Source organism: Tympanuchus pallidicinctus, unplaced genomic scaffold (genome assembly GCF_026119805.1).
Source record: "Tympanuchus pallidicinctus isolate F22 unplaced genomic scaffold, pur_lepc_1.0 scaffold6, whole genome shotgun sequence".
NCBI lineage: Eukaryota > Metazoa > Chordata > Aves > Galliformes > Phasianidae > Tympanuchus > Tympanuchus pallidicinctus.
In genome coordinates this window covers 18,941,894-19,085,119 of record NW_026294780.1, presented here as the reverse complement: position 1 = coordinate 19,085,119, position 143,226 = coordinate 18,941,894, and the positions used below count along the sequence as shown (strand labels likewise).

At 39.7% G+C, this 143,226-nt stretch overlaps 6 protein-coding genes across 12 annotated transcripts in view; 4 read left to right on the top strand and 2 right to left on the bottom strand.

Annotated features, from left to right (window-relative positions):
• METTL21C (methyltransferase 21C, AARS1 lysine) overlaps positions 1-775 on the bottom strand; it is an 8,254-nt gene extending 7,479 nt beyond the window's left edge. The window contains exon 1 of the mRNA XM_052664472.1: positions 433-775. The gene's annotated coding sequence lies outside the window, so the exon portion shown is untranslated. The remainder of the gene's footprint in view (positions 1-432) is intronic.
• Positions 776-31,985: 31,210 nt separating this feature from the next.
• TEX30 (testis expressed 30) lies at positions 31,986-39,320 on the top strand. The gene is made up of 5 exons (XM_052664492.1): positions 31,986-32,148; positions 32,903-33,133; positions 34,672-34,723; positions 36,215-36,423; positions 37,136-39,320. The coding sequence occupies exons 1-5, from the start codon at positions 32,131-32,133 to the stop codon at positions 37,307-37,309; spliced, it is 684 nt and encodes a 227-aa protein (XP_052520452.1). The 5' UTR covers positions 31,986-32,130; the 3' UTR covers positions 37,310-39,320.
• Positions 39,023-48,266, bottom strand: POGLUT2 (protein O-glucosyltransferase 2). 2 transcript variants are annotated; one of them, XM_052705936.1, is made up of 10 exons: positions 47,838-48,263; positions 45,856-46,061; positions 45,206-45,411; positions 44,388-44,465; positions 43,383-43,555; positions 41,493-41,730; positions 40,702-40,911; positions 40,159-40,248; positions 39,515-39,619; positions 39,023-39,299 (listed from the first exon to the last, which is right to left on the bottom strand). In XM_052705936.1, the coding sequence occupies exons 1-10, from the start codon at positions 48,014-48,016 to the stop codon at positions 39,282-39,284; spliced, it is 1,503 nt and encodes a 500-aa protein (XP_052561896.1). In that variant the 5' UTR covers positions 48,017-48,263; the 3' UTR covers positions 39,023-39,281. The 2 variants fall into 2 exon arrangements, with proteins under 2 accessions (XP_052561896.1, XP_052561897.1); XM_052705937.1 differs by lacking the exon at positions 40,702-40,911 and having other exon boundaries at positions 47,838-48,266.
• Positions 48,267-52,554: 4,288 nt separating this feature from the next.
• BIVM (basic, immunoglobulin-like variable motif containing) lies at positions 52,555-67,583 on the top strand. Of its 3 annotated transcripts, none has more exons than XM_052705931.1 (11): positions 52,555-52,646; positions 53,717-54,311; positions 55,746-55,872; positions 56,726-56,821; positions 56,918-57,022; positions 58,813-58,907; positions 59,609-59,741; positions 62,810-62,881; positions 63,643-63,726; positions 64,824-64,920; positions 66,050-67,583. In XM_052705931.1, exons 2-11 carry the CDS (start codon positions 53,822-53,824, stop codon positions 66,338-66,340), a joined length of 1,590 nt encoding a protein of 529 aa, XP_052561891.1. In that variant the 5' UTR covers positions 52,555-52,646; positions 53,717-53,821; the 3' UTR covers positions 66,341-67,583. The 3 variants fall into 3 exon arrangements, with proteins under 3 accessions (XP_052561891.1, XP_052561890.1, XP_052561892.1); XM_052705930.1 differs by having other exon boundaries at positions 52,592-52,721; XM_052705932.1 differs by lacking the exon at positions 62,810-62,881 and having other exon boundaries at positions 52,592-52,721.
• A 540-nt stretch (positions 67,584-68,123) lies between these two features.
• Positions 68,124-82,039, top strand: ERCC5 (ERCC excision repair 5, endonuclease). 2 transcript variants are annotated; one of them, XM_052705851.1, is made up of 16 exons: positions 68,124-68,261; positions 68,563-68,663; positions 69,667-69,842; positions 70,347-70,462; positions 70,556-70,648; positions 71,793-71,853; positions 72,740-72,883; positions 73,787-73,994; positions 74,254-75,198; positions 75,830-76,062; positions 76,401-76,520; positions 76,796-77,009; positions 77,821-77,965; positions 78,992-79,194; positions 79,990-80,072; positions 81,391-82,039. In XM_052705851.1, the coding sequence occupies exons 2-16, from the start codon at positions 68,576-68,578 to the stop codon at positions 81,922-81,924; spliced, it is 3,363 nt and encodes a 1,120-aa protein (XP_052561811.1). In that variant the 5' UTR covers positions 68,124-68,261; positions 68,563-68,575; the 3' UTR covers positions 81,925-82,039. The 2 variants fall into 2 exon arrangements, with proteins under 2 accessions (XP_052561811.1, XP_052561810.1); XM_052705850.1 differs by having other exon boundaries at positions 68,129-68,261; positions 68,559-68,663.
• Positions 82,040-82,158: 119 nt separating this feature from the next.
• On the top strand, positions 82,159-104,468 carry LOC128071583 (protein-lysine methyltransferase METTL21E-like). 3 transcript variants are annotated; one of them, XM_052664462.1, is made up of 6 exons: positions 82,159-84,251; positions 85,223-85,300; positions 85,588-85,701; positions 96,400-96,557; positions 100,323-100,440; positions 101,367-104,468. In XM_052664462.1, exons 3-6 carry the CDS (start codon positions 85,632-85,634, stop codon positions 101,789-101,791), a joined length of 771 nt encoding a protein of 256 aa, XP_052520422.1. In that variant the 5' UTR covers positions 82,159-84,251; positions 85,223-85,300; positions 85,588-85,631; the 3' UTR covers positions 101,792-104,468. The 3 variants fall into 3 exon arrangements, with proteins under 3 accessions (XP_052520422.1, XP_052520421.1, XP_052520420.1); XM_052664461.1 differs by having other exon boundaries at positions 85,585-85,701; XM_052664460.1 differs by lacking the exons at positions 82,159-84,251; positions 85,223-85,300 and having other exon boundaries at positions 85,353-85,701.
• The last annotated feature ends 38,758 nt before the right edge of the window (positions 104,469-143,226 follow it).

The window sequence follows — 143,226 nt, the reverse complement described above, 5'->3', positions numbered from 1 at the left end:
GTGACTCGGTCCTCAGCAGTGAGCACAGCTCTGCTGAGAGGCTTCTCTGTTTTCTTGGCACAAGGTCACACTACGTTGCTGGTTGTAGTCAGAATTAACAGGCGAAAGCCACTTCCATCTGCTCGAAGGAGAAGCGCAGTTGCACTGCAGTGTGAGTTAGGACCGGCCATGCACTCAATGTTTCTGAGCACTCGTGCAAAGTTCAATACACTGCCTAATATGCACGTGTGTCTGTATGCATATATATGCCTAGAGCATTGCTGTACACCCTTATGATATTTGAGCCCATAAGGTACATGCATCCAAATGCAAAAAACCAACATGTTAGGTGTGCGTGGGCAGAGCAGGCAAGGAGTGCAGAGCTGAGTTCGTTAGTCAGCAGGAAGCATCCACGTCAGTGTTAGGGTCAGGGCAGTGGAGCAGTGCCGTTACCTGTTGTGGTGCAAGGCGCTGGAAGGCTCCCGCAGGCTGATGCCCCCTCCAGAGGTTTTTATACCGCCGCGCACCTGGAAGCAGCCGCGCTGCCCGCCAGGGCTGGTGGGCTATTTACAGCAACATGACCAGGCAGCGTGCGAAGGGCTCGCTGCCCCATGCTCAGATCTTTTCCACTTGCGGCATGAAACAAAAATGCTCCTGAACCTCATAGTCCCGAGTGCTGCTGCCTCACAAGCAGAACTGTGGGGCTTTTCCAGCCTCTCATTTGCCAGGCTGGCTGAGCCCCGTCAGGATCTGCAGTCCTGACCCAAGGGAGCAGCTGCGTGCGAGAGGCACAGCCCGAGTGTGGAGGAAAATGAGGGGTCGGAAGCGGCTCCGAGGGAAGGTCAGGGCCCCGCGGACTCCCTGCAGCCGGGATCAGCAGCGATTTGCACGGGCAGTGCCTGCTAGCAGCGATGGGAACTTCACTCCCTCAGGGAGCTCTTGTTGCTCTGCAGCACTAACGGGAATTATAGATGTCAGACATACACCAGATGTGCGTTGCTTGCACACATCAAGAATCAAGCAGTTGTGTGCATTTTCCATGGCTGCCTTTCTGCCTCCTGTCCCCCATTTCTCCCCGAAAGGATTTTTAAGGAAAAAAAAAATTGGAGTAAAAAAAGTTTGAAAGGAGCTGTGAAAGCCGAAGGGCTGGCAGGCAGCTGCAGGATGAAGTGAGAGAGGAGGGCAGCAGTGCATATTCGGCTCAGCATGCAAGGATGTGCACCTTTCGGGGGAACAGACTGTGAATTCAGGTCTCATTCTCCAGAGCAGAGACATGAGATGAGCCTTTCGGGGCTGTGCATTTCCCACCTCGGCCACGGGAAGGCTCCAGCAGTTGCATCGAGTGTAGGAGACGCCTGGATGCTTGCACCAAGTCACCCTGATCTCCTTTCTCTGGAATATTGAAAAGAACATATCTATTGATTTATTTATGGATCCAAGGGGCAGATCATTAACTTAACTATGTCTTAAAAACTGTGCCTCATCCTTGTGCACTACACAGCCCCCCTCCATTTCCCCTCACTGTGAAAATAGGTGGCCCTGAGCTAGGTCAGGAGCTGACAGCAGAAAAAAGAAGGCAGAGATGTCCAACTCACTGTTGAAGTGACTGTTGTCTCTGTTGAGAGGGTTTTGTTGTTTTTTTGTGACATGATCTTTCAAGCAGGCATGTTCCTGGCTCTCATATCAATGTTTTGCCTCCGCAGATGGACGTAGCTCAGACCAGTCCTGCTGCCAGTGCTCTGCCTTCAGCTTTGGTGCTGGGATTAGTGCTGAGCACAGGCACTGCACTTTTCAAATCAAATCGAAGGAAAAGGCTCGCTCCTTGTTCTGTCTTGTGAGGGCAGTTGAAAAGCAGCTTCAGGATCAATGGTATAGCATGGTTAGAAATAATTTAGGTGTGGCTTCACTTCTTGCCTGTAAGTTATGCAGGTAGCAACACTAGCTGCTTGAAATACAAGTGCTGTTCAAACATACTTTACAGATAATTTCTACAAATGCTTCATGTGCCACAGTCTTTCTCCAAGCACTTTTTGTTTAATGCTGCAAATGAGCTTCATCTGGGAGTGCAGCACCATGGCATTAAAATTTCTGCGGGCTTGAGTGGGCAGAGGGCATTCCACCACTTCAGGCCTTGTGATATAGAATCAGGCTTTCTATGATATTGAATCACAGAATGATTTGGGTTGCAAGGGGCCTTAGGCCACCCAGCCCCAACCCCGTGCCATGGGCAGGGCTGCCCCCCACCAACTTAGCTGCCCAGGGCCCTATCCAACCTGGCCTCGAGTGCCTTCAGGGATTGGGCACCAAAGCTTCTCTGGGCAGCTGTGCCAGCGCCTTACCGCCGTCACAAGTTTCTTCCTGACATCTAGCCTATATCTCCCTTCTCTGAATTTAAAACCATTCCTCCTTGTCCTATCACTATCAGGTTGTGTGAAAACTTGGTCCTCTTCCTGCACATGAGCTCTCTTTAGGTGCTGGAATGCCACAATGGGGTCTCCCTGGAGCCTTCTCCAGTCTGAACAAGCCCAGCCCTCATTCTGTCTCTGTAGGACAGGAGCTGCAGCCTACTGGTCATCTTCATGGCCCTCCTCTGGACTCAGTCCAACAGCTCTGCATCCCTCCTGTGCTGAGATCCCCATGCCTGGGTGCAGTACTTCAGATGGATCTTAAATGGGCAGAGTGGAGGGGGAGAAGTGTGGCTTAAGGTTTGTTTGCTTGTTTTAGTTCTGTTTATGTGAATCCCTGCTGGTTGTGTGGGTCTCTTCCCTTTGCTGTGCTTTCAGACCTCCAGCAATGTAGGCAGAGTTTCCTTCTACTTATCAATGAGATTGGTCACAAACTGCCCGGACATTGCAGGGATGTTACCAGCTGCCACCTGGAGCAGGGCTTGGCACTGAGGAGCAGCAGTGCTAGTGGGAGCTGATGAATGATAAGGCTTCTTGTGGAAAGGGAAAAGGGTATAAAATGTCATAGAATCATAGAATGGTTTGGGTTGGAAGGGACATTTAAGACCCCTTACTTTCAATCCCCTGCTATAGGCAGGGACACCTCCCACTAGACCAGGTTGCTCAAAGCTCCATCCAGCCTGGCCTTGAATGCTTCCAGGGAGGGGGCATGCCTCTCTGGGCAACATGTTCCAGTGTCTCACCATTCTCACAGTAAAGAATTTCTTCTTAATAATATCCTCTGAAAGGGCCATCAACCTTGTAGTTTAGCATCCTGTATTTAATATCACGCCTGTGAATTTTCACAAGCTTTTGCAAAGGTACATGCTAAAGATCCTTCAAGAAATCGAGCTTTGATAGGATGAGAAGAGAGTTATCTCCTGGTTTGATAATTTGTTAACAATGAGGAAGCAGTAAGTTGGCAGGTACGCAGAACATCACAGGGAGCAGTGCTGCTGAGAGTACCCAAGAGATGTGTGAAGGAGATGGCATGGTGATGATGTAATGTAATTATTTAGGATAGTGAAATTAAAAGTAAGCTGAAGAATTGCAAAGGGATCTCTGATACATTGTGAGAGGTGCGAAAATGATAAATCAGGCTCTGTGCTGACAGGTACAGCATAATGCATACAGATGGGCTCAAGCTTGGTGTCACTTAGGAAAGAGATATTAGTGGGACTGGCAACTGCCATGCTGCTTTCCAAAGTGTATCAGTAGTCAGAAAGAGAAGGGAGCTGTTGGGTTCTTATAAGGAGGGAAAAAAAAAAGATAAAGAAAAGAATATTGGGAAAAAAAAACAAAAAACAAAAACAAAAAAAAACCACCATCATTGCAATACCACTGTAGGAATCCAGAGTTTTGCTCCCTTTGAGGGTTTGCTGGAGGTCCTTCATAGAATTATAGAATGGCCTGGGTTGAAAAGGACTACAAATGATCATCTCGTTTTGACTCCCTGCTGTGTGCAGGGTTGCCAATCAGCAGACCAGGCTGCCCAGAGCCACATCCAGCCTGGCCTTGAATGCCTCCAGGGATGGGGCATCCACAACCTCCTTGGGAATTGGTTCCAGTGCGTCACCACCCTCTGTGTGAAGAACTTCCTCTTAATATCTAACCTAAACCTCCCCTGTCTCAGTTTAAGACCATTCCCCCTTGTTCTATCACTATCCACCCTCATAAACAGCCATTCCCCCTCCTGTTCATATGCTCCCTTCAAGAACTGGAAGACCACAATGCGGTCTCTCCAGAACCTTCTGTTCTCCCAGCTATGCTGGGCAATGGCTGAATTATTGAAGAAGAACAGCAGACACCATCCCAAAAACAGATTCTCATCTTTATACTGTAGGCACCTGCTGAATTCTTCCGGACCTGGGAAGCATGTCTTCATTCTCCAAATTGCAGGGACTCCTTAGCTGCTGACAAGCAGCCAACTGCCAGGCAAAGCTCGCTCCAGGTTAACATCCTCAGAAGGCTGCTCTGCCCATTCCCATGGCGGTGGGATGAGCCCCCAGCACCCAGCTGTACCAGCGGCCTTCCACATCAGCGACAGCCAAAGGAGCAGCATGGAGGGAATCCGTAAAGTAACCCCAGTATTTTTATGTTTTTAAAATGGAAAAAACCCTTATCCTTGACACAGGCCTTCCATTGAGCACCTCATTGAGGAGGGTGCCTTCCTTAGTGACAAGGGTATGACTTCTTCAAAGGCTGTTGATATTTTGACACCAGCTTCTGTAAGTCTCTTTTATCATGGCAAAGGCCCATTAAATGCGTCACAGCAGTTTAATTTGGTAGAACACTCAGGTTAAGGAGTTGGCTGGAGAGGGAAGGTGGTCGTGAGTATGTGGGGAGGGAGGTCAAACACCTGGTACAGCTGAGTGTGAAGACTGCAGTCGGCTGTATGAAGTTTCTGGTGAACCAGATCATGCATGTTTGTATTAGCACTATTGACAGCAGAGAAAAGAAAGATGCCTGTGGGGCTTGTTGCAGCTGATGATGTCCTATTTACTATGTAAAGCCACGTACTCGTGCTTCTCTCAGCAATGAGTTATGGTGATTTCTCCAGTTCTTGCCTAGGCAATTTTACAAGACTTGAAGCTGTGTGCCCCTGGGGGGTTGTTTCAGTTTGCGCTTCTTCACTGATCTCAGTCCTCCACCACTCTCCCTCTGTATTGGGGTGGCCCTGTCCCTCACAGGTCATCTTTCTCACCTAGGGCCACCTTCTTCTCGTTGTTTGTTCGTCTCTTTGTCTGAAGATACACTGCTCCCTGGGCAGGAAGTCACTGGAGCTGAACTGTCTGTTGCAGTTTTTAAATGAAGAGTTCTACCCCTTCACCAAGGAGCTCTCAGCCCTGCTGCAGGCAGAGTACTGTCTTACTTTCTTGGTCCCCTCTGCCATTCCTCAGCTGGTATCTCAGAAGAAGACTCAATGCCATCTGCTATTTTTTCCTTATGGCAAGGGAAGAGATCATGAACTAATTCCATAGAGCTTTTTATAGAACGAAGATTGCGATGGTCTTAATTTACCGAACTGGAAGTTTTACAGCAGGGCTGATTTATTTGATCTGTTTGGGGCTGGTTACTATATACACAGATGAAGAACCAAATAGAGCTGGTTACGTTAAGGGTAAACACACCATTCACAACACTATAAACTTTGGCCAACTGCAGCCAACACCACATGGAGATGAAGCTGGCAGGGCATTTTAACAATCTTTGTTTGACATGGGACGCACGGTTATATTCTGTTGTAATAGTATTTGCCTGGGATTAAATTAAACAAGTCCTTATTCAGGAGAAGCTACTGAAGTCAGGAAGTTTTGCTGTGGTAAGAGCTGATGGAATTGCTTGTTAGTGGAACCCAACCAAAGATACTCCTTGCTTAACTGCCACTTGTGAAAAATGTGGGGTTTCCCTGGAAGGAAGGCAAAAACGGATTTGAAGTAGTGTCAGTACAACAACTAATAAGTAGCTCATGCAACACTGTAATTAAGCAATTAGTTTTGCAACAAGAGTTAAGTTTAGAAGTTGTGTCCTCTGCATACTAGTGCACTTGGTGAGTAATTTGGCCTTATTAAAAAGCAAATCAGATGGAATTTTGACTTGACAGCCACCCGAGTGCAGTGTTTTTTAACAACTCTGCCTTGGATGAGCTCAACTACAAATACAAAGGGCATAGGAGATGTCTTCCCATAAATAGTGTGCATTGAAATAAAAAATCGACTGGAGGTCAGATCAGCTCTGTGCCTGAGTTAGTCCTCCAGCCTGATGATGGTATTGATACTGAAGTGATAATGTTGTACTGTGACTGTGAGGTAAATACTGAGTCATTAGAGTCAGTGTGACTTTTGCCTTGAACTCAAGGACCTCAGACACAGCTGTAAGATGGTTCTTGTGTATCTTGGTATTTTGGTTCTTGGTGTTTTGTTTTTCTTGTTGTTTTGCTTTGCTAGCTGTTTTTGTTGTTTTTCACTTATACATGTTCCAAAAGTCATAGAATCATAGAATGGCTTGGGTTGGAAGGGACCTCAAAGATCATCTATTTCCAGCTCCTCTGCCACAGACAGTGTTGTCATCCACTAAATCAGGCACTAGATCAAGTTGCCCAAGCCCCATCTAAACTGGCCTTGAACACCTCCAGTGATGAGGCATCCATAATTTCTCTGGGCAACCTATGACAGTGCCCCATCAACATCTTAGTTAAAAATTTTCCAGTTTTCTAATCTAAATCTCCCCTCTTTTCATTTTAAGCTGTTCCCCCTGCTCCTGTCACTATTGGCCCATGTGAAAAGTGAATTTGCTTTGTGTTTACAAGCTTCCTTTAAGTACTGAAAGGCCTGAGCTGTCTCTTCTTGAGACTGAGCAAGCCCAGCTCCCACAGCCGTCTTCACTGGGGAGGTGCTCCAACCCTCTGATAATCCTCATGGCCTTCTCTGGACCCACTCCAACAACTCTGTCATTCTTGTGCTGGCAGCCCCAGGCCCTGATACAGTTCTCCAGTTGGAGCCTCACAAAGGCAGAATGGAGGAAAGCAGATCCCTCCCTCTCCCTGCTGACCACCCCTCTTTTGATTTAGCCCAATATATAGTTGGCCTTCTACACTGCAAGCACACTTTTGTGGCTCATTTCCAACTTTTTGTCTGCCAGAACCCCCGAGTCCTTCTCCACAGGGCTGCTCTCAAGTTGTTTTTCTCTCTGTTTGTACGCATACCTGTGATTGCCTCAACCTAAGTGCAAGACCTTGCACTTAGGTTCATGTGAGCTCACTTCTCAAACTTGTACAGGCCCCTTTGGAAGGCATCCCCTCCTTGTATTGCATCAACTGCACCATTCAGCTTGTAGTCATCAGCAAATTTGCTTAGGATGCACTCAGTCCCATTGTCTAGGTCACTGATAAAGATGTTGAAGAGCCCTGGTCACAAGGTGGATCTCTGGAGGACACCACTCATGACCAGTCTTCACCTGGATGTAGAGCCACTTACCACATCATCTGGCTATGGCCATCCAACCACCTCCTTTTGCACTGAATAGTCCATTCTTTGAACTCGTATCTCTCTGATTTGGATGCAAGGATGTGGTGTGGGACCATGTCAAAAATCTTGCAGAAGTCCAGGTAGATGATATTGTTTGCCCTTCCTTTGTCCACCAGTGCTGCCACTCTATCATAGAAAGCCACTAGATTGGTCAGGCAATGAAACAGTGCTAGCTGTCTCAAGTAACCTGCTCATCCCTCATGTGCCTTAACAATTCTTCCAGGAGGATCCGTTCCATGATCTCCCCAGGCATATATGTGAGACTCAAAAGCCTGTAGTTTCCCAGGTCTTCCCTGCTCCCCTTTCTAACAATGGGAGTGATGTTTCCATTTTACCAGTCCCTGAGGATTACTCTGGGCAAATATGATGGAGAGTGTCTTGGCAGTCACACCAACCATCTCTCTCAGGACCCCGGGATGTTTTCTGTTTTATTGTATCGGCCCATGATGTCAGAAGTAGATGTTGGTATGGCAGTAAAAATTGAACCTTCCCACCAGTATTCCGTTCAGTTTTGTTGCTGTGTGACAGATGGAGCAGAGGGGCAGTCTGACATTCCTCAGCCCGATTCCTCCACATGGAAAAAAAAATTGCACCCATTAACATTCACTGATGCTTTCTGAATGTTTATGGGGACCAAACAGTGGATGTGAGTACAGTGCAGTGGTGGGTGGTGCATTTCAGCACTAGTGGCAGCAACAGTGGGTCACCTCTGCTAGTGCAGATTTTTAGGAGTGCAGCACACCGGCTTCTGTTTGCCACTGGTGAAAATGCACAACAATGGCGGTGACTGTGTTGAAAAAGAGTGTTTTGTAGCTGGGAATTTGATCTGTCAAACAGTGTTACTGTGCTCTTTGTATCTATTGAGATTTTCAGGGAAATAAATAGGAGGTGACTAAGACAGATGTTGTGAAGCATCAATTGGGCTACATTGCCTTTTGGGGACATACAGCAAGGTCTGAGTGTTTGAAGGGAAGGGAGAGTTTGACATGGTTTCTACCAGCAGGAACCCTTAATCTCGGTGAGTTTCCTTGGCTTGCCCAATTGCAGTGTGTGCAGGTGTGAGGTGAGAAGTCCCAGCAGCACAACTTCAGAACTGCATTGGGCTTGGCAAAGCTGTTGCTGTCCCACTGCCCCTGCAGTAATGCTGTTTTTTCTGGCCCGGAGAAAACAGAATTATGTTATCTGGAGAGTACCAGTAATACTTAAAGCTGTGAAAGATTTGCCTGGCAGCTTTTGTAAGGTTATTCAGAGACATTATTTTGACATGACTACTGCCACAGGGTTAAAGCTGCTTCCCACCGGCAGTGCCACAAAGAAGAGAGAATTACTTCCTTCATTTTAGGCCCAGCAAGTTGTTTGCCTGCTTAGCCCCAGAGAAGGCAGTCCCAGGTAGAGATGATGGTAATGGGTATTATCTTTTTCATCCACTCATCCTTCATATAACAATAATAATAAATCACTCAGCGGACGGACATTCAGGCAAAAAGCAATGGCATTTAACAATTCAACGTAAGCCATTGGTCAAATACTGAAATGTGCTATTAGAATGGCAAGCAACCCTCTTAAGCTATTTTATATGGAAGCAGTCATTGCAGATGCTGTATCATAAATGCTTTCCCATGCAATAATCCACATACAAGTTATGAAAATTGTTTAGAATAATCTGGAAGACTTAATCAGGTTCGTTTTGGTTTTAATTGCTACCTGTTTTCCAATTCACCTCAACTAAAGTCTGAGCAGTGGTTGTATCACCTCAGCTGAGCAGTTTTTCTTCACAGCAACTGTCAACTACAAAAAGTTTAAGAAGGAGGAAGGGAAGGGAAGGGAAGGGAAGGGAAGGGAAGGGAAGGGAAGGGAAGGGAAGGGAAGGGAAGGGAAGGGAAGGGAAGGGAAGGGAAGGGAAGGGAAGGGAAGGGAAGGGAAGGGAAGGGAAGGGAAGGGAAGGGAAGGGAAGGGAAGGGAAGGGAAGGGAAGGGAAGGGAAGGGAAGGGAAGGGAAGGGAAGGGAAGGGAAAGGGATCAGCCTTCAAACAAAATCTGACCGGAATGTGTCCTGGCCCAAAGGGAAAGAACAGGCACAGAGATGACAAGCAAACAGGTTTCTTTTTGAGTAAAAGAAGTGCCAGCAGTTGTAATTTAATATAGCCCAACTTTTTACAAAATATGCAATTATACCATGCAGAACCCTACTAACACTGGCTTTTAAACACTGGGTTTGTAACAGTTGTAACAGTGAAGCAGCATTTATTTCAGGGGAATTGGACTAGGTAACAACTAAGGGTCCCTTCCAACTCAAGTGATTCTGTGATTCATTAACTACTGAGGATTCATGCAGCACTGATGAAGGCTGGGGAGGCTCTGCCTTTTTCAGTGATCCTGCTATGGTCAGCAGTGAGCTGCCCACTGGCAGATGCTGAAGCTTCCCAGCATCTTGTCTGGCCTCTATATGGTGCTCTCATTTCCTAAGCCTGTACTGAAGAATCACCAACACAAGGCACAAAGGATGCCTTGTTGCTGAAATTTTCTGAAACACCGAATTAAGGGATTTCTTTCTGAAGGAGTTGCTTCTTCTTTCTTCTCCCAGGTGGTGATAAATTGTGGTTTGGTTTAAATGAACCAAGTGCAAAAGGAAAAACAATTTGCTGTCCCAGAAACCCTGAGTATAAACAGGATGTTTTTGTGCTTGCATCCTCCTAGTTTGCACTAGAACTTTTCTTTTTGGTTGTATTTTTTTTTTGTTTGTTTTTAAATGATGCTTCTGAAGTCTGATGTCATAAAGTCCTTTGAATTAAATGCCATGTTGCAGCTGAAAGGTTTATTCCTTTTAGTTAATTGATTGTTTTAGTGATACAGAAGATAGGTTCACTTTTATCTGCAAATAGGAAAATACTTGCCACATCCATTGTCTGTCACGGTGCAAAGTGTTAATTGAAAGCTTCCATTTTTGAAGCAGCTGGGATGGGAGCCAAGGTTCTCAGATAACAGGTTTCTCCACACTGGTCCCAGCTCAGTTGTTGTCTTTACAATCCCATGCTGCTCAAATGGTCATACCTGGATCTGACAGTGGAAAGTTTTCATCACCTCAGCACTGAGATCGCTTTTTATCCCCTTGCCTGACATGAAACAGCAACACAGCATTAAGGGCTTTGTTGGAGTGAATTTGTTATCCTCTCACCTGCTTGGTGAGATAAAATAAGGGATCAGAGCTGTGTGAGCTACTATCACAATGGAAAGACATGCTCATAAACAAGAATATGGATGAGTGCTTATATGCAAAGAAAATTGTGTGTATTTGCCAAGTAAATCTCAATGGAAAGTTGGTGAAGACATACTATGAATAACAGTAAACTAGGGCGAACCATTTCTGCTCTCCCTGCTCACTCAGGGTTGATCCCTGTTATTTTTACATCCTCTGTTTCTTTTGTTAGAGTAGTAATAAAGCCACTTTTACAAAGATCACTAGGTTTAAAAAACAACAACAAAAAAATGGAAAATTGAATTTTCAGTATCAGCCTCCAGTATGCTTTTTAAAGTAGAGAGTGGTGTAAATGGCACAAAATCAGCATGGAGAGACAGTCAAGCCAGCCCAGGCAGCAGGCATGACGAAAGACTTCTGCATGAAACCAGCACACTGGTGCAGGGTAAAAGCTGCCCTTCCCATTCCAAAGACATTGAGGCTGCTCTGATGCTGAGCATGATGACCCACAGCCTTCTTAGCAGTGGCTGGGATCCTGTTGGGACACCCTGCATACCCTTGCATACCCTGTGCAGATGTCTCACTTATCCTGGAGTACCAAATACATCAAGGAGCCTATGCTAAGGAAGCATCTCTATACTGCCTTTCTCTTATCTTGCAAACTGGTTGTCCAGTTTTCAGGCTGATCATTATTTTTAAGTCAGTTTTTCATAGTATGCCCTGATGTAACAAAAGCCCTGGTATGAAGAGGCTCAAGCATCCCCTGTGGGCTAGAGGTGGGTGCCACAGCACGTGTTCAACCAGGAAGCCGGAGAGAAGTATGACATAAAACAAAGGTTAGGCTTAAAAATAGGTCTTCAAAAGTGCAATAGCTGGCAAAGCATTTCTTTAGGAAGCCTGTGGGTCTTGTGTTCAGATAGAATATTTGTATTTGAATAATTGTAACTATGGCCCACGCTGATGAAACAGAGACACGTGGAAATGGAGCTACATGGTAGATTTTGCTAAATGAAATAGGCAGCTTTAGAGCACAACTCACAGGATATACATTTTGGATTTAGCTGCCCAAGTGCTACTTAAAATTGCCGTTTTTGCTTTAGACTTTTTTTTCTGTCTAGGAGACAACCCTTGGGAGAGGTTACAGGTAAAAAGAGAAAGTTTTTTCAATCAATAGATTAAAAAAAAAAAAAACAATTCTCATTCCTGCAGTCTTCTCTTCTTGGAGAAGGTATCTAGAGAAACTTTGAAAGGCTGAAGAGCTTCAGAAAAATCTGCATAATAATTATGACTGCTAAGTAGTAGCTGTACTTGTCATTCATGTAACAGTATAACCACTATGTAGTGTAATTTCCTAGAAACCACAGCAAATTGGGTTGCAATTGCATGTAGAAAGACATTCTTCCAGCCCAAGGCAGAAGAAACCACTCTTCAATATGACTTAGTCTTCATTTTATTGGGGTCTACGATAAACAGTGCTTTACAGGTGTAAGGGTCAGATCAAGTTTGGAAAGTGTCGTACAACATCTGGTTGAAGCTCTACATCAGAAGATCACTCAGCTGTAACACAGTAATTAAGGGCGTTCCAAATCTAATTAAAGTTCATAAAATTAAATTGAAAAATACGTGTTACTACTTTGCTGAATGACAGCTACAGATACGCAGCTTGCCACCTTATCATGTCTAGCCTTGCTAGATCCAAAAGGATGTGGCAAGTATTTCCTACACCTAATAAGCCAACAAGCTTCACAGGGGATGGTAAGTGTTGAATGTCCTCTGTGTTAAATAGTGCTTCTTAGCAGTATTACATAGAAAATATTCATTTAAACAGAACAAATGACGTGGATAGATAGATACACTATTCTATTCACATTTCCCACTATGTTTGAAAACTGCACCCTATTTCTAAACTAAAAAGTGTATATGTTGCCTACCACTGCAGACATCTATGCTGTCAGAAGACCGCGTGGCAGCAAACATTGGCAAGTTGTGTTTTTTTCCAAACTGCAGCTCTGAAGACCGGACAAGAATGTGCTCACTCTTCAGTCTTGGAAGGAGACTCTGCAAACAGTGCTATATCCAGCAAAGTTTTATAGACTCAGGATTATCTCCAGCATCTGTGCAGGAAACATGAGAAAGGACATTCTCTGATTTAAGATGCTGCTAATGAGGGTAAGGTTGCTTCCATTCCCTCACGTCAACTCCCCCAGGCACATTCAGGCTATTCCACCATTTCAAGCCTTCCCCTTCAATAACAAACTGCAAAGTGCTTTTTTCTGAAGGCTACAGTCTAAAGCATGGGATGTATTGTAGTGTGCTTGTAAAAGCAAAATAAAAAAGACTTCTCTGAGAGCATTCTCTGGCATCTGCCTCAAAGATCCCTTCTCCATATCACTGGTTTGTATCTTACCTGACCACAAAAATGTTTCCCTGCTGCTCTACTGGCAGAAGAAATTGGGAACAGAAAGTTCCAGGGTGATAGAATATATTTTCAAACATCAGTGCTGGCATAACTTTAGGAGCATTGCAGCACAGATCTTTTCAGCCACTGTTATCTGGGACCAGAATGGCAAGAATAAGATTATCAGTCAACAGGAAGCAGCAAAAACAACATGAAATCCTTTCAGAGAATACCACTTTCAATTATTATATTTATAAATGACTGAAAAAGCAATTATAACCTCAGTTGAAGAGGACAATTTTTGCAAACATACTGCTTAAGTCACAGAGTTCTAAATGTTTACTTCTGCACTGCTCTGAAGACTTGCTGCTGTGCTCAAGGAGCTCCTTGAAACAGGTCCTTTGATTTGCTGGTTTTAAATCACCACTAACAAAACATCCAAATTCTTATTTGCTTCTAAGTAATAATTAATAAACAAAGGAAAAACACACATACAGCGAAGTTTGTTGCTTGTAATATCTTTTCATTTAAGCTCACCAAAACTAACATTATTTAGGAGGATGCCTTGCTGGTATTTGCTAATCACTCCTCTTTGCTGTAACAGATATCCTGGGTGGCCCAACAAGTTATAAGCTAATCTTCAGGTTGAGTGCAAAGCAATATCCTGAAAGAAAAATGACTTGGACACACTGTGATCAGCAACTTGAATTACAGCCCTGATACTCCGAGCATCACACAGTTTCATTTGAAAAGCATGACCACATGTTTGCAAACTGATGACTGGTTTTTGATTTCACTGCAGAAGCCAAGTTGGAAATTGTAAAGATAGCATGATAGCAACAGCTTGCCACATCCAGAAGAAGAAAAATCAAAACCAATCTTTTGCGTATGAAAGGGAAACACCGATGTTTGTGTAATGAAATACAATAATGATACCCAATGTTTATGTTTTTAATAATTTTTCTATTGTAATATATAGTAGACATTATAAGGTACTTTTTCTGTCATGTATTTAATACTAATTATAACACTGGTCTGATGGGCTGCTTAAGAAAAAAGTTTTGTGCTCATTCCATTGCTCTGATCTCTGAATACGAATGTGGTATTAAGTATTTCCATTAAAAGAACAAATTCTTATATATTTACAGGATGCATTTAAATGATTGGTGACATTTATCTCCAGCTAGGTCCCTTCATTTCAACTTGAGCTCTGTAGAACTGATCAAGACCAAGAAACAAAGACAGGGCCAGGAGCTGCCCCACCTCATCAGCTCCTGCTGGTCGTAGGAAGGATGATGCTAACACAGCCTGGCCTTACTTCCACAGCTAAATTTAGCTCAGAACATGGAATTAAACCATGTCAAATGTATGTTTCCGTGATTCCTTTGCAGATAAGCCAGGCTCAGACAGGGAGAAACCCAGATGAGTTTTCAGCAAATTAGCACAGATTTAGCAGCTTTTGCTTGGAGCAGCAGATTCAATTCAGTTCTCTCATTTCTAGATCTGGCCTGCTAAATCCATCATGGAGCATGAGAAAAGAACGTCCACAGATGACTGAGCTTGTTCCCAGTGTCTCGGCACTGGAGGTTGAGGGTATGTCAGAAGGTCAGGGCTCATAGCATCAGTCACTACCCCATTCAGAACCTTCTCGTGGAGGAGGTCAGGCTCCCCACATCTAGGCCTGCCTCCCCAGTCAGCTCCTGCCCAGCATGTGGTTGCCTGTGATATTGCCCAGCTTTCTAACCCTCTCTCCACAGGAGCAGGTTCACATGTGCCACAGCGGTCAGTGGGCACTTGAACAGGGGCAAGCAAAAAGCAGGACTGTGTGGTGGGAAACAGAGTGAAGAGGAGCAGAAGTAAAGGAGGAAGAAAAGCCACATCTTCCCTCTTTTGTTTTCCGCAACCGCCTGTTGCTTCCATTCACCATCCTGTGCTGGCATGCAGGTCTTGCCAAGAGCCCTGCAGCTGACTCATTTAAATCAATTGAATGGGACACTCATGCACTGGAAATGAACTCTGTGTTTTGAAGGCCTTATTTGTGTTTTGCAGAAAGGCTTCAGCAGGCCTTTCTCCAAACGGATTCAGGATTACATGGATCCAACATATTAATGTACATGGAAAGCAATAAGGATATTAGGGAGTCATCTCCCTCACCCATTTTTCCCCATCATCCCCCTCACTCTGTTGTGTTTTCAGAACACACTCCTGGCTTCTTGGCTAAAAAAGTTCACTGGCATAATTCTGCATTTTTAAACACTTACTTCACAGAAACATATTACCTAATCTTGTCCTCTCCCTGCTTTAGAGACTTGCACCTATACCTCTGACTATGTGCAAAGTCAGTTATGGCTGCTACTGCATTTCTAGGGCAGCAAATAACTCACACTACCTTTTCTTCTGGACTGCAGGACCAAGACTTCTCATATAATCCATTAGAGATGCAGACACAACACCCAAACTTGGTGCCGTGTTTTGACCATGTCAAAAAATTGGAGAATGCAGCCACTACAATCATTTTTCCCTATTTTGAACAAGGAGTCAGTGCTGGAAAGCCCCAGCCAAGAACTAATCAAAATTTAACATAAGCTGCCCAACTGCTCTTCTCACTGCACATAACATGCAGCACGGCCTCAGCAGATGAGAGCAGACTTTGGTCCTTGTAAGCTTGCTGAATTGGTACCTATCATTAGTGATAGGACCAGAGGGAATGGTTTCAAGCTACGGCAGGGGAGATTCAAGCTGGACATGAGGAAGTATTACTTTTCAGAAAGGGTGGTCAGGCACTGGAATGGACTGCCCAGGGAGGTGGTGGAGTCACCGACCCTGGGGGTGTTCAAGGAAAGGCTGGATGTTGTGTTGAGGGACATGGTTTAGTGGGAGCTGTTGGGAATAGGTGAACGGTTGGACTGGGTGATCTTTTAGGTCTTTTCCAACCTTGGTGATTCTATGATTCTATGATTCTAAGCAATTGCTTTATTTATGTTCATCTTTCTACTGTCAGTTACTTTCTCTTATTGACTCAAATCTACTGTTGAGTTTCCCAGTGTGGGACCATATCTGTTTGCCTGCTAACACTTAGTACAGTGATCTTTCCATGGTTGACAATATCAGTAATACTCCACATACTCCACTCCCCATTTGGCTCTGGTTTTAAGTTGCTTTCCATTTTTGTCCCCACAAGCAACATCAGAAGGCATTGTGGACATCAGACTGGATATGAACCAAGAGCTGGAGATGACCACCACATCATGTATACTTGTGAAGAAGCCACTCCAATGGAACTCAATAAAACAACTCACTATGCATCATCTACAAGCAAAAAGCAGTAAACAGACAAATATGCTATTGTGCTAAGGCAATGGATGGGAAAAATAAATCCATTTATGCTATTATAGCATAATAGCTATTCCTGCAGTAATTCACAGATATAGCTGCTACCTCAAGGAAGATTTACAGGCTTCCTGGCCTCTACCTGCACAGGAGCTTGTGCTTAGACAGCATAAGAAATCTACCTAACTCCACTTTGTGCAGTTGCTTAGAAAAAAACTAGGACTACTTCCACCTCATCCCCTCAGACAAGGTAGTGAGCTCCAGTTTCACTTCTGATAATTGGTAGCCAGAAACAAACATACAGAAACTTAACTAAGCATGTTCATGGAGCTTTTACCAATATGCTCTATTGTATAGTAGTTTATAATAGGTTTTGTTGTTTGTTTGTTTTTTCAGTCCCTCAAATCTTTTCTGAAAAGAGTCCTGGAAACATGAAACAAGGGCTAAAGGCACCTTCATCTATGATTTTAAGGGAGCAGATTCAGATGTTGCAAATCATGGATTTTAAGCATGGAAATCTTTATTCAACACACGATATCACTGTGTAACACTTTCATCTAAGCACATGTATTGCTCTTTGAAAAGCTTTTGTGTTTGCAGTCACTCATTGAGCCCAACCCTCGCGCATTAGTTTACAAGAGACCTTTTCAATCCTAGAGTGAAAACAAAACAAACAAAAAACAGCAGATGAGTATGCTCAGGCCGCAGTGCATATTGCTATCATAATACCACAGATATGCATCCCTGTGTATCTCAGTTCATCGTGCTTTCTAGCCACTATAGGCATCTGAAATAGAAAAGTGATTTCCCCTTAATCTGGAAAACATGAGGAGAAGTGTCACCATGATGAAGAGGGGCCTTCATGAACAGTTATCCTTCCCATTTGTGTCAGGAAGGCTGGCAAGGTGTCTTTTCATCTCATGCAGTTGCAGACTCCCATCAGGATGGGGATTTCCTCTCCTCCTTCAGACCCGGGGAAGGAGGATAGGGAGGTGATAAACCCTCTGAATGCCAGAATTCAATATACAGGCAGCATCATCTTTCTGATTCAAAGTAGCCCAATGTAATGGGACCCATTCATCTTGGAACGGAAACACAATCCTGCTAGAATAAAGTTTACTACAAAAACTGAGCCTGAGCCTAAAAAGTCAATGGTTTCATTTCACTAAACCTGGACCCCAAATTTTAACTCAGCAAAATTCATGGTGACACAGGTATGACTTATCACTTGGGCATGTATAGTAGCAAGAATCAAGCAACACGTGGTATGCTGAAGTGATGCAAGAGCTTAAAAGCTTGTGTTTGACCTTAATCCCTAGAAGCAAACTCCCTGAGTTCTGAAGTGGATATGATCTAGTTGTATGAAATCCCTTCTTCAGTTCAGTATCATCTGGAAAACAGCTGTTTACTACCTGCAAATTCTGTTAGGGAAGGAATAAAACTTCTCATTTTATAAGAATGTGGGAATACTGATTTGTATCAGAGTGCAGCATTTCAGAAGTTTTCATCTGATTATTTTGTCTTCTTGAACAGCTTTTTCTAAAATCCTTTGACTTCATTGTGTATAAGGGTCTTGAAAGCATTGGGATTAATCTTCTTCCTTATGTTGATGCACTTAAGATGTGTCATACTCCTGGAATAACCCTGACATCATAGTTAACCTTCCTGTCTCTACATATGCTTAAAAGAAGTTTAGCTTGAAATATGTGTATGCTTATGTGTACTTGGAGTCTACACACATATATGCAAGCACAAACAGTATTTATATATATATAAAACACTTTGAAAAGCATTTGAAATATATCTATTTAAAAATTTGCAGTGATTTTTGAATGCAGGTGAATATTCAAGCTCAGCTCAGGCAGCCCCAAAACCGATCTAGATTTTTAACTTTGCAGCAGAGACCCCACAGCAGCAGGAAGCACACAGAATTTAGCTACCTGACCTGGCCAGAGACCATCAGGCCAGCTCTCATCTGATTTTTCTCCCCACACCATAGTTCAAAGAGGAAATACACTGGCATGGTCCTTCCTCAGGAAACTGACACCTGAAGTTAGAAGCACGAGTTAAAGCGTTGCCATAGGCTGTACTGGAGATCAGTACAGAATGGTGCCAGGATGTCGTCTGTGATACCTGTCACACAGTCAGAGAACCTAACATCTGATTACAGGAAAAAATGAGGTTTGCAAGCAAGGAAAAAGTGAAGGCTGCCTTTCCATTATTAGGAGAGATATTTGCTCCTAGGGGAAGGGTGTTTTTGTTAACTGTACTATAAATAAAATTACTGAGAGACGTAGTTTTGTGTTTTCCATTTAATTAAAAACTGCTTGTTTTTTGCTGTTTTTTGGGTTTTTTTTGTTGTTGTTTTTTGTTTTTTTGTTTTTTGTTTTTTGTTTTTTTTTTTCCCGTTGTGCAGATATTCTTCCAAAGAACAAGGGATAGTGTGGATAGGAACATTTTGCTATTGAATGAGAATGAGGAAATTAGACTGTTTGGTACTTACGAAAAAAGCTAAAATGATCTTAATCAATATCTGGGACTCACTAAGGTTTGACAACAAAATTTCTCTTTCTCCATTTTTTACTGTGTTCATTTGACATATTTTTGGCAAGTGTTTTTTCTACTTGCAGTTTTCAGGATTCATGGTGAACTACGTTGTGTGAGCTAAAATGGCTGAGTAAAGAATGGCATCAGATTTGCAGACTGGTATTTAGGATCTCCCTGCCTCTGTGGTGATTAAGTTACTGGTGAGTTAGAAAGCCTTCATGGTCAAAAATATCCTGGGGACAGTCCACTTCCCAACTTTCCAAAATAAGCAGCAATGAAACAAAATCTGCTATGGGCACATGCAAACATAGCTGCTTTCTTCACTGTCTAATAGAAGTCTGGGGTCTCTGCCTCGCCGAGAAGTCAACTGAGCTGCAGTTCCTTCCTTTACCCTGGGAGAAAGTGGGAGATGTTGTGCCTTGTGTTGTGTTCACATGTGCAACCTAAGGTAGATGGAAGCTGTGCTGTCCATTTGGGAACTGTTACCTGTGAGGCTAGGCTGCTCCCACTGCTCCCATCTGCTTCTGTGGCACCACAGTGAGATGATGTAGAAAACAGACTGGGCAGAAAACTAGTCCCATGGGGCAGAAAAAGTCATACACTTCTCTAGCTTTTTGCCCATTTGGTTCCCTGAATTCAGCAAGACTTCCTACAGGAACACCTCAAAGCAACACATTTTAGAAATACAGAAGAAAGCAGGAAGAGGCTCAAACAGGCATTCACAGAGGCAGGCAAACTGAAGGGATGATAACCTTACATTTCCACCTTACAGTATGATACAGGCATCTTGTCTCATCATGGGCCAAAAAGTCAGAAGAAAATGGAAACTGAAATTTCAAAGACTTATTCCATCCACAACAGTTGAGCCTTGTTCTGTCAGACCTCCACATAAGCACAAACTCTTACTTCAGTCTTATTGTGATTAGGAAAAATCTTGATAGCTGGGGTCACCCGGAAGCCCTCTGAACCAATTTATATTCAACACACAGAAGAGAACTAAACACAGAAGAAAGGATAAAGAAAGAATGGGCAGCTGCTGGATCAAACCTTAAAATTACCTGACAAGGGAAAAGTGCCTGGCTATGGTCCTGACCTACTGGTAGCAACACTTAAGGCTGATGTGCACTTGACAATACATGCTCATTCACCAAAGAAAAAAGGATCCAGCCAGGGAACCAGAGATATGGGACACGATCCAGCTGGGCTTCTATGGATACCTCAGCTGCCTGGGGGACACTTAGGCATAGCTATGATAGAGGTCATCTTGTGCTCTTGACTTTCTCTTCTGCAGTTGTACTCAGCAATGCTTTGCTTGCCCTTCCTGCAATTTCTTGATCATACTCTGGAATCATTTCAAAATTCACTATTCTACTGGGTCAGGTACCATCAAACTATGATTTGGGATATTGACGTGACAGTTTGGGAGGCCCCTCCACATCTAGACATTACAAGCAATTAGGGAAGTGGGCCTTGAGGGCACAGAAGAGAGTTGTGCTACATCTACACTGCTGTTATCTCAACTATAGCCTCAGATATTATTTGGCATCAACAGTGCAAATTCTTTGGTCTGCCCACCTTGTGCTCACAAGGCTGCCTACCAATGCTATCTATATTAAGAGTGATCTGAGGAGTATATCTAAAAAAGCATATTCCCCAGTGAACACACAACTTTCAGCTTCTGAATGCTCACACCTACTACTACTGCTACAACAACAACTACTACTACTACTACTACAACTACTGCCACATGCAGCCCTGCCAAGATGCAGGCATTTTCCGAGGTTACTTGGAAAACTTGCAGTGCATGAGAGGACGTGCCGTGGCTGTGATCTCAGGATTTGGAATACACATTTTTACTAAGTCACACACTTAGATGCCTTTTGCAAAAATGGTGTCCCTTGCACAAAGACATCTATTTATATATTACTGACCGATTGATCCCAAAGGCGGGAATACCAGGGAGATACTGGATCTGTGTTTCTGTCCTGTGAACACAGATTCAAGCTCATTACACTAAGCACTGTTGGCTAGGCTACCCATGGCATCACGAGTTCAACTTGGGCTTTAAAACCTACCCCACAAATGAACAAAGCAACTCAAGCTGAGCTCCATGTCCCATGAAGCATATTGCTGTTTTTATGCTATTAACCTGGAGGTGCTTCTTATGGGTAGATCTGAAATGAGGATGCTACACCTCTGTCTGTTTTTGCAGCACCTTCTGCTCCTTCACTTCTAAATGCTATTTTGATGGAGTTTCCTGCCTTCCAGGAAGTACCTGAAGAATAATTTTCTAAAATGAGCAGCTGACCAGCAAGAGATATAGCAATCCTCAAAGCCGTCATGTGAGATTTTTCAAAGCATTCCAGAGAGAGCAATGAAATCAGCAAGATCACACATTTCCAGACGTGGATTCCTGGTCACTCCACCTGTAACTATTAACACCAGCATTACTTCACAGTGAATGAACTCTACCTCCCCCCCTTGCAACTTCTAGTGCTATTTAAACTCTCAAAATAAGGCATTAATGGTACTTAAAATCTATTCTTAAATAAGGGGAAGTTAATATCTTTCTACAGGCTTAACATCATGAATTTGAAAGCAACAGTTGTATAAGTTTTTTTATTTGTTTTTTAAAAATATCCTTAAAACCCTAAAAATTTATTTTTATATGCATGTAAGCATATGTGCATATATCTGTGGATGTCCCCATGTCCTGATATTCGAAAATGTACCCCATAAATACTTTGGCCAAAAATAAATGGTAGAAATATAAGCACAAAAGGAGGTGTTTGTTTTGTTGTTGTTGTTGTTTTCCTTTTCTTTTTCTGCTATGTTTTATTGTCTCCAATAAATATGATATTAGCACTGCAAATGAAGAACAGGAAGCTCCCTGAATGCAAACATTACCCGTCAATGGGTGTGTATTGCTAGTCTCCATCTGTAGTCACACACTGGGCAGTGTAGAAAACATTTCCAATGATGCCTGTGGTGCTGTGATGCTCAAGTTGTTCTAACAAATCCTTGCATCTTGGAAAATCCTTCTATCATTTGCTGAGAGATCTGCTGATATATATAAATGTACGTTTCTTCCAAACATGTGGTCTTATTTTTACAGCTCCGTTGAAATTGGGAAAAGTAAACTGGTAAAGGGAAAATCTTTTTATTAACATTTCAGTCATTTTGTTCCTTTGCTTTTATCAGCAGTTTCTCCCTCTCTCCAAGATGCAGACTACATATATTACACTCCTGCAATTCTGGCTAAGACAGTAACTCCATAGGATCTAGGAAGTCCATGTGCTCTCGTGTCCAGATCCAGCAATAGGCTTTCTATATGAACACAAAACTTGTAACATCTATTTGCTTTAGTAGCATGGCTGCCACTTTGGTGGCACACCTGAAGTATTATTATAAAAGGTGGCCAGAACAAAGGAGCCATAAGCACAAGAACTTAAAGGAGTAAATCTCCATAAAACTGTGAAACCTTCACCTTCCCAGAGTCTTGAGGTGTTTGACCAAAGGGCTACAGAAACCTCTTGGCAAGACCTGCAAGTCATTGCTGGTTCCACACAGTTGTCAGTGTACCCAATGAAGAGGGCTGCCAGATAGTTTGGTTGCTGACTCCATGCAATTAATTTCCTTGGGATATTTCCCAAACTCAGAATGGAACTAAAATATAAGCCAGTATTAAACTTTATTAGACACTATTCAGTACTATGCAGACAAGCCCTGCGACTGGAACTTGGCCCATAAATACTTCAGCATACAAACACAAAAATAAATATGTAATAAACTGCGCTGCATGTGCAACTGAAAAACAACCAATTTCAAAAGGAGACACAGAATTGCACAATTCCCCTTGGTAAGGGGAAACAAATATTGTATTAATGATGCTCTTCAAGCTTATGGGGAGGGATAGGGCTGAAAGGACTTAACAGATTACATAGTTTGTTTGAACTGGCACAATCTCTTCCTTCCCGTGTTTGGAGCTGCGTTTCTGCAAGCATGACTACTGCTGTCATAATGAACTGCTCCACAGATACTGGAGTGCATGTCAGACACCAACAGAACAGAAATGACAAATTACCTCATCAGTGATTATATCCAATCTGGTAAATAAAAGGCTTGGGCTTTGGTTCAAAAGATAGATGAAATTATATGGAAAACAACTATGACATTCATCTCTTTCTCTGCAAAAAGCAAGATAACCTCATCCTCATGCTATGTCCCAAGTTATGACTGGAAGAAGGCTAGCTGGCATTAGCCAGAACTGTGCCAAGGCTCATATCAACAGTTAAATAGTGAGAATGATTGTCAGCTTGAGGGTAAACACTGGTATTGCCTCATTCCCTGATACAGATATAGCTCAGGATACAAGGAATTATTTTAATAGACCTATTGTGTGAGTTTCTAAGATTCTCTGTGTTACCATGATACAATGTGTTGAGGTCAAAGTATTTAAATAGTCACCAATTTTATTTCAAAAGAGATGTAATTCTTTGATGACTTTATTTGAGAGTGTATTTACAACACTTCAGTTTACAGCCCTTGTTCTTCCATATTTTTACATGAAATATGTAAAAACAACAAGTTGACTTGATCAGTGCAAGAGTGAACAAGCATGCTGTGGTACAGCGTGGTTTGAAGTCAGTGCAGAGCACCAAACTTTCCTTCAGTTGAAGATATGTGCCATGACAGCAGCAGGGGCCCTCTCCACATTCTTCTTGGCATTGTATAAAGGTGATTCTCCACTCCCATTTCTTCCTAGTGCCAGGCATCTCATAGATCTCAACACATCTGGTACAAAGAGGGGCATGCAAATACTTTCCAGAGAGAAGTCTGCTGTGCCCAGTTTGACTATGGAAACAGTAAATGGTAGAAAGGAAGCAGCCATGGAATGTGCCACATCTGATATGCTGTTATGTTTAGCAGTGGATGAAAAAAAGTCCTATTTAGGATTTAGATGATGTGTAGTCCACAAGATGTTCATAGCTAATAATGTCACAGCTCTCTGATGAGAGCTCTGGAGATGTGAAAAGTGTGGTTTTAATCCTCTGAAATAACAGAGATGCCAGCAGAGCATTGCAGCAAAGAATAATTGTCAAGGTTCCTGATCATCACACACAAAATCTGGTAATATGCTGTAGAAATGGCATCATCACAGAATCACAGAATCACAGAATGGCCAGGGTTGGAAGGGACCTCAAGGATCATGAATCTCCAACCCCCTGCCACATGCAAGGCCACCAACCTCCACGTTTAATGCTAAACCAGGCTGCCCAGGGCCCCATCCAACCTGGTCTTGAACACCTCCAGGGACGGGGCATCCACAGCCTCTCTGGGCAGCCTGTTCCAGTACCACACCACTCTCTCTGTAAAGAATTTCCCCCTGACATCCAAACTAAATCTCCCCTCCCTCAACTTAAAACCATCGATTCCCCTCATCCTGTTTGTAGGCTCTTTTTAGGTACTGAAAGGCTGCAATGAGGTCACCCCATAGCCTTCTTTTCTCCAGGCTGAACAAGCCCTGCTCCCTCAGCCTGTCTTCATAGAAGTGGTGCTCCAGTCCCCTGATCATCTTTGTGACTCTCCTCTGGACCCTCTCCAACAGTTCCCTGCATTTCTTGTACTGAGGGCTGCAGACCTGGACCAGTAGTCCCGATGGGGGCCTCACAAGAGCAGAGCAGAGAGGGAAAATCACCTCTCTGTCCCTGCTGGCCACCCCTCTTCTGATGGAGCCCAGGATACCATTTGCTTTCTGAGCTGCAAGGGCACATTGCTGGCTCATGTTAAGTTTTTCATCCATCAAGACCCCCAGGTCCTTCTCTGCAGGGCTGCTCTCAAGGACTGCTCCTTCCAGTCTGTATGGATGCCTGGGATTCCTCCGGCCCAAGTGCAAAACGTTGCACTTTGCTGTGTTGAACCTCATCAGGTTCACCCGGGCCCACCTTTCTAGCCTATTGATGCCCCTCTGAATGGCATCCCTTCCTTCCATTGTGTTTTGAATATTTCCAGAGGAGACTCCACAACATCCCTGGGCAGCTTGTTCCAGGGCTCTGTAACCTTCAAAGTAAAGAAGCTTTGCCTCACGTTTAGATGAGACTTCCTAGTTCTAGTTTGTGTTCACTGCCCACTTGACTCTCACCCATTAGATATTTATAAGCACTGATAAGATCCCCTCTCAGTCTTCTCCAGGCTGAACAGACCTAGTTCTCTGAGTTTTTCTCCATAAGGAATATGCTCTCCAGGCCCCTCTCTAGAAGTTCTCTATCTTTCTTGAACTGGACACAGTATTCCAGATGAGACCTCATCAGGACAAGGAGAGGGTGATGATTACCTCCCTCAATCTGCTGCTGCCCACGCTCATTTTAATGCACTCCAAGATGCCACTGGCCTTCTTGGCAAAAAGAACAAACTGCTGGCTCGTGGCCAACCTCTTGCCCACCGGAATACTCAGGTCCTTCTCTGCAGAGCTTCTCTCCAGCACATCAGCCCCCAACCTGTACTGCTGCATGTGGTTATTCCTCCCCAGGTGCAGAACTTAACATATTCTTTTCTTAAACTTCATAGAGTTCATCTCTGTCCAGCTCTCTAGTCCAGATCTTGCTGAATGACAGCACAGCCTTTTGGTGTGTCAAAGCATCTACTGAGATAAAGCTATGCTGCATCTCCTTGCACGGTTCCCATTAAAGTAAACCAAAATAAAAATTGTAAAAGTTTTAACAGAATGTTGCATTGGTGGAAAAGTGACAGAAAAGCATTCATTTTTTTCAACTCTTCTTTGACAACATAGCTTTGACAGATCTCACCAGTTCACTAATCAGATCTCATTCTGTGCTGGTAAAAATTGTTATATGACTTCTGGTTTGGATTGAGTACAATCCATATGAGGGCCCATAATCTCAACCCAGAATTTAGATGGGGTCAAGAGTTCAAAGCGAATCTAGCATACAAAAGAATAAAAAGTTTACAAGCACAATCTGACACCACTGGATCCTAAGGCCAATTTTGAAATAGTACAACAGTGGTCTACCTGACCTCAGCCCAAACTGAGGTCTGATAAGTCTCCCTTAATCCGGAAGTGACTTGCTATCTTAAGGGGCAAAATTCTAAACTCACTGCCTAGAAACTTTTCAGTTATTCACTTTGGAAAATGAGCAAAATAAAAATAAAAATAAGAAATAAAAACATGAGGAGAAAATACTTCCTTTGGAGTATATAAAAATGGAATGACTGAAAGCAGCAATTAAACTACAAAATAAATAGCACTATAAATTCCAACCTGTATACGATCTTTTTCCAGGTCCCCTTTTCACCACCCCTTTCATCAGTTCTGCTCCTGTCCATCATGCTATAAAGCAGAAGGCCAAAGCCTTGCTGCGTGCACCAGACCAAGTTGGCACAGGCATGATGCAGTTTGCCAAGCCTGCCTCCTTCTGATTTTATCAAGCTTGCCTCTTGACTTCAGGGTCATTGTGCCTGATGTCATTGCTCAGGCATGCTCTGATTTGTTGCCATTGGCAAAGACATACAGATTTCCTATGGCAATATGTTCTCTTAACTTCAAAGTGTAATGTTACTATCCTTAGCATTTTCACAAAAGGCTAAAGTGCAATGAACTTTTTTTGAGTTGTTTTTCATCTAATGAGATTAATTGCAGAACAGACGTGAGGGACCTGTGATCTTTTATACAGTCTCCAGAGATTGGGCTTAGCTAAAGTAACAAGGTGAACAAGGTAAGGCTGCTTGTCCACTTAAAAGTAGGACGACTGGTCCCTCATATATAAAACCTGTGTGATACTTCTTGGATCTTTGAAGTATTCACTGTGGATGAAGTCCTGTGGATGAAGCATTCATGTCATATAATCTATTGATTTATAAGTACTGGGGAAAAGAAGCGCCAAACATTTCAGAAGCTGAAAGTTGTCACGTGGATTCTGCCCCTGCAGAATTTCATGGAAGCGATTAATGCCACTTGGCACTAAGCCTTGTACAAGGAAGGCAGATTTTTTGACATGCATCCTATTACTTAAAGTAGAAGTCAGAATACCTGACATGATTACTTTCACAGAGCAATAAGCTTAAAAAATAAATAGGTCAGGATACATTCAGTGTTGTATCAGAGAAACTGTTATCAGGCTTAGCTTTATGTAGAATCTTTCCTTACTTGAGAGATGAGATAATATACACTGCATATTATATCTCTGGTTTGCTGAGATGGAGAATATGGGGAAAAAAAAGAATGCACAGTAGGAAATGATAAGGAGGATTTAGAAGGGGTAGTAAAGTAGTCTAAAAGCAACAAAATTATATTTGTTTTTGATCCCAAAAGTATATCCATGGGAAAAGGATATTGGAAAATGCCAGTAATGAGATGGGAGTGGTCATTGGGCAGTTTTCTGAGAGCCAAAGATGGTCTTTTTTTTTTTTGCTATTCTGAACTTTGTAGGCAGACAAATAGCATCTGTGAATAGCACTCCAGAATCTGATGACACATTTTTGCAAGGTGTATTTTTGTTGCAGTTCTGTGTGATCACTTCAGCAGCAAAGAGGCCTGCAAGAGTAACTTGATACAATAGAGATATAAAACATTTATTGCTATGAGATAGTGCCCCAACCTGCACTTGTGCCAGCAAACAGAGGTATACAAATCTTAAAAAGAGGCAATGTTTGTTTATTAAGTGAAAGCATATGCTCAGTCGAGAGTGATATCATGAGAGGTCACTATCACAAATCATTCAGAGTGTTGTTGATGCCTCCTTTCTCACTTTGGGATCCACTCAAAGTTATTTTTATAGGTTTGCTAACACACTGTACACTCTCTTCATAAGGCCCAGTACACCGACATTTACCACATATGGTGTGTTTTATCTATGCCTTTGTTGCCTTTGATATCTCTAAGTTTGATATAACTGCATTTCTCTGATGCCCAGTAATTGCCATCTGTGAGTTGTTTATAGCCCTGGCGCCTCCAGCATTTTCCTGTCTGTGTTCTGAAGGCCCCTGCTGTCAGTTCTGCACTCCCATACTTTAATAAAATCATAGCTCAACCTATGCAAAACAATTGCTTGTCATTGCTATATTAGCACAAAGCTATGTGGCAACAAATTTACACAACACAAATTTACAAAGCTTATAAAAAGCTAAAACAAGGTAGGTTAATGATCACTTACTTGCTTTATGCTTGTTGCTACAAGCTAAAACGAATGTCTAGGAAGGTGAAGAGAAGTCTAGACAAAGCCCTGACAAGCCTTGAGTCCTGTGCCAGTAAATTAACACACAGCCTGTGGCCTGAGACAAAACACAGTGCAATTTCAGGGTTATAAGACTGCAGATATATGGGGAGGTAATTTCACAGGGAGAATAATTAAGTATTGGAAAAGTTTGGTCAGAGAGGTTGTGCAAGTTCCGTCCCTGGGGGTTTTCAAAGCCTGGCTGAACAAAGCAAAGCCTTGAGCAACCTGGCCTAATCTTGCAGCTGGCCCTGCTCTGAGCAGGAGGTTGGACCTGCTGGGGTCCCTTTCAGCCTCAGTGATCCTGTGGTTCATGACACTACAAGAATACTGTTGGAGAAGGTAGTCATATTCTACTTTCTCTTTTGCTCTCTGCCCTCTCCTCTTCAAACTTGTTGATTATAAATGATTCACACCTACAATGTATTGCTATCTGCAGCATTCCCAAATATCCTCTTCCAGACCACCAAAGACTTTGAAGTTGCTTTAAAAGACATTTCTATACAATTTTATATCTGCTTTGACCCATTAATCTCAGCTGAGTTCTAGCTGATTGACGCCAGTACAAGACAGAAACAGCAGTCAGATGACACGTTTCAGCCTTACCTAAAGAGCATCTTGGACTGGTTACCATATATTATTCAAATTTCTACTCATCTCTTTCATAAATTTTGCAACTAAAACTACAGAACACAAAGAAGTGGAGCAGTGATCATTGACGCCATACTATTGCTTTGCAAGTAGCTGTTGAAAATGTGAAGCACGCTTGTAAGAACCAAGTTGATGGTAGAGTTGACAGGTGACATGATACTAAGAGGGTTGATAGAGTACTTTGGATAACAGGGTTGGAATTCAATGGTTTTCATAAATGAAATAAATGATCTGGAGAAATGGTAACTGTAGAAGATATGATAGACATCTGTAGCATGCTCAGGATTACACAGCAGTTGCCTATGCTCTGACAATTGAGGAATAAATAAAAGGCTTTATTTTCTAATCTAAGTGATTTTGTGTGAGTTAAAGGTAGAGAGTCATACTGTCATTTTCTGTATCTTAGAATGAATCAGTTTATTAATGGAAATGAAAATGGCCTAGGAACATACAGTGGGGAAAAAAATGTACTGAGTTCTCATGTTTAGGGTCTGTAACACTGCTAAAAATTATAAGTAAAAATAACATCTAAATAGGTAACTCATTTAGATTGCTGGTGGCAAGACTGCAGGGGGTATCAGATTTTTTTTTTAGTGAAAATTAAATGTTAAAGGGTCTTATATCTTGATGTTCTTATAATAATGATGTTCAAATAAAGGTAATCCTAGTAGTGACAATAGTGCTTGTTACCATTCCCAAATGTGCTTATTTATCTGATTAAGATCAATAGATAGAAACGGAGTGAAATTTCAGAATGAAAACACGTATGGAACAGAGTTTAGCATTTGCAGATTACATGAGCATGCCAAAAGTATTAATTCTTCTGATGCAGCAGTGGGAGCAGATAAGTTTGTTCCACTGTTTCCTAGCCAGGTCAGTTTACTGACAGCCATGGAAAGAATAGCCAGGACTACCTCCTGCCAGCAATCCCCAGCTCAGTGTACCAATGAATTGTAGTAGCTGCTACTTGAAAACGAAGTGGTTGCATTTATCAAAAAATAATGAAAGAACACAAAATCCCTCAAAAAGACCAAGAGAAAGGTATAGGGTCCAAAATTTGCGATTCCAGAAGCACATATTTTGATGGCACATCTCTACTCAAAGCATAGACCCTCTGTTTAGCATTACACTTACAAAGCCAAAAGTCTTCCCCAAGAGTTTGGTGTGGCTAATTAATGATGGATGCAATGAGTAAGCTGAGATCACAATAAAAACAAAAACAATAAAACAGTGATGTATCAGTGTTTAATGAACAAATCATCCAGTAAGCACAACAGCTTCTTTATTACTTACAAAATTACCACTAGTAGAAAAGATTTAAGTTCAGCTTGAGTAATTTACCTTCAGATTACTCTCAAATGAATATCTAACCAAGAAGCTTACTGACTTTGTTGGCAGATGACATTACTAACTGCAGAAGATGAGCATCTGTGTGATGCAGTCACAAAATTTAATAAGTCCCAGGTTTAGATTCTGGATAATATCATTCTTTGATAAACAGCCAATGTTTCTTCAAACCCAGCTGTCCTTGGCATATCAAACCTGTCACAGGTTCCTACAGCTGTGTATATGTTATTATAACACACAACATACATTCTCAGTGACACATGTCAAACCACGTATCTGAAATAATTTTCATGTTTGATGATAAACTTATATAATTGTGCATCATACATTGTTTTGAGAATAAACTTCTATTTCCAAAAGTGATGTAAGGTTAAAGTTAGGAAATGAAATTCATATTTAAGCATGTAAAGAAAAATAGTCTAATTTTAAAGACCCCTGGTTGTGAACACTTAGATTTCAGAGAAATTACTCTGCATACTTGAAAATCAACCAGAATCTGCTAACATGTTCCCCTAAAAACACTGGAACCTAATCTTAAGTAGCTAGACGAGGAAGAGTTGCCTTATGGCACAAAATTTAATTTAAAACAAAACAAAACCCTTAAAATTCTTACATGTGAATGTAAATCTAATCAACATATTCATTAAATATCCAGAAATTCACGAAAACAGAAAGCACCCATTATAAATACATATTCGCAAGTATGAATCCAGTATACATAGTTCTGATTCAAGTTCCTAGCCTCTGAAATATTATCAACCCTTGTGTCATAGTGAAGGATCCTTATCTTTCAGAAGGAAAGCAATTACAGAAAAAAAGTGCAGCAAAACCAGCTCAGGATGACTGTACTCCCAAGGACCAGAGGCTACAGAATAGCAGCAGCCCTTCTTCCTCAGCTCGAGTCTGTACTGGATAATAAGCTAGCCTACCTTCAACATTGTGTATATGCAGAGAAGAGTTTTAAGTACTGTAATGAAGATGGGGTTAAGAAAATGATGGAGAAAATCGGAAGTAATCAGATACCAGATATGCAAAGCATAAGAAAACAGTTTTCCAGTGGAAAGGAGTTAAACGTGGAGAGACTTAACGCAATTAGTGTTCCACAAGGACTGCTCTAAAAACAGAAAGTTGAATTATCAAAAGCAGGGTTAAATAAGGTAGGTGGACTGAGAAGCTTAGACCAGTCAGGCTTCCTGCCTGCAGTTACAGGTGGACTTCTCATGAGGACTAAATACCTGGGTCAACGTTTAGTAACACCCAGCTGGCAGCACGGCAGCAGTGTAGAATCACAGAAGTGTTAAGGCTGGAAAAGCCCTCTAAGATCATGAAATCCAACCGCCAGCCCATGCCCACTGGCCGTGTCCACCAGTGCCACACACGCACATTCTTGAGCTCCTGCAAGGGACGGTGACTGCACCACCTTCCTGGACAGCCCATGCCACTCCCTCACAGCTCTTTCTGAGAAGAAATACTCAGCACACGAGGCACAGCACGTTTGCTTTCAACAGGTGAACGTGGACCCAGTTGGGATGGCAGCTGAACAGCTGCCTGAACAGCTGAGAAGGTGTCCTAGCCCACATGCATCTTGTACACTACTAATGATCTCTAACTTGCCAGGCAATTTTAGAACACTATTTTGAACATATCCGTGAAATACTTAATACATAAAATACCACAAACGTTACGTTGAAAGTATTGGCGCTTTCTTTCAACACGAAAAAAGCTACGGGGGGCCGTTCCTGCCCGCGGGCCAATCAAACATCACAGAACCACCTGTGGGGACGGTGATGGGGGAGGCGAGCTGTCACTCAACGTGGGGCGGGATCACCTCGGGGACTGCTGCGCGCGCGCATGCGCTCTTCCCGCTTCAGACGTGCGGCCGTTGGCGCGTGCTGTTGCCGCGCAGTGCCGTTGTGCTGCTGTCTGCGGGTTCGTGTCTGTGCTGTAGGTTGGACCCTCCTCCTTTCCCCCATCGGAGAGGAATGAGCGGGCACGCAGAGGTATGGCCGGCCCTCCTCCCTCTCCTCTCCAGCGCCTAAGGCCCGGAGTTGTGGCTCGTGCCTTGACCCTTTGAAATTGGTGGAGAAAATTGAAAGGAGCGGTGTCAGGCTCGCGTGTGCAGGAGCTTTGGGAGCAACGTCCCAGTAGAAGCGCTGGGCGTTCAGACCTCTGTCGCTGTCTGTATCTACAAACGTGACCACTGACAACCATGCGGTTCATGCGGCCTGCCCTCCAGTGGCATGCTGTGTATGCGTTCAGGTGATGAGGAAGCCACGTGGGTCACAGCACTGTGAAGCAGCAGGTGGTCACCTTCAGTTGTGGTCCCTCTGTCGCTCTTTGCCAAGAAGTAGTGGGCAGTGGTGATAGTATGGCATGCTGTGGTGCAGGACAGGCTTTTCATCCCAGCTCCAGTTTGCTTTCCTTTATTTTTGAGAGTGTTAGTGTATATGGTGGCATGCATGCTCTCCAGTCCCCTTTTTATCAGCTGGCCTTTCATATCACAGAATCAGAGAATGGCCTGGGTTGAAAAGGACCACAGTGATCATCTAGTTTCAACTCCCCTGCTATATGCAGGGTCGCCAACCACCAAACCAGGCTGCCCAGAGCCACATCCAGCCTGGCCTCGAATGCCTCCAGGGATGGGGCATCCACAGCCTCCTTGGACAACCTGTTCCAGTGCGTCATCACAGTGTGCAGACTGGAAACATAATTTTTACTTCTTATTGAACTTTTTTTTTTCTGTTTCATTTGTAGGTTAAAGTGAAAATACCTTTTGGAAACAAACAACTTGATGCTATCTTTAATGTCCCAGAGAAGAAATTAAGATATGGAGTGATTCTTACCCATGGTGCTGGAGGAGATATGAATTTCCCTCAGTTAGTCTCTTTGGCAGCCTACCTTGCATCACAGGGAATTCTGTGCCTGCGGTTTACTTGTAAAGGCCTTAACATTGCTTACAGGACTAAAGCTTACAAAACAGTTGTGGTAAGAAATGACCAAATTCTGCTAAAGATCCATGGGTGTAAAGAGTTTACACATATACTTAAATATATAAATATATTTACATTCTTTCTGATTCTGAGTCTCTTAAGTTGCCAGGAGAAATTAGTCAAGTAACAATGAGAAGATGAGAAGTGATAGTTAGCTGGTACAGTTAGCTAAATGGAGCAGTGACAATGTGCAAAAAGAGCAGGGACAATTCTTATATGAGCTCAAGGAGAGAAAGACGAGCTTGAGAAAAGTATTTGAAGAGAGCGAGGATGTTCTGTGGGAAAAATGAAAAAAATTGATTAGGGGGAAATGGGAGGCAGATATTACAGAAGGGTTTGGTTGAGGAGGAGAGTAAATGAAAATATATGGCTTTAGGAGAGGCTTTTCAGAGGAAGGAAGCTGAGCTGAGTATTCTGGATCTCTGAAGGTTTGGGAATGAGAGAAGAAGACTTCAAGGAGACAGATGCAGGAGGATGGATGTGTAGGGAAAAGATGCAGGAGAATTTGAGGCAAGAGATTGGGTGTAGTTGAGCGTAGCATATGAAATCCCTAAAATCTAAGTAGTCTTTGATTTCCAAATCAATTTAAGTTGTTACATGGCCATATTCATCTATTTCTGCTGCTACTACATTATTTAAAATGTTTTTCTATACCTAGATTTTGTTAAAAATGAACAATATTTTTCTGTATTTATATCAGCCTAGAGCCTCTTGTTCTGGAGCGTGGAGGAGGGAGTGGAAATGCTCCCCTGATTATCTAGCTACTTCTGCTAGGGCGTAAGAAGGTAGCTTGGGCACTTTGTATCTGGGCATCAGACACTTCCATTGTAGAACTAAGTTCAATTAAGGAATTAATTTGCATGATGTCATTGTAATTATATTACACAGTTATATGTTACCTTGAAGTTGGACTTTGCTAGCTTTCATGTGGGACTGTTCTCTATTTTTTTTTTGTCTGTGTGTGTGTAAACAAGGTGTTGTTGTTGAGTTTAATGCTGATGTGTAAAGGTAATTAAAGGACCTCTGTTAAGATAACATCCAATTAGTTATCACTTGAAAACAGAAAAAAATTGTTGCTTAATTTTTTCTGTTCTGACTGTATCTTAAATGTTTTTTTTGTTGTTGTTGGAAATATGTTAACTTAAGCCTCAGGGTTGGATATTTGTATTACCTCATTTTTTTTGCATTTTGCTGGACTGAGAGTATGTAGGTAGGTAAGCTGATACACCTAATACTTGAATCACTTAACATTTTGGTAACTTGATGATGTGTTTGAAATTTTGCTGAGAGCTGTTTGAAATCTTTTGCTGAGAGCTAGTGTGAAATTGCTTGTTATATTTTTACTGCAAAATATAATGAGGTGATTTTTATGGGGAAAAAAAAAAACAAGTAACTTCTAATAACTGTTCCTTGCTTAATCTGCAGTGCTGAAAGTGCTTGCTGTTTTAGTGTCTGCAAACAAACAAAAATGCTCAACCTCTTAGCTGTCTTAATTTTTACTGTAATATTTCTTTCCTGTCGCATTTTTTTTAGGAATACTTAAAGCTTTCTGATGATTATAAGCTTTCAGGTGTCTTCCTTGCAGGTATGGTTTTTGTTATTTTCTTGTATACTGACTTTAATGAAAATGATCTGTAATTCCTCCACTCTTGGAGTCTGTCCTGCTTTGGTAAGAAGTGAAAGAACAGAAGTGGGTGACAGTTTTTAGTTTTCAGGAGGCACTGAGAGCTCAGTGTGTAACACAGGCGCAAGCTGAAAAAACTGCCTGGTCAGTATTGCTTAGGCAGAGCAGTTCAGCTAGGAGCATCTTCACAGAGAATTGAATGCTCTGTAATCTTTGCAAATTGACTACAAGTCCACTGATTGCAGTGGGGACACATATGCCAAGATCATTTAGCAGTCTGGATTTTGGTGTCCTACAAGCTCTTTAACTGATGGATGAGCCCAGTGGGTGTACAGCTTAGCTTGTCTCACGGCTGGTTTGAACACTGCCTCTTGGATCACAGGTGGGAATATCTAGCCTTATCCTTTTAAAGAAATTTTTTAAGTGTGATCATCTGGATCTATTCACTGTCCTCATGGTAGTGGAGATTTCTTAGAAGGATAAGGAAAAATTCAGAAGAGTATGTTTTGCAGATAGTTTGGGAGAAAACTTGCTTATCTCTTGTAACTTGCAAGGCTGTTCTCCAGTAGAACTCTGAGTTCTCTGATGATCCCCATGGACTTTCCTAATTAAACTTCTTGAAGAATCCTAGTTAACTGGTAAACAGCTGTTTTCCCAAAGCAGATTTTGATGTATAATTCTAGTGGCAGGTAGAATATCAACTACATTGTGTGAAAAAGGGAAATAGATGGGGGTAACTAGGAATAACTTGATACTGGAAACTTAGAATGTTGTCCGACTAAGCGAAACCAAATCTGCCCTGATGCAAGTTAATCCCACTGGAATCAACCACTTCTGACACTCAATTATAGAGCATTGTCAGCTCATATGCTGCTTCTTTGAGCAGATATTTTGATATCCACTCAATGTTATTAACTGACCTCATGTTTACAAGTTCGTTCTTTATTTTTTAATCCTTTTTGCATTTAAGTTGAAATTTGTTGTGTGCATAGACAGTTGTTGGACTAGTTTTGGTAATAAGGAGAATAAAACTTTGTTTTGTTCTATGATATTTAAGGCTGTATGAAAAAATCAATGGAAGGTAATTGCATTGTTGTTTGAAATTCCAGGGGTCTGTAGCGTAGGACCTCTTTCTCTCCCTCTCCTCCACCAATAGGAAGGGTTGCTGTTCTTCTCAGTATTACAAAGGATCCCTGTCCATTTATATATATATATATATATTTTTTATTTCTTTTTATAATGAAATCATACAACCAGACAATTGTCTTAGCAGAAGTATGTTAAATTTATAATTTGTACTTTTCATAGAGTAGATAAGCATACCTAGCATTTTGTACTACCAGTTCACTAAAATACATTCTATTTGATTGGTTTTATAAGTTGTTAATACTGAGAATGCAGATGAGGTGATAGTGAATATACTTATTTCCTTTGTTTTAACATGGGAGAAAGGCCGTTCCATGGGTTCACGAGCTGCTGCCTCTGTGATACATCAGCTTAGCCAGGATGGTAATAATGATGACTTCATTCAGGGTCTGGTTTGCTTATCGTACCCTTTGCATCGACCAAAACTGCAGTCCAAGCTCCGGGATGAAGATTTATTATTTATCAGGTGCCCGGTGCTGTTTGTCTCAGGATCAGCAGATGAGATGTGTGAAAAAGTGAGTATCCTTGTAAATCTCTCCATGACTGCATAGTGTGGAAGAACAGGAATGAATCTGAGTGATGTTTGTAGTGATATCCACAGCTGTAACTTTGATTAGCAATCTTCTCTAAATATACATCTCTGATGGAAGATTTAGGTAGAAAACTTCATCGGATTTTAAGAAACCTGAGCTGATTTCTTTTAACTTTAGCATGTCTGGATCATGCTTGATCATCTGCTTTAGGAAACTTACCTTTTTGTAAATAAATAATTCTGATTTTTATGTTTTGTCCTTTTTTAGTATGATAGATTTTACAAATTAAGCTGCACGTGGAAGGGACAAGTAATTTGCTGTTCTATTTCCACCATTTCAAGTCACTACAACTGAGTGCTGCTATTGTACTAATCTGCCTTAGTCACATTTTCATGACATTCTTCTAGCAAAGCAGTTCTACCCACAAGTCAGCCATTTATGAGAGTATTTTTGTTGAGAACAGGCGTGTAGTGTCAGAATGCAGTGTTTTTCTGTCTTGATTTCTTGCAAGGTAAATATCTTTTGTTCTTGAATACTTCAGCTTGAATTTGGTACAGTATGTAATGTACATGCAAAACCATTTTGTTTTTAAAAGCTGCCTACTATGTTTTGCATAGGCTAAGTGAGGGATGAGTGCATTCTACAATTAATAGCAGCTAATTTTCTAAATTTCTCATTCTTATTTGCCCTGTAGCAATTGTTAGAAAGTGTGGCAAGCAAAATGAAAGCCCCTAAAAAAATCCATTGGATTGATAAGGCAAACCATGGGATGGCAGTTAAAGGCCGAACAGAAGATGATGTCATGGAAGAAATAAATGTACAAGTTTTTTCTTGGCTTAGAGAGAATATTGGACTGGAACACAAATGACTTGCAGTGGTTGAGTAATATCTTCAGTTGGCTTTTCCAAAATGCAACACATCAGCTGGAGATGTGTTTTTGTAAGCAGATGTTTTCCAAGGACTAAAATGTAAATATTTTTTTATGAATGTAAAAAATATACAAGACAATAAAGAGCATTTTAAAGGAAAGATGGAAAATCTATCTGGATAGTACTGTTTTTAGTAACTCCATTTGAAAAGTATTTAATATTTAATGTTCTGCATTAGCAAGTAAATACTGTTGGTGTCTTTTATATATTCAAATAGTATTTTGATACCAAATCTTTGGATGCCTTTATCAGCTGAATTAATACCTGTGAGCTGAAATGGCTGGTTGGTCCTGAGAAAAGCATCTTGATGCTGTCTTCTGAGGTGGTTGTCTCAACCCCATTGCTAAGAGTTCCCCAAAACTCCTCTGGTTGTACAGCATTCTTATGGCTTTCAGCTTGCTGCTACAGTGCGACTGGCTGTGAACTGTGTGAACTGGCAGTTCTAAACCTGGAGGTTCTTACAGGCAGATGAAAGTTAAGCATGTGAATCAGCTATAACAGACTTCTATCACAAAATGCCTCAAGAATGCTGATATCCCAACAGTAACATGCAGTAAGATGGTACATATCTGAATGTTCACAGCTGATTTCTAAAGGAACATAAAATAGCCTTACAGGTTTGAAGGTGGCAATGTTACAGAGAAAATAAATCCTCACTTTTGATGGGGAAGTTGTGTTCAAACTTGAGAACTGGATGAATTTAAACTCGACTTTATATCTGTCAGAACAGAATTTGGAGATGAGGTTGGTTATGTTCGTAAGTTGAGCTCCTTAATATCTGTGGAAAAACAGCTCCCTTGGCCATTTTCTGTAGGAGGGGTGCTCCAGCCCTCTGATCATCTTCGTAGTCCTCCAGCACTTGCTCCATGTCCTTATGTTGGGGGCCCCAGAGCTGAATCTAAGTATCTATCTCCCATTCACCCCCTTCTGTATCCTCTTCCAAGTGATGCAGGAGAACATGTTATGGAGACTGTCATTAGACCCTAACATTTTGTTCCTTTGGCTTTACCACAGTCTCTCTCTGCCCTTGCTCCATGTAGGGTCCCTCCCATGGGATGCCATCCTTCCCAAACTGATCCTGAGTGGGTTTCCCACAGGCTGCAGCTCTCCAGGCACTGTTCCAACACAGCTCCATAGCATGGGGCCCACCCTGCAGGTGTGGTCTGCATCAGCATGTGTCCCCACAGATGGCAGCTCCTGCCCCACTGAAGGCTTCTCTCCATGGGCTGCAGTCTGAGGCTGCTCCTGTGGGGACTCTGGTTTATTTTTGCTAGTCAGTGCTCCATATTACTACTTTTTTTTTTTTTTTTTTTTTTTTTTTACATTGTGGAAGTATCTTTGAAAAATCATGGAACTTAATTTTTGGATCTAATATGCATATAGTGTTCTAAAGGGCTGTATTTTTCCTTCAGATTAAAAAATACATTACAGACCCCACAATCATTGTCTTTGGGAGTATTGCCTCTCAGAAGGAACAAAATGGTAGACTGAGAAAGACCACTTTGGATACATACAGTGGGGAGTAGATTTGCAGGTTTCATCTGGACGTTTTTGCAGAACATATTTGTAACTAGCCTCACTATACTGAATGTTCTGTCTCAGTTTATTGAGAGTATCTACTTGAAAAGTATTTCAGAAGCGTAACAAATGGCTGTTATAAACATGGCTTTTATTTAAAAAAAATATAAACATTATAGTGTTTTTTGAACAAGGCTCCATCACTATTGCATGATAAAAAGGAAATAGGTGGTGACTGGTTTTCTTCCATATGTAGATCATGACAGAGTAAACTTCATAATATCCACTGAGGTTTTAATTAAATTTTTCCTTCTTTTCTTAAGAAGTGATTTTGAATGTAGGTAAATACTCAAAAAAAAAAAAAAAACAAAAAAAAACCCATAAAACTTTCTGTCAGAGTTCGTCTTTGGTCTGTAATCAAAAAAGAATAAACATTTTTCAGTTAATTGGAAACTCAAATTTCAATTGCCTGGTCCTGAAAATGCAGTAATAAATGTTTCTAACACATTAACAGCCTGGAAACTGATAGATACTATGTGATATCGAGCAATGATTGTTCCAGTCTGGTTGAATCTGAACTAAATACATTCAACGCTGTATATATATAAACAATTTATGTGTTGTACCTTTTTTCTGTGGCAAGTGCAAGGAAAAAGGTCATCCTCAGGCTGCTGCACTTTCTCCATGCCGTCTCTGATTTTTGGCTCGCTCACTTGCAAACTGGAGTATTCCTAAGTTTTAGAAAGAAAAGTGACATCAATTCATAAACTTACTGTGTTATATACTCAGTTGTAAATAATGCAACAGCTCAGCTGAATAATTCCACAAAAATTCCAGAGCTCCACAGTCTGTTACTCCATCCACACTGTGACACACAAAGAGTAAGCAGATACTTAACTGTTGACAGGAAGCCCTTTGGGTGCCTCGCTGCAGTTTCAGTATCTTGGTGCTAATGCACAGATATTTTCAGCTGTGGCTCATGGAGTGTGTGTCTGATGTGGAATTCTTTGATCATTGTGAGCAACATATTATTGCAGATTACATCAAGATTTATAGGATCTGATTGCTTCTCTCACACCATGCCGAAGCTTAAGGAGCTTCGTGGGAAACAACTGCAAACAATGTTTATACACCAACTGAAGTTCTTAATTGTTGCTGCGTGCTTTATGGCTTCAAGTACTGCATTGGCCAATTTCCAGGAGCTGTGTGGTGTGAATTCTCTTTCTGGGATTTCTATTTTTGTACTGGTAGCAGTTAAAAATATACTTACCTGGAAAAGTTTGAAATAGTAGCAAAAGATGTGATCTCCCATGAGATTGTTTCTTGCAAATTCTTGTCCAGATTTTGCAATCTTTTTTGCCTGTCAAAGATAACAAAGGTTTTTCTTTTTTTGTTTTTGTTTTTAAACAATTCTGTAAAAATAGTTCTTTCGGGGCTCTTGCATTGATTCCAGAGTCATGTATAGCGTTGGCAGTTTAGAGTAACTTATCATTGGTATTTATCCAATGTTTAAAAGTCCCTGCTCTGAATTGTCCATGAAATTATAAATGTAAATCTCTTACTGATGAATGGAAAGCATCAGAAATTTATGCATTCTTAACTTCATAAGTAAGGAAGTCTCCAAAATACAGTATAGTTTCCAAACTAAGTGCAGTATTATGTACCTTTGAAAAGTACTTTTGTGCAGTTGATGACACTTATTCTGATGTCGTTTCAGAAGGAAACAATAGGGCTTTTAAAAAAAATAAATGCACTTTTACTTCCTTTATTTTGTCAACAAACATTGCTGAGTACTTCTAAACGTGTATTTTACCTCTTCATCATGCTCTTTCGCCCACTGTAGTTTTTCTAGTAGATCGCTCAGGTCACTTTTAAATGGAATGTAGTGTTTCCATGGCTGCAGCTCATTATAAAAATGCTCATAGTAGATGGAGTCTTGCTTTAGCACTACACTGTTTCCTGCTAGTAGGTAAGGCAATCTATATGCTGCCACTGTGCCATCAATATTAATTTGGTATTTGTACTGGAAAAAAAATGACCATATGTTATTAACAGACAAGACTCAATTAGCTTGGTTAGAGTGTATTAATCTGAGGGCACTGGTATTACTGACTTGCCGAGATTGAGAAATGTAGGATTGGCTAGGCAAGCACCAGTTTTTAAGTAGCTTTTGTTATTTAGTTTGGAATTCATCACAGTGCAGGGTACACAGAGATGCCCTCTTCATCAGTTAAGTTCTCCAGAATTCTTGGACGCTCATCCTCGGATGTGAGGGTAGATGTGCCACTTCATCCACTGATTTTCCCACTATGTTAGTTATGTTAGTAGTCCTGATCGCTGAATCAGGAAAAAGAAATAAAAAGGAACTTGGAGTTATTAGATTACAAAAGGTTCTACAGAACCTTCAGATGTAAATCAAATATAATTATTCTCAATCTTAAGAGCTACGCATCAGTTAATCCCAGTGGAGGGATGCCAATTCATGCTTGTCATTGGTGTTGTGCTGAAAAAATAAAATCATTGTATTATAACTAATATTTACAAAGTTATTTGATAATGGGAAACACTGAGAACCTAATTCTACAAAAATGATTAGTGGCTTACCTTAAAAAAATCAAAAAATGAAATGTGCTTGACAATGGGGCCATAAAGGTTCTCATCGTGTTTAAAAAAAAAGAAGTTTGTGAAAGCAGCATCTATAATCTCTGGATATTTTCTACTGAGCTTTACAAGTTCAAGCCTCTCTTTGCGGCTGTCACGTCCTCTCCAGAATGCTGTGGTATTCTTGTCTTCCCATGATGGTCCAGTATTTGCTTGAACTGACATCATATCCAGACTGACTCTGAAGGAGAAATAAATCGTTTAATGGTGATGCCTCTGGAATTATTTTACATGTGATTTTAATTTATTTAAGTGCAGTTACTTGAAATAACTTAGGAGTACTAATAGGTAAATACCAAACATTTAAATAAGTCGTAAGTACACCCATATGTGTATTGTATCAGTAATTCTTACAGTGATAAAAAAAAAAGGTAAGGAATGTTCATAGTTCAGAGTTCATAGAATCGTCATAGAATGGCCTGGGTTGAAAAGGATCACAATGATCATGTAGTTTCAACCCTCCTGCTATGTGCAGTGCTGCCAACCAGCAGACCAGGCTGCCCAGAGCCACATCCAGCCTGACCTTGAATGCCTCCAGGAATGGGGCATCCACAGCCTCCTTGGGCAACCTGTTCCAGTGCATCACCACCCTCTGTGAGAAGAACTTCCTCCTAATATCTAACCTAAACCTCCCCTGTCTCAGTTTAAAACTATTCCCCCTTGTCCTATCACTATCCACCCATGCATACAGTCGTTCCCCCTCCTGTTCTTACGCTCTCTTCAAGTACTGGAAGGCCACAGTGAGGTCTTCCTGGAGCCTTCTACTCTCCAAGCTAAACAAGCCCATTCCCTCAACCTTTCCTCATAGGAGAGGTGCTTCAGCCTTCTGAACATCTTAGTGGCCCTCCTCTGGACTTGTTTCAAGAGCTTGGAATCTTTCTTTTGCTGGGGGCCTGAGGGCTGGATGCAGTACTCCAGATGGAGTCTCACAAGAACTGATTAGAGGGGCACAATCACCTCCCTCTCTCCCTGCTGGCCACCAAGTTCACAGCTTTGTCCCAAGATGGCATCCAAGACAACACCAATGACAACAGTGTGTGTGGAAAGAAGACCCATCAGCTGCCATGGAAAAGAGCAGCTAGAAGTGGATATGATTGCCAGACAGATGAGTGAGGAAGGGTAATGCAGTAACTGATAATGGTGATGAGGCAGCCATGATTAGTCCAAAGCAAAGTTTGTATGTAACTAGCTAAATAGAATATAAATAAATTACTTAAAAACCCCGCTGAATTAAAGCACAAAAACTGTGGGGGTTGGAAGTAAGCAAAGGTTAGAAACCCAATCTTAATGCACTGCTGTGATTAAAAGGCTAAAAATGACTAATGAAAATATCTTAGAAGCTAACTTTGTAGTGTTCCAAGACAACAACAGGATTGTTGTGATGGCCAGTTACCATCAGTAATCATAGCAGGAGATAACAGATCACTTGTTACAAAGAAATATAAAAGACACAGTATTCTAGAAAAGAGTCCTGGCCACTGGTCAGCGTGTTCACTGAGGTGAAACAAAGGAAGCAAACAAAGTATCTACCCTTAAAAATACACTCTAAGTGCTGTCTACAGTGACTTGAATGCATCTAGACAAATGGTTCTTTTTGAAATAAAAGTGACATAAATAAAAGTGAAATAAAAGTAACATTTTTTGAGTAAAAGAGAATGGTTTCATCCATGTAATTTATATGTTATATAATGCACAAATTGATTAATGCTAAGATAACTGACTACATAGCTACTGCCTAACTCAATGAATAAATAAAACAGTTAATTTACTGAAAAGATCTTTTTGGAAGATCATTCACTATGAGCTTTGTGAAAAACTTAAAAGATTTCTTACCGTCCCATAGTCTCCAAAACCGAATCTGTTAAGTCATATGTTGGCATGACAATGTCTTTTGATTCACTTGACCCACACCATGAGAATATAGGGTGCAGGTTCTGTGGGGGTTTCTTTTTCTCCAGAGGCCAATCCCCCAGGTTAACAAAAAACTCTACATCTGGCATTTTCACCTAGACAAAAGTAAAGGAGGTACAAATTCTCAAAATACACATACACATGTAAAAATAGAATTAAAACCTACTGCTGACTCCCCACCACATATAAATATCTCAAAGCATTTCTCCTCAAAAAACACCCATGTTCTTCAATGCACAGTGGCTGGTTACAGTCTAACATTTCAAAATTCTTTGACTAGAATAAGTTTCATTAATTTTCTTATTAAATTTACAGAGAAATTAATCATTTGTTGAATTTAAAAACCCTTGAAATGATTGATGATATTTTTCTCTAATGACTTAGCAGAGACATCCAGAAATTCTAAAGACAGAGACCCAAAACAATACTTCTTGTCTTCAGTACACATCCTGACAGAAAAGGTTTTGCATGCCTTCATTTCAAACGGGGTTGGCTATACTTTCTAATCCTCAGCTCTTAACTTCATTAGTACAGTGCCATCTAATGGTTATAACGGCCTTTTACTTTTTACAGTCAAAAATAATAGATACTGCTCAACTCTGATATCTTGACACTGCTGTTGCTACCCACATTTCTGTGTGCTGAAACTTCAGCTCTACCATATTTTGTTAGTATGTACTCAATTTTTTTTTTCCAGATATTTCCTAGAAGAGTGTGAGCAGTGCTTTTTGCCTGAGTTTCTCCACATGCCACTAATGGGATTTTAGTGCTTTCCAACTTAAAGGAAAATTAATCTGATCTTTCCATTATCAAGTAAATAAGAGCTTTTTAAGGGAAACAGCAACAAATTATACTGAAGTATATTTGTTGAGCAAAAGTCTAATAAACTAGAACATACAGAATAAAGGACTATATCAATATACTCACTTTTCTTGTCAAAGAAAGAAGTATAGCATCCATGAAAATTCTGAAGCCAACATGTTCCCCATATGTCTTTATATAAACCTGAAAATAACCCAAATATTTTACTGATCTGATGTTTTCAACATCAGAGAATGGCTGACACAACTTATAGCTCTTTTAGTAACTTAGTTAACTAGTCAGACTGCACAGTTGATAGATTTATTAATCAGCTGGGACACTTCACAAATCTCTCTCTAATTCATGATGGGAAAGGAGTGGGGTGGAATGTTTTGCTTGTTTTTCTTGTTTTTGTAGACATTTTAGATCTGTCTCATGGAAACAGAAACTGGTTGCTGGTTTCTATTGTATTCTATTGTTCTCACATCCATAACAAACTACTGAAGTAAGTACAGTTTTATTACAGAGAATTGTAGCTCCGATCTCAGTTGAGCTAGGTGGTATTTCTTCACCTCAGAGTTATGCATAATGTAGTCCACTGATGGATGATCATGACACTCCACGTTAATTACAGAGAACAGAAAACGGAACTACTGTTTAAGAGACTTAAAGTTCTGTTCCCACTACTCGTGCTGATTGCTCAGAAAGTAATCTGCCTTCACTGTGCTTCAATTGCTTTAGATGTAACATGGACAAAAAGCATTTTACAAAGCAGAACATATAGTAATAACTTATATACAAACTGCAAGGACAGAGGAGCCATCAAAGTAAGTTTCTTAAAGAACAGATAACAAGAGGCCTTTCAGCTGGAAACAGCCAAAACGCCTGATTGTATCACTTGCCACCAAATCCTCACAAGTACCTCAGATCAACCCATACTGTACCTCATTGTCTTTGATGGTGTAATGACACAAGCTCTGTCTTTGTCCAAACCTCTGTGGGATTTCTATTGCAATCTTATCTGGATCAACAACAGGAAAATTTGCTAGGTCTCTTTGAATCTGTGGAAAGACCTGGGGACAGTTCATCTCTTCCAGCCATACACTGCTCTCTTCCTGAGGACAGTCACAGTTTTCATGGTAAACCGGTCCTGTTAGGAACACATTTAACAGGTTTTTTTCAGTAAGTCACAGTATAAAGCCACTGAGATCAGAAAAGAGAGTCAGGCATTGGGTGCTAGTAATTTAGGGCCAAATCTTCAGCAACTCTAAATAGACATAGGTTGTTGGCTTTTTTTTTTTTTTTTTTCCTACTACAATGGAGTCATGCCCATCTACATCAGCTTCTATATGAACCCTCCACATATACTTGCTTGGAATTAGATTTACAGCATTTGTTCCTTTTTACTATAGTGAATAGTACACATAGGACACTTACAAATAGTCTATAATTCCAATGGGATTTGATAGTCCTCAACATTTCCAGAGAAGTGCTGAGGCCCTGCACAATTCTATGCTATCCTTGAAAACACTTGAGGAGATAGTTTCTGAGAAAAAGCCACAATATGAAATCTAAGCAGTATGCTGCTTCTTACCTTTTAAAATATACGGAGACTTTGCCACATGTTTATCTTTGGTTTTGATTTCTATCTTCAGGCTTTTGTAGCTTGCATACATCCTATATCTCACAATGAAGGAACCATCTTTCCTGTCCAAAACTTGAACACCAACCCGAGTGAACTGTTCATCAGGAGCAGTGATCTTCACCTGGAATGCATTTTCACCTGGTGATGATGTGAACCTACCAAGAGAATAAGCAAGAGCTTAAATAAGAAGCAAACACACAACAGTTTTCTTCTTTTTCTCCATTATTTTTAAAGTTGACGGGTTTCCAGTGACTTCACTGAGCACTAGTAAGTCTGTATCAGCACATCCTAACATTCGCAAAGCAGGCATGATTTTCCTGAAGATAATTTTTGTCAGGTTACCTCAAATGAGTCATGCTTTTTAGAAACAACAGGTATCAAAACATTTCCACTCAGATAGTCATGAACATATCTTGAAAACTACTTGGTGCTCTACATAGTGAACAGTGTTGGAAATACCGGTCTTTGCTTTGAATACTTGGGAACAGAGTACCTTTAAAAATCCAGTGGAGAGTGGAGCTCTTGGTTAGTAATAGTTCAAATGTAAAAAGGAAGGTAGAAAGCACAGAAATAAATGGATCTTGGTGAATATAATAATATATATATATAATATATATATATCAGAACAAGTTTCATTTTACCAGCTTAGCAGTACTGGTTTTGTTGTTGTTGTTGTTGTTTTCCCATACTTGGAAGCAAAATAATTCCAGTTTATTCCTTTTCCAGATATTACTTAGAGAAGTAAAGAATGAAGTTAAACATCTAATAAAATTTGCAATCCTTCATCTTTATGGAAGGTTGTGAGGGGAAAAAAGGGATATCACAAAAGGGTATTTTGGTAAGGAAAAAAATACTGTAGCAGGACCACATCATTCAATTATGTACTTGTCCAGACCTACAAGAGAGCTGCCAGTTCAATTGGAAATATTTGCTGTCCAAGATAAGTTGAATTGACAGCTGCCAGGCTTGTGAGGTCAGGACTTATTTCCTGCTGGAAGCTGCAGAAGAGGTATGGAGAACCTTGTCACATCCCAAAACTGGGCTGATGTGGCTGAGGCATCTCTCTAGACCTAGGAATTGAGAAGTCTTGGAGCAATCACTATGGAATCAGAGTAATGTGGAGTCCATTCCTGTAAGGATACCTGGATAAATCCACGCAGCCCTGCTTAGGAAGAAAATGAGAAGGTACACCTATGAAATGGAAAGCCACGTGTTTCTTCTGAACACTAAGTTTACCTACTTAATTCCTATGAATCATAGAATTGTTCAAGTTGGAGGGAGTCTTAAAGTCCATTTAGTCCAACTCGCTTGCAATGTACCCCTGTACACCCTGTACCCCTGTACCCCTGTATACCTGCAGCTTGATCAGGTTGCTCAGAGCCCTGTCCAGCCTGACCTTCAATGTCTCCAAGGATGGAGCATCCACCACCATGAAGTCACCTAATGATCTACAGCATACACCCTAAATGACTCTACTGATCTGGAGCCACCCTGTGTGAGAGAAACAGTCATCACAGTGGGCATAGGCAGGACGCTCACATAGCTAAATTGTAAATTAAACACCCCAGTTACTGCTGTGTTTGATAAAGCTGATTAAATCATAAACTGTTGCCTGGACCAAGGATACACTGTTTAGCATTTTAGGTTTTTTCATCTCATCCCATTGCTAGTATACATGCAAACACATCAGAAGCTGCTTAGCTTGGGGAAGGTCACACCGCCACACGCCTGGTGTGGGGAGGTAAACGCTGGAAGAGGGCAAACAGAAAAACCCAGTTTTTCCCTCCTCGTAATTTATTTCATCATCTTGACCGGCAGCGGGAAGGCGGACGACTCCTCCGAGGTAACAAAGTAACTTTTCGACCCATCTCTCGCGCTTTTCCTCCCATCAGCGAAGAGCAAAGTCTGCGGGGAACAACAGCCTCGCTTACCTCCGCCCCTCGGTGTCCACGGCCTGCAGGTAGAAGTAGCGCGCGGGTAGCACGGCCTCGGCTCGCAGCCCGGGCCCCCATACGGCGCTGCGCTCGGCGCTCAGCCGGCCCCCGCCGCCCCCGGCAGCGCCCAGCGCGAGGACCCCCAGCGCCACGCACCACCGCCAAATGCTACACATTTACAGGTCTACCCCCGACCGAGCCGCACCGCCGAGGAGCCGGGGGAGCGCAGCGACGAGGGGAAGCAGCCGGGAAGGCCGGGACCCTCGTCCTTCCCTCACCGCCGCACCGGGGAATTCCGCATGGGGGCGGGGAGGGAGCGGGACGCGCGGCTCCTGGTCCCCGCGCGAGTGGCTGCGAGAGCGGCCGGCCGGCTCTGCTCAGCGCAGCATCCCGCACTGAGCGAAGGAGAGAGGGAGGGGGGCGGACTCCCGCCTCCTCCGGCGGCCACCCGAGCCGCGGGCGGGCAGCACTTCCCTGAGCGGCGCTGCTGGGAGATGTAGTCCTGCGGGGCGGCGGCGGACCGAGCCGGGATAGCCCGGAGGTCCAGCAGACCCGCAGCGCCCCGAGCGGCTGAGCAGCTCTGCTGTGTCCCCAAGGGTCGTCTCAGAGGAACGAGCCGGCTTTGTCTCTGCTTTTTGCGCTAGGTTCTCGGCATGACACATCGAAGTCGCCCAGAGTTTGTGCTGGCTATCTGACTGCGGTGTGAGAAGTGAAAGAGTTTAGCGTCCTATAACCGGGCACAGCTAAGGAACGTATGGTTGTGGAGTCACAGATTCGCACAGGACTGTAGGGATTGGAGGCCACTCTGGAGATCATCGAATCTGACTTAACCTGGGCAACGAAGACTGAGCTACAGAGGAAAAAGTCGAAATTTCTCCAAATGGATGAGCTGGTGGATCAGGCAAGCATTGATAAGATGGTAGTACAAAGGTGTAAGCACTGCTAAGGCACCAGGCACTGTGTATGTCCTCTGTGTATAAGGACAGCTGTGCCAGAGAAATTCACAGAATCATAGAACGGCATGAGTTGGAAGAGACCTCAAGGATCATGAATCTCCAGCCCTCCCACCACAGGCAGGGCCACCAACCTCCACATTTAATATTAGACCCTACCCCATACTTGATAACACAGTAATGAGCCACAAGTAGGACTAGAACGAATGAGATCCCGGTGGATCCCATGTTTGGGTTTCACAGGAATTGTGGATGTGGCATGTACTGCTTTACCTGACTGCTGACTGTGTCCTCCATCATCTGGATCCACAAGTTTATCAGTATGAACAGCTAAACAGAGAGGATTTATCACATTCTCCATGTCTGAACAGTACTTTGTCCATTTTTGCCTCTGGAGGTGTTAAGGCCTGGCTGGCTGGGATCATAGTCATCCTGATCCAGTTGGTGGCAACCCTGTCCTCAAGAGGAGGATGGAACTGCATGTTCTTTAAAATCCCTTCCAATCCAAGTCATTCTGTAATCCTATGATTCTTTAGAATATTTCTAAACAAACACTGAGTAAGGAAAACCTGGATTTCCAAATTAGGAAGACACCATGGAAAAGGTTAACAGGGTATTTAGCCTATCAGAGAAGTTTTTTTTTAGGGCTTGAAATGAGGCTCGAGAGGTTTAAAAATAATCCTGTTTCTTGAAAATGCTCGTAGCTAATACCAGACTGAATGCAGAGCAGCTCCATTTGCACAGAAGAGCCAGAAAGAAAGCACGAGACACTGTCATTTTATATATACAAATATAACTGCATATGTATACACATGTACTAAAATGCTTTTTTTCTTTTGTCATCTAACCACAGTAATATTCTCAGAATGAAAGCTTTGTGGAAGAGCTTCAGTCACAAGAGATACTTACAATTTATCTTCATAGTTTTTCATGTCTTAAGGCAAGCAACACAGAACACTGAACCTCATCATCAAAGAGTCTTGAATTTTGAAGAAATTTTACCTTTTGAAATACTCCAAATATGTTCGTATATAAAAAAAACACACACATAATAAATCAGTTGCTTTGAGGAAATCACAGACCATGATTTTAATAATTTTTAATGAGCATCTTCATCAAAAGATGCCTTAGAAAAATTGTCAAGCTTTAAAAATATAATTTTTACTTCCTGTTGTTCCTATTGGCATGACTTCTCAGGATTGCATTCCATCAGCAGCCAAAGACTTCCAACCCCTAACGTAAAAATTGATGCAGGTTGCATTTTATGCCTGCAGCCATTTAGCTCCTCTCTCTTACCTATCTTTACCTTCCTGATGTATTTTGCAGACAGAAATCACACTCCTCCTCAGCTTATGCTCTGCTGTGTGAAAGAAGCTAACAGCCTTATATTTATTTTAAAATAAATTTCGTAACTGTAAAAATCAATGTACTGCCTCTTCTTGTAAGGAGGTACTGGTACATTAAGGAAAGCACAGCAGCAATGTAGTAAAAGTGACACACTTTATCTCTTCCCTCCCTGCCCCCTCCCTTCCCCCTCCATCTTTCTCTCCTCCAGTTTTTCTTCCTCCATACAAATACAGCTCAGGGAGTCTGTGTGCAGATCTGACACTATTTGTCAGCACCCAAACAAGCTGTAAAATAAATCACACAAGCTAATTTTAGTTCTGGCTGGCAAAGCCAACACTGCTGCTATCCATATACTAATGCCTGTAATTTGGCTCAGAGAAAAATGTTTTGGAGGCAGAATTGTTTAACTCCTTCAAAAGCAGTTGGCCAACTGGGGCTCAACAGGCTTCCAGCTGGCAAGGACACAAGGGATTCTGTTCTCCAATTGAGGTACATTGCTTCTGGATGGAGCCACATAAAATCCTGAATTTGATATGGGTTTTGTTGCAAACTTGGATCTGCCAGCAAACATAAGACTTCTGCCACTTTGCTCTAATTAATAACTGAAAACCACCAATTAACTCTAGCGTTGGAGATTTGATTCTTAGTTCAGTTATTTGCAGCATTGCTCACAGAAGCTACTGCACGCGTTAGGGCTCTGTGTTTTGGGGGCACTACGTTGTAGTAGCACTGAATCTTGTCTCAGCAAAATGCTGTAACTTATGATCTTTCTGTTTTTTTTTGTTGTTGTTGTTGTTGTTATTGTTTTGTTTTTTGTTTTTTAATTATTCTAGTACATAGTAAACCATGTAAGTGATCATTTAATGGTACTAATATTATTGTAGTATAGATAATTTTAAAGTAGTTGTGGCAGTGCCCCATTTTCTGCTTCCCTCCCCCTGAATTCACATCTTCAGAGTCACTGTATGTTGAAAATACAGTAACTGCCAAGAAGACCAGAGGTACCCTGGGTTGCATGAAAAAAAGGAATTAAATTAATGGAGGTGATTCTCCCCCTCTGCCCTGCGCTGGTGAGTCAACATCCAGAGTGCTGTATCCAGTTCCGGGCTCCTCAGTGAAAGAAAGATAGGGAACTTCTGGAGAGAGTCCAGTGGAGGGCCACAAAGATGGTTAGGGGCCTTAAGTATCTCTCTTATGAGGAAAGGCTGAGAGACCTGGGACTGCTCAGCCTGTAGAAGACAGAGAAGGGATCTTATCACTGTTGATAAACATCTGAAGAGCAGCAGTCAAGTGGACAGGACTGGACTCTTTTCAGTGGTGTGCAGCAACAGAACAAGCAACAGAACAATAGGCACAAACTGAAATACAGGAATTTCCATAAGAATACGGGGAAAAACTTTACTGTGAGGATGACAGAGCACTGGAACAGAGCGGTGGTGAAGTCTCCTTCTCTGGAGATAATTCAAGACCCACCTGGATAATTTCCTGTGTGACCTGCTGTAGGGAACTGCTTTAGCATTGTGTTGGACTTGATGATCTCCATATGTCACAGAATCACAGAATCACAGAATCACAGGGTTGAAGGGAACCTCAAGGATGATGAATCTCCAACCCCCCTGCCACAGACAGGGCCACCAACTTTCCCATTTAATATTAAACCAGGCTGCCCAGGGCCCCATCCAACCTGGCCTTGAACACCTCCAGGGATGGGGCATCCACAACCTCTCTGGGCAGCCTGTTCCAGCACCTCACCACTCTCTCTGTAAAGAATTTCCCCAACATCCAACCTAAATCTTCCCTCCCTCAACTTAAAAACATTTCCCCTTCTTCTGCAGTTATCAACCCTTTCAAAGAGTTGATTGCCCTCTTCTTCGTAGGGTCTCGTCCATTCTACCCCTACAATTCTGTTATGTGAAATATTTCCAGCACCTCTGGACACCGCTTTTTGAAAATCTTTTGTACAGTTTTCTCGAGGCACTGCAGTCACATTTGTGCTGCGCTAATCTCACTGCAGCCAGAGAGAACTAGCAGGTGCTTGGAACAAAAGTACAGACTTGGATGTCTGCATCTGATTCATAGCAGGAACCCACGGCTGGTTTATGCTCCTACACTTTGAGATGTGAAGATTTGGCTGCTTTGTAAGACTGAGACAAGGGCTCACCATCAGCATGTTGCAGTTCAAACCGATGCTGGCTAAGGGCAGCAGGAGGCCGCGAGGCCGCAACCGAACTTCTGAGCTGAAGCATCCACCGGACGAGACCACGAGGGCGCAAACCCGGGGGACGGCGGGGGGAAACCGGAGCAGCGGAGGCGCTTCTCTCCGGCACCGAGGCTCTGCCGATGCCCCTCCGGGAAACACGCGGGCGGCTCCGCCGTGCTAGCCTCAAAAGCTCGCGGCATCAGCAGCGAGGACGCCGCAATCTGCCCCCCCGGCGTGATGCGGCAGGTGGTGCCGCCCGACGGCGGCGGCGGCGGTGCGAGGAGGCGAGGGGCGGCGGGGGCGCAGGTGAGCGCTCGCCGTGGTTTCTCCCCCCCTCCTCCGCGTCGCGCATTGCGTTTGTTTCCAGCGGCCGCCGCGCAGGTAACGGGCCGGGGCCGCACTGCCGCAGCCGCACGGCCTTTCCCCTCTTTGGCCCTCTGTCCTCTCTGCAGCGGGCGTTTCCGGCGAGCCCCTGCCCCGCTATGGGCCCGTGCTTTTCCGCTCGCGGCTGTTAGCTCTGGAGCCGAGTGGAGGCGGCGCGGCCTCGCTGCGGTTGTGTCGCTGCCTTCTGCAGGGCAGCGCCGGCGGTTGTTTGCGGGCGCGTTTTGTGGCACCGGAGGGCTCGAACGCTGTCGGCTGCGCTCCGTGACCAGACGTGGGGGTGCGGAGCGGAGCTCAGCTCCTGCCTGATGCAGGGTTTCCGTCTGTGGAGCGTGTTTGTGCTCATGCGTGCGAGTTGCTGACATGATGCATAGCAAATACAACCGACTTGCTTGTTACAGACTGATAATCAAAAGCCTGATAAATTAGGTTTTGAGAATTCTTAGCTATCAACAAAACCTGGCACTTTTCTTCTGCACTTTTTGAAGAATGAGAGGCACGCTGAAAATAAAAGGGAGCCCTTCGTAGTTGTATAAGAAAAGCAGTGAACAGGCTGGTTCCAGTGCTGGCAGTTTGCAATAAGCAGAGATAATCGGCCATGTAAGCTTAAGCTTTGCTTGCCTGAGAACTATGCAGAATTCTTCCAAATTCAGTGACCTTATGTTTGTTTGTGATTTGTCCATTTGTTTAAGTTGTTTTACGCTATATCCATGAGAGATATTATGCCCTTAAAGGAGCAGAAATGATCAGGCACAATTATATGTGTGTTTACTCATGATGTTGTCATCATAGTGTCACTATAGCATGTGCAGTTGATGCTTCAGCAATAATATAAAAAAAAAGTACAATTTCTAGAATTCTGGAGATGTTTAGGAGAAGACACGATGTGTGTTTGGGTGTATCTTGAAAGATGTTTCAGGTTTGTTTGGATATGTGTTTAGAAATAAGCCTGGTGTGTGTTTTTAAGTTGACTGAGACCTCTTGTTTTCTTTCAGATACCTCAGCTTGCAGTAGCAATGGAGGCAGCGTTGCAAACTATGTGGTAATTAAAAATAGACAAAACCATTCCTTGCAGTACAAGACACTTCCAATATTATTCAATGCCTCACATCTCAGAAGATGAAAAGGAGAATGGTTCTGGAAACAATGGAAACACTGAAAAGAAACCTGGGAAAGAATCCTCAGAAGCTTCTCTTCGTGATCCTATAAAGTCGTACTGCATCTCAGATGCCTCAACTGTTTCTTTGGTGTCCAGGGGAGATGGACATTACCCATGGGGATGTCCTGTGACTCATACACGAGAGAAATTTTATACCATTTGCTCAGACTATGCTTTTTTAAACAGAGTAACATCTATTTGTAAAAGCCAAAGTGCTTCAGTTAGTGCCTGCCTGTCAGGCAGTGCTGCCTTAAATGTTGGAAATAACACACCTAGCTTGCTGGGCATTCAAACTGGTGCTTCAGAGATAATCTACAGTGAAGATGCTAACTTGGAAACCTTGTCTGGCAGCCTTGGAAAGCTTCCGCTGGCATGGGAAATTGACAAATCAGAATTCAACAGCGTGACTGCGAATCATAAAAACAAAGCAGGTGAGATGGTGATGTGTGAGTGGTAGAGGAAGAGTTGCTTTTCAGAACTTGCTTGTGAATGGGCATGGTTGAAACATGTATTTCTTGATGGAGTGCTACAGGAGAGCCTGTACGTCATTTCAAACAACTTGCTCATCAGCAAAAGAGAGAGTGAGGTAGGAGGAGTGAAAGCCAAATGTAAGTGGCCATCAAACAAGACTGGTTTGTTCTTAACTGTGTGTGGTAGCTTTGGTGGCTCTGGTTAGTAGAATCTGATGAATTTTGCAGTGTTTATTTTTGCCTGTTAAATACAGTTTTGTCACTTGAATTGTTGCCAGGTACTGCAGAGGTATGCTTGGAAATTAAAGGTGTGCTTTATTCATTATAAGAAGTAAATGGGATCATTATAGTTATCTAGGAGAGCAGTTTGTTTCTGTAACAAAATTGTAAATGTTTTGATTCTCTGTATGTATACGGTGTTAAGGAGCCAGTTCCATTACAACTGGCTTTACTGCCACCTGTGTTCTTTCTCTTAGATTGCAGCTGTGAATCAAGCACTCATATCTGCATGGTTTTCTTTGTTTTGTAATCCCTCTGCTTACCTACAGCTGCTTGTAGCTTCTTTTTTTTTTTCCTTCTGTTTATTTTTTTGTTCTGATGACTAGCTAGTTAAATAGCTGTGTTATCCACCTCATTGTGGATATCCACAGTTTAGCAAAACGTGAACATTTTTAGCAAATTTCTGTTGTATTTTAATGTGTACAAGTAGTATCATCAAATAAAATTAAGAAGCAATGATTACATCTTGCCAGATGGTTAATTTAGCCAAAAATAAAATACATGTAGTATGCTTTGTTTGGATATGGTGGCTTCAGTTGCTGTTCCACTACCTTAGTGGCTTGAACAGGATGTATTATTCTCTCTGACTTTGCCCATAAGCTTTCATCAGAAAGAGTAGCTGGTTGTGAAAAGTAAAGTAAAAAAAATATATATATTATAGAGATAGAGATATATATATAGATTGGCTGTGAAAAGCAAATGTTTAATTATATTTTCCTATACATTTAATGTTATGTGATGGGAAGTTTGTGTTAGGCTGTCTGTTAGTCTGGCAACATATTTTCAGCTTTCAGAGAATGTGTTTCTGGGACAGCTGATGTAACTCAGAGAGTAATCAGATTGACTGCTTTCTCAGATTAGTTGAGCAGATCATTTTTAATTCTCTTAAAAAAAAAAAAAAAAGTTTCTTAAGTAGCAAATGGGTTCTTCAGTATTTATAGGCCCTTTGAAAGTCTTGATTGGCTATTTGACACTTCATCAAAGTGTTTAGTCCCAGTTTGCAATTACACAGTCAGCATCTGTTGTTTGAGGTGCGTGCTATTTCTAACAGTACTTAAGGAATAAGATAAAAAAGGTAAGCAATGTATTAATTTGTTTCTGAAATCTTCTTCACAGGCAACATGAAGAAACAAGTGGCAAAGAAAAAGTCCTCGGACAAAAAAAGCAAACAATACAAGGAGTGCCCTCAGCTCTCTGCTCTGGAAGATGTGAAGGAAAGGAAAGTGTTGGACCTTCGAAGATGGTAGTATTTAAGACATGTATTTAAGATTATCCTCATGCAGTTTGTTGGTAAACACTGTTGCTTATTATCTAAAACATCTTAAAAATCTCTTAATTGTGTTTTACTAGAGAGACTGCATAGACTGTGTGCGCTAAGCATGTGTACTCTAAATCTCATACTTTCTGAAAGAAGAATGAGAGCTTCTCATCTGCAGAAATCCTAAAGCTTTTCTCATTTCTATAAATAACTTTTTAATGTGGAATCAATTTATGTGGAAGTTAAGTGCTTAAAACAATGCAGGTTCACTGGCAAGGTCAGGCAAAAACTAACTTTAAGTATAGTGCTTATTTTTCTTTTAAGTTAGAAATGCTAGGTAAAAATCTGTCAATTCTATACAGTCTTTGTATATTGTGTGAACACAGTTAATTTAATGAATTCATCTGGTTCTTACCATATGTCTCTTACATCAGGGAGTTGGAATTAGACTAGAGAATCTGCAACCCGGAATGTCATTTACCGGCAAATGGTTGGAAATGCTGTTTATTAAAAATTTGTATCTTTAGAAAACATATGTATAGAACCTGTTGTATATCTTACAGGATCATTTGTACAGAACTTCTGTAGGGCTGTTAGAAATTTAGCTGCTTTTTATGAGATGGGGTAGTAATATCTGACAAGCATTAGTGAATTTATTAGTTGTTTGGTTGTTTTTTTTTTTCCTGAAAGGATGTGCTTTTCTGTAGAAGTGAAGTAAAAGATTTAGTGTAGCCTGGTCCCTCAATGGCATGGCACAAAGCAAAGAAGTTCACGTTGCTCGTATGTGTAACTGGATCAAGAATGTTTACTGATGCATTTGTTGTTGCTGTTGATTTAGGTATTGTATTAGTCGACCTCAGTACAAGACTTCTTGTGGAATTTCTTCATTAGTGTCTTGCTGGAATTTCTTGTATAGTACACTGGGGGCTGGCAGGTGAGTTACACATGGACACCCATTTTCCTCTAGAGAATCTAAAATGTGGTGTCAATTACTTTATTAAATAAAACATTTTTTTTTTTTTCTCCTCAGTTTACCACCTATTACTCAAGAAGAAGCTTTGCATATACTGGGTTTTCAACCCCCATTTGAGGAGATTAGGTTTGGTCCCTTCACTGGAAATACAACTTTAATGAGGTATGCTCAGTTCTTTTGATGCAGCCAAATAGTTATTACATGGAAAACTAACATGGTATAAACTAAATCATAAAACACCTAAAGATATAGAAGCAATTCATTTATTAAGAAAGGAAAGAAGTTGTGACTGGCGTATGTTAGATCGTAGAGCAGCAGAGCATACATGGGTGCTCTGAGAATGTGTGAAGAGTTTTTATAATAGCTGTTATCTATGATGTGATGTTACACAGATCATGAGAACATAAATTAAAATGTTTAATTTTTTTAATTCAGCTTGATTAGTGGATGCGCTTCAGTGAATACAATTCCCTGGTTAGGAAACTTATTGGCTCTCGTTTTCCTGTTTTTGAAAATGCTTGTTAAGTGCTTACTGGTATCATTAAAACAGCCTGAAATGACACTTGTTTTAATAGTAGCTTTATGTAAAAAATAAAATTGAGAATTCAAAATGAGCTGGGTTAATTTGTTCCTTTGCTGCAGCAGAACTCTTCAGGATGAGTTTGAGGGGGAAAGATAGGGCTGAAGTCACAGAAGTCCTGGACTTTTAAGTTCTCTTATTTCTACTCTGCTGCTTTCTGATCTTGAGGAGTAAGGTCTAAAATCTATGCCCTTTCTTTGTTTTATGGAACTCATAAAATCTTTTACAATTAAATAAGACTATGAGATTTGAATGTCTTGAAAAGGCCTTGGTGTGTTACCCACATGCCAAAGACTGAAAAATTTTTGTGTAAGATTGAAAAATTTTGCAGTTTTCTTTATAGGTCTGTGAATCATATTTCATCTAGTTGATGTTCTTTAAAGGCAGTGTGTATGATTTGTCACAGAATGTGGGTGCTGGTTTTGAAAACGTGGCAGCAGTCTGTTCTTAAATAGTGGCATACTGTCTAGATTATTGAAGTGTCGTGAGAACTTCCTTCTCTGACTGAGAAGACTCAGACCCAGTTGTTTTTTTTTTTGTTTTTAATCTCTTAGGAATATGTCAATCCTTACAGAACGAGCTTATAGTACATTCTGCCACTTTATGTTAACAATCTGTACAGCAGAAAGTGTAACTTGGCGTTCTTCTTTCTTTTTGCCTGTGAGAGCCCTAAATCCTACAGAAAAGCACTTTTTTAGTGTTTTTTTTCCTAGACAAATGACTTTTAAACATATGGCTGACTGGAAAACAGGAGAGCTGAGAGACAAACCCATCCTAACATAATTTTATGATTGAGATATTATCTTGAGGGAATATGAATTTGAATCCTCTAGCGTTGCAAGATGAAGTGAATATCTGAGATAGACCTGCTGTCACTTGCTGTTGTGAGGATTTCTGGCACTGGACTCATGTGATGCTTTGGGAACATGACAGAAGCCCAGTGTGATATGCATGAAGTCCTACTGAAGTCTCTTGTCTTCTAATGTTTTAGAAGATTCCCACTGTGTGCCTTACAAATCATGGCTGGAACTTGGCAATACAGAGGGTTGGGCCTTTCTGAAGGCTGAGTAACTGAAAATTAGGTGCAACTGGCATGAACAGAATAGGGCTAACATTTCTAAATCCAACGCTTTGCTAATTATGCGTTCCATAAAGGGTCTGAAAAAGCAAAGGAGAAAGCTCTCAGTATTTATTTACCTTCCTAGAATGATTTGTTTGTGTTGTGGTAATTTGCAGTCCATTCACTAGTGTTACAGGTACTTAGTAGAACCCTGTAACTTCTTTTCTAAACTGTCAAGCAGGGAAGTGAGAAAAAATAAAATTGCATTTAATAACTCTTGAGTTACTGCAGTCTTTAAACTTATTGTTTCAGATGGTTTCGGCAAATAAATGATCACTTCCATATCAAGGGTTGCTCATATGTTCTTTATAAACCTCATGGAAAGAACAAGACAGCTGGAGAAACTGGTAAGTAGCTAATCCTAAAGCATTCACCTTACTGTATCTAAATTGAAAAAAATCTGCAATGTACTGCATTTGGCAGGGCAAATTATTTAGTGCTTCTGTTTCAGGTAAGCTATCAAATATCCTGTCTGTAGAATTTTAAAGTAGCCAGGTTTCCTGGCTGTGTTCTCTGTAATACTGGAGAAGCAGCAATTTTTTAATTATTATTTCAACATTTTAGAAATCTCTGTATAAAAATTTAGAATATACAGCATCAGAGTATTAATATAATAATTAAACGTTTTGTTCTTCTAAAAATAATTTTCTGAAGTTGTATTCATTGATAGTGATGGTGGTATACCATGATAATGATAGGACAAGGGCGAATTGTTTTAAACTAAGACACTGGAAATTTAGGTTAGATATTCTGAAGAGATTTTTCACTCTGAGAGGTGGTATGATTTTGATGTATTTACAGACTTTATATTCCATTTCCTTAGCACAGTCTGTGGAAGATGTTAACTTTTTTGTACCAAGACAGAAATAAAACACTAGCTCAAAAGTTTTGAATCAACGTTATTTTGCATGTCCGTGTCAGAGCACATACTCTAATTTAAAATAAGTGATGTAACTATTTTGTAGTAGGAAGTACAACTTTGTTGTTGCTGAATATGCTATGCTGGATCGAAAGCACTCTGAGCTGTAACATCAACTTTCTTTTGTAGCTGTGGGGGCCCTTGCAAAGCTAACGCGTGGACTGAAAGATGAATCAATGGCCTACATCTACCATTGCCAAAACCACTATTTTTGTCCAATTGGATTTGAAGCAACCCCAGTAAAAGCTAGTAAAGCATATAGGTAAGATTGGATGCTTATACTTATTTTAGTGGAGAAATGTACAGAAAAACTTACTGCAAGTTGATACCAGTTTTCTCCTTTAATGGTATTGTGTATGTTGTGAAAACATTTGTGTCTGAACTAGCAAAACACTGTATTCTTAAATAAATGATTTAAAGCTAAAAACAACTGAGCAAGCTAGACTGAGAAAACTTAAACAAAAACCATCAGCGGTAGTTAGAAGCCACTTAAAGATGTCTATTTGTATGGAGTAGTTGTTTACAGGAAGGACAATTAGTAAGTCTGAAAAAAAAAAAACCCAAAAACAACAGACTTAAAAGCAAGGTGAAAGTGCATATATGACTTAAGGACTAGAAGTAAAAAGCTTTGAAGTGGTAGTAATCCATTGTGGAGCAGACATGATGAAATCTGCAAATGCTGAAACAAATATTTGTTTGTTTTGAGAACAGGGGATCTTGTAGTACTGCACTATTGTGCTTATGTATGTTTGCAGTGTTGACTAAGAATGGTGACAAAATTAGAGTGTAAAACTTAGAAAAATAAGTAAAACTTTCTGAATAATTTGTTACCAAGAATCTTGAAAAGAGGGATGGTGAGAAGCTTGAAGAAATTTCTGTCATAGTATGTTTGGCTTTTATAAATGACTACTGTAGTGCTGAAACACTTCTTGAAGAGAAGGGAAAATGTAATATGACAATTGTTTTAGAATAAAAACGTGATTTTAATTTCAGATTTGTCAGTAATTTGACATTGCTCAGGATAAAATAGTGGAACAATCAGCGTGAGTTTCAGTTATATATAGGTTTAAATGGAAAATGATGGCATTGAAATTCATATTTACGTTAGGTTAAATTCTGTGTAAAACCACAAATTTCCTCAAGATTGACATTTTTCAGCCCTAGCGAACTTCATCTGAGACTCTGTAATGTTATTAACTTGCTACTTTATGATATACTGAGAGTAGTTTTTCTTCTTTGTGCATCATTTACAGAATCATACTCAAATTGTTATTCCTGTCTCTAAGTTGTGGTTGTCTCAGGTTGTGAACAGTATGTGTCAGAGGTTTTCTTGATGCACTTTAGCAAGGTTCATCTGCTGATCAGGATTTAGTAATGGTATCAATGGGCATAAGAAAACAATCTCTGACAAAATTAGCAGATCCTGATAGCAGGAAATAAGATGTAATGAAGAGTCTAAGTCACTGGTGTGAGGTGAGCCTCAGTCTTGTACTTTGCTTACCAGCCAGTCTGTGATTTGGCTGTTGAAATATGTAGTGTCATGTCAGGAAATGAAGAAATGTTAACTGTGCTTTTAGAATTTAGAGTGGTAGCTGTGCAATAAAGCATAATCACCTGAATCTTATCTGTTCCCACTGTAAGGCTGTAACCAAGGGATTAATGAAAATTTCTATAGTCATAGAGCTGAAAAAGACCACTGAGATCATCTAGTTCATCTGGTGACCCATCACCATCATGTCCTCTAAACCATGTGCCTCAGGGATGGTGATTCCACCACTACCCAGGGCACCCTGTTCCAATGGCTCACCACTTCTTTGGAGAATAAATTTCTCCCAATATCCAACCTGAAACTTCCTTGGTGTAACTTGAGTCCGTTACTTCTCGTTCTATCACTGTTACCTAGGAGAAGAGGCCAATCCCCATCTTGCTACACCCTCCTTTCAGGTAACTTTATAGAGTGATGGTGTCTCCCCTGAGCCCCCTCTAGACTAAACAATCCCACATGTGTTCCTTTCGAGTCTTGATCTCTGTACCCTTCACAGCTTCATTGCCCTTCTCTGGTTGTACTCTGGGGTCTCAGATGTCTTCCTTGTAGTGAGGGACCCAAAACTGAACGTAGCACTCGAGGTGTAGCTTCAGTAGTGCTGAGTAGAGAGGGACAGCCACCTCCCTAGTCTTGCTGGCTTATCTATTTCTGATGCAAGCCAGGATGCTGTAGGCCGTCTTGGCCACCTGGGAACACTTCTGGCTCATGTTCATCTGGCTATCAACACCCCTTGGGTCCATTTCTTCCACACAGCCTTCCAGCCACTCTGCCCCAAGCCCAGAGCGTTGCAGGGGGTTGCTGTGACCAAAGTGCAGGACCCAGCACACGGTCATGTTGAAGCTCATAGAATTAGCCTCAGCCTGTTGATCCTTCATTTCTAGATTCCTCTGTAGGGCCTTCCTATTCTTGGGTAGATCAACACTTCCTCCCAACTTGCTGCCATTTGCAGGCTTTCTAATGTTGCATTCAATTCCCTCATCAGTATATGAACAAAAGAATATATAAGGTGGTTGTGGGTTTTTTTCCATGCTTTTATTTATTTATTTATTTTTTTAATTGAGGTTTAATACACTGACATGCTATGTGGTGACAAGGGTGGCCCAGTTAGAAGTTCAGCACATTAATCTGCTTAAGATTACTGAACAGTTAATGACTTGCTTACTCCATCACTTACTAAGAGTATGCACTGGAAGAACAAAGGAGTTGAAGTAATAAATAAAATGTGCAAATTAGATTGAAAGTGCAGTTAAAAAAAAAAAAAAAAGTGATCCAGTGAGTGGAAATTTCTGCTGCCCTGTAAATCTAGTTTGAATTTATGTTGCTTAGTAGTGAACAAAAGCAGTGATTATAGCATTTTACCCATGATTGAAATGGATTCTCAGTCACTACTGTTATTATTTTTAAGTCAATATTGGATTTTTTTTTCTTAACAACAGATCTCTCCTAAAAATGTAATATGAAGTAATGAATTCAAGGAGCTTTTACAGCCTTATTTTAGGCTGGGGCTCAAACCATAGGAGCATCCTGTTTTCTTTCTGTCTTCTAACATCTTGCTCTGAAAAATCATGTTAGTACCCAGAGATGCTGGCATTAGGTTTGGTAGTAGTTCTTGTATACTTTTTGCTGGTTATATAACTAGAAAAGGTTTTTCTAGTTATAGAAAAACTTTTGATTAACTGTAATACTAAGAGACCTTTAAGCTTCAAGTGAAATGGGTAGATAGATTGCTAGGCTGAGCTTAGAAGACAGTTCTTAGGTCAACCATAGACTTCCTATGATCTTAGGTTGCTGGATTTGGACTCGGGAGACCTGGGTTCGGTTCCCAGTTCAACCACAGACTTCCGTTGTGATTTTAGGTAAGTCAATCTATCCTGTGTCTCAGTTTACCAGGTGTGGGATGATGGAGTACATTGTTACTTTACAGGGAATGTTAGGAATAAGTAAGCAAATAGTTGCAAGCAGTAAGGCCATATACTGTTTATTACCTAGGCAGGAAAAATGTCAGCTTTTGTTACTGTTGAAACTCAAGTAGCTTTTCATTGGATAATTACACACAGGAAGGCACAGGGCTATGTATGTGACCTGTCTGCCCTAATGCCTGTCACAAACTTTTCCCGAAACAGTTACTACAGGCTATGAATTTCTGGAAAGTTGCTCGCAAATGTGAATTAGTATCAGTTGAGGGCTTGGTTTGCTTTGTTTTTATAGGTTAGGTGCTCAGGAGAAAGTGACTAACATTAGGAGTTATTTTCCTATATGTTACCCTATTTCTTTTAATAATAACTGTTAGAGGGGCTGTAGTTTAAAAATAGTGGAAGGAGCTAATTGATGGCTCTGTCAAAACTGGGGGGTAAAGTGTTTGTTCCCCTCTCACATGGCTCTTCACAACTCTTACTTGTATTCTTGTAGGTATGTTTATATTTAGATCTTACACTAGATTGCCTTTCAACTAAGTAAAGCAATTTTGAAAATGTCTTTTCTCTGAATAGTAAGCAGTAGTATTTCTGTCTTGCTTAGATATATATAGCATCTTTGTAATTTATATGGATATTTTAATCTTTCTTCCTTTTTAGTATGCACAGTAAGTCTTACTAGCATTATATCTTCTATTGAACAGAGGTCGTGTTTTGCAGCAAGAAGTAGAATACTGGATCTTAATTGGAGAGCCGAGCAGAAAACATCCAACAATACACTGTAAAAGGTATGTTATTTCATAAGAATTTTTAAGTTAGGCATTTTTAAAGAGCAAGCAATTTGTGTGTGTCTCCTAAGAACCACTAACAGACTTTTCTGCTGAATTAATTTCTGCTGAGTGAATATACTGTAGTTTTAAGAGAAGTGGTTGCTTTAATGGGAAGCTTCATCTTGACTTCAGGGCTAGCTTTGCAATTTTAGATGTGGCAGGACAGAGGAAAACCAAAGTCTGTTTCTCTTAGATGTGACAGCATATTAGTCAGGCAGAGAAGACACGTAGTGTGCCTGCAATCATATCAGATGTGATTTATAGGCTGTGTGAACCTTGACTGAGCACTGGATGTCTCAAGATCTAGTTTATATGTAGGTACATCCTGTGATCTGCTGCATCATTAGTTTATACATACATAAAACCAATATATTCATGGTGAGGTCTCTGGGGAAAAAGGTTGGGACAGAAATCTGTTTTCTGAACTTGGAAGGTGATATAAAAGAGAAATGTGTAATTTGACGTTTGAAGAACTGAAAAAGTGATATATAGACATAAAGATGTGTAAAATACAGGGATATTTATTTGCACTGGTCTAGAAAGAGCTATGAAATTGTGAAGAGCTGAGTAGATGGGGAATGATTAAATTACAGGTGGAACTTGAACAGAATGGAAGTGTGGGTTACGGGTAAAACTGTCTAGTAGAAACATTTAATGGATGAGGAAAACAAGGATTTGACTGAAATGCAATGCAACAGCAAAAGGTATGGTACAGTAAAAGGAACTTTTCTCTTTGCCAAAAGTACATTTAGCTTCTTCCTTTCAAAAGTTGGTGAGTTGGCAAGCAACACAACAAATGACTTTTGATGCAATTATTCGTTTTGGAAGCTATTAACTAAGAGCAATACAATGTCTGTGAATGCTCAATTTAAAAAAATTAAGTTTTTATATCTAACTTGATGTCTCCAGTACAGAGGTGTTTATATTTTACGCATTTATCTTCAAATTCCTTGTAAGACTGTTTAAAACCTCAGATTTCTGTTCTTCTGTGTGTAAAGGAGGTGCATGGTTTTGAGGCTTCAAATTCTCAGCAGAGTAGTAATCTTATTTTGTAGGTGGGCAGATATTGTCACTGACCTAAACACCCAAAATCCAGAGTACCTAGATATTCGACACCTAGAGAGAGGACTGCAGCATCGGAAAACAAAGAAGGTAAGGTAAATGCTATTTAGAAGGAAGAAAATTTGTGATAAATTTTGGCAAACCTGTTCATACTTAAGCAGTTAAAAACTTTTTAATGAAAATGAATGTATGCATTCATGAAATGAATGCAATCACAAATGAAGTGATTGCAGAAGGAAAAAGTCAAGTGTGTGTACTCACATGCAGTCGTGAATGTTTACTTGCAGAACAAGACATGATTTAACAGTAACCTGGCATATGCTGGGCTGTCTGCCTATACCATATATTTGGTAAAAATATTTAACCTTTGTTGGCTTAAAATGAAGCTGCAGCAAGTATGGAAATATTCTATAGATAAGTTATAGACTGATCCTCTGAATCCTCTTGATGCTACATGTAGTCTGGAAAGAAAATACGGTAGAGTATCAGACAGAAGAATACATGTGCATCTGTTAACTTTATTTATTGTTATGTATTATTTATGTATCATAACTATATATATTACTGTATTTCTTTCTATAGATAAGCTTCTATCTTGTGTGTGGGAGAGGGGACTCTATTTTTAATTTGCAGGTTGAAAGTCTGACATAATATGCTGGAGAGATTACTTGAAATGTGGTGATATGGAAGATGGTGTCAGCATGATGACAAGAGACCAGAATAGACAATTTGTGTGAAGATGGCTGGAAAATAAAAGCACTAACAGAACATAGGTTGTATTAGCGATAGTTTGTACTAAACCATGAAGAATAAAATGGATTATTTAAAAAGATAAGAAAGAAAACAGATGAATCATAGACTGACCAAGGCTGGAATACGCCTCCAGGATCATCTAGTCCAACTGTCCACCTACCACCAATATTTTGGCACTAAAACAGTGATACGTCTAAACATTTCTTGAACACTTCCAGGGATGGTGACTCAACTGCCCATTCCAGCACCTCTGGGAAATTATCAGAATTGATTGAGCAAAGTTTTTTGTTTTGTGGGTATGCTTTTGTATTGCTATAGTTGTTGGTTTGTTTGTTGCTGATTGATTTATTTATTTTTAAATAATTCTGTTACTTGAGAAGGTCTTTATTTATCTACTTTATTTTATCTACTTAAGCACGAAAGCACATTTGTAATTTATAACAAAGAACTTTTTAAATTTTGTTAGGTTGGAGGAAATCTTCATTGCATCATCGCCTTTCAGAGACTTAACTGGCAACGATTTGGTCCTTGGAATATTCCATTTGGAAGTGTCAGACAGGATAAGCAATCCCTAACACAAGGACAAGGTATTGCCAAATCTGAAAGTGAAGACAATATCTCTAAAAAACAACATGGACGATTGGGTCGATCTTTCAGTGCTGGTTTCCATCCAGAGTCTACGTGGAAAAAATCTAGTCTTCGTGAGAGAAGGAACAGCGGGTATCAGAGCTATAATGATTACGATGGAGATGATTAGAATGAACTTCAGGTAACAGAGTTTATACATCGAGGTCAGTTTTAATCAACACAGAGTAGGGGTTTATTAGTCCTAGGATACATATGAATAGAAAATATGGTATAAAATACAGCTTTGTAATCCTTAGATCAGTTAGGAATTATATGGTTGCAGTGGATGGCATCTGATACATGAACTGACAGATAAGCACAGATTATTGTACTTTTGTAATCAAAAGCAGATATGACAGCTAAATCAATCACTTACTTTGAAATGGCTATATTATATCCTGATCTGTGAGAATAAAACAGCAGATTGAAATTAGCCAGTGCAACAGATTTCATTGAAAATACTTGATATTCAGAAGCATGAAAATGTACTATATGACTTTATAAAAAGGCTTATACTGCATATGGTATAAGGATAAAAGTAAACATTTGCCTTCCTTTTTAGCATTCCATTTTGTTAAGGCTGCTGATATCCAGTGAAAAGAAAGAAATTACAAAGGTTAGAAAACCTTGTCAGATTAACAAAATGAATGTATATTCTCAATCTAGTTGTCAGTAGAATTCTCTGAGTCAGATAATGGTGTTTTGTAGGTAGATCCCAGTTACTTTTCCCGTAGTGAGATACCTGTTTTAGACTGAGAAGAATTGCTGGTGGCAAGGAAGGTTTGAAGAGGGTCATTTACTGCTTTTGCTCTGTGGATACAGTAGCAGGTTTCCTATCCTGTGAGCTCTGGTGAGCAGTGACTGTGTAACACAAACTTGTGAAAATCAGTTTTATAAAGCTGCATTTAACCTGAGCCCAATGAACTGGCTGAACAGAGTGTTCTGCTGGCAATTCTTTTCCTTGTTCAGTCTTAAAACTGCTGCTGTTTTTGTGCTGCTCTCTTAATTTTGTATGAAGGTGATGCAAGTGCCCAAAACTGCTGGCAGCCCTTATGATATACCTCTATGCCAGCAAACAATCCATGTCTTTTCGGGTGTCCACGTGCAGTCTTTTTTTTTTCTTTTTTTTTTTCTTTTTTTTTTTTTTTTTTTTTTTTTTTCCTTTTCTTTCTGGTTTATTCAATTGTTTGCCCAAATGCATCTCGATGGCTGTAACTTTGTGTGCAGACATTCATACCTGCTCAAGGATTTTTATTTTTTATGTAAAATGATTTGTCATGTAATGCAGGGTTTTTGTAGGTTGATGCTACTGTTAACCAAAAATGGGAGGGAGACTTTCGGACTTCTGTTCATTCAATAAAATTTGTTTTCTATTTTGTCTTGTTTCTTTTATCTTGGTAAGATATGTTGATGGAAGACTTTCAGGAAAATAGATAAATGAAGGACTGGATTAGCATAGAGAATCATTAAGGTTGGAAAGGACTTGCAAGATCATGAAATCCAACCACCAGCCTGCATGCTGGTGGGAGACACGCAGTTTTTGAGCGCCTCCAGGGAGGGTGACTCCACCACCTCCCAGGGCAGTGTGTGCCTGCACCTCACCACTCTTCCTAAGAGTTTATTCCTTCTTTCCAGCCTGTTTAGCTGACTAACCCTGGGGTCAGGACCGCTTTGCATGCTCAGAAGGCTGCATACCCTTCTGCTACTTAGCATCCTACAGCTTTCAAGCTGATGGTTGAACAAAGCTCTTGAAAACGTAGGCGCTTTCCAGGTGAAAACTTCTGCAAGCTGAATTTGGACGGGGAATTTAACGCTTTAAAAGGCTGAGCTTCCTCCCCTAGCGAGAGCCGTATAGGGCGGTGCCGCCCCGCCCATCGCAGCGCCCGGCTCCACCCCGCCGGCTGCCCTTCCCGGCGGGCAGCGCGGCAGGGCGGTGAGCACGCATGCGCACTCCGCAGAGGGAGGCCGGGCGACCGTGGGGGGTTTCTCGGCTTGGATCGTGTTCCCCTCTCGCGTGGGACTCCTCCCCCAGACTCTTCCTGCGCCGCCAGGTGAGCGGTGCTGCGCGCCCTGAAGATCGTCCGTAGGGCGGCTCGGTCTCTCGCTGGGGTCAGACCGGTTGGGGGGTACCGGGCGGCCGCGGGGAGCGCAGACCCGTGTCGCGCTTGACCGACATCTGGGGGTTCTCTGGTGTTAAACCCTGAGGGAGCCATCCGAAGCGGCGGGACGGCGTTAGCGGCTTTGGGTTATTTGTGGTAACAATGTTCTTGAGTTTTCGGTGGTAAAACTCCAGCGGTTCGTACGGTTCTTGGGTTTTATACTTTGAATTGTGCCTCTTCTCTCTCGAGATAGCTAAGAAAGGACAATGGGAGTTCAAGGGCTTTGGAAACTGCTGGAGTGCACTGGAAGACCTATAAACCCACAAATACTGGAAGGAAAAATTCTTGCTGTTGGTATCCTTTAAAGTAAGGCTGAGGAGCTGAATTTGTAAGAGAATTTATTCAAACCACTTCACTTAATTCTATACAAACAAGTTTGTTTTGTTTCAAATTATTTTAAATTGTGACAATACTTTGATATTTTGCCCTTCTACTATGTACTGTTGAGACCTCACCTGGAGTACTCTGTCCAAATGTGGAGTCCTCAGCACAGGAGAGATGTGGACCTGCTCGAGTACATCCAGAGGAGCACCATGAAAATGAACCAAGGGGTGGGACGCCTCTCCTACGAGGACAGGCTGAGAGAGCTGGAGCTGTTCATGTTCGTGAAAAGAAGGCTCCAGGGAGACCTGAAAGCAGCTCTTAAGAGAGGCTATAAGAAGGAAAGAGACTTTAGCAGTGTCTGCTGTGACAGGACAAGGGGAAATGGTTTCAAACTAAAACCATTTTCAGTGGGATTTAGATTGGAAATAAAGAAAAAAGTTTTTATGATAAGGGTAGTGAGTGAAGCAGTGGAATTGGTTGCCCAGAGAGGTGGTGGATGCCTCATCCCTGGAGACATTCAAGATCAATCTGGAAAGGGCTCTGAGCAGCCTGATCTACTGTAAGTGTCCCTGTTCCTTGCAAGGAGTTGGACTAGGTGACCTTTAAAGGTTCCTTCCAACTCAAATTACTCTTTGCTAATTGTTTGTAACTTCTGTATGAGCTTTCCTATCATATAAACTTGGTTAAATACTGGAAAAATGTTAGAAAGATGTGGAAATAAGTTATCCTTCTTTTATTTATAAACATTACTGAGGAAATAATGCTTGCTGCACAGCAGTTTCAATTTTGCTTTTTGTCCAGGGCAAGACAAGCAGGATTTATTCTCTGAAGTTCACAAACATATGGATAACAGTGGGTTCAGTAGGCCAAGCATGGAACAGCAAGCCACTCGGTCAAATTTGCACTTTATAGAAACTGTTAACATGCAATCTTGTGTCTATATCATATTATCTCCTCTTAACCATTCTTTAAGATATCAGTATTTGGTTGAACCAGGCAATAAAGGGAGTCAGAGATCGTCATGGTAATACTATACAAAATGCTCATCTCCTCACTCTTTTTAATCGACTCTGCAAGTTGCTGTTCTTTCGAATTCGGCCTGTCTTTGTTTTTGATGGGGAGGCACCACTTCTGAAGAGACAGACCTTGGTATGTACCTTTTCTGAGTCACTGCAATATAAAATATGGTGCATGTCTGTTGATACTGAGTAGCCATTTTAAAATTCCTTGGATTCTGTTTATACTTCTCAGCCATGAGGGTGGGAGGGCTTGAAGCACGCTGTTGTCCAGATGTTCTTCATAATCCCAGTCTTTGTCAGCTCTTGGAGCATGCAGCTTCTCCCTTTTGATTGATATATTTTCAGGTTTGATTTTCACACCTACCAGATTGTAGAGAGGTGGATGATGGCAAAAGACTGACTTCTACTTCAGAATGGATCTGAACATGACTCTTGCAAGCATTTGTACCCAGAACCTGAAAAACACTGCAGTCCCACAGAGGCCACTGACCCAGACTTAGAGGATTTGAAGGCTATGTCTATGTAGAGTGAGTTAGGAGTTGCTCATAGGCTCAGCATGCAGAATTATAAGTGTTGTTTGCTCAATGCATATCTTCAGCATCCAGCAAAATTGACTGGTGTTTTTTGTTCACAGGCAAAGCGAAGACACAGAAAAGAATTGGCCGTCAGTGATTCCAGGAAAACTGCAGAGAAACTCTTGAAAACATTTCTGAAGAGACAAGCTATCAAAGCTGCTCTTTCTGGCAAAAGGCAGGAATAAAAATTATTTTGCCTTTGTTTATATGTGGCAGCTAAGTTTTATATAGCTAAAAATCATTGTTGTCCTCTTTTTTTTTCCCTAAGCAATGAAGTTTATCCCAGTATTTCACAAGTTCGAAGAGAAGAAATTGATGATATTTATGTATTGCCCTCTTTACAGGATGAAGAGAAAAACAGGTAGGTAGAGTTAAGAAAAATAGCTTAAATGATTATAGTAAAATCAGATAAGAATATAAGATACTGTTTTTGAAGTTGTATGAAGATTTTTGATCCATATGATTCCTTAATATGTAGCATATCTTCAGTTTGTGTTTCATTTCAATTTCTTTTTGGACAGATTGGATTGTAGCTTGGATCCAGAGGCCTTCTAGTTATTTATTTTAGGGTAACTAATAGAACAAGCTTTCAGCCTGTAGATTAGATTTCTACCCTGAATTCTTGTTGAGGGCAGAAAGTGCTCCCTCGCTTTCTATGTCTACATCTATGAGAGTAAATGAACCTGACTGTTCAAGTGGGTAGCTGGTGTGTGACAGCTGGATGCTGGTTATTGTCCCCTCATCCAGTGGTGTAGATGCACCAAGCAGAAGTAGACGTATTTGTCAAATATGTCACATCCTAAGTAAGGGCAAGGGATATGATTGACCACCACTGCTTTGCCTGTGTGAAGCCCCATCTGGAGTACTGTGTCCAGGCCTGGGGTCCCCAGTACAGGAGGGATGTGGAGCTGTTGGAGTGGATCTGGAGGAGGGCCACAAAGATGATCAGAAGGCAGGAGCACCTATCCTGTGAAGAAGGTTTGAAGAAGCTGGGCTTCTTTAGCTTGGAGAAGGCTCTGGAGAGACATAATTGTGGCCTTCCAGTACTTGAAGAGAGCTTACAAGCAGGAGGGGGCTGACTTTTTAAATTTGATAGTAACAGGATAAGAGGAATGGCTTTAAATCCAAAGGGGATCTAGGTTAGATGTTAAGAAGAAATTGTTTATTCAGAGGATGGTGATGTACAGGAACAGGATGCCTGGCCAGGTTGTCTTATCTGAGGAGGTGTTCGAGACCAGTTTGGATAGGATACTGGGCAGCCTGATCTAGTGGGTGGCAACGCTGCCCACAGCTGTGGGATTGTAACTAGATGTTCTCTGAAGTCTTCTTCAGTCTAAGCTATTTTATTTGTGTTTGTGTACTTTGCTGTTGTGTGTGGGTTTCTTTTTGTTGTTTGTTTGTTTTTTTTTTTCCAAGTGTCAGGGAGGGAAGGCTAATATCCTTTTGCTTAAAATACACATTTCATTTACCTGAGAAAATGTCTTTTTTCTTGCTGCGATTTTTAGCTCAGAGGAGGAAGAAGAAAAAGAATGGGAAGTAAGAATGACCCAGAAAAAGCTACTACAGGTAAATACGTCCTAATTCCCTTGTTATTGTGAACTATCCTGTCATTTAAATGCTATACTTCTTTAAAAAAAAAAAAAAAAAGAAGTTTGATTTTGATGGTATAGGTGTTACTATAGCATTACTGACCAAGTAAGCAAGGTGATTTTAAGAATGCCATGATTTCCTACAAATCTGAAAACATAAAAGGAATTTTCTTCACTTGAACACAGCAGAATAGGAATTTTTATGTCTTCATTTTAAACTACTTTCTCTGGAATAAGAGTGTGTCTTCTGTAATATCAAAAAATGAAATGTGTGCATTTTTTCACGTGTATGTGCAGATAAGCAGCATATTGAACAGAATTTGCATACTTACCTGAGTACAGAGTGACATTGAAATGCATTGGTCCTTGAGTTTTCACAGACAAACTCTGTATTCCTTTCTGATGCGCTGATCTTAGAGGAAGAGGAGAAAAGAAACACGTCAGCTAAGCGGAATGTGTAATAAATTGTAAAATTATTTTTTCTTTCAAAAACAAACAAACAAACAAAGCCAACATTAAATAAACTCTCTTGGAAACACTGTCAGTGTTGGAAGTAGTTTGCAAAAAAAAAGCCAAAACAACCAAACCTCTTTGGAAGGATAAAACCAGGCTTGCTGAGGCTCTAAAACTGTCTTCTGTGATTCATGCTGAATATATTTTTATGGAAAGAGTGAAACCAAGTTTTAAAGTTATAGTTTATATGGAGTGCATCAAACAGTATAGGAAATGGTAACAAAAATTTTATAGGTGTTTTTTTTTTTTTTTTTTAATTTGAAAGGATGATGAAAATATTTCACTGTTTTTAGGCTGTCATACAAAATTAATGTATATATTTTTCCTGTTTTTTTTTTTTTTTTTAATAGGAACAATTATTTGAAAACCCTCATGCTATAGATATAGATTCAGAAGATTTTAACAAGCTGCCTCCAGAAGTAAAGCATGAGATCTTGTCTGATATGAAGGAACTTACTAAACGAAACAGAACATTATTTGAAGCAATGCCAGAGGTAATATTTAAAATAGTGTCAAGCCATTGTGGTGGTTCTATTACAGATGAATCACGTCTGGAGAGCTTTGCTCACATACTCTTTTTAATGAGAAATGTTATGATAAGGGGGAAGGAAAAGCAAGCAAGTAATGACTCCTAACAGATCCTTCCCATGTGTGCATTCAGTGTCCTGTCTCTTGGTTTCTACTAAAATTGCTAATTCGGTTTGGCAAGAATGAAAAAAGCATGCTGTGTGTCATTCCTCAGCAGCATTATGCCCAATGTTTCAGTTACAAGGAACCTGCTGCTAATGCAGATAAATCAGGCAGAATGAGTGCAGCTTGGATTACAAACCCCCAGATTGTTAGGGGAGCTCACAACTGCAAAAAGACCTGCATGTTTGTAACTTAGATGTGATACCAAAGCTATTCTGAGATGAGTGGGGAATCCTACAGTGCTGCTTGTAGAATGGCTTTCTGGAGCACAAATATTTTTAAATTACAGTATCAGATGAAATGATAGCTTGTGCCTCAGTGCAAGCTAAGCACCATTTTGTGGTGGACAGCATCTTAAAAACCACCCACACGTGGATTCTATTATAATTGCATTGTTGTTAAGATGGGGACTAGTTCTGTTAGCCACCTCGCTTTTGTTGATCACTTCATTTAGATCTCATTGTGTTTAACCAGCATTCAGAACTCCTTAATGGTATCTTTTAGAATTCTGCTGTGTATTGCAGCAGTAATAGCACTGTCACTTGTGAGTGCAGCAGTCAGTAAATGCCAAATGTTGCCTACTTAAAGGAAATAAGAAAATACTTCTATTAAAAGGCTTTCCAGAGCATGGTAATTGTGCTTGATTTAAAGGTGCAGTTAGTGTCATTTTTTGAAAAATTGACTTGGATTCTTTTTTTTTTATTAAGGACTCCAGTGACTTTTCCCAGTACCAGCTTAGGGGTTTGCTTAAGAAGAGTCACCTCAGTCGCTGCATAGAAAATGTACAAAAAGAGTTGAATCAGCAGCACTCGGGTCAAATCCAAACACAATATGACAATGAAGGTGGTTTTGTGAAAGAAATGGAATCTAGGAGGATAATCTCTGAAGACTCTTCTCACTATATCTTAATAAAAGGTATGTCAGGTCTTCACTTTATAAAACCTTTTATTCACTGTGTGCAGTCTGCAGCTTTTAATTTTAAGAAAAGACCTGAATATTGTTTACAGGTGTATGTAGTGAAATTTACTGTACTGTTAGACATAATTGACTATGATTGGCAAATGTAGAAAACTGGCTTATTAATCTTCAAATTATGTTTTTTTTTTTTCTTATGTAGTGTAGAATACTAGTATAAAACAGCATTTTATCTTAAAAAAAAAAACTATTTTTTCAGGTTTTCAAGCAAAAGAAGATGCTAGTAAAGACTTGGAAGCTACTGCAGGACCCTCAACAGAAAGGTCTGAATTGAATAAAATAAATGAATCTCCAGCTAATGCAGAGTTAATTGCATCTGACAAGTTGCAGACAGACAAAGATAACAGTGTAGTCACAGCACCACCCTCTCCCCAAACATTGCTTGCTATCCAGGCAGCAATGGTGGAAAGCAGCTCAGAAGAAGAACTGGGAAATGAAGATAAAGAACGACTAAACCTGACTCGGTCTGTAATGGAAGAAGGCAGTGTGTCTCCAAGAACACTGCGGGCAATTCAGCAAGCTCTGAATGATGATGATGAAAAGGAAGAAGTTGTTACTGTTAGAGCTGATAGAGTGCAAACAGAAAGGTCAAAAGCGAAGGATTTTCTTCTTAGTAGCTCAGATGAGGAAGATCAGATTCCTGAAGTTAAAGAGGATAAAGAAATACTTATATCTACAATTCATTCATCAAACCAAGCAATTGTGCAGGATATTGAATTTGGACAGAAGAGTCAGGAGTTGGGAAAAAATTGTATTACACCCAAGGGCACCAATATGTCCACAGATAAAAATTACTCTTGTGTTGATGATACTGAAAAAGGGAAAGAAGTTGTAGACACAGAATTAAATGGTTCAAAAATAGACTCAACTTATTTGGAAGACAAGGATGTGAACTTGTGCATTCATAAGCCAAGCTGTTCCTCTTCACAAGCTAGTATAGGGCCTTTGGTTCACAGTGAAACAGCAGGATTTTCTAAAACTGAGGAAAACTTGAAAATTTGTGAAATTACAGAGGAAATTCATTCACAAACAAAAGAAGAGAGTATATCTGAGGTACAAAAGGAAACTGAAATTCTTCCACCAACACAAGGTCCTAAGGAGGGAAGACAAGGGACATTACAGTCTGAAGACAGTGATTCTGATGGTATGTGCATTTTAATTGATCAAAAAGATAAAAAAATAAAGCCTTACTGTATTTGAAATCAATTGAATTTAACCTTTCTTTCCTTGTAAGAAATGCTTTTAAACAGATCTATTCCAACACAAGGTCCTAAGGAGGGAAGACAAGGGACATTACAGTCTGAAGACAGTGATTCTGATGGTATGTGCATTTTAATTGATCAAAAAGATAAAAAAATAAAGCCTTACTGTATTTGAAATCAATTGAATTTAACCTTTCTTTCCTTGTAAGAAATGCTTTTAAACAGATCTATTCCTACATGCACTGGAATTGGGAAGAAAATCTGAGCTATGTTTTCCCTACAGTGCCGTGCCTGGGTACACAATATGGAAAAGCAGGACAGATTGTTTTTCTATACCTTGAACTCGATTAACTTAGATATGGATGGTTAACTACTTTGTTTGTTTGTTTCACAGTTCTTTTATCTATTTCTTTCACATTACAAAAGCAAAAGAACAACCAAGCCAGCAAACCCAACCTCAAAACAAAACAAAACAAAAACAAACCAACCCACTACCCCACTAAAACATAAGTTGAAACGCATCTTTTTTTAAACAAACAGCAAAAAGCTGAGCTCTTTGTTCTCCCCTTGTAGGAAGCTTCATTGAAGTGGACAATGTGATCAGTAACGAGGATGAATTTTCTACTGAATATGATGAGAGACTGGGTGATAAAACAGCACTTTCGGAAAGGGAGGAAGATGGACATGATATAGTCACACAGAACTTGCTGAATGATTCTGATGAAATGCAACTGGCAAGCAGTCAGAATGCTGAAAAAGAAGATAATATTAGAGATGCAGGAGATGAGTGGCAAGACATCAGTTTGGTAACTTTGATACTTGTCTTAAGCTGATAGTTAAGTGCTATGTCGCAAAATACTTTTCAAGGAAAACCATCATGGAACTTTTTCATAACTGTAATATATTTATTTAAATTCTGTAGGGGCATTTTTTTAAAGATGACAATTAAATAATACCTGAAATCAGGAGAAGTGTCCTCCTGATGAGGAGACTTAGGTATGATCTTATAATTTACCGCATAAGAGAAGCTATGACAGTTTCCTGACATGAATTAATGGAGCTTGTACTACTAGTTGTGGACATAGGTATTATTAGATAAAGTATAAAATGGTTGAAATGACCAAAAACTTGTTTTATTTTTCAGGAAGATCTAGAAGAATTAGAAAATGACCTTTCTGCTGAACAGGAAATGCTTCAGTCTCAAAAACAACAGCAGGAGCGTGTTGCTTCTTCTGTAACGGGGCAAATGTTCTTGGAAAGCCAGGTAATTCACTGAATCATTTCAGTTTGATACAACATAAGACATGCCCTCCCACCCCTACAGTCAAATGTTTTCCTTTTCTTCCCACTTAATTTTTTTGTATAATTAAAATAGGAGATTCTCAGTCTCTGTGCCTAGTACTTTTTAGAGGAAATTAGGATTTGCTCTGAAATATTAAATACCTCCTAACTGTGAAATTGGCTTTTTTGAGTCACGTATTAGTATATTACAATCCATTTTTCAGATGAAGTATTAACTGTTTTGTCTTCATCCTACAGGAGCTTCTCCGCCTATTCGGCATTCCGTACATTGAAGCTCCTATGGAAGCAGAGGCACAGTGTGCTGTATTGGACCTCACTGATCAGACCTCTGGAACAATCACTGATGATAGTGATGTTTGGTTATTTGGTGCACGGCATGTTTATAAAAATTTCTTCAGTCAAAACAAATATGTGGAATATTACCAGTATGTTGATTTTCAGAACCAGCTGGGTAAGGGCCAGTGACTGTAGATACAATCTTTGATAAGACACTTTTTTTTGCCACGTATCTTTCTGAAGTTGGATTTCCTACAGAAACAGATAACACATGCATAAAATGCAGCGTTCTTTGGAAAGTCTCTAAAGACATTCAGTTGGATTGCTGTTTTTATTGCCAGATGGAAATTTATTTTGGATATGTTGACACATAACGATTAAAAAGGAATCCTACGTACTATGTAAGAAAGTTTTTCAGTTAATATTGACAGCTTTTTGTTCTTGAACTTCCTAATCAGATTCTTGCTAATTATGATGAACTGTTGAGCTTTAATGTTATGTAGTATATTGGAGAAAATATGAACTAGTTCTGCATAAACGAGACAATAATAATAATAAAAAAAAAAACCTATAACTCTTTTTAAAGTCACTCTGATCTTTGAAAGATCACTCTATGATCTTTGAAATCATATTTTAATACCTTCAGTATGGGAAATTCAGCGTGCAGTGGAAAATGTATCTCTGTTTTCTTTTCTCAACAAAGAGAAGGCTATTATTTTACTTATTGTTACTTATCTTAGATATGCCACTGTAGTTTACTTGAGAAGAGCAAAATAGCAAACTGCTTAATTAGCAAATACAGCTATGGTGCTTGAGGTAGCAGTAGTTTATTAACACTGCTCTAGAATTAATTTAGCAAATCTGGATGTTAATGCATGTATATTTCTTTCTTTCTTTGTCTTTCAGAAAATACAGTATTTTTAATTTGTAAGGGAACATATGAGGAATGCGGTGGCTGTATTTGGTTTACACTCTTTCTTTCACAGGGTTAGATCGAAACAAGTTAATTAATTTGGCATACTTGCTTGGAAGTGACTACACTGAGGGAATCCCAAACGTTGGCTTTGTAACTGCGATGGAGATCTTAAATGAATTTCCTGGACATGGATTGGAACCTCTTCTAAAATTCGCGTATGCTTTGCTGGATTTTATTGTTTTTCTTTCATATTTTTCTGTAATGTCAATGTTGGTCAATATACTTTCTGCTCTTAAGTATACAACAAAATGTGTGACCATCATCAAGGAGGCTAACTGAACTATGAAATATGTAATCCGTTGTATCGGTACTTAAATGGCAGGTAATCAAAATGATGTGTTGATGCAGCAATTACAGCAAGACTAGTGAAGACAATAGAACAGCTTTAAAACTGTGCAACTGCCTCCAAGTTCATTGCAGAGCTGGATCCCTAGTGGAGTCAAGGTTGTTTCTCCCTGAGCATGTGAGAAGGTGCTGTAGCTTGCCCATAGAGAAAAGAGACTTGATGACCTGGAAAGAGACAGACAGGTAGGCTGTGGGGAAGAACAAAGTTTGAAGTGTGCCAAGCCAATTGTATTGGCCGTTGTGAGAATCACAGACTCGTAGAATCTTTTTGTTGGAAGGGACCTTAAAGATAATCCAGATCCAACTCTCCCGCTGTACACAGAAGCACCTTCCATCCCTGGAGACATTCAGGGCCAAGCTGGATGTGGCTCTGGGCAGTCTGGTCTAGTCGTTGGTGGCCTTGCACATAGCAGGGGGGTTGAAACTAAATGATCTTTGAGGTCCTTTTCAACCCAGGCCATTCTATGAATCTGTGATGCCACTAAACCAGGTTGCTCAGAGTGGTTAGAAGTTTGTATGTTTGTTTTTTTGATCTCTGGTTTTTATACCAAAAAAACTCCAAAGAATGATTGTTACATCCCTTTGGCTTCTAAAGTGGAATCCAGGTAATGTTTGCTACCTTGGCTGACAATGGCTGTGTTTACTGTATGTTTTGTCCTTTTTACTTTCAGATTCTTATGCCCTTTTGGCCATTATCATTTGAAAATCTCCTATCTCATATCTTGCACTAGCTGAAGTAGGGAGTCTGATTAAAGCCATTTAAGATAGCAAAGTGGCTGTTGGCAATTCAAGTTACATTTTATGGGAACAAGTGAATGCTTTTCTCTGTTTTTCAGTGAGTGGTGGAACGAGGCTCAGAAGAATAAGAAAATCAGACCTAATCCACGTGATACCAAAGTCAAGAAGAAATTGCGGGAGCTGCAGCTTTCTTCAGGTTTCCCAAATCCAGCAGTGGCAGAAGCATACCTGAAGCCTGTGGTGGATGAGACAAGGGGCTCATTCACATGGGGAAAGCCTGATGTAGAGCAGATTAGAGAATATCCTTTTACTATAAGACAGGAATTGGTAGCTAAAAGTACTCAGCTTAAAGTTCGTATGGCTAGCTAGTGCCTCAGTAACAGAGTGTCAAATTCTTAGCATCTCACTGGTGTGACGGACCTCCTTACCCACATCTAAATGTACTTTCCTACACTGATACTAACTCTGGAATTGAAAAAAAATGTAGATATATGTACATGGCATTTGAGGTTGTGCTGCCCTTCTGCTTCACTCTGAATGCAGGGTCTTACTGCTGAACTGACTAACTTGTGACATTATAATTCTATAACTGTACTGTCACAAGTAGATTTCAAAACCTGTTTATTCACCACATTCTTTGCAATAATGCCATTTCTTGCAACAGTTGTAGCTTGAGCTGCAGTGAATTGTTGAAAAGTGATGGCAACGCATACAGAGTTAATAGTATTTTAAACAGTAAACCAAAATTCCAGTATTTGTAAATGTAAAAATAAGGTTTATTTATAGATGTTGTATTTTATGACAATGCTGCATAGCCAAAATGCACTTTTTCTTTATGAAGACATGCTTTTGGAAATGCTGATGTTAGAGTTCTGTACCTAACAGAGATGTAATGTCATGATGGAAATACATAGCGTAACATTAGAATCATCCACATAACTTGGCTTTAATAACTTAAGATATTTTCTGTTTTTGTAGTAGTAAAATCTCTGAAGAAACTTTCCTCTAGGCATTGGTTATTTGCAGAATTTCTATTTTTGTGTTTACAAAATAGTAGCAATATCCATTTTGTAATGTTCCTTAGCTTTCTGCATATTCTGTAAAGATCACTTTGGCTGGACTAGGGCAAAGACAGATGACATCCTTTTGCCTGTGATAAAACAGCTGAACTTGCAACAGGTATGGTACAGAGCAATGTATACCTTAAGGCTAGCTGGAAAAATGTAAGAATCATTTTGAAATGAACAGCAAGGCTATATGTTTCTCAGAAACTGGGATTTGGGCATTTTTTATCTTAATGTATATTTATATTTTAAAATCTTTAAATGATTCTCTAGATTTTATTTCTTTATGATCGGGTTTATTGTGAGGCATTCTACTTAATTTCAGTGGTTGCAATTTTCATAGTTGATATAAAGCTTTATCACGTAGCTACCTCAAATCCAGGTTGCAGGACATAAATAGAACTACAAGTACCTCCAGTACATTTAGTGCTTTTAAAAGACACTATATTGAATCTTAAAATGATTCATAAGAATGCCCCTAAGATTTTAGTGAAGATTTTAAGTGAAATGGACCATTGAGTACCACACTCATTCTGTAAGGAGAAGTGCGGAATGAACTATTTATCAAGAGCCCCTTTATAATATTATTGTTCTTCACCAATAAATGTGCTGTGAACTTTCATACAACTTAAAAGTGAATAGTGATGTATGCTGTGATACTCTGAAAGTCAGTGGTAAAATGGTTTGCAAAAACCATTCTTCTGCTATCAGTGAGATGTAGTCTGCACCAATCTTCTAGGCTCTCTCTGTCAGTCAAAGGAGTGAAAAGTACCACAAAACAGGTTAAATCCATATACTTTCAGACTGACTAGAGCAACCTGTGGAAGCATCTGTCTCTTAGCCAATTTTATGGATAATATAGAGGACTAGCATAGTTTGTACAGCAAGCCTAGTTGTAGTTAACAGATTCGTTGTGTTTGACTACTTCTAGTTCTACTCTCAAATCTGTAGCAGCACGTGATACAATTCCATTCAAATGACAGCATTTTGTTGCAGTAGCGTATGCAGATACAAAGTGCACTAACAGTATCCCCTTAATAAACATTCTGTTGTTTTAACAGCTTGCAGCTTAGCATTTTTTTGCAAGGATATACTGAAGAACACAACAGAGATTCTGTGTATCAGGTTTTAAAGTAGACCTGTGTTTCTACGTAAAATCACACGCGCAATGTTAATAAAAAAGTTCACTCATTTTGCCCATTATTTAGTTTCTATCAAAGTTCTCATTGCATAATTTATAATAAAGTGCAGTTATTACTGGCATCATGCATCTTATTATCTGTGTGCATTCTGATTTCGTTATTCTTTATCCTGCTTTAATTTATAATGCTTTGTACTATAACTTAGGTAACAACTAACTTTCTGTCACAAAAGCATCCAAAGCTGTTTCACTGTTTTTTTTTTGTTGTTGTTGTTGTTTTGTTTTTTAATAGACTCAGCTTCGAATTGATTCGTTCTTCAGATTAGAACAACATGAAAAACAAGCTATTAAAAGTCAGAGACTACGCAGAGCTGTGAGTTGTCTAAAGAGAAAGGAAAATGATGAAGTTTCAGAGGCTACTGCTGCTATGGAGGAAGAACTTAGTCAGCACAAGGAAAAGAAAGGGGAAAGTGCTTCAGGCTGCACAGATCATCAAGGCATAGTGACAGAAATTCAAAGTGGAAAGAAAAGAAGGCATTCAGATTCCAGAAAAGTGCATTTATTTGGAGGTGGTTTTGTTGGGAGTTTGCATCTTTCAGAAACTTCTAGTGACTCCTCAGCAGAAGAATCAGATAACAGAGATTTAGACAAAAGAAGGAAAATTGCCTCTAAAACAGAGACAGCAGACCACAAAAAGAGCTACAGTAGCTCAAGTGGTGAGGATGAAGAACTGGGAAACATGATTTTGGTGACTGCCAAACCTGTATTTAAGGGCAGAAAACAAAAATCACGAAGTAAGGGAGGAAGAAAGAAGAGGAGGTCTTAAAGGAAAGAAGTCATAAAAAAGCAGACTATGTAAATGGGCTTTATTACTTAAACTCTGTAAGTATTCTAATGATTTTTTGGTATAAAAACAATAAATTATCCTTATTAATCATGCATTTGTCATGAATTGTCTTTGTGTCCAGAATTTAAATAGGGATTTTAAACAAGAAAAAAAAAAAAAAATACTTTCATCACAATTGCTCATAAAAGCTGTATGCTGGACTTAATGTAACTATAAGTTTAGGCCCAAAATTGTATCTATTCATTTGCATTCTCACTGAGATAAAATAGCTATTAAAATCACATGCAACCTGTTGCACCCTGAACTTCACACTTATATAAAACCTTAATGACTTAATTTATTTCTAGGTATTGAGAGAAAGAAAATAAGTTCTATTAGTCTTGGTTCCCTTATTCTCTGCATCATGCCTGCTCAAAGTATAATGTTGATTACTGAATCATTTATGGTACAGCATTAGCCCTCGTAATGTGTCATGGAAAATAGTACAGTAGAGTAAATTTGATAAGCAATTATAGATTGTATGTTCTGAATGTACATTACATGTTAGACGTGGAATTATTTGAGCATAGCCACAGACAGCATTTGTTTCCAAAAGTGATGCTCGGAAGTAGTGTGGAGTTTTTCTTACAAGTTCCTTAGATTTTGCCTTAGAGCATTTATGTGGGCATGTGTGAAATATTTCCATTTGCTTTCCTGCCCAAACCCTTTGGCATATCAGTTGCTCCTTCTGAAACTGTCTTAATTCAAGCCAGATTTTTTTCTTTATCCTTATATCTCCACACAGCAGGATTCTGTCAGCCTGCACCCCACCCCCTACCCAGCACTTCCCTGCCCACCCTTGCTTTAGTTTCATCCTTGGGAAGGTTTTTATTAAAAGTGCAGGGGATTCTTCCTGGAAAACTACTTTCTTGCTAGTGCTTCAACAACCCAGCATACAGATCCACTGGTTGCAGCACTCTTGTCAGGTTATTTTATGAGATAAATAATTTGCTAGATCCAGACTTTCTTTTTCTCTCACCTCTCTCTCTGATTATAGAACTTATTTATAGCTCCTGTGGGTTAAGATGGAAAAACAGCGATTGCTGCCAATCACACACATGTTCTTACATTACATTTTAGTCCTTTTTGCTTTTTGATCTCTCAGTTATTATTTTTTTGGAATTTCTCACTGTTTCATTGCCTGAAAGTCAAAGTCCATGCAGCTAAGTTGTGAAACATCAGCCTTTCCTGGAAGGATAAAGGGTTGAGGTAGGATTTGGTCCTTCTAGCTGCAAAGAGTCTAATGTATAATGGAGTGTTTTCTGGGTGAAAAATATCCCTTTTTCTGGGTGAAAAATAGTACTTTCGTAAAAGATTGTCACATTATAAGTATATTCTCAGTCTGGACAGCCAGTTTACAGCTTTATTTTGCAGATTACTTGAGTGTTGCTGTTTTTAACTTTAAAGGGTAGATTAGGCCTTGTTTTGTTTAATAGCTTCTAGATGTAGAAATATGATAAGATACATCTTTGATTTCTGTAAGGCTTGTTCAGTATTCTTGTATAATAAATTATTATTCTGTGTCACCTAGAAACATCAGCTGAGGTTAAAATTTGGCTGAAAAATGGTGAAGAGGTAGTTTCTATCCTGAATAGATTGTATTCTAAACAAAGAGAGGTCTTAAAGTTACCTCCATTTGTTCCAGTGGCACTAAGTGATTGCAGTCTGTTGAGGAAATCTACATCTTGTTTATGTGAAAAGAGGAGTGATGCATTTATATTTATGTACATTGACAGCTGTCTGAATTGAATATTCAACTGTAGGTTTTGTACCTTGCCACTGCTCTGCATTTTTTTATGAGTATGTGTTTGCATATGCACAAAATGCACTCCTGTTTTGTAAATTGGCCCTTTGTGCTTGGAAGAAGCCTTTGTCTGTGAAGAATTACTTTTTGTTCTTCAGTTAACTTTTTAGTGACATTGAGAAGTTACTAAAACAACCTTGCTACTGTCTTGTTACTGCCAAAACTGTTTGGAAATTGGTTACTTTTTTGGTTGGAGCTCCCCTAACTAGGTACCTACTGCTGTTATGAGATCTTCTGTACCCTTACATAAAATAGCCATGGTGCCTTGTGCCTACTTTGGGTTCCTGCTGCAGCTGTCAGGATTTATTACTGCTGCTGGTGTGGGGATGTTGGCAATATGTAATGCACACTTCAGAACTTTTCTATCTGGAACTGCCTGGCAGCTAACTGTGAAGCAAACAATTTGACAAACAAGGATTTTTATTTGAGTGTGGTCATCGGGAAGATAGAAGCAGAGATTTAGGTAATGTTAACTGAAACACAGTCAGTGTGGCTTGCTGTGTGTTTTACTCCAATTATTTTCTATCATTTGCCTTTCACTCTGTAAGTCAGTAACTGAACTGTTCTGCGCCTGTGTGTTTTTAGCTGCTCGTAGTACTACTGAATTAATATGCTGAAGTCAGACGGGTTGTGTAGTTCTGTATAACTTTGAGTATTTTTGGAAGTATTTTTGATCTTACAGTACAGCATTGCTTGTACTTCAGAATACTGAAGAACTGATAATCAACCTATTACTTTCATCTTCTAAATAGGAAGAAAAGTTGTCTTTTTCATACTTCTGAAGTAGATGATAAGCAGATGAATGTCTGTAACACTGCTTCACACTCGTTTCTAATGCTCCTTAGTGTTCTGAATATAGACCCAATGATTTTCAGTTCTACTCAGCCTACCTTCTCTGTTTCCCACATAATGTTGTTACTATTGCAAAGTTCATAGATAAACATAAATGCAGTAGCAGTATTTTTGTTGAATGTGCTGCAGTACTGTATAAAAGCCAGCTAATTTACTTTTCACCTTGAAATAGGTTAATGCCTGCTGGCACTGCTGTGAAAAGTTTTAACCCCTCTGCCTTTTGTAGAATAACATTAGCAGTGTATCATGTATGCTTTCTAACAAGACAGGGTTGTTCTGTGCTATTCGCTCATCCTATGAGTGAATCCTTTTTTGATAATAAAGCACCAAGAATTTGAGAACACTGGTTGTCTGATTTTCTGCAGATGCTGAACACTGAGTTGTTCTTTTTCTTTTTATATCTCACTATGCTGCAGCTTCTTGTTTAAATTTTGCCCAGTCATGCTTTCCCTATTACATTTTTCTGTGTATGTTCTGTATCTGTACTTTTGCACATACATGTTCTGTTTTGTGTATTGTTAATAGGTCCTGCTTCCTACTTGTGTACCACTTTTGCTAATTGGTTATTCCCTTCCTTTTCAGGCTAAATCAAACTACATGAGCTGGTACAATTTTTCTTTTCCTTCAGAAATTAGCTGCTACCTTCCCATTCAAATAATCGTAAGCCTTCTAATCTTGATTTGAATTGATTCTAATTTTTAACCACTCATAAAATAATTTTAAACATTTATCAAAGCATTCTTTTTCTTTTTCCCCAATATATGTTTTTCCCTCTTTGAGAGTAGAACAGCTAAACTTGCTTGCTACTTCTGACTCTTAAATGCTCTGATATTCATATTTGTATATCTTAATAGAAGTAACATAGCATAACAAATGCAAACTCTGCATGTTGTTTAGATGTTGCATTGGGAAAGAGGATGTAAAGCAATTTTGTCCATTTTTAGCAGGTAGGCAGGCTTGTGCTTATCTGTCGGTGGTCTTCTGGCTTAGTATGGATTTGACATCGTCACAACATAATCGTCTGAATAATGAACAGAGAAGAAAATTAGAAAGACAAGCAGGTAAAGTGTTGATTATTCTTTTCTTGTTATGCTCAGGAATTCTGTTAAGTAGAAGGAACAAGGCACCTTGCTGACAGTGAGCTATCTTATTTCTCCTGAAGAATTGTGTTTATGGCACTTGTGGAGAAAATGCAATAGATAGCGCTGTTGTAATATTCTAGCTATGCAGTAAATAACTGCTATGCCAGCAGTCTTTGGTATGGTGATTTCCTACCAGTGTCTGCCAACTTGCTGCAGCTATTTGCCTGTGACTACTTCCAGGGAATGAAGCTGTGGCTATGATTGAGCTATTCAGAATAAGTTTGTTTCTGGAGTGACAGTTAGGCAAGATCAGTTATTACAAGCCCAGTTTCTGTATAGATACCTCACAGCTGTTCTTAACAAGGACTGTTAGCAACTTTAGTTTTTTTTATTCCTAGGTAGATCTTAAGCTGCTCATTTTCAAGATCCAGAAACATCAGGAAGAGATTTGATTGAACTGAGATTTAAAGCAAAAACGCCCCCAAAACATTAGTGTTGCCAGAACAACTATGCATGCACATTGCTTTTAAATTTCTTGAATTAAGTCTGAAAAGACTGGGAAGGGCAGAGGAGCAAGAGGGGAATCCCTTTCTTTCAGAAGCTTTCTGTTAGTGTCTGGAGGGGCTTTTTGTTTCCCTTTTTCTTAGTCATCATATACATTACAACTGAAGGGCTAAGAAAATTAAGCCCCTAAAATCATAATCTTCTCTAGGAAGCTGATATCACACAAGAAAGCAGCTGATAGAGTTTGGTATCGATTGCAGTTACAAAGTCCCTGTTTTGCATGCCCTAATCTGGAGAATTTCTTTAATACATTTCCCTTTCCTATTATGTAATCCTGACTTCAATGAAAAGCTCAAGTTGATCCTACTTGTGATGAGGCATGATTGGGGTAAGAAATATTTAGAAGTATTAATATTAAAGACCAAGCCATTAAAGACTGAAATATTGATGACTCTTATTACATTGTACACAAGAAGGTTGAGTTCCAGTTGCACAGGCATTGCTATGCTTCTGCAAGTTTGGCTTTCTAATACTGATACTTTCTTCATGCAGGATTTAGGGCAGGGAGCAGTGAGTCTGCATGTAATTACTTAAGCTTTTGAATTTTTAAAATAAATTGAATTCTGGGACATAAGATTGATTTATGCAAAATTAGTAGGTAGCACAGGATCCTTAAATCAAATACAGAAATGTATTCCTTTTAGCCAACAAACTTGATAGCAATAGCAGGTTGCTCACTTCTTTCTAGTAACTCAAAGAGGACGAAGAGACACCAATAGAAAATGGCACATCTTTGGAGTTTCACAGTTTATCAGCATCAGACTTTAGCATATCAAGTTTCATTTCATATTCTGGAGGCAAGTGTGTTGAACCTACTGCGTGGAGAATTACTGCTTCAGTGCCCTTAGCCTGTACCTTCCTTGTCCTCATTTTCCTCTGCCACATTCTCCATTCCCATTTTATTCACTTGGTCCATCCAGACTCAATCTCTGTTTCTTAGGATTCTTGCTCCGTTTCAGTGTCTGAGCTCTTTGTATTTGCTGTTCCACCACCCTGTTCTCCTTTTATTCACTGTCATTCCCTCACAAGGTTCTGTTCTCTCCACTGGCTTGTCACAAGTTCTCTAGATTAGAACTCCTTATCATAGCTCATGGTTACCATTACTACCAGGTTCCAATTTACAGGTAGATCCTCACCTGGTCTGATCTTTCCTAGTCCCTTTATCCAATCAGTTCTCCAGCACACCTGCATCATTAATCTCTTTTCTTTCCTCTCATGACTTCTCTTTTTCACTAGCTTTTACTCTCCTTTGCTGAACTTTTTCTGAGATCAGACTGTACCACTGCTGCCTTTGTTTCTTAGGACCTGAAATTACTTTGCAAGTTTTATATTATTTACATTCACCCCAAAATAATTTTATCTCTGAGACAAAAGGAGAAGAGCAAGTTTGCAACTTGTCCTTGACACTCCATCGTCTCACTTTACTTGGCTGGGGCCCAGTTTTTAATCCAGAAATATCTGAGAAAATGCTGACCTGGTAACCTTCACATATCTTCCAGAGCTTTATAACAGTCATGCTCCTTCTCTTCCCCTGCTCAACAGATGTCCTCATTGATGGTGATTCCTGTCATCATTTCAAGTCTGGGTGAAGTCCAGAAAGATACCTTAAATGGGACATGGTTGGAATTGAGGCAAGTGAGAAGCAGCCTAACCCTGTAACTTAGAAGTTAAGAAGTTAAGCTGGGATGAGGGAGTGACATAGTGTCTTATTTCCATTTCCTGGGTTACTTCTAAGGACGCTTCTTACCTTCATTTTCTCCTTTTGCTGCAGACCCTTTTCCCCTGACTTCAAAGACTTTTCTAGGAAAGGAAAAAAATCCTTGGACTGGACTATAGAGCCCAAGTTGGACTATTCACAACTGAGTGTCCAGTTTCTAGGTTGGCTTTTCCTTGCTTGTTATTCTTCTGGACACAAATCTCATAATTCTTATTTCCTTATGACTCATCTTCAATGGTGGTGGAAAGGAGGAGATCCACTTAATTCTGTAGAATTGATAGATGTGTGCAAGAAGTGAATTTGACGTTTTCTAAAGAAGGCCCAAAACTCGATTTCTCTGCTCTCTGAGTGCTTAAAATGCTGAAAGATTCTTTATAGTGGACGTTGCAATTAGCAGAGCTGGTTAAAAAGCCAACTTACTTCTACTACTGCCACCTGTGTTCCCTTCTCTCATCTTTGACCTGGGCAGGCTGGGAAGTTGTGTAGAGAGGAACCTTATGAAGGCAAGGGTAAAATCCTACACCTGGGGAGGAATAACTACACACATCAGTACAGAGGATGGAGATGGAGAGGATAAAGAGGAACTCTGTAGACAAGGGCCTGGGTGTTCAGATGGGCTACACGTTGGCTATGAGCCAGCAGTAGGTCCTTGTGACCAAGAACATCAGTGGTCAAAGCAGCTCAAAGGAGGTGATCCTCCCACTCTGCTCTGCCCTGGTGAAGCCACATCTGGAGTACTTTGTTCAGTTCTGGGCTTCTCTGTTCAAGAAAGACAAGGAACTTCTGAACAAGGGGGAGCAGACAAACTGGAACACTGTTAAGGACCAGATGGGATGTGACAAACATAGAAAGCATGAGGAAAGGCTTCTTTACTTTGAGGCTTACAAAACACTTTAAAAAAGCTACCCAGAGACTCTGTGTAATCTCTGGAGATATTCAAGACTCACCTGAAAACTTTCCTATGCGACCTACTGTAGGGAACCTGCTTTAGTAGAAGGGTTGATGATCCCCAGAGATCCTTTCTAACCCCTTCAATTCTGTGATTCTGTGATTTTTTTTTTTTTCCCCTTAGTATGAGTTATGTTTCTATCTTAAAGAAATCAAAACAAAAAACAAACCCCTAAAACAACAACAATTAAAAAAATACCAAACACAAACAGAAACAAAAAAACTTTTTTCCATTAACTGTTATCTCAAAAATATTTTAAAAAGATATAAAAGCAGTGCGTTTGGAAGTCATGTCATTAGTTAACAATATTCTTGGGCTTTGCTGCAGGATCAACCCAAAATATCAGAACTCAAATTTTATTCCTCATAGCTGACATAGCTAAATTTCAACAAATAATGAACTATTTCTCTGTGACCTCACAAAAAGCTCAAATATTGTCATGGATTGATATTTTTGGGTAACTTTCAGGTCCTTTCTTCAAAGAAATATTTTAGAAACTTGAAAATATTGATAGGGAAAATTGGCAGACATTATGTTGGAGTCACTTCTGTTGCACTGTTACATGGATTCTTCTGGCATACTGTTAGAAGAAAACATGAACTTCCAATGACACAAGGCCTTTTTGACCAGGCAAGATAAAAAATGTGGAAGATGATGTTAGTCAGTAGTGTCTAAGTTACTCATCCAGATTACTCCTAATCTATCAGAAAATTTTCAGTCACCCTTTTATAATGCAGAGCAGAGCACATAACATAGAAAAAAACCTACTTTTGCAGTCAAAAGGAAATCATTTAGTTATTATTAGAAATTATTATAGGTGCTGAGCACAGGCCTGCAGATCTATTCAATGACAGACAAACATGGTTATGTAATAAGTAATGGGTACATTTGAATTTATTATATGTTCATGAGGTAGTCTGGCCACAGTACTTCTATTTATAGCTTTCTAATGGTTTTAGATGACCCGTGACTTATATGAGGCTGCAACATCAGTGACATGAGTTTCATGTTGAGAATGCACCTCTAAAACCTGGATAAATCCATTACTGGAGAGCATAGTCTGTTCTCATCTCCTCACACTCTGTACTAAGGGCATTTTGCCTCTTGGCTGAAATTAGGCTACTCGTGGGTTACAGTTTTGTATTTCTACATTTCCAAGTATGAAGTTTCAAGCGTTATATTACACTGATGTAATAAATCAGATTAATCTATATAATATAACTTGTCCTTGCCATCACTTCAGCGGGTACAGCCTGGAGTGAATGGTCATCACCACCCTCATATGTAGGCATGCAGACAGGAAAAATTAACTGGGTAGTTTAGATTAGTGATTTTTCTTGATTGATATTTTGATTTATGTTCTTAGAAAGGTGCAGGTTTGGAAGGTCAAGGGGATGGTTAAATTTCCCTCCTGTTCCCTTCCTTTCAGGGTCCTTAGGCTGCAGTGGATTGGAATGAAATAGAAATAGATGGATGGAAATGAAATACTGAAGTGATGTCACCTGGAATTTGGGGACTGTTCTGTGATTCAAGATTGAATATGTTTCCATGGAGCTATCTGTAATGTTTACAAGACGAGGACTCTGGCTGCGAGACATCAGTAACTCAATAGAAATTATGAGGCTTCAGTGTCCCTTAGAAGTACAGGCTAACGTAGTTCTGGGATGAAGTTCTTCTGGGCCCTTAGAAATACCCAGATGAATTTGCAGGGCTACATTTTGAGGTTTTCCATCAGTATAGTAATGTAGCTTTTATCCAGTAAGCTTTTACAGTTACAGAACCAGTTGCAAATCTGCTCCCTTACAGATCTTTCTGTGGGTTTCTTGTCAGCATTGGTATGCATGGATATACATTGCTATTACATCTATAATATCTATCATGTGTAGTTGTAAAAATATTTCTAAGTACAGATCAAAATGGTAAGTCTTCTGTGATTCTTTACTGTGAGGTTTACAGAGCACTGGAACAAGCTGCCCAAAGAGGTTGTGGAGTCTCCTTTTATGGAGATATTTCGAACTTGCCTGGAGACTTTCCTTTGTAACCTACTTTAAAGCGGAGAACCTGCTTTAGAAGGGGGTTTGGACTAGATGATCTCCTGAGGTCTCTGCCACCCCCCGTGTATGTCTTATAACTAAACTCTTCAGATGAGAGTATGTTGCTTCTGAAGAAGAGAGAATGTGTTTGCTATAGGTCTGAACTTTGTCAGGTCAAGTTCCAAGCTGAAGGCTTGGATTTCATTCTTTTTGCCAATTGGAGAAAATCCATGAATGCAGGAGAGACACAGAAGATGGTTGGGTCTTATTTCTTTTGCATGCTCCCTTATCACCTTGTTCTGTTACACTATTTGACCTTAGAAAATTAAATAGAGTTAGCCCAGCACTTGAAAGAGACTAATCTATGATTCCCCTTCTCCCCCTTCTCCTGCTCCCCATAAATCACTGGGTAAAACTACATTTTTATGTATTAATCATAGAGTCATAGAATTGCTCAGATTGGAGAAGACCTTAAAGATCACCAAGTTCAACCGCAAATGCATTAACAAAATACTTGAAGGATGTTTTGTTACTCAATCTGCTGACTGTGGGCGAGTCAGAAAATGTAGATATTGACTACAGGTATATTCTTCATAGATTCCATGTACAGGGGTTGTTTTCTTCCTTTATCTTAGTCACATCATAATTCTGTTATCAGGATAAATTATCAGTATATTTTAATTTTAATTCACAATCCTTGTCTTTGTCACTTTTCTTGCATTTTAAGTGCTGTTTAGCAGTGCTTATTCTTTATCAGTTTGGTGAAAAATGCATTAACATAGGAAGTATCAATAGGTGTGTGTTCAGGTATTTGGCATGCTAATTATTGATGCACAGTACCCAAGTGAATTTTAAGATTACTGTTTCCTGGTGGAGCTGTGTACTACCCAAGTACAATTTTTATGTAACTCCTGGTGCAAACAGAATAAACAATTATGTAGAATGTTTCAAAACATACTATTCTATTTCTTTCCTAGCAAAAAAAAAGCCACCAGCATGCAGATAATGTTAGCCTAAGGCCCATTTTTGTTGTTTCCCTTATTGTTAAAGATGTTGTAATTTGTAGCTTGTTTTATCCCAACGTATTCTACGTATTATCTTGCTCTGCCTTCCCCTCCTCACCTCTCTAGCTCTGTCTCAGTAGCACTCAGGTCCTTTTCTTTCTTAAGGTTTTGTTCTCATATAAAACATTCTGCTTGATGTTTAAATGCATCAGCAAAAACCTCTAGTTCTCTAAATGAGATTCTGCAGCTTGTCATACATTTCCGTAATCAACTTGCCACTAACTTCAGGACACCAGTCTTCCACATCATTTATTATCTCTCTTTGGAAAACTATGTTCTTGGTGGCTTTTTTTTTTTTTTTTTTTTTCCTTTTTTTTAAAATAATAGTCGTAATTGCTTTGCCGGTGAGAGTGATGTTTTCATGTTTTCATTGCTTTATTAATTATGTCTTTGGTTTAGTGCAAAATTGTATCAACATACAAGACTGTCCTTCTGCCCTTGTATTAACTGAAAATCAAAGGAATTCAAAGAGTATGCTCCAACAACATTAGGTTTTTATGATAAATGAAACTTTACCTGGCATCACAGAAACAGAATATGGAAGAGACCCACAAGGATCACTGATTGAATCCAACCCAAGTCTCCACACAGGACCTCCCCAAAATTCAAACCCTCTGTTTGAGAGCATTGTCCAAACGCAGCTCAGTGCTCTGACCACTGCTGTGGGGAACATGTTCCAGCAGCCCTCTGGAGAAGAGTTTTTATTTCAAAGGACTCTCCAAGTCATTAACCTGTTAGACAGAAAATCTGATGAAAGTTACGTAAATTCAAATTCTATTTCAGGAAGGATTTATGACATCTATAGACAGAAATTTGTTTGTGATCAAAATCAACAATTCAAGGCCAGAGGAGTGCTGTTTTATTAACAAAAATTATCTCAGTCTCTGTATGCTAAGTGGACAGGGTCAAACTATCCCTTCTTGATGTAAATATGTTTTAGCACATGAAATTCTAGTAGTTTCTGTGTTTGCATGCAAATGCAAAGAGATGAATAAACTGTACATACATTTCTATGTATATAATGTCTATGTATGTAGATATACTTCTGTGTCTCTCCAAAACATGAAGGAAGAGAAAGTGATAGCCCACTTCATTAAACTCAGGTGAATGAAGAAGGGAGGAACCAGTTCTAGCAGACCTTTATGTTCTGATGGTTTGTTGTGTGTGCTTGAGTAATATTGCTGGAAATACCCAATATGAAATTCCATTCTTGCAAGAACTGATTCGGGTCAGTGAAGCTTCCTCTTCCCTTGTCTGACCCTTTATTAGTGATGGGTCTTTCTATCTTTAAATATCACTGAAATTCTTTCACTGAGTTGTAACTCAACATTGCAACTTGAATAAGGACTAACACAGAGTTGAACACTTATAGGAGAATAACTTCCTATCAGCTTTTTACATCTGGTAGCAAGAAACTAGATTTTGATCAAAGCATAACTAGCAGAACTTTAATACTTTAGCAGGTATTTGAAGACTTTATTTCACTTGGGCTTTGCTTACACAGATAACAATATTCTTCTTGCATTATAGATTTTCTACTTGTTTGTTATTTTTCTGTTCTGATTGCTCTGAAGACTGTAGCAGAAAAAAAATTTTTTTGCTTTATTTTTGTTTTTGTGTGTATCTCAGTCACACACGGAGTTATATTAGTTTAGTTATTCTGAACAATATAAAGTAGAAAATAGAAGAGTGCTTTTTGGATTATAAGGAAAGATTTATGTGGAAGTAAGCATGTCTGGCTAAAGGTTTGTGGTCTTTACTTTGTCATTAGTTTCTTGGTCCTGATTGAATTTCTCACTAAGGTGAGTTTTGAACCTGTCTTTCATAGACTTATAGTGAAACAAAGAGAAGATTGTGTTATGTCAGCTTCTTCATGTATCCCACCTATGGGATTACTGAAGGAGTAAGGGGGCCAGTGATTTAAGTGTTATTAACTAGTAGATTTAGATCTCCTCTTTCAGGAGTATGGATAATTCATCCTAGGCAGGGAGTAGTGGCCTACAAATTTTAATAGTGCAGGTACAACACAAGCCTTGAGTAGAAAGATTACTGACAGCATAAAAAAGTAAGTGGGAAATGTTTATTGAACACGAGAGGGGTAGCTGTAATACTTCTGGAGTTTTATAGATCTTTTGGCTGAAGCTTTGTAAGTTAAGATTTTATAAGTTAGGGCTTTTCATCAAAATTGGATCCAAAGCAGTTATCAAAAGAAGAAGAAGAAGAGAAAAATGGCTGTAATTGAGAAGTAATAGAAGGAATAGCTTTTTATTTTGACAGCTAGTGCTAATCACAGAATGAGATCATACTGCTGTAAGCGGTCTGAGAAGATTAAAAGCAGTCTAGATCTAGTACTCTTAGACACAGGATGATAAATTAAATACACTTTACAATATCTGTGATAAGAAATCCTCATATTATTTTTTCATAGGAAAAAATTACTATGGCCTCAAAGCAGCATTTCTATCATGTGTAACTTCTGTTTGTTTAGAGTTTCCTGCTCATGGGCTCAGTGACATATGTGCCTTCTCTCAACGTTACAACTCCTGCAAGCCTCTAGTGTTATGTGCTGACTGTATGCTATCACTTAGCATCTGATATTTTAAAATATCATCATTTTAACGTTAAGATTATTCTATTTATGTTACCTTTAATAAATTATACTATTTAACTTTCTTTCTAGTGGTGTATATATATTATTTTATTTTTAATTTAGTTGTGTCATATAATCATAGAATCATAGAATGACTTGGATTGGAAAGGACCTCAAGGATCATGAAGCTCCAACCCCCCTGCCTCAGACAGGGCTGCCAACCTCCATATCTAATTCTAGACCAAGTTGCCCAGGATCCCATCCAAATTGGCCTTGAACACCTCCAGGGATGGGGCATCCACAACCTCTCTGGGCAGCCTGTTCCAGCACCTCACCACTCTCTCTGTAAAGAACTTCCCCCTGACATCCAGCCTGAATCTGCCCTCCCTCAACTTAAAACCATTTCCCCTTGTCCATTTGCTTTCTGAGCTGCACAGGCACACTGCTGGCTCACGACTAGTATTTTATTTTTTTTCCAATCGATTTGTGAGATACCATCCTTAATTATTATTATTATTTTGTTTGTTTGTTTGTAGTTCCAGGAAAGGAGAGAGAGTTGCCTGTCTTGATAGGTTATGGCAATAAAAATACCAATGCATACAGAAGAGCAGTGGCTTGGAGGGGAAGAAAATGTAGACTCTTCTATAATGCCAACAGCTGCTGTTCTCTTCATATAGATTTACTGAAGGATGGTAGTCAAGTGTATTCATTTCTAATGACCACTGCAGTTTCTGTGCTGTGTCATCTAGTTGTGTGTCATTCTGTGCCATTTGATGTTTCTGCCTGTGATTTGGATGGCAACTGCAGGCCTGATAGAGGAATTCTGCTTTGGAAAAGATGGTAACCCAGTTACCACAACTTTAACATGCTTTTTAGGAGGTATAGCTTGTAAACATGTTTTGCTTTAGCTAATTTGCCAAGAGATTGTGTCTGGCTGTGAAAGCAAATTTACCATGCAAACTCGGAATGATTCTTGATTTTGCAAAGAAAATGCTCTGGAAAGCTTCATTTACATGTTATCTGCAACACTGTGGTGCGGCTTTGTGTGATGATTGCAAAAGTGACACTTGCTTGGTATTCAGCTAAACGAATGAATCCTTTCTTGTAGAAGGGTTGACCTGGATTATGTTAGCTATCATAAATATCCTTCACATAGCAGCAAGGATGGCATTCAGGATGTCAAGCCAGCTGGAAAGAATCCCTTTTACAAGGCTCTGTTGGTGTGGGTGGATAAGCTTTCTTGACAACAGTAGTGCTTTCTCTCCTGTCTGTCATAATTTGCGTTGCTAGGATCTGTTTCACAAGTTTTGTGACAGACTTATATATGATATTGTGATTCCTTTTATTTACATGGGGAAAGTGAACATTAAAAGAACATGGAAAACAATAAAAAGTCGAGGCGCAAAAGACCATGAGAGTAAATATGAGAGCAGCCGTTCTTGAAGTGAAAAATAATTTTCTGTTGGTTTGATGAAATGAAAATATATGGTAACATTCCCCTTTTTTTGAACTTCATTTTTCCAGTAAAGTGGAAAGAATTACTTTATATAGTCATAAAGTGAAAACTTCTATTAGAATTCAGGAGACTTTCTATATATCATGCCATTATATATTTTATTTATTTTACCATTAATGGTAAAATGCATTTTAGGTCACAAACATCATTCCAATTCCTGCTTCAAATCTGCATTTCAACATAAATTGGTGATTTCATTGTCTGCCCTCTCAGCTTATTTAACTTTTTATATTCTTACTTCCAGGGGAAAAAGAAGAAGAACAAATAGTTACTGAAATCATGAGAAGACGTTTTTTTCCTGATGTTATAACTTATAAGGCTTGGGAAGGCTTTCACTTTGCTGGCCATGAGATAAGGATTACAGAAGCCACTGATTGTTATGGGGCAGTTGTCTGGCCATCGGTACAATATTTACATAATATTGTTACTTTCAGTTTTGGAGTCTTTTAACACATTTAGTTGGTTTTTTAGTGATAAATATTTTTTATTGTGTGTTGTGAAGCTAAAGATAATATTCTATGCTTTCTCCATTCTACAGTTCCCAAACCTGAATTTAGCCTAGTTTTCCTATGGCTTCCTGGTTCTCAAAGCTTAAATGATATGCAGGTCACTCCAAAGATATTGCCTCTTATTTATTTCTATGCAATCCACAACAGATACAAAGAGTACAGTGGCACTGTTTAATAGAGCACATTCTCAGTTAAAAAGACTTTTTCAATATAGTCACCACAGTTAGCTATGCATTTTTGCCAATGATGAACAAGAGCCTGTATGATGAGCTCAGAAAAATCTCCAGCAGCAGAGGTGACCCATTGTTTCACAACTGCCATGACAATGTCAGTGTGAGGAAAACATTGCCTGTGCAGTCCATCTTTCATCAGCACAAAAACATGGAATTCAGAAGGCACTAAATCCAGCACTATGTGGTAGAGCAGACCATCCAAGATTGGCAGTGTGCTCCACAGTCTTCAAACTGGTATGGGACCTGGTGCTATTGTGTTGCAAGAAAAAGGCTGTCATCTTCTCTGCTGTTTATTTGGAAGTTTGAACCTTCAGCTCAGTCAGTGTCATGATGTAGCAGTCAGATTTAATGGTTTTTCAGGTTTCCAGGAAATCCTGAAAGATCACCACTTATGCCAAAAGACTGCATATCACTTTATTTGCTGAGGGCTACATCCTGAACTTTTTTGTTTGATGGAGAATTCATATGTCACCACTCTGTGGACTGCTGCTTTGGCTTATAGTGATGACACCACATCTTGTCACTGCTAATGATGTGATCCAGAATACTGTCACCTTTAGCCTCATACAAACTTGACAAAGTTGCGTATGGTGCTCTTTCTGTTCATGTGTGAGAATTTGTGAGGACCACCTGCCATAAACCTTGTGATGTTCCAGTGTTGCTACTGTTTTCAACACACTGAAGCTGATATCCAGCTCCATACACAGTTCTGTGGTTATTATCTGCTGATTCGTGTGGATGAGCTGATTGAGACTCTCTATTTTGAGGTGTGGGGGTTGTGCATGGCTGTCTGGAATTCAGCTTGTCTTTCATGTTGTCATTGCCACTATTGCAACACACTTCCTACCACCTCACTGTGCTCCCATCCACTGGTTGGTCTCTATAAATGTTCAGGAAGCATCAGTGAATATCAAGGGATGCAATTTTTTGTTCATTGAGAAATTAAACTCATCATTTCTTCATATGCACTTCCATGTCAGAAGTCATTTTGTCAAACTGTCCCTCTGCTGCCAATCATCACACAGCAACAAAATGTAACAGAGTATTGGCGAAAGGTTCAACCTCTACTGCCATACCACCAAAATCCATCTCTGATGTCCTAGGCCAACATAATAAAACAGAAGGCATTACTTTTGGAGCAGCTGTCGTATTTCTTGTTTGTGCCCCTTCACACAGCACGTATGATGTGATGCCTTCTCCTCTCCTGTTGAAACTTTATGGTCCTATTGGCCAATTAGAAGCAAATTTTAAAGGAAATGTGGGTCTTATATGAAAATTACGTTACTGTACGTGTTATAAATAAATGACCCTGGAGAAAGCAGATTCAGAAAGAACTCAATAAGGTGCTGGCTGACACTCATAGATGCTACTTAAACTACTCAAGAGAAAAATTTAGCATGTAAATATGCAGTCATGGGAGAAGATTCACATAGGACTTCCAGTTTCTTAAAAAGACAGAAACGTGTGTGGAAGTGAATCCATGCTCTCAGGAACCATCATTCTTGGCTCTTGATATTACAGAATCACAGGATGGTTCAGATTGGGAAGGATCTCAAAAATATAAGAACTAGCAATGTATCCACCGTACAAAGAACTTTCTTCAGTATTTTGAGTTTGTGCAATGCAGCTAATGGACTGTTTTGAAATAATTAAGAGTGCAAAAACACTGCTACGGGGTGGACAGGTGCCACAATGAACCACTGACACTTGCATTGCTCAAAGAATCTCTCTAAAATAGACGGATTTCCAAGACCTCTTATAGAATCAAGGGGATTAAAAGCCAAGAGGCTCCATTGTTGTCCCAGTATCAGCTTCCTGTGCTGTTTTTAAGAAGCATGACCATAATCCAGCTGAGGAGGGTTAGTGTACTCTACTGCTTTGGATGCCAAACACTTTTCCTTAGCAGATCTGGAGAAGTTGTTTACACTGTATCTCTTAGCAGCCTCAGTGAATGTCTTCAAGGCAAGGTTGGCTGGCTGTTAATTATTCTCACAAATCAAGGGCTACAATGAAATGCACATTTTTTTTCTGTGGAGATTTAGTCAATTTTTCTGTGAAAGGAAGGAAACCTGCACTGTGTCTCTATATTCTCCCTTCTGTTCCAACCTGCAATACTTGAAATCTTCTGAAAAATATCAGTCACATTTGTCATGAATGCTGAAAATTTAAGAGAAGTTAAGCTTCTGCATGGAAAGGAAGCTGAGTTTCAAAGGTTCCCTAATTTAAGTCACAGAAGTTTTGAGCCTGCCAGCTGGTTTCAACAGCAGAACATGTCAAGACACCAAGGGAAGAAATGATGGGAATGAATGGAGCTAAAAGGAAAACCTGATAGGATTTGTTTTAGAAAGTCAGTTCAATATCACACGCAGTCTTAAAGAACTTGGCTTTTATTAATACAGTGTGCACAAACTTTCTATTTTTAAGTTTTGTTGATTGAGATATCTGTGTGTTCATATGAAAGACCTTGTTCTTTTTGCTCTGATTTAAGAGGTTGAAAGCAAGAACATTGACTTTCTCTCTTACAAAGTCAACAGTCCTCCTCCGTTCCTTCTATATTTTAATCTATTGAAGTAAAACCAAGAATAAAATTTTGCAGAACCAAACTGAATAATTTCTAATTATTTTCCCAAATGGTAATCTGTACTGCAAGATAATGTAGCAACCGATATATGTATTTGTCAGTGTAGACTGTATGATTTTCTAAGTGTGGGAAATAATACAGGAGACAGGCTGGAAACTGTCTTTGTAAGAGGAGTAAAAATAGCCTTTTGTGTTTCTAGAGTGATCTAAAGAACACTGGTCAGTGTGAGATAGGACAGAAAAGCTGGAGAAGTTTCTTAAGTCATAGTTTATAAATGTATATATAAGGAGTCAATTGTAGAGGGCTATGTAACAAGGTATGGACATTAAAACTAGAAAGAAACTGAACTAAAAGTAAAGGGGTGAATTTATTGACCCTTTTTGAATCATTATGATCATTAATTATTATTTTAAAGAAGAAACTAGCGAGAAACTAGCAGGAGTTGTGGATTTTCTCTCACATGCAATCCGCATATCAAGATGTCTTTGTGACAGACATGTTTTAACTCAACCAGAAATAAGTGTGGGAATTGCTGACTGGAATTTTACAGCTCATGTTATGCAGTGTGACAGATTAGATAATTGCAGTCATTCCTTCTGGCTGCAATGCTTTGCAAGCCCATATCGAAGCATGTGGTGGCATTTGTTTTGTCAGCCTGTAGAGCTCAAAGATAGTGAGTCATGTTCCTTTCAGGACAGTGTTTGAATGGATATTGCTCATTTAAACAGACATGAAATTATACATTTTTTTTTTTTTTGCATGCTTGTAAATGACAATGTGTATTGAGTGAAGGTTTTTATTTAATTTATTTATTCAGTATATTCATGGATTCCCTCTCCTGCAGGCTCTTGTTTTGTGTTATTTTTTGGAAACCAATTCTAAACAGTATAATTTGGTCGACAAAAATGTGATTGAAATTGGAGCTGGAACTGGATTGGTCTCTATAGTAGCCAGTTTACTGGGTGAGTACATACCACTGCTCTTATACTTTTGGAAAAGTCTCTCAGATGAATACTGGAAAGCAAAGGAAGTATGTTAGTACTTCTAAAATACAGTTATTTGACATTTTCTAAGAGAAAGTAGGAGTGAGTTCCAACAGGGTTTCTTATAAATTTGTGTAGTTTTTTTTCTCTCTCTAAAACTGTAAACGCAAAGGTGTGTAGATGCAATAAAGACGGTCCCTGTGGATGTTGTTACCATTAGCAATGTTAAACAGAGGACCAACAAATAAGAAATTACTGTCTAAGAGGATGTCAGTGGCAGTAGGGTAAAGTCAGACGCAGGCATGACCAACACATCATCTTCCATTGATCAAATAAATACCTCTTGGATGCCAAGTCACTTCCTTCAAACTTGAGTTCAGCCTTTTCTTTCAGCAACTGATCCTTGACTTTTCTGCTACAGAAACTTGTTTTCTATCATGGCAGCCTGCTCTTCCTCAAGAGTAATTCAAGTCAGTAACCCCTGTATTTGAACAGAATTTAGCTTTCTGCAGTCTGAGAAAGCTTGTTGATATGTTAAAAGGAAAGAACCTGAGGCCACTCCTAAATCTAGTGTTGATTTTCTGCAATTAGTAACTGTTATTCTTCAATTCCCAATCTCTCACTGTGCTTTCATTGAAAATGACATCAAGATATGGTATTTGATTTATCCCCACCCAAGCCCAGCTGTCTTTAGATTGCAGTCCGTGCAGCAGAACTGCTGCCAGTTACCAAATATTTATTTTAAGTACAATGAGTAATAACTATTGGGAGCAATAACAGTGTTTTATTCCCCTAGACGGAAAATTTGCTAAAATTGGTTCCTTGTGCAGTGGCTTTTGCAAGTGGGCTTTTACTCAAGTCTTGAAGTATATTGAAAGATTGTTTTTGTTTTCTTCCTGTCACAGGTGCACTTGTGACTGCCACTGATTTGCCAGAACTGCTGGGAAACCTTCAGCACAATGTTCTCCAAAATACAAAACTGAAATGCAAGCACCAGCCCTGTGTCAAGGAGTTGTCCTGGGGAATTGATCTGGAAAAAAACTTTCCCAGAGCTTCATGTCACTTTGACTACATTATGGCTGCTGATGTAGTTTACCACCATCCCTTCCTGGATGAGCTCCTACTAACTTTTGACCACTTGTGCAAGAATGATACTGTCATTATGTGGGCTATGAAGTTTAGGCTGGACAATGAGAACCAATTTGTGGACAGATTTCAGACACTCTTTGATTTAGAGGTGATTTCTAATTTCCCTAGTTTGAACATAACCCTGTATAAGGCAATGAGGAAAGGCAAGATGAAAGTCAGACCTTCCAAATTGTCTGTCTGAAAAAGAGATATATGGGGGTGATCATCTCAGATGCTTTGTAGCTAGTTCTCTTTTTAATAATTTCTACATAAGTAGTTGCCTGCATCTTTACGAATGACATTTTTTAAGCAAGTTAGAACAAAACATTGGTTTTCCGGTGCATCCCTACGGAATTCCTGAATCCAATTTGCTGAAAGTTTTATACATGGAAGAAATGTATTTCTGATGTTTTCTTGACTTTTATGTGCTAAATTGACAAAACTAATAACTTTCATAATTCTCAATATTATTTTTATGGGATGTGCAATGAATATTTCCTTTCAAATGCAGTTTTAAACAGTGTCTTATGAGATTAACCAATCTTTCAAAGATTTACTACAGTCTTACATTTTGTATTTAACAGGTGTGATGTTAAATCTATTTTTCTTCATTCCCACCATAGCGTTCAAATCCTTCCTTCAAATGGCCCTTCACATGACATTAACTGAAAGGAAAAATGGGAGATATAGTATCATAATAAAGAGAGAGAGACTATTAGTTACTCCTTGATTTAATGACTGTGTTTTCATAGAATCATAAAATGGTTTATGTGGGAAGGGCTCTTTATGATCATGTAGTTCCAACCCCCCTGCAATAGGCAGGTACACTTCCCTCCAGACCAGGTTGCTCAAAGCCCCATCCAGCCTGGCCTTGAATGCCTTCAGCATGGGAGCATCCACACCCTCTCTGGGTAACCTGTTCCAATGTCTCACCACCCTCACAGTAGTGAATTTCTTCCTAATATCTAGTCTAAATCTACTCTCTTCCTGTTTAAAGCCATTTCTTTCCCTTCCACTTTTTATTTAGATTCAGGGATTCTTCAACAGACAGCTGCACATGTGAGGCAACAGGGAGTTAAATATTTTGTTACTTGAACAAAGGTCTGGAATAAGAATAGTACATCACATTCACAGGTCCCCGTTTCAAAGACCTTAAATTTTTGGCTATGTGCCCATTCAGAAATAGACTGGTATTTGCACCTCAGGGAACAATGGAAAAACAACAGTGGCATCAGGATAAGTATTCTGCAGCGTCAGCTGGTGGCAGCTGGAGGTAGAAAATGAAACCTGCTTGTCACAGTGTGGCTGAGACATGGACAGACTAGACTTTTTGCAAGAGCAAATGGAGCATTTTTCTCCTACCCTCTCCTAGTTAACATGTGTTCCCAGTTTTAGTGATCAGATGAGTGTACTTAAGCACATAATTTTTTCCTTTGTTCTTACTCCCAGCATAAAATTTGGTTTTCTGAGATAAAACTTTCTACCGTTAGACATGAAGTGATGTAGACAGGAGAATCCAAGCTGCCAAGATTTTCCAGTGGGATTTGGGGACCCCAAAGCTGAAAGGAAGTAGTGGGAGGATAGGTGAGTATTTGGCAGGAGGGATCTGGATGTAGGAGGGTTGTGGAAAAAAGGTGGATGTAGTGAAAAGGTGAGATGAAGAAAGAGAAGAGGTTGCAACAGTGACACTAACTTCAAAATGTTGGATCCACTGATTGAAAGGGGACATTCTCTGTAACAGCAATTACTTACAACCATCCAATCCACTGCAATTGAAACTAAAATCCTTTCATCCTAAAAAGCATCTCTGTTTACAAATATTTCACAGATAAATGGATTGGCACTGGATAATGAGCAAGACAGCTCTGCTTGCACCAAAATCCTCCAGTGAAAATATCCTGTGAAGTACAAAGCAATGCAGGCTAAGGATGAAAAGAGAGAATCCAGCAAAGTAGTAAAGTGGGATCACTTTTAATACCAATGAGCCCTTCTATTTTGTCTGAGGCTGTCCCCCACTGAGCTCCTGCTGAAGTCAACAGGAGCTGTGTTTGTAGAGCAGATTCATAATTGGGCTCTTCAGGCCTGACAGCATGGTAATGTTTAGTGTAATCTAAAACTGCTCCCCTTTCTCACAAGTCGGTCTAAGCAACACTGTGTGAAGCTTCCTGGGAAAGCTCCAGAGCCTAGCTGCTCTATTGTATGAAGGCCTTTTGTCCTCTGTTATGATAGGCAGGTTATTAGCCATGACCAACGGGTGGTGGAGGTTATATGTGGCATTTGCCTGTGGAGTTTATTTCTGCTCTTTGAGAACAGGTCTCTCAGATGACTGTCAGATATTGCAGTTTCCTAAAGTCGGTTATAGTTCTAGTAATCACTTACCCTTTGGTCTAAAACTTCAAACAAAACTCAAGTTGTTATGCAGAGCACATGGCATTGGCATAAAACTATGCGTGAAAGAATTCCACCTATATGAACGCTAGAGAGACTGTGTAGGTTTACAGGCTTTTACATTATATTATGGAATGTTATGCTAATGATGTTAATTGAAGATATGTATTACTTACTTATGTATGTATGTATTACTTACAGTCAATTCCTTGGTTTTCCGTACTCTCCTCTATCAGTAACTTATTGAACAACATTACCAACCACATGCATAAGCAACTGGACAGCATTTTCGAGGTTTTCCACAAATGTTTTACTAACCACACAACTTCCACATGCTAATATTTATTATTACCATTATTATTATTATTATTACCTGTGTACATATAAAAAGATTAAATAAATTTATTTTGCTGTTAATCATAAAATATCTCAATCAAAGTCTTTATAAGTCATACTTTTTTTGCTTCTAAACATTAAAGTAGCAAAAATTTTCAGCATTGTATTTTTTCTATATAACCATACTGAATTTTTGTTTCTGTCTCGTTGAATTGTGATATTGCAGCTCTGGGTGACTGGATTGCATTTTCGTTATTAAATTCACTGATTTGTGCTTTTGCCTCTTATAATAGCTGTAAGAAAAAGCTATAGCCATTGAAAAATCATTCATGTGACAGTAGAGATTGTTTGAGCAAATCTCATTTTCATTTAGAAGTAGTAAAAATGGCCCAGACTACGAAATACAACAGCCAGGGAATATCCAAATAAGTATCCATGGCATAAATGGCAGTTGATTAATTGCACAGTCGCTTGTCAGTATTAGGTGAGCAACAAAAGCTCTAGCTGCCATGGGTGTCTTTAATTGTGATTGATACTGAAGATCTATTGAGTGCGTTGATAGATGTGACTATCACCTGAAAAAATACTGCATTTTATAAGCAAAGAATAGAGGATCCTGAGAACAGGATGGGGGTAGAAACACTGAACTGAACCCTTCAAATTTTGGAGATCTGAAAGGTATAAGATACTTTTCTGTTCATAATTTCTGATACTACACTGGTAACTATGAGGTGACCTGAAATAAATTCAGTGAGAGGAAAATAGTGGCTGTTGAGATGTCATTGCTCCAATGATGTACTTCAGAAATCGATATGTTCATGCTCATAATAGCTCTGTGACGTAAGGGAAATATGGTGACACAGTTATAGAGCAAAGAGGGAACTGAGCTAAATGTCAAGTGATGTAACCATAGTCACAGTACGAAGTACAGTAAAAAGTTATTTCACAGTAAAAACAATATTTCCTGTGTTTTTTTTTTTTCTTGTTAGAATTTGCTCATATGGCAGCAATGGAAAATTTAAACTAAATTCATTATTTCCTAAAATAAGACCCCATGCATCTCTGCAAATAAATAAGAAAAACATAGGGAATGTAAGCACTCAGATTTCATGTAGTTATTCTAGCCAACCATATAATAATACATGGAATGCAGCAGCTACAACAAAATGCTGGAATCGTCCAGGTAGGAAGTCATCTCGTAGTTCGCAGACATACATACCTGGAAATGTCTTCCAGATGGGTTCATTGCAGTCTTTCCAGGAACTGAGATGAAGCAGACTGGACTGTAGCCCTCAGCTAATGTTTTTATCCCACTATGTGCCTTTCTCAGTCTTCTCAGGATTTTCAAACCCCATTCCAGGTGCACTGTCACACAGAGTTAGAATATAACCCCTCATCCTCCCTTCCTGTCCTTTAAGATCTATTAGCCAAAGCATTGCATTTATGCTGTTTATGTGGGAGAAAAGGCTCTACAATATACCTGTATGACTCTTTTTCTATCTAGGGGAAGATTATTAGTTGGAAATTGAGAGACAAGTAAATCAAGGCATGAGATTCCAGAGAGTTTCTATTGCTACCCAGACATAAGGTTTGGATGCTCTGAAATCCTGAGCTCTCATGTCCCAAGAGGTCTGTAGTTACAGAACTTTTCTACAGAACATTACTCACTGACTATTACAGATGATTAATCTCTACTGTCAGATTATTGCATTATTGGATTATCCGGATTATATGTTATCGGATTGTTGTTATTAGCCATAGGTCATCTGTCCTCTATGCTACTGAATCCACTCACATTCCTTTCAGGCTTGAAGACAGTTCATGAAATCAGAAGAGGCTGTTGCTCTCATGATGCCTGTGATTATTACACCCCTGTGTGAGAGACAATGTCTGCTTCTTTCAGCCTTGGCAGCAGAGTAAAAGTATCATTAGATATTGGCTGTGTTCCTGCTAGAAGTTCATCAGATTATAGTAGCATTAGAAGTGCATGGACACTCAGGGTAACAAAATGGATTTTTTTGACAGTGGATGATACCATTTTTATTAGGAACACATGGTTTCTCATGATTTATTCTACTGATCTATCAAAATAAAAATGTTAGCAATATTCTCCAACTGGGGAACAATTGTGAGCAATCACAGAAGTTGCTCTCGATGCCCTGAAAATGAAATCCCAAAAGACTCTGCAGTCATGCTGCTGTAAAAACTAAGAAAATCACACATCTCCCTTCCAGTTTATTGAACTTTGAACAGCACTGCTTTGATTTACAATGTGAGAAAACAGATAGAGGTAGATGGTAAATCTGATTTAGAAGATCACAGCAACTGTAATCTGACAGAGCCTTGCCTATTTCTACCTGATATGGATGGCTTCAAAATATTTCAAAGTGCACACCTTCAAGACAGTCTGCTCCCTTCCAGACTGAAGTGCTTCATCAAAGAAAGGAAACTTTTGGGAAGCATTTTAATCTGAATTAAGATGAAAAGTCTTCCAGGTTCACCCAAATCATTTGGAGTCTGGGTGATGATAGTGAATGCCTGAGGAGCCCTGTACCCAGTGCTGTAGCACAGGTGCTTGAAAAACTTTATACACACTGGATGGGGAATCGTTAACTTTTGAAATCTGGTTTTTCTTGCAGCACAACAGGTAAATAAATAATTTCGTAGTACACTCATTGTAACTGAGATATTCCATAGAAGCTGTGTTTTGTACTGCAAAATAGGTTTGTCAGACAATTCCTAGCTAATTCTAGTTCAGAAATTTCAATGGGAAGGAACCTGTTGAACAAGTTGTGCAAGAGACTGGAGAGATAAGAAATCACATGGAAATTATTGCTAAGCCATGTAAAATAACACAACAGTATTCACTGCTTGTTTTCAGACTACTGCCCAGTTTTCAGTAAGCTCCCAGTAGGAAGTCTTTATACCAGGCCATAAACCACTGAATAATACAGGCAGGAGAAAGATCATATAAGAAAAACTGTCTGATACATCCTGTGAAGAGAAATCTGCCTTTTAATAAGTATGTAAGAATCACCATTTGTAATTTCAATGCTACTTGTATGGAAAAGGTATAGGCTACCCACAATGTCACTATGATTTAGTCATGGGAAACAAAAATATCTACTGTGTGTCTTTCATCATTGTTCTCACATCAAGAACAGAAATTCTGCTTCTACCCTTTCTCACAAACGCATTTGGTCCCCAAATTTTATTTTTCTCACATACTGTAACGGTTGTGGCAAACAGGGTTGACAGAGTTTAGGAAAGGGGGAACTAATAGGTCTGGGATTCTTTGTCATGCATGTGGCATTGTCCATTTTCCTCCATTTCAAAATAGTTTGATGAAAAATGTATATGCGCTTGAAGAGTGATCTGGAGCCCCTTTTATTTTAATCCATTCAAGGTTAAGCTTACTCTTGGGTCTGTGGGATCACTGATCCTGTGACTCCTGTATTCCCGAACCTGGAGCAGTACAAACTCAGAAAGAAAGTGGGGATTGTTCCCACTAACTAGCTCCAGGATGAGAAGAGAACTTGATCTTCCATCCTTTATCTTCTTGAGGAAGCACTGCAACCTCTAGACCAGTTTGCCACAGGAGATGCAGATTCCTTACGCAGATAAGCATCATCTCTTGAAGCTGTGTCTATCCTAGAAAGATAGAGATACCAACAACTCTGCTGTTAAATCATATTTGAAACCTGATTTACATTTGGCAGCTAATGCTCCTCATATTAACACAGTTCTTTTTTTTTTTCTTTGCATAGAGACAATTGTTTTGACTACTAAACAGTGTTTGTCAGTCTTTCACTGCATAGCATATAGGCTTTGTATGTTTGTCAATTGCTGATTAACTAGTATCACATGCAGTGTTACAAGCTCCATAAATGCAGCCAACACCTTCAGTACACATATTTTCTCCTACTGTGATAGTTAAGAAATTTTTTATCTGGGTACTTCATGTCTTCCAAGGGAAAGTGTGAAGATAAGCACTCCTTTTTCATTGAATTTTCACATAAAGAAGGCTTGTGCTGCACAGAAAACTTCCACTCAATGTCTGTATCTCCAGTTATTCTTATTTCATTCCAGCTGACCTGATTCCTTGACCATCTTTTTTCTTTACGCTTCCTAATGTTTGTCTTCCTCAAACTATAAAGTTCCCACAGAAACTCAAACTGGTGTGTTGCCTGAGCAACAAGTAATCTGAATCAAATCAAACACTTCAACATATCATGAGCTGTGAATATTATCTTCTCACCTCCTTCCTGACAACAGAAACCTCTATGATACATTTTTTCAACGCGCAAATGTCTATGTTTTCATTTGCCTGAAAGTTATTTATCATAGACAAAAGGCACAGTTGGTACTATCAACTGGTAGTATCTCAGTGTTGCACAGCACTATTTATTTGTGTCTCTGCTGAACCCCAAACCTTCTTCCTCACTGTCTTTTTGCAGGGATTCTTCTTCTGAGAGTTCTCTCCAACAAGAGGGCAATGTGTCCCTTGGTGTGCAAAAACCTCATGCAATCTTGTCTCAGTATTTGGACTTCATGCCACTCTTCTGCTATTCCTTGCTATTTAGGCTGACAGTGGTAGATGACTCTTTCTCTTCAGCCAGAAAGTTGCTTCCAGACAGCTAATGGCTTCTACTTTCCCATGAAGTATGATCCCCACATAAATGTGCTGAAACACTGGGAAGTAAAAGATGGGAGCAGGGTCATCTTTTTAAAGGTTCAGGACCAATTTGTGTCAACAGAGATACACAACACCACTATGCTGTGAGCTATACAAACTGAGAGAAGACCTCCCAGTGAACAGCCCAGCAGGGAAGAATTTGGGAGTTCTGGTGGACAAAAAGCTGAACATGAGACATCAGTGTGCACTTGCAGTCACAGAATTATAGAATCACAGTATCCTTAGATTTGGAAGGGATTTCTTAAGGCCATCTAGTTCCACTCCTCTGCAATTAACAGGGAAATCCACAGCTGGATCAGTTTGCCCAGGGCCTGATCCAGCCTCACCTTGAAAATCTCCAGGGATGAGGGACCCCCAGTTCTGGGCAACCTGTTCCAACACCTCACCTCTCTCAGTGTAGAAGATTTTTCCTTATATCTAACCTAAATCTACTCTCTTTAAGCTTGAAACTGTTGTCTGGAAGGCCAACAATGTCCTGGACTGCATCGAAAGAGGGATTGCCAGCAGGGAGAAGGAGGTGACTGTCCCCCTCTACCCTGCCCTTGTGAAACCCCATCTGGAGTAGTGTGTCCAGACATGTGACACCCAATACAGGAGGGATGTGAAGCTGTTGGGGCAGGTCCAGAGTAGAGCCATGAAGATGATCAGAAGTCTGGAGCACCTCTCCTATGAAGAAAGGTTGAGGGAGTTGGGCTTATTGATCTTGGAGAAGAGAAGGCTCTGGGGAGACTTCATGTATTGAAGTATTTGCCCACCAGTATTTGAAGAGAGTTTCTAAGCACCAACTTTTTACATGGTCTGATAGTGATAGGATGAGGGGGAATGGTTTTAAACTAAAATAAGAGAGATTTATTTTAAATATTAGGTGGAAATTTTTTATTCAAAGGGTAATGAAGCACTGGCACAAGCAGTGCAGAGAAGCTGTGGATGCTCCATCCCTGGAGGTCTTCAAGGCCAATTTGGATAGCGCCCTGGGCAGCCAGGTCTAATGGGTGGCAATCCTGACCACTGCAGCATTTGGGACTGGATGATCTTTAAGTTCTCTTCCAACTCAAATCATTCTATGACTCCTTCCTGTCTGAGACTGGTAAAGAGTGTCTCAAATTAACATGAGGCAATTGACTTATCTTTGTGGATAATTTTAAATTTGGAAGCATCTTTTTGGAGTTGTTTGCCTTCAAAAGGGAAGGCTCAGGAATGTTTACTGGCTGAAGAATTGGCCTGGGAGTAAATGAAACCAGATTGGTACAGAAGACTTGGAGATGATACTGCTGCATCCTTTGAAAGCAAGATGCAAGTTGGCGTCTCCCTTCTTCCTTTTATCTACTAACTTAGATTTGCAAGGCCTGGAAGAAGTTCCTGCTGAGATCCCAAAGCCAGAAGCTGACACTCCAAATGAGCTGGCCAGGCTACTTCAGACTATAAGTAATAGTGCTGTCATCATTAGTTGTTTTCAACTGAACAATACAAGCTAAGATGATCCACCACTGCTAAAGATCAGCACCTGATACCAAGACGTCACTGGATCAGGGAATGTTGAACCACTTTGCTTTGCTGTGTTTGTGTCTGTCTGTCTGTCTCTCTTTGCCCATTTTCTATCTTTTCTCTTTATCTTCTTCTATTCTTTTACTCTTTGTAGTAGCTGGTGCCTAAAGTTGTCTTACCTGTAATGCTTATTAATTGGCTTATTAATTGTAGTTAGCTGATTATCCAATTTTACCTCCAAGTAGTAGTTGTTGTTGTTGTTAAGAAAGCTCTCGATAAATTGCTGTGTAGTATTCCCCTGAGTCTTGGATGAGTTCCTCATGGTAGCCTCCACTTGCTGACTAGGAGAGGCACATCTCAGGATACAAAAAATTCACCTTCCTTGAAATCTAGGACAAGACACTTCACTCAAAGAAGTCAGATATCAGTGTTTATGTCTGTCCTCAGTACACTTTCCCAAAGCTGTTAGGCACAATACTGACCGGTGAAAATTACTTCAGTGATGGATCGTAGAATCATAGAACGATGTGGATTGGAAGGGACCCCATGAAGGCAAAGAGTGTCAGAGCATCTAATATATATTGAATGTAACATGGGTGTTTAGTAATGATAGGACAAGACTGTCCAGGAAGACTCTGCTTGTACTACTCTACAGCTAAATGGCCTAGAGGATTGATCATTTTGGGACAAAGGTTGGATAAAATCCTTTGGAAACTATAAAGAACAGAATCAGCTGTGAGATTTAGAGGTGGATTCTGTCACAATCTGAACAATTTTGCTGCTTACATTTTGGGGATTTACAAACTACTACTTGGAGCTTTACGACAACCTCAAAATTTCTGTTTGATGCTGTCTCTCTTTTAGTTGTCCTTTAGTGATTTATTCATCCAGGATCTCTTTCATTTCTCAGGTGTGTGTGCTGCTGGGAGTCACCTGCACAATGGATGCACCTGTTGGCAAGCAGAAAGAAACAATATTTATCCCTTTTAAAGATTCTGTGTTTTCTCTGTAGGTGCTTTGTAGCTTGTCCTATCTGTCTTACTGAAATTTGAGATTGAGATGGAGGGACATGAAATAATACTCTCCTGACTGCATGTAATTTTGTGAAGTTAGAGCCTTTGTATGCCCTTATACGTATTGCAAAAGAGAAACATTCCTGTCACTTCTTGTGATCATGTTTGTGAACTCCATAGCACATACATAAATAAAAATCAGGTAGAACTGCTTATGTATGGCTTGATATCTTCTTAAAACTACGTTTTATTTTTCATTAATGCCTGTCAACAATTAGTTTACTATCTGTATCAATAAATCTCCTTGGAAACCACTAGCCTGACAGTAACATTTGAGTGATGTGGAAACCATGATGAGAGCTACCTAGAAAAAAGGATGTTGAGTTAGATGATAGCTCTCATCTCAGGCCAAATTTGACGAGGTTGAACCTGCTGCCTTGGCAATGTGTGTTCAGCTATGTGACTCTAAATGGCAGAGGCTATTAGCAGAATGGAATTTGTCATACAGTGGTCTTTATAATTGGCTGTGTTTTTCCTGTTCTCCCACATGGGAAAGTTTCTGCATCTGAGTAAAGCTGCTGCACTCATCAGAAGTTGAAATACAAAATACTTTTCAAAATACTTTCTAAATCTAAAGATATTGAATATGTACTAACATAGACTTGTCTGCATTATTCTTTTGGCATGTATTAGCTGCACATTCTTTTAACTTGAACTTTTCTTCTCCCTGGTTTATAGTTTCAAGATTTATTTGATGACTTTTGATGTTTTTCATCTTTGATAAGGAAATATGAAATTTGTCTCACAAAACTCTATGAGATGCTTCTAGGGAGATTTATAGATTATAGTTAAATAAACTTTGTCAGATTAAAGGCTTACCTGCTAAAGAAGTGGCAACAGTATGACTTCATTACTTCTTTATTGCTTCTTAATTCGAGATGACATAGTTAATCTTCAGTTTTTATCCAAGAGTACCTGGATCTGTCTCCATTTCCAGACCCACCTGCCACATGTGGGCTGTACTCAGGGAGTTACTTCATTCCTGCAAGTTTAGAAAGGTAAAAATCTCATACTGGCCTCTGGAGGTCACTGTAGCTCTACAAAAAGGAGAGAACCACTAATTAACGACTGACTAGGAAAGGATTTGGAGACAGAGTGTTCTGGAATATGTATGTTTACGGTGTGAAAATCGTGTGATAAAAACAATAAAATCCTTTTGCAGAATGTGACTTTTTTTTTTTTCCTTCCCAAATTGTGCATATTTAAGGTTTATTTTGAGCAAATAGTGTAGGAGTCCACTTCCCACATGTTCCTTTCCTATGTGCTATGGAAATTTCAAGTGCTTGGTGTGCAGGAGGTGGTCTGTGCTAGAGCTCGTTTTCTCATCTTTGCGTAAAGAAGGAAATTTCCTATGAAGGAGTATTTGTTACTGCTCTGCTTCTCTTAGCTGACCATCTCTCTGGGAGATCCCACAGCTGAGGATGTAGGAAAATAGATTACTGTACTGGGGGGATTTTCTGAAATTTTGCATTTTTCCTTCTCTACAGTGAAGTGCACCATCTGCCCTTCAGAAGACATATGATGTGCTCAGCTCACAGCTGAACACTCCCTTGGGCACCCACCCTACTGGAGCAAGACCAAAGAGCAGCTTTTGCTACTCTTGGTCACTGACACATAAACAAGAGACTAAACTGGCTATAGCTATTCTGTCACTAAACCTTCTTGACTTAAATTTGTTACCTGCGTGTATAACAGGGGCACCAGGTAAGGCTGCAAAAACCTGCCTGAATAGATGGTTAGACTGTCTGGCCTTCACACTGTTCTGACACCCAATGCAGTGGCTGCTGCTGCAGTGGCAGTGCTGTCAGCAGTTGAGCTGCCAGCTTGAAGCCAGCTCAGGAATGCTGAAGTGTTGGTGGTAATACATAAAGTGCTTTTCTGCTGCAGAACACTTTAGCATATGCTCATGCTCAGACTTAGCTATGTGTCCCTGACATCAAATGGAGCATAAGAATTGGAGGACATAAAAACTTTTTAAAAGATGTAGAATCTGTTGAGTTCTTATACCAGAGTGCTTACAAAATATCCCATCTCTTGTACTCTAATAGCTGTTCCTTAGAGCTGTTTTACAGTAAGGCACAGATCTTGCCTCCAAAAAGCCTTCAGCTAAAGATAAACAGCAGGTGAAAAGTACAAGTGAGGAAAAATGCAGAGAGACTGACATACATCTCTATCTTCCAATACACTTCTATGGAAAGCACTGAGGTTTGGGATCACCCTACCTAAGCTACAAGCCTGGTTGCTTTAATTTCCTTTCATAATGTGGCAAAAAATGGCAGGAAAGGTCACAAATGTGGTGTGTCTCAGTGAGAAGCCAGGGTCCTTCAATTACCTTCTTCTGAGGGAGGTCATAACAAGCCAGTTTAATAGAGAAAAAATCCATGTGAGCTTTAAGATCTGCTGTTTATACATACCTTGACATCTGTTTGATAATCTATGTAAATAACCTTCATGTCCATCACTGGACACCGTTAATACAAGTTGTGGCTTTTGTGTTTTGAAGATGAGTGTACTGTGAGTTAAGATAAAAGGCAATCAAATCCTAGAGTGAAAGTCTGTAAGTTCATCTGTCTGCATAGATATTTAGTCTTCATGCAGTCAGTAAAAATTGGAGTTGTAATGGACTGGTGCAAAGCACAACAACCCTTCAAGGTATCTAGTGTAGGTGTGGACTCTGTTACTATGCTGCAGCTGCTGGTTTTATGTCTGCAACACAGTATATCTCAAAAAGAGGCAATGAACTTGAGCTTGAGATTTTGACATTTCCTTTTAAAACATGTGTTGTCTGATTTTTCCTGATGAAAGAATGTCCACAAAGTGATTAAGCCTCTTTATTTAGAAACTCTCAGAATGATTTTTAATGGGGATTTCACGAGTGTTTCATTGACCATTCCCTTAAGAGTATTGCCCTGTAGACTACACATTTTTAAGGCTGAAGTTATCTGTTAGAGCTTTTCGGTGTCTTCTGGGAACTCGTAAGAATCTGTTACGACATTAAAATTGACATCCTTAACTTCACTATGTGCGTAAATATGATCGATACATCATTAGAATTGAGTCCTGAGCAAGAGCTTGAAGGAAGATAGACAGTTCATTGCATATGTCCCCTGCACAAAAGGTAGTGTAAAAATGCTTTAGAAGGCATCAGGTGAAAATGGAAAAATAGAGGGATGAGTGTAAGGCTGGTATCATTGCTGGGAGATGGTAACACAAGCCATAAGGATCCTTTGGCGCATAGGAGGAGGCACAAATTCCTCCCTGTTGCAAGTCTTGTCTCAACAGGATTATAGACAGAAGGGAGAGGCTGATGCAAAGGACACCATGTGAGGGTCAAGGTATGAGCTCTGCTGCTTCCAGCTGGAAATAACTGGCAAGGCTTAAATGCTGACTTTGAAGGTTGATCTGATTTTCTAGCTTTCTGAGCTTGTCTCTTTGAAAATCAAACGTGGGAACTTAGTTGAGGCTGCAATTCCCTTACCTACATTTGAATCCTATAAAAGTCAAGCAGAGGGGCAGTGACACCAGGTTTTCAGGAGGAGGAGTCTGAGTTGAATATGGAGTAAGCTCGGATGCTGTACTTGGGTTTCTAGATCAGACCTGGAGAAGAAGGGACAAAGAAGCCATGAGGCAGCACCAGGCATTTAAGAAAGTCCTGAGGAAAAGTGACTGCTGGTGTGCTTTCTCAATATTGAGGAACCACATTCATTCTTCTTCAGAGACAATGTGGGATTCATGCACTTAACAACTCAGCAGCCAAATTGGCTGTTTTCAGAATGTTTTGTGCATGCAATCTTTTCCTACAAATCAATTTGCATATCAGGAAAAAAAAAAGATTTTGGAGGAAGAGAGGATAGTTTTCAAGGGATTCACTAAAAAGATTTCACTGTAGAACAATGTGTTAAGGGAAATTTTTTTATAATGGCTAACATTTGATCTTGACCTCAGTATAATTTGGAAAATCAGCTCTCTAGCTGCTGATTAGGAAGTGTGGCTGACTCCTGTATAAAGAGCAGCCTTGCTTTAAACAGAAGCTCTAATACCTTAAAGACATTATCAATCAGTGTCTTTAACACCACATCAGACTCTCCAGGAGAAGCAGGGCCAAATGCAGAGTGTCATACCTTGAGCTTGACTTTGCTTATTATTTGTAACTGATTGATTGATTCTGAGCAATCGTCTTCATTCCTGCATCTGTTTTCTGATCCAATATTGTTTTCCTGCTGAGTGCTGAATTTTCTAGGGCATTCCAGTATTTCCAGTCTTTTTTTATCAGTTCTTTCCTTTTTTTTTTTTCCTTTTTTTTTTTCAAAGAACTGTTGCTTGAACTGTTACCATGTGTTTAGGTTATCTGACAGCCATGGCATAAGCTGCCTTCCCTTGTATACTGTCCTGAGGAATCTATTACGAGTCTCATTCTATTCACCTCCTGTTTTATATGGCCGTATGTTCACCATGGTGGCACATCTGAGAGCAAAACCCAAACTTCCTGATCTGTATTTTCAAGCTGTTCATGTTCTTCTGCACTTTCTGTCAATACAAATCCTATTGAAATAGTAGCTGTAACCTCTACCTAACCTTTAGCTGATGGAGACAGGCAGATTAAAGCAAGCAATCTTTGCATACACTCATGAGCCCTGCTCAGCAAAAACCTTGAGCTTTTATGGACCATGAGACATAAGAGACAGGGTTATGGTGCAAACTGGATGTGTCAACTCACGTCTTCAGTGTCACTATGTTCTGTCTTAGTTCCTTAATATGAGGTTGCTTTCAGAGGAAAAAACCAGTCTCAGGCTTTCTCAGGCTTTCCCCTTTAGTAGGTTCAGTCCTTGTTTTGTTATTACCTTTTATTCCTTTCTAACCTTATGAGGGCTTGCTGTCTCCAACAAGGACAACCCTGAAATACAAGCAGGTTGAGGAGGGTTTCTCTTTTCTGTAGGAGAGCTGATGGTCAGATCCCAGCTTTGCTCCAGATGTCAGACTTCTCTGCCACACAAGGCTGTGTGATGTCCTCTTCTTGTGTGACCTGATGGCTGCTGCAGATGCCCAAAATATTGCCAGCAACTGCAGGAACATTGTAATACTCTTTACCAGGATGCTTCTGTGAGGAGTGGAGTTGTTTCCATGCTTCATGCAAAGGTGGAAGGATTGTCCTGGCTTTCTGTTAGAATATCCGTGTACCAGACAGAGAAAGAAAAAACGTGCCTCCAAGCCTGGCTCCCTTACTGCTGGGATAGATTCTCAGACTTCTTTCCTGGCTGCTAGGGCTGTCCTGAATGGCTGGGATTTCTTTCAGCCAGCAAACGCTCTTTTGTACTTGGACACTGCTCTGCTGGTTACTTTTTTCTGTCATAATATTGAAGATGCGGCATTTTTCCATTGCAAGTTGAACTTTCTTATCTTTAACATTATCAAACTACAGCAAAACAAAACCATCTCCAAATGGACAATTTTTGCTTTTGATCTTGCCATCAGTTGGGACATTTGATCTCCACTCCCTCAATTTAACAGGATTCGATCACAAGTGTTACAAAGGCTTGGAAAGAGGGTAAAAACTGAAAAATACTTTCAGTGATTCATATACCTATGCTGTGCATAGCTCATTGATAACACTCACTTCTCTGGTTTGCACATCTTCTGAGAGCAGTGGAGATACTCTCTGGTGGCTTATAGTGTGTATAGTCAAGGCACAGAAGGTGGGCAATTAGCAGGGCTTAATTCTAGTGGTTGGAATTCTGGTTGCAGCATGAATGATTTTGGATGTGCTTCCAAAATACTCTCTCTTGGCATTAAAAGACCCCACTAGAATTAAGTCTTCTGTACTGATTTTTCTCAAAAAACAAACAAATCTTTCTGTTTGGTTAAAAAAGATTGCTGAGGGCTGTATTCTGGACTGCTATGCTCATTTGTCCACAGCAGATACTACAGAAACACATGCTTATACATATCCAGCCCATCTTTTAATACACATTGTACATGGTGAACAATATTGTCTGACCCTGGATCACAGTTTAGAAAACATACAGTTGGGCAATTTGCAGTAAAATTTGGATTTAGACATATTACTGCTAGACTCCATCATTCCCAGTATAACAGACAAAGGAAAAAGGCATTCAAATAATGAATTGTCCACTGACAAAGCTGTAAATCCAGACTCTGCTCTGAATTTAACACCATAGAACTGCCTTAATGAGCCATAGGCTGCCAGCTACTGACATGATGTTCGGCAGGAGACTGAGGGCAAGAAGGCTGTAATGTAAGAAACATTACAGGATTCACTGGAAAGCTGCAGATGTATGAAGAAATAGGTAAGGAGAAAAATCATTACTTGCTGAGCATTACATTCAGAGCAAGGAATAACAGCTGCAGCTGAGGGAGGTGGTGTTGTCACTCTGCAACTGCTTAAATATCATATAACTCTGTGATTAGATTTTCCTTTAGGATTTATTCACCACTGCTCTTCAGCTTGCAAAATGGGCATGACATTTGGTTGGTGCAGTTGCACTGGGAGATAGGGTACTGCAAGGACATCAGGATTAGTTTGGCTCAGTACAGCTTGAAACAGCTCAAATCTGAGTCGATATACTCAAAAACAGGAAACAAGAAGAGCCACTGTCCTTGTTTATCAGACAAGTCTTAAGATTCTGAGGACTTGATTTAGCACTGCAGAAATCCTCAAATTATCCATACTGTAACTGTTCAAACAATGGAGGTGCAAGCAGAATAGCTTAAGAATTTGTACTCCGAGCAGGAAATCAGAAATGCATGTGTTACTAAGAGAGTTGTTATTATTCAACATTACGTGTGATCTTAATATAGGAATAAATCTTTTACAGTATGCAATATCATTTAGATATTAAGCAACACTTGGATTTTCATATGTAAGTATTAAAAGAAATGCAAAATTCTTGTGTTGAATTACATGTAAAGAATTACATTGATTGTATCATCAGGGAAATTCACCTTCTTCATGAAAGAAGCAAGGTTTCAAGCAGCACAACAAATGGATTTAAAACAAAAACAAGGGTAAATTACCTTTCACTTCCATTTAATGTCTGCCATTATGGAATGCTCTGCAGGAAAGGATTAGATTACTACCTGTGGACCTGGAGTGGGATTTATCTTGCTGAGTTTCACACTTTTACATTATCATTTTCTACATTTTCTGCTAGGAGCAGACTTCCCAAGTCCTTAAAATAGATGCTTGGAAACATAGTTCAACGATCTTGCTTTAAATGCCCACCTGTGGATGATGGGAACCATGTTCCAGAGGTGTCTGCTTCTTTCTCGTGACTGCAGAGGGAACGACATAGCAGGCTCAGGAAAACCCACTCTTTCAATCTTCTGAGTGCCCACACAGCAGATATAGTTGAAAATGACAGCACAACATTTCCCAAAGTACCCTACCATTTTCTCTTGCCTTTTGTTTCTAAAAGCTGTGCAGAAGGAAAGAAGAGGGAGGTTAATTTTTCAGGAAGCACTCCTGTGCAGTTCAGGTGCCGGAGCACTGGCAGCACTGGCACAGGCTCCCCAGAGGCTGTGGGGTCTCCTCCCTGCAGCTCTCCAGAAGCAGCCTGGCTGTGGACCTGGGCACCCTGCTCTGGGTGGTGCTGCTGGAGCAGGGGCTGGGACACATGGACACAGAGGGCCCTGCACAGCTCAGTCAGACTGGAGTTCTGGCATAATTTCTGCAGCCATGTTTGCACAGTCTTTGACAAGGTGCTCTGAGAGCATTTGCTAACACAATATGTGCCTTGGCCCTGCAATTGGCTTTCTGGCTCACAGGCTGCAGACTCCGTGTGGTTGGGTCCTGGTGCTGAACTGCCCTCAGATGGGTCTGCTCTGCTCACTGGGGTGCCCTTCACTTGTCCCTAGGCAGCTTCTGCCTGCAGGGACTTTGGCTCTTGGTTTCGCATGGCTGTAAGCCAGCTCACAAAAACAGTGCAGGAATATTTCTTGTTCTTTCAATTCTTGGCTTTTCTGTTGTCAAGGGAATCCAAAAAGAACAACCAGGGTGATTGTTCTTGTGAGGACACACAGTCCTGAGAACTTAAAACAAATAATCATTTCCCAGGTGAGAACATTTCAATGACAAGCTGTGTTAGAATTAGAGAATGACAGGGGCAGAACAGGGGACGTTGTCCATCTAGATAAGAACATGCTTAGGAAACATTCAGATTTCAATGAAAAACAGAATAAAATGTAACCTTATTTTTTCTTTCCTACAGTCACCCCCCTCCCCTCACATCTCACAGCTGATCAATAATTTGCTTTGACATCTGAGCTGTGAAAAGAAGAGGGGAAAAAAAAGGGAGCTCATGGCAATATGCCACCTAATTATATCTACAACACAAAATCACTGCTTCAGCTGTATCTGACAAACATCAGGGAAGCCTTAAAGCTAACTATGCATGAAATTTTGAACAGACATACTACATGTGTGAAAATTGCCTGCAAAACATAAAAAAGGATAAATTCTATACTTCATTGTGTTCTAATTAAATAGACAATAAGGTACCGTATCTGTTTTTTTGTATTTTTTTTTAAGCCTTAGATTCTTGCATACCTTATTATAATAATTAACAATACCACTGCATGTGAAAATCAGTTTTGAGGGAGCTGATGCCCAAGTTGTCATGAAAGAGAATGGTGAGGAGAATTGCTTTATACTTGGAGAAAAGGAAGCTGTGAGATTTCAAAAATAATTATCATGACTGTGAAAAATTTGCTTGGCAGTTCATTTCACTTGTGTCTCAGGGCTGCCATTCTTTCTTTTAAGTGATTTCTTGCTAGGTCTAAATACAGGCCTCCAGACTGAAGCTAATTCCCTACTTCAACTTTTAAACTTGCTTTTGAAGAGAACTGGGAAAGAATTATGTTTGGTGACTTCCATGATACTCAGAATCTGACTGCACTTCATTTTCACTCTGGGATCGAGACTTCAAAGTGCCAGAGAACTATTAATCCATCCTCCAATGTTAGCCATTTATTATTACTATAAGTTATTATTTTGCTGTGGTTGGCATCAGAAAACGCATGCTAGCTTTAGTGGAGGGAATCACGAGCAGCTTGGTTGTCAGTAATATTTGACTTTTCAGAGCTCAGCATGTGTCCAAGGACTTCACAGTCTAAGGTCTTGCTTTTTTGGCTGTTAGTGCAAATGCTTAATTTCACTCACCTTAGCAGTTCCCAATCAATACATTAATTTATATTATTTTTAATAAAAAGGGAAAAATGAGAAATGCTAGTAAACAGTCTCAAATATTGAGCCTGGTTATAAAGAATTCCTTGGTGTCCAATAATGTAGAAACAGTACTCTGTTGATGACATACATACTGTTTACAGTTTGTTTTTAATGCAGTTCTATAGGATGTGTCAAGAGCATTCCTATAAGGGGAAATGGAACAAGAAGTGCTTGTTATGGGCTCCTGTTAGCAGTACACACTGCAAATAAAACTAAGCTATGCTCTATTACATTTTGTCTTGGCTCTGTCTCCAAGGAAAAAAAGAACTAAACCAAAACACAGACACACACACACATACACGAAAACCACAGGTTAGAATCTCTTAAAAAGAATGGCCTTGAATGGAAAAATTGCCTGTATTTCTCTAAGCTCATTGAAAATGTATCATTCTGTGACAGACGTGACATTACTTATTTTTTTCCTCCCATGCTGTCTCTTTTGAATGTTACCTTTTAATTCTTGATGCCAAATCTCTTCTGAGAACATGCTTACAAGTATGTTCATGGCTAGCAGCATGGCAAAGGGCCCTCGTAAGGAACCACAAGCAAATGTGAAAGAAGGTCTCTTTTCCCTGAGAGAAGATGTAGAGAGGAAGTACACCTGGGAGGATATGGTTTTAAAGCAAAAATGGTTACCCTAAGGCTCTGGGTGCAGAACTTTATACTCATCGAAAGAGGGCCTCTTGCTTTTGTTGCATTTCTCAGTCCCTGCTATTTGCTGCCTACATTTGTCTTTCACTACCTTGATGATGAGCTCCTAGCGACAATGACCGACTTCTTGTGCAGATGTGTTTCTTATCACATAAGCAGAGAGGGGTGTGATGTTTTCTGTGTTAGCATAACAGTAATTAATATTGAGATGACTGGCACTCGTGGCAGCAGGGATTCTACTTTAATTTGAAAATGCACAGTGAAATTTTGCATGCGTATCTGGATATATTGTAAAATAAATTTGAGAGTAAGAGTGAAAGTCTTTGATTTATTTGATGATACTGCATCTGCAAACCTGTCCATGAGTACGTTTTATATTTCTATATTTTTTACTTGTAGAAATGTGCACTGCTTCAGGGGAGTTTTGTTTGTTTTTTTTTAAGAGATGTGTTACTTATGCTCTTTCTCCCCTTTTGGCTAAAGTTCTGTTTCCATAAACACAGATAAGGGATTGTGTTCAGTTTTTCCCCTTCTAGGTAGAAGAGAAGAGAAGATACAGATTTGAACTTTCTGGCCTAAAGACCAAATATCCCAGATCATGGGCACTTGGTGAGACCACTAAGAAGCACTACAGTGTGAGAGCAACATCCCTTCCCCCTTGCCCTGTTGCACTGTGGGCAAGGAATGTGCAGTCTAAGGTTTACTGTCCTCTGCCATGGGGTTTGAACTCCTCCTTGTCCTCCTTGGACTGTCCTGCACCAGGTAATGTGGAAGATGACACGACAGCTGCCGTTTTGACAAAAAGCAAATTAAATGTCATAGAGAGCAAAAGTCTCCTTGGAGAACTCTTTTTATCCCGATGAACATATTCTAATTGCTTGCCAGTGGCCATGAATGTACTGAAAAGAGACCTCACTTATAGGAAGAATAAAAATCCTCCTTGGTCCTCACAGAACTGAAATACTGTTTTCCTCGCCTACAGCTCTGAACTGCTCTCTTCTCCTGTTACTGCATTTATTGTTTAACTGAAACGAGCCCATTATTTAGCAAAGCAACGTGGGAGACAGTTTTTAATAAAAGATATTAAACAAAGTAAAGTTTATTGTATTATAAAGCTTTATGTTGCAACCAAAATGTTACCACTAGGAAACCAACCACAAAACTCAAGCAATGATTTTTACGTTCTGCTATTCCCATAAGGATATGAATTTTGCTCTTTAGATGTTTCATACTAAATTTCCCCCTCATTTCATGCTAATCAGGAGCAACAAGAAAGGCATTGCCATTACTTTTCCAGGGCATTTGACAAGTCTCTGTGTATCTACATACTTATGTGCAAAGCATATACTGAGGCCTTGATGCCCACTGCACATAATTAACAGATCCCTAGTGACTGAATCTCTCCATTTATGGAAAGCAGAACTGTGTCTATCCCTGTGTCTCCTGTAGCTCTGACTCACCTCTGAGACTTTTTTCACCCCATGGCAATAACTCTTTTTGTCATATGAGTCTGTCCCTTTGGTAAGCACAGGAATACTCTGAAATGATGGAAAATCTCCCAAAATGATGTGTACAGAAATCACCTTTTTTTTTTTTCCAGCTATTTTGAATATATCCTGCATCAATAAAAGTAGAATGATCTGTCTATAGCTGATTGCAATAATAGTTCTTAAACAAAGATTTTCCCAGCACTGTAAACACTTGAAACATGAATGTATTTGTTACATGTACTTTTCAAAATTAATATGAATCTTAGAGCATCGGGAAGAGAGAAGACACCTTTCTCATATTTCTGAAAAAATAAAAATTAAAAGTCTGTGTTTGCTATTTTTAATCTAAGGATTTTACTTTCCTTACAAGCATAGAAACATCGTGAGGCCATCAAGTGCCTGCTTATTGTCTTTATTTCCCCTATTTTGCTGCAGCTGGGTGGATCCTGCTGTCCCTACCTTTGTGACCTCCCCTCGCTTTCCAGTAGCCTGAGCTTCCTGGAGCTCAGCCCATGGCCAGATCTCAGCACAGGCGGCTGCGTTTGTTTTGTGCAGACAGCATGGCTCCCTAAAGATTTCCTCAGCTCTTTTGGCTGTGCTGCTCTCCTCCTGGCTTCTGGAATTTAAGTACTTGTCTTTAAAATGCGCTGTCTTCCAATCCCTACAGAAACTGGGACAAACAGATGCACAGTTTGGTCCTCGGTTTGACTCTGAAATGATTTTAGAAGTCGAGGCTATAAATCCTTGGGCTGGATGAAGGGAGAGTTTATCAGGGAAAAGATTAAGTTTAAATCCAGCATTTCCACATTGATAGCAGCATTATTATTGCCACCAAGTGCACGCACTGCATATCTCACTAGTAAGTAGCTCCAGCATATCACTCTGCTTCAAGGTCTAGTCAAAGGATTTTTTTTTCCTGATCTTGTTAGCTTTGGATTGACCTTGCTTTATTTCTGTTCAGTTTCTGTTTGTTTAAGGGACAAGCTTCAGAATAAATTTATGAGCATTTAAAAAGAAAATCTGTTCAGACTATCTCATATGCACAAATATTCAGTAGAATTAAGGTACATTAGACAGTTTTATATATATATATATATATATACACATACATATGTATATATGTATAAATATTTATCAGAATGCTATTTCTTAGTAGCTATTTTGTTTTACTCAGATGTGGCTGCTACAAGAGGAAGAATATCAGTTTTCCCATTAGCTGAAACTTCTTTGTGGGGAAATACTTATGCATTCTTTCATACTTTCTCTTGGTCTCAGCAGTTAACCTTAGCAGTTGCCCACAGCACTTGTTGGTGGCCAGCCAAAGTCTTGGGGTGTGAAGCTGGGCTTCTGTCCAATGTGTCTGTATGGTTTTTGATGCAAATACAGAGAATATTTGTGAATACTCTTCTTTTTTTTTTTTTTTCAGATTATACAGTCTGATGTCTTTGGACATTTACACCATGTCCTCTTTTTTGGCCTCCAACTGCGCTGCTCATTCTGAGACTTCTGAGCAATTTCTCACTCTCATCTTCATAAAGGGCAAAGCTTTTTCTTAGCCCCATCTATGACGTCTTTTTTTAAGACCAGTCATGCACCGCAGCTGTTTCTTGTACCACATGCTGAAGGTTGGAGTGACCGGACCTCTACAGACCCATTGTACTTTGGCTGATTCCATAGATTGCATCTGGTCAATGCACAAACGATCTTCTTTCCACTTGTTCAATATCATGCACAAATGATCTTCTGTGCAGCTTGTAAACAAAGCACATTCACCTTCACCAGCTTCATAATGATTGTAGCAACTAAAACATGCTGGAGCATCCGCCGATTAATTGAGCCGATTTAAACACACTACACGTGGGTGATATTTTGGTATTGCTGAACACAGAGGAAACAATAGTATGCTTGCATCAGGTATATTAATTAAATAAATTAAACTTCTATTGTCTCGATTCCTAATCAGATTGGTCTCAAAAAAGGGTTTGAAGGTTATCAGCACAGATCTCTGCATCTTGAGATTTTATTATCTGGTATCCTGAGGTATCCTGACACAGTACATGCTTTCGAATTATTTATATCCTTGCTTGCTTACAGCTACCCAGCCATTTCCTACAGGTCTTTCAATATTAACACTTCCATCCAGTCTTAATCAGCCTCCCAGTTCCAAGGGACAAGGGGTTAACTAGAGATCTAACTTTAGCTATTTAACGTAGGTGACTAAGTTACTGCCTGTAAAGGTAAGAGACAGCTTACCTGTGCAGATGTACCTGGTCTCCAGCTCAGGAATCTGCCCTCAGTTCCTTAAAGTGTACTGTGTTGCAGCAGGATGGAGCAGCTGACTGTATGCTTTGAAATTATTCAGTTGTTAAACCTGCTTAAAGATATGTTATTATCTACTGAGTGTAAATCAGATGAACAGTTGTCAGTCATGAAAATAATCTGTCTAATCTCACAGATTCGTTTAAATGAAAACCTGCAATTGTAGTGATAGACCGTTGCATTTTTCTTGGCAAAGTCTTGCTGATAAACTTGGTGGCCACTGTTACAAATGTCATTGCAGTCATATAGAATCGTAAATTGCTACTTGAGTCGAAACTGTATTTGCTGAATGATTTTTCTTCAATACATGAGACTTCGGGTGGCTTGAAAAATGGACAGAAATTGCTCTTTTTTGTACAATGACATTGATTCTTGTAAGATGAAAAACCTCTCATATCTCCTTTTAGAAGCCTTGTATGTTGCCATGAAATGAATTATTTCATGTGAATGTCTTATTTCTATGATTAATGATAAAAATGAAGAATTTTTTATGCTACAGGAAAACATTTAGCTCTATTCAAAAGAAAACCCCAGAAGTGCAAGGGAGAAGTTCAGCAAATGGGTAGAAAAATTTGAGAGAGAAGAATTTTGTGGTGACCAAAAATGATAGTTTTGCAAATACTGCATTTTTGTTTTGGTTACCTGTCTCCCATTAAGTGCAAACTGTATAACTACCAATGTCAATAGGTATAGAAAGAAAAATGCTGCAGACAAGGGATTTTGTGCACAAGTGTAATGCTTTATGACTTCATATATGTTAGGAACAATTTCACGCAAATAATTTGAAATACAAGCTTTGTAGCTCCTATGTCTGAACAATTACTTGCTAGCATTACAAGTGTCTCATTTAAGATCAACCTGAGCTCCATACTTACAGTTCACTCAGTGATACCTGAGTGTTTGACTCTCTTTCATGGCTTTAGCATTTGCCACTTCTGTTATCCCTCACTCATGGCTACAGCAGTGCTTCAGAGACCCAGACTTGTCTTTTACAGTTTCAGTTCCTATCTGAAGCACACAAAACTTGTTCAGGTGCAGCCCATACATGTCTGAAGCCTTCTGGGATTCTACAGGACACTTGAGACACCTGGCAGATATGGCACAGGACATATGATAGATCAATGCTCTTCCAAAGAGGCAGGTGGAGGCCAGGTGGGTACTCTGGGGCACCCAAAATAGCCCTGGCTACCAATGCTCAGGCAGCTAAATCACACTCTCAGACTCCTCAATAGTCAAGGGGGACCAATAATGACTATTATAGGATGGTTCAGATTTTGAGTAAGTTGAATCACACTGCTATTTCTTTTTCTGTCAACTGTAGAAGACTCTTCAGTTGATAATGCTCCTAATGCTAAGCATTTCAGTTTGATTAGGTCTGGGTTTGTATATCTAGCTGCTGCAGATGACACAGTAACTGCAGAAAAGCATATGCTGATTTTAATTAGTTTCTGATTAGACCGAGGCAAAGTGTTTCTCTCTGAATAACGTATTTACAAAAAAAAAAAAAAAAAAAAAAAAAAACCACCAAAAAAACAACCTAGAGATTCAAGCTGGCTGAAAATAATTCATGGCATTTGTCTCAGTTTTGCTGAGAGACTAGCTTACATAAAAATGACAGCAAGCTGTAGAGGAAAGGCAGAGTTTAGTCAGACTTATTTTTAAAATGGTTGTTTCTCACATTTGTTGACTGTGTGAGGTTCCCATATTGATCAGAGCAAAAAAAGGACAACCACCAGATCTCTAGAAGAGATGTGCTGCCTCTTCTTCCTCGTATCTCTTCAGCTTGCTATCTCCTAATCATTTAACGTCTTATTCTCTTTATTCTCCTTCAAATCCTGATGTGAAGCTTCCTACTCCTACACAGTGGTGAGTTACCAAAGCTGCAGTACATTTTGCAACTTAACGCTGTTTCTACTGCTGGTTTGTTTTTATTCTTGCTGTCTTGGAGAAGATGTTGCTCACTGGAGGTGGGGCTGGTCTCTGAGCCGGGTCTGTATCTCTGCTTCTTGCAGGATATTGCCAACAAAGGTACACCTTCTTTCCCTGCCTAAAGATTGTTACTCTTCTTCCTGGGGTTCTGCAGTATACACAAAGATCATCTGACTGTGTTTCCCCAGCCTCCTCTGCTGAAGCTGCCACCTTTGGGCATTTCAGCCAAGGAGGACTTGCTAAATTGAGGTTGGAACTTTTCTCTTACTGAGCCTTAAAGTCATTCTAGTTCAACTTTTAGTATTAGAATATTACAAAAAGCAAATGCAGATCAGCAGGAATGGTTGTAGCCTACCGAGAACAGCCAATAGCCCACTTACTAGGAAGCTCTCCTGTCAATCCCTCTTGGGTGAAACATGTAGCCCTTGTGTGGGTTGTGTGCCTGTCACACTGAAGGCCTGCTCTCTCCTTCAGCAGGCTTGCAAGCCTGACCGCTTGTTTTCATTTCCTTTTCCTGTTTTCCTCTGGAAAGCAAATGTCAGGGTGACAGCACATTTTTTCAGGAGTATTTTTTTGCTGGTTTGTTTTGACAAGGATTGGCTCATTGCATGGCTCCATCCCCAGCAGTGTCAGTGTGTGTGTGAAATAATGAGTAGCACTCATTGCAAAGCTTTCAAGCCACACTCACAGAAGGCAGAGGTAACCCAAGGTATCTCAGCCTAAGCAGCCAGTGCTGCTGGAGCTTTCTTAGCACCTAGTGATCTCCATTAACTACTCAGGGAATAAAGAATTTCTCTGGGGGAGAAGGACTGCTTCCATCAGTGCTGATCCTGTCTACATACAAGGTTAACATCTGGGGACCGAGGGCCAAATACTCTTCCTGCACCTTTAGTATATACATAGGCAAATGCTAGCAAAAGGCAGATAGTGACATTAAAATACAGTAATAAAATACTAGTAAGAGACCTTAGGGAATCAGTTCACTGGGGAATGTGACTAAATTGCCTTTTACAGATTTTCTGTGTGTCATCTGGGATTGCTGTAGAGGGGATGTTTAATTTATTTACTTGCCATATTAAATTGGATAATTTACACAAATTACCAGCCATAAATTTGCCATGGAGTAAATCAACCTGATCTCTATGAATTAGTTTATCTGTGACCTGTTTTAAGCTACCTGATAGGATTTTGAAGCACAATTAATTAATTAAACAAGACAAACGTTGTCACTCTGAATGAAGTTCTATCTTATTCATTTCAGGAATCACAGCTGTAGGTGTTCATCTCATTGGCCATGCATTGCTCTGCAATATACTTCTCATCTGAAAGACTGCTGGCTCTCTTCAAAAATCTATAAAATATTCTGTTTGATACCCATCGACCCAGTTGCTTGTTTCTATAGTGCTGAACTCATTTCCTTGGAGGTAATTGAGGCAATCAGTTTCTCATTATTTAGCTGATCCAACTTTGGCATTTTAATTTTAGATGTTCAATAATTTCTAGTCTATTAGCTACTAACTTTGATGTACACATCTGTTTATAACTATATATTAACAATTTCCTCATTAATTTTGATGTGAATTATATATTATCACTAAGAAACACCTTACCATTACCTGTGAAATTTTTCTGTTTTGAATTATGTTTGTGCTAGTTTCATTATTAATGGATAAAAATAACTTGAATTATAAAATGCAGACATTTATATTCAAAGTTGTGGATACTATATTTCACTTTGCTGGAAAGTTAAAATAGCTATCTGAAGGTTGTTCTAATTAAAGAATAATCAGATATTTAAATATCAATATTTCAATAAAAAGAAAACACAAGAAATTTGTTCATTAACTCATTGTCAGTTACGTAGCATTATTAGCAACTACTGACACTTGAGTTCAGAGTGACAGGTACTTAAAAATATGGAAAGTTATGATATGCACCATTTACTATATAACTTTAGACATAAATTGATAAGCATGTGTGAGAAATTGGTGTGAAAGAGGGAATGGAGTGTGAAGAGAAAAACATCCCTACCATGCACTGCTGTCATTTTTTAAATAAAGTTTCTTTTTTTGCCAAGGAACTTCTGCCTCTTTTTTTTTTTTTCCCCCATCTACTGAACTGTGGAAAATTTAGATATGGATTCACAGAAAAATCCCTTGCAAAACTGTATAAAGATCCCTTTATATGGAGCAGGTCTAGATTGCCACCTTTTGAGTCTCCTAGCTTTTGAAAATTTTACATCCTTGTCTTTTAGGATATGCCTGGGATAAATTACCACCAGAACAACAGCCTTTCTAGTGAACCTTGAGCTAGTGCAAGCTCGCTTAGTGAAGCCCTGAAGCTATGTGTTGCCACAGATATGCAGAGTTGATGTATTCCAGTTATAAGCTGTTTCCTTGTGACTCATGATATAAACATACTTTTATTTCACAGCACCCCAATCTGGTTGAGGCGAGCAGGGCCCTCTGTGTCCCTGCATCCCAGCCCCTGCTCCAGCAGCACCACCCAGAGCAGGGTGCCCAGGTCCACAGCCAGGCGGCTTCTGGAGAGCTGCAGGGAGGAGACCCCACAGCCTCTGGGCAGCCTATGCCAGTGCTCTGGCACCCGCAGTGCACACAGTGCAGCACTGCTCCTGGTGTTCAGAGAGAACCTTCTAGGTTGGAGTTTGTGTCCGCTGCCTCTTGTCCTGGCACTGGGCACCACTGAGAAGAGCCTGATGCCATTCTCTTTGCATTCTCCCTTCAGGACTTTGAGCACTTTTGTAATGTTTCTGTCTCTAAGTTGAAAGTATCTTTAACTACAGTGCCATTGGCCATCATGAAACCACAATTCTAACATGTCTGCACAATAATCAAGAGACACATGTAAATTAATGCTCCTTTATCACTGTCTCCTGAGAAAGGAAACCCCTTGCTGTGCTCTAACAAGCAGGTTCCTTGTAACTGCAGCGTTCAGGGGTCAAAGCCTTGCCCTCACCTGACATGATCTCAAAATAAAGAGCAATAGTCCTTACTTGCTACCCACACATCTGACCTATGCTGCAGAACTGCAAGCAGTTATCAAGACCTGACAACCCAATGTTCATACTTTACCCTTCTGTGCTAAGACACTGCTTGTGAGTTTAATGCAGGAGGTGAGTCTGCTTTTAGAATAAGAAACACAGAGAAAAATACAGCTGCAGCATGAAAATCCAGAAAATCCAGGAGTTAGTGACAGGAGGCCAGGTGGGCATTAAGCCAGCTCCAGGAAATGTCAGTAGTCCATAAAAGAGGGAAGAAACCTTGGGCCAATGAACTCCCATAAATTAACTTTTGGCATTCTATTCTCTCTTGGGACTTTAGACACTGTAACTTATGCAAAATACAGAGAGCTTCTTCAGATCATAAGTCTCTTCATTAAAAAAATAAACAAAGGTGAACTGAGGAAAAGGCCACCTGGGCCACCGGAGTGCATAAAAAGGAAGAGATAATGACTGATGATCAAAGTAAATCATGAGTTTTGGGTCTACAAACCAACTTTCAGTCAGAGCCTAGAGGTTTGGAGATTTTGGCACTGATTCTAGAGACTGAAGAATTTCTCATTCATATGCACTCTTGTTTTTGTCAGTGAACATAAAATACATCGATTAGCAAGCACTTTCAGAGTTCTGCTCTCCTACCTGTTAAGGAACAAAGCAAATTAAAAGTCAAATTAGGCTTCATGGATTGTGTATTAATAAATCAATTCTCACCTAGTAGACATGAAACAGAGACAGCATTCAGATTGTTTGCTAATGTGTTACTAATATGAGACAGCCCTTGAAATGGAACACCTTATTTAAAAGTTACCTAAAAGCCATTTAGAGAAAATTTCAATTGGATAAAAATGCTGATGAAGTATGTATAAATATTTACATGTTTGCGAAGAAGACAAATCTCAGCACTAATTTCAGCTCTGTGGTAATACCTAAGAGGGATGGACAGTTTTATGGTTATTCTGAACTTTACAATGAATGAACATATGGCAAGAGTCATTGAGCTCACCGTCCTTAGAGAGCAGTATATATAAAGATAAGATCTATGATCCTGTGAAACATGCTGCACTGTCAGAATGACAGAACCACTGGCAAATTACTATCCATGCTCCAAAACAAAATGCCCTCCCAAATTATTGTAGTGGTAGTAATGGTGATGAGGGGATGGTTGGACTGCTGATCTTGTAAGTCCTTTCCAACCTTGTGATTCTATGATTTTATGATTTCAAGAATGCTGTCTGTAAGAAGGCAAGAATTACAAACCAAAATGTATAGGCTGTCTTAAACTCTCTACCAAGAGAGAATGAAGTATACATGTGGACTGTGAAGACTTCTGAGTCTTGAGTCAAATTCCTTATCCAGCCAAGGGGAAGGTACAAGCATGGCCAGGCTGCAAGTCGACTCATCCTAACTTAGGTGTCAAACACAAGCCAAGCAAACTATGCCTGAAAATGCATCCACTAACTAGACACTTGAAATGATCAGCTTAGTTGTAAATAGCAGATGCTGGAAAATCTGGGAAGGTTGTAGCTCAGGTGTCTCTGTAGATGAATTCTCATTTTTCAGAGTATGTACCTTACAGCAATTCTTGTTGCACTAGGCATTTTTAATCAGTCCTCAAAGTTATTTGCATCTGGCCCTTTACTTTCTGCAGAGGTAAGGAGGCATGCAGCTTTCCTGCTCTGAATCTGCTTCAACTAAACAAATGTACAGCTCCACTGCTGTCCCTTAATGCATTCAAAGAAGTGACTAACATTTGTCACTTTTCTTGAGGAGGGAACTGAACATACAGTACAGAATTTCATTTCATTATGTTTCCAGAAGTGTTTATCAGCAAAAGCTTGCTTTATAGAGCATACTTTATGCAAAACTGAGGGTCATGATATATGAGATGGTTTAGCATTTCACTGAAAAACATGTACCAAAATCATTATGTTAAAGGAGAATAAGATAAATTTGTTAGTCTTTTTCTTGTTTATCAGGTGCATAAATGCTGAGCTATGATGCTTTTCTGAATTAGGTGTATGTTTTCACATCCTTAGAGGAAAGGAAGAGTTGAATCTTGTGAAACATTGTTGTTAGGTCAGGTGAAAAGTGAGCTTCCAGCAAGCTACAAAAATATAATTAGATGATACAAAAATATAATTAGATTACTACCCCACTAGGAAGTTTGAATACTTCTGCTACAAAGAAATGCCATTCTGCTGGAGCTCACCAATGTCTGTGTTACAAAATCAGAAGAATATGAAAGCAATTCAGATGAATTTATGTAGCAGTGAGAGAAAAATTATGTAGCCTGGCCAGCTTTTGTCACATACAAGATATTGGTACTGTTTCACCCAATAAGAAAAAAATGTTGATTCATCTACACCATGCAATCTATAACTTCCCTCATCTCATATTTTCCATCATCTGTTATGTCAGGACTCCGAAGCTCAAGTCTAGAGCATTTCTTGACAAGAAGCTTGAGGAGGAAATAAAGAGATCCATTGTGAGCCTATGCAGCTTGCTTCAATTCCTGCTTTATTCTGCACTTAAACAAGAACCTTGAACTCCTAACAGCATTATGACACAGTGCTCATCAGGCCTTTTCTCTGAACAGTGCTTGTTTCACTAACTTGAATCACCTCAGAGTTAAATGCCTGGACTCCCTTTCCTGTTGATGAAGAGAAATAGCAACCTTCACAATGTGATTCGTCTCTCAGCTGCTTTAAACATCTTGTGTGGGGCAAATACTTCACCTGCCTGTTCCCTATGGGATTTGTGATTAAATAAAAGATATTGGTGCACACGTGTGTATGGGGTGACTCTTCTGTAGACTTTCATGTAGAATAAATTGTCACAAGAAAAAAAAAAAAAAAAGAAGAAGAAATAGAGGATAATTTTGGTTGAGTGGTAGAGAAAGCACATCCTTTTTAAAACAAAGAAGAAAAAAGCATGAGAAATCTCTCATACTGATACATAAGAGATAGAGAGAGAAAAAAACAGTGACAGTGTGGAAGAAGTGAATATTGCCTAATATCCAAAAGCACAATCTCTGTCTCGATCTGCTTTCATTTAATTTAATGGTATAATTCCTGCCCACTTCATGGGATAGGGCAAAGCCAAAGACAACACTGCAAATGAATACATATCCATTAGGGAATTAACAGTCACTGTGGCAGGAGTGTTTAGAAACATCAGATTTTAACTTTAAAATGTAACCTTACTAAACTCATTTATTAACAGCACGCTTTTTGACATTGGCCAAGACTTACACAGTATTAATCATCACCACTGCATATACAAACCTGTTAGTCTTTAACACGTATTCTTAATTAGCTGTGAGTATGCAGTACCATGGAGCTGATGCCAGATAGCACAGATTGCTACAGTTGCTGATGGTCCTCTGTCAAAAAGGCTGAAGTGCTTTGAAAACTCATCCATGAGAGATGTTGTGACTGTCGAGGGCTTTTTATTTCTTTTTATTTTACCTTGCTTCTTCTTCTTCTGCTTTTTCTTTTCTTTATTTCTTTATTTCTCTCTCTCTCTCTCTTTTTTTTTTTTTTTTTTTTCTTCTGCTATTACCCCTCTTCCTCTCTCCATGAAATGGCCTCCTCTGCTCTTTATTCTGTTCATCTGGGTTTTGATTTTGCCAGTTGTCCTTCTTGTGCATTTGCCAGCTGTGATCCCTTGGGTTTTTCTTGTCCTTTGTCTACCAGCCTTTTGTCACTAACATCCATCCTACATAGAGCAAGAATCATCTTTCCTTGTCTCTGCAGTGATCTCATTGCTTATATATTTAAAGTTAGATGGTTGCTCATTGTGTCTGACTGCCTTCATCATATTACAAAGCTTTTAAGTTCTGTTGCCCATTACATTTACATAACATAGAATAGAATCATAGAAGAGTTTAGGTTGAAAAAGTGTTCTGAGTTCATCAAGTCCAACCAGTAACTGCTAATTCTAGCACTAAGCCATGTCCCTAAGCTCCATATCAAGCAATCTTTTAAACATTTCTGGAGAAGAAGACAGGGCCATTTTCCTAGGCTTCCCATTCCAATGTTTCGCATGATAAAAGCAAATAAATATTCATAGTACCCAGATGAGTATATGTATAATTTGTAGGGACCACAGGTCTCTGTACTGGCTAACAAGGAGTATCTAATAGGCATTCATTACAGTTGGAGATCCTTACTATGCTTTTATAAGTTTTCAAAGAGATTTAAAGGAGATTCAGAGCTGAAGTACAGAGAAATATGTCTTATTGCTTAAAACTACTGCGTGAGCATCTGGGTTCAAAGTAAATGTCAAGAGAACTACAGGAAGACAGCACATATATTAAGACCCTCTAAGGAAGAGAGATGTTTCTGAAATACATTGAAGCTGTTGTTCACACTAGTGCAAAGGAAAACTCAAAGTCCTGTCTCATAAGCAAATCAGAATGAATTGGACACTCTGTAATGTAGAGATCTCTCTGAAATCTGAAATGTAATCCAAAGACTGATTTTTCATTTTGAAGGTGTTTTGAAACTCACTTCTATACCTACCAGCTTCTCAGCTAAGGACCAGAGCCAATAGGCAATGACTCTAGAACTGTCATATCATTTTATAGGACCCTTACACAATATTGACCTTCTCACTCATTTTTTAATACTGTATTTAGCTGTTCTTTCTATATAATATCGTACCTGCAATTAGATGAACTGTGGTTACCCTAGAATCCACAGTCCATCTCCTTTTTCCTTGCCATGAACCAAGCTGACCTGGGTGTCACATGGAACAAAGCTAATTCATATAACAAACTGATAGTTCTTGTCCCTGGGAATGATTAGTCAAACTCTAGATCCCATACGAGTGAAAGCCATGCACTGACAACAAATAAGGAGGAACTGCTTGTGTTTTTGCAGCTCGTTTAAAGCATTTTGTGAGGAAAACAGTTGGGTTGTGGTGCCTGTAACAATATGATGTGCATTAAAGTTCAAATAATATTCATATATGTTCTTTAAGTACTCAAGACTGTGAGTGGTATTAACTGATACAGTCCTTAGGATGTTATCTGGCTCAAAAAGGCAATGCCTATAACGTATCTGAGAATGTAAACCTTGGGCAGTTCTGACTTGCAAATTCTCTAAATTCCAATGAACAGTAGCTACAGGACTATTTTATTTCACGATGCAGTACTCATTTATCTGTGGTTATCTTGAACTTTATCCCTTCTAGATTTTATAGAGTTAACAGTTGATGAAATCGGGATTGTACAGTGTAGGCAGTATTGCTGGAACTCATGTAATGATTAGCTTAACAACATACCCTTAAAGTGAACAGCAGAAATCTGCTACAAAATCTATTCCTTCTTTTCATGCATTTGTGAAAGGAACAAGTAAGAAGTACAGAATAATTTTGTTAAATGAGGTTTAAAATGTATGCTGTACTTTCTCAGTGTAATTTCTGAGAAGGCAACATGAAAACATCTCTTGAAACTGAAAGGTGGATTCATGCTTTCTAACTGGATACTGAAGCTTCAGCCTAAGTGAGCAGGCAGCCTCTCCTCTCAGACTAAATATAGACTCCATTTAGAGAGAGACAGGCTGCTGTGGAGGTAATTTAAAGCAGAAATACAATTTTCAGTGCTCTGAGGTCACATACTAGAGTTTGATTCTCTCATGGTGTTACTCCTGCATATTTGGGCTCTGGAGTGAAACTGGCAGAGCTTTAGTGTGGCAATATCACTCCTCCCCATTGTGTGCGCAGGGAGCTTAGGAAAACCGAGGTTGGATATAAACTCCAAGTGAGTGCCTGAAAGTAGGTGGTGAGAAATCTTTCCATCATTTTCATTTTGAAAGTGATTTTCCAGAATGAGGAGTTTGTACCATGTCCATTTTTCTCCTGTCTAATGTTTCATGCACCCCTATGCAAGTTTTAAAACAAGTGACAAAATCTGCAGAATAAATCTGCAGATGTTTAGTCACGTGGCTCTCTTTTTTGCTGAAAACTAGATGGCTACATAAGAAGATCCATCTCTGTCACATATGGTATTTTTGTGTGTGATGTAGAGACTACAGGGAGGCAGAAGCATAAACTGATGCAGCAGATGGAGGTTTGCATCTGAACACAGTCACATTGATTTCTTCTTCATAACAGTGGAAAATTTAGGTTGAATCTGGCATATTTTCTCTTTTTTAATACTATTTTTTTAATGTACCAAGGTGTATACTAGTTATACATTAAATGTTAGACTTCATCTTTTGTGCATTTTATTTGAATATTCTTTCTCAAAAAGTATTATCAAGTTAAAAACTATTTACTACTATAACCTCTTTAAAGTACTAGAATTAATTACTTGAATGGCTGTCGGACACTTGCTTACTTAAAAATGATCTTTGTATTCAGTTTTGGGGAAAAATGTGAAGGAAGAGTATTTATGGGAAAGCCAGCAGGTTGCACTGAGTCACATGCGAACATCTTTCGATCACACCTGATGTGACGTAAGCAAATTTTAAGGCGTGAGTGACAGAACACTCTTCTATTATCTGGAGATAATGGAAAGATTATGTAAGACCAGGAATCAAAGTGAGATAAAATGCTGGCAATTAGTGGGGTACGTGTGTTTTAATTCATACATATGCAATTTTATCCTCTTGTCATGAGGTAGGAATCTGTGGTGACAGATACCTTTGCTTCTTTCAAAAACAGGTTGCATATATCATCATTGTACCATGAAAAAACAATCCTTTTCTTTCCTGACAAGAATCTTAAAAGGTGCTGTGTGCAAGATTCACTTAGAAATATCAAATGATTTCTTTTGAGACAGCAAGAGGCAGAGTGGCACAGGCATCCCATTGCTTTGCAATGCTGGAGCAAGATCCTAATGCTAAGTCCCCCTGGGCTCCTCTTATCCTATTCCAAATTGTTGAGCAATGCTGTAATACAGAAGTCCCACATGAATGCCTGGTGGGGATACATCCAGACGGGATCCAGGAGGGCATGGAGTCTCTGGGAGCCACAGGGCCATCAGCTCTGCCCGGAGCAGGTGCGCAGGCTTGCCCACTCCTTGCAGGGAAGTAATTATGACCTTTACGTAAGGTAAGAAGTTTCACTCTGAGAGTAGCAACTAGAGGAGTTTTCCTTGTAAGGTTTTTCCTTTTTTTTTTTTTTTTTTGGCCAGGAATTTGTTATCTAAATCACATGAATGAACACTTCTAATTGTTGCTGCCTGAACATCCATCTTGCATTTACATGTGTAAATGTCTTGCTGTTGTAATCAGCGTATTTTTAAAATTTGCTTGTGATTTTCAAAGCAACAACATGCCATATCAGTGCCAGCAGTGGAGTGGTAAATATTTTTAGCAACAGAAGAATTGTGGAATTAGACTTGAATAATTATTGGGAATTGTTTTGATACTTGTTTTCACTTTTACAGTTTTTGTCATGAGTTAGCTTTTTAAACTAGTCACAAGTGAGAAGTGAAGAAGGATCTAGAGCAGAAAAAGAGCACAGTTTCTCACAATTCACACTACTCCAAACTATCTTCAAGCCTTCTACACTTCAGCAACTGTTTCTTCATTAAATTAGAAATAAAAGTCAGTGTCTTCTTGCAGTGGACCCAATCTTTCAAAAATATGTGCTAATAGTGAAATTCAGTAGCTATAGAAAAAAGATTTGAAGAAAGTAAGACACAAGTAATATTAATTCCAAGAAAAGATTTTTCAAAGTTTTAAGCTGAAGGTGGAGAATGATCTCATTGTGTTAATGCTTAGGAGAGTTATTCCAAGTGAATGACCAGCAAAGAAGTCTCAAATGTTTTACAGCTTACAGATTTTTTGGACTACACAGGTAAAATGAGGAGAAGATTCTTTGGAAAGCGTTGAATATATGGTCACAAAATATGAGCATATCTTCTATTTTTCACCGGAAGATAAAAGGAAAGATGCTTCATTCAAGTTGTATATAAAGATAGAAATCAGCTGAAACTGATTTTTTAATAAACAAAATAACAGAAAATAAAATGGTGAATTTGATAATTTGGGAAATCTGTTTTTTCTTAGTTCAAGACTGGTACAGATCTTCCAGAACTAAAGAATGATCACATGTTTTCCAGTGCACTGAGGAATATATGTTTGCTGACTATACATTGCACTGTGCCTGGTAGAAAATATCTGGTGATTTTGTAATATCTGGGTAACTCATTTGGGAAAAATATTTTAAAATATAATTTAGGCTCATTATTTCAAGGGTACAGTGTGAACAATCAGAATGGCTATTAAACAATTCAGTACAATGCACTTGACTTAAAAATTGTCCTGGAAGATTTAAAAGACCTATTTGTAGCACTGTGATAGCACTGTAGCACTATTCAGGATGATTTATTAGGATCACAGGTTCTAAGGCTTATGTGCAGAATGATAAAAACTGCAGAACTGACACAATGAAAGCTTTCTGAGAGAGACACAATTAGCTGTGTAGAAATTGAAAAAAAAAAAAAAAAAGAAAAGAAAAGAAAATAGGTCAGAAATGGCAAGAATGCTACACAGTCATCTTCTTTTGGAAAGAGAGAATGTGGTCTCTGAAAATGAATGTGCTGACATCTCCTAAGAAAAACTATTATTTCCTCTGCCTTAGGGTTATATGCTATAGCTGTGCTAAAGGACACCATAGCACAAAGTTGGGGAAACAGCTGAATTTATCCAGGAATAACTGCCTGTTTTTCCCTTGAGGTCAATGGGAAAACTTTTGGCAAAGGTAACAAGTTATCCTTTTGGCTACTGGGAATACATGATCCAGAAATCACTTGCAAAGCTTTATTTGGGAATTTTACAGTTAGGAGGAAGAATTCAGTAAGGAAGCAAGGAGAGAAGTAAGAAAACCACAGTTTTTCAGTGACAGATGAATTTTCATAAAAATCAATAGAAGAGGAAACCAAACCTATTGGAGTTTTTTACCCGGAAATCCCACAATTATTTTTGTGTTCTTTTATTGCTGTGTTCATTTTTACATCTTCTCTATCTCAGTTACTGATAGAATTAATTTCCACTTAAAAGGTAAATAAAACCCCAAACACAATAGGTATCATATCAAAAGAATGACAATGTCTTCTGTGCAAGACATATATTTGCACTAGGTCCAGTGGGAAACAATAACAACCACTTCAACAACAAAGAACAACAAAAAAGAGGATTAGTTTTGTGAACTGCTGATAAGACAAGATTTGGAGGAATAAAATAGGAATAATTCATCCACAGGCTGGGGCTTGTGATGGTGGGACTTGGTGACCATAGAGGCCTTTTCCAATCTAAACGATTCTATCAATATTCATGCCTGCAGACTCCTAAGAATGCGGTAGAAATGATACTGTCTACCTGTGAATGAATGTTATCTCAGGGCAACAATTTATGCATAAAAGGTCTGATTTTCAGATATGTTTAACAGAAGCACCTTGCACCACGATCAGTGATAAATGCCAAACTTCTGTTCAGAGAAACCAATGGAAGCTGTAGGAACTCAGTGTCAATTAAAAACTACGTCACTTTTCCAAGGGTGCTTATGTATTGATGTGAATCCTTGACTTCAGATATCTAGATTTAAAAATTTTGAGCTTAATAAGATTTACAATGCAAAGCAGCCAAGAAGGAATTTCTCTCTACTCCTCGCTGCCTTTCATTGCTGTTGCTAAAGGAAAGCAGTGCCAGCTATCTCTCTAAGCAGTTAAGATTATGATGAGCTGCAGCAGTTTAGTAAATTTTTTCTCACTCATTTTACAACATACAATAAAGTATGTCTAGCAAAGTTTTACTGCTTTGTTCTCGGGAATATACTTACATAATTTGTATGATAATTTCATTAGGAATGCTACAGGTCAAGGATCATGGTTAAAACTGGCAGAAGTCAATGGACCAAGTTCTTCTGTAAATTGCATGTATGAAAACTTATTAGGTACACTGATATTGCAAGGATGTGGCTGAGATAAAAAAATATATCTATTTATCTGTCGAACAAATGCTTTTTTTTAAGAGCAAAAAATTTTTATCTTGTACGCAATCAGTTGCAGGTGATTTTGAAAAAGCTCAGAGCTCTTGGTGTTTCTACTGAGAGGCCATTGGTCCTAGACCTACTATAATTTATATTATTATTTTTCCATGCATGCATAGACTATGTCTTCAGATAGAGAAAAAAGTTAAATCAGATGTATATCAAGAAAAAGTGTCTTGTTATTTAAACAGCTTCAGCTTACAACAAATGTTCTGAACCTAAACAAAGTCCCTTTTCTTAGAAGATGTTCACTAAGATGTCTCCAGTTCCATAGTTAAACTGGTGTATGGGAGCCAGTATCAATATGTAAGCCCTCAGCCTCCCATTTCCCAAGCTTTTCACCTGTAACGTTGCAGCAGTATCAATTGCACACAGTTATAGCTGAACACAGGCTCTGTCTGAGCACTAAGAAGAATGACATAAATATTTCTGACAAGTGAGGAATGATGAGACAAAATCCACTGTAAGTGCCTATATGAAATAGCCAGCATCTTCTGGGAGCTCCAGATAGAGTCCTGACACTTGTTGTCCTATTGAGTTAGCCATGTATAAAATATTTTGATACACAGCTATTTTAGAGACTGGTGATTCAAGGAGACTAAGGAAATAATATAGGCTTATAGAACTCACAGGCAGTGCAAAGCCTCACTGTGTTTCACCACAAAAATACAGAAAAACCTAGGTGCTAGTTGACAAGTCCTCATGTCTGATCTGTTCGATACAGAACTAAATCTGCAAAATTTTAGGGGATTTTGGAGCTCATACTTGCATATATGAATCCCATACTGCTCAAAAAAATTGTAACTGTGGTGAACAGCATCCATTAAAATATTATCATAAAATAGAATACAGTATTAATAAAAATATCATATTGTCATATTGACATACTGACTATGGTAATATCTCTTGTTACAACTTTCCTGCCCAGACAACACCAGACTCACTATAGTATGTTTGTCCCACTCTTTCTTGTAACAGGGATCCTCAGATTGAGCACTATTTTCCTACTGTTGTCAAATGTCAAAAAGCCCTTTCTTGCACAACTGCTTCCTAAATGGTTGTCTTCTTGCAACCACTGTATTGTTGCATGGAGTTGTCCCATATGAGATTCAGGACTTCATAAGGTTCCTGTTAACCTGTTTCTCCAGCTTGTCTGGGTCCTTCTGGATTGCCACATTAACTGTCCCTGCCAATTTGGCTTCATGTGCAAAGCTGCAGAGCCTACACTGCTATCCTGGTTGTTAATGAAGGCATTAAGCAGGTTTTGCCCCTGAGTGATGCCACTTTTTAGTCTGCCAGCTGAACTTTGTGCAACTGATCACAACTGAGCCCAGAAGTTCAGCCAACTTCCCGCCCACTTTATTGTTCATTTATCCAGCTCATATCTTCACACAATCACAGAATGGCCTGGGTTGGAAGGGATCTCAAGGATCACGAGTCTCCAACCTCCCTGCCACAGGCAGGGCTACCAATCTCCGCATTTAATATTAGACCAGGTTGCCCAGGGCCCCATGCAACCTGGCCTTGAACTCCTCAAGTGACGGGGCATCCCCAACCTCTCTGAGCAGCCTGTTCCAGCACTTCACCATTCTCATAGTAAAGAATTTCCCACTGACATCCAACCTAAATCTTCCCTCCCTCAACTTAAAATCATTTCCCCTCGTCCTGCTGTTATCTACCCTTTCAAAGAGTTGATCCATATAATCAAATCTACTGATTTGATTATATGGATAATATGAAGCATGCATACAAGGCCTTGCTAAAGTCAAAATATGTAGCATTCCTCACCCACCTTTTTCCATAGATACAGCCACTTATCACAGAATACAATCAGACTGATCAGGTGTGACTTTTCCTTGGTACATTCATGTTGGCTGCTTGCAGTCACTTTACCCTTTGTATGACTGCAAGTTTTTTCTAAGAGGAATAGGTCCATTCCCATTGCAGGAGCTGAGGTGAAGCTGACTGCCCTCTAATTCCTGGATCCTGTTTCTTGCCCTAAATGTGAGCCATTTGGCTGTTTGCACTTATTGGGAACAGAACGGCTTGATTGCTGGAGCCTCATGAAGGCATTAGAGAGATGTCAATTGGATGATTCCCATCTGGTCCCACTAACTTGTGAACATCTAAGTGAGATAAGTACTCCCTGTGTCTTTTTCTCCCTACTGCTTCATTGCCATGGGCTCTTAGGAGTCTCAAGGAACTGTGAGGCCTGCAGACAAGCCTTGGCAGTGAAAACTGAGATAAGGGGTTTGAGGAAGTCATGCTTTTCCCTGTCACTTGTTACTGGGAACTCTGTCCCACTGAGCAAAGGTTAGGATCACAGTCTCCCTGGATTTCTTTTGCTTCTATTTTCCTTACAGAACACTATTTTTTTTTCTTTCCTCCTTTTTGAAGACTAATTGTAACTATGTATCTGATTTTCTACAGGATATAGCAAGTAGCAAATCGTATCTAAGGATGTGTGGGATTTTCTCAGCCGAGAGAGCTCTTCAGGTAGTGAGCAATTATCACATCTGTATTTCTGCAACTTACCTGACTTAATTCCTGACTTTAACATCACATAACGTAACATAAGAAGCATAAACTGTGAGTAATGGCCACCAGTGCAATGAACTAGCTGCAAAAAAAAAACCAAAACAGGAGTGGGAGTTCATGCCAGATGTGGTAGTATTTTATGGAACTGATTGTTTTTATGTTATGAGTTGTGCTGAGAACATTCACTTCATATAATCCTGTAACATCAACAAGACTAAACTTCTGTACATAAAAGTTACAACTTCTATATCAGATGCAAGTATTCCTTCTACAATATTGCCCTTCAAATAGCAACCTTTTGTTCTGAGTTTATTGGGTAATAAATTCCAAGTATTATGTTTACAGAATTAAATAGACAGCCAATGTTTTGCTTTGCAGTTTCTGTAGAGACATCTGCATCAGTGATGTAGAGTATCAGTAGAGTGATACAGGCTCCATGCCGTATGGTACAAAATGACTCATGTGCCTCA

Bases quoted from the DNA above. Each gene is read 5' to 3' on its own strand.
- BIVM (XM_052705931.1), top strand. From the start codon at position 53,822: ATGCCTCACATCTCAGAAGATGAAAAGGAGAATGGTTCTGGAAACAAT. The intron at 62,882-63,642 runs GTAAGTCAATCT...TCTATTGAACAG, and splicing joins GACTTCCGTTGTGATTTTAG to AGGTCGTGTTTTGCAGCAAG. The intron at 63,727-64,823 runs GTATGTTATTTC...CTTATTTTGTAG, and splicing joins CCAACAATACACTGTAAAAG to GTGGGCAGATATTGTCACTG.
- TEX30 (XM_052664492.1), top strand. The intron at 33,134-34,671 runs GTAAGAAATGAC...CATTTTTTTTAG, and splicing joins AAGCTTACAAAACAGTTGTG to GAATACTTAAAGCTTTCTGA. The intron at 34,724-36,214 runs GTATGGTTTTTG...CATGGGAGAAAG, and splicing joins TTCAGGTGTCTTCCTTGCAG to GCCGTTCCATGGGTTCACGA.
- ERCC5 (XM_052705851.1), top strand. From the start codon at position 68,576: ATGGGAGTTCAAGGGCTTTGGAAACTGCTGGAGTGCACTGGAAGACCT. The intron at 69,843-70,346 runs GTATGTACCTTT...TTTTGTTCACAG, and splicing joins TTCTGAAGAGACAGACCTTG to GCAAAGCGAAGACACAGAAA. The intron at 72,884-73,786 runs GTAATATTTAAA...TTTTTTATTAAG, and splicing joins TATTTGAAGCAATGCCAGAG to GACTCCAGTGACTTTTCCCA.
- POGLUT2 (XM_052705936.1), bottom strand. From the start codon at position 48,016: ATGTGTAGCATTTGGCGGTGGTGCGTGGCGCTGGGGGTCCTCGCGCTG. The intron at 46,062-47,837 runs GTAAGCGAGGCT...TTCTCTTGGTAG, and splicing joins GTGGACACCGAGGGGCGGAG to GTTCACATCATCACCAGGTG. The intron at 44,466-45,205 runs GTACAGTATGGG...GGTTATTTTCAG, and splicing joins ACACCATCAAAGACAATGAG to GTTTATATAAAGACATATGG.
- LOC128071583 (XM_052664460.1), top strand. From the start codon at position 85,527: ATGTTGTTTAGATGTTGCATTGGGAAAGAGGATGTAAAGCAATTTTGT. The intron at 85,702-96,399 runs GTAAAGTGTTGA...TCTTACTTCCAG, and splicing joins AAAATTAGAAAGACAAGCAG to GGGAAAAAGAAGAAGAACAA. The intron at 96,558-100,322 runs GTACAATATTTA...CCTCTCCTGCAG, and splicing joins GGGCAGTTGTCTGGCCATCG to GCTCTTGTTTTGTGTTATTT.